The 121,896-nt window shown below is 24.7% G+C and overlaps 8 protein-coding genes across 17 annotated transcripts; 5 read left to right on the forward strand and 3 right to left on the reverse strand.

Moving 5' to 3' along the window:
• Positions 1 to 41,847: 41,847 nt before the first annotated feature.
• LOC129610116 (elongation factor-like GTPase 1) lies at positions 41,848 to 84,448 on the reverse strand. 2 transcript variants are annotated; one of them, XM_055522491.1, is made up of 9 exons: positions 84,251 to 84,448; positions 83,953 to 84,176; positions 83,669 to 83,899; positions 82,989 to 83,615; positions 81,918 to 82,377; positions 81,342 to 81,859; positions 80,857 to 81,277; positions 80,650 to 80,763; positions 41,848 to 41,921 (listed from the first exon to the last, which is right to left on the reverse strand). In XM_055522491.1, exons 1-9 carry the CDS (start codon positions 84,378 to 84,380, stop codon positions 41,869 to 41,871), a joined length of 2,778 nt encoding a protein of 925 aa, XP_055378466.1. In that variant the 5' UTR covers positions 84,381 to 84,448; the 3' UTR covers positions 41,848 to 41,868. The 2 variants fall into 2 exon arrangements, with proteins under 2 accessions (XP_055378466.1, XP_055378467.1); XM_055522492.1 differs by lacking the exon at positions 41,848 to 41,921 and adding an exon at positions 80,026 to 80,110.
• Positions 66,347 to 78,724, forward strand: LOC129610117 (tetratricopeptide repeat protein 39B-like). 6 transcript variants are annotated; one of them, XM_055522497.1, is made up of 5 exons: positions 66,347 to 66,561; positions 68,267 to 69,204; positions 70,517 to 71,667; positions 75,285 to 76,477; positions 76,546 to 78,724. In XM_055522497.1, exons 4-5 carry the CDS (start codon positions 75,298 to 75,300, stop codon positions 77,232 to 77,234), a joined length of 1,869 nt encoding a protein of 622 aa, XP_055378472.1. In that variant the 5' UTR covers positions 66,347 to 66,561; positions 68,267 to 69,204; positions 70,517 to 71,667; positions 75,285 to 75,297; the 3' UTR covers positions 77,235 to 78,724. The 6 variants fall into 6 exon arrangements, with proteins under 6 accessions (XP_055378472.1, XP_055378469.1, XP_055378468.1 ...); XM_055522494.1 differs by having other exon boundaries at positions 68,302 to 69,204; XM_055522493.1 differs by having other exon boundaries at positions 66,347 to 66,543.
• Positions 84,449 to 84,880: 432 nt separating the features above from the next.
• LOC129610235 (tyrosine--tRNA ligase, cytoplasmic) lies at positions 84,881 to 87,179 on the forward strand. The gene is made up of 7 exons (XM_055522720.1): positions 84,881 to 85,219; positions 85,279 to 85,421; positions 85,476 to 85,771; positions 85,836 to 86,202; positions 86,263 to 86,592; positions 86,660 to 86,777; positions 86,869 to 87,179. Exons 1-7 carry the CDS (start codon positions 85,019 to 85,021, stop codon positions 86,995 to 86,997), a joined length of 1,584 nt encoding a protein of 527 aa, XP_055378695.1. The 5' UTR covers positions 84,881 to 85,018; the 3' UTR covers positions 86,998 to 87,179.
• Positions 87,180 to 88,237: 1,058 nt separating this feature from the next.
• Positions 88,238 to 92,668, reverse strand: LOC129610331 (uncharacterized). The gene is made up of 5 exons (XM_055522873.1): positions 92,425 to 92,668; positions 89,075 to 89,179; positions 88,773 to 88,998; positions 88,589 to 88,698; positions 88,238 to 88,512 (listed from the first exon to the last, which is right to left on the reverse strand). The coding sequence occupies exons 1-5, from the start codon at positions 92,545 to 92,547 to the stop codon at positions 88,360 to 88,362; spliced, it is 717 nt and encodes a 238-aa protein (XP_055378848.1). The 5' UTR covers positions 92,548 to 92,668; the 3' UTR covers positions 88,238 to 88,359.
• A 5,058-nt stretch (positions 92,669 to 97,726) lies between these two features.
• On the forward strand, positions 97,727 to 99,154 carry LOC129610241 (THAP domain-containing protein 5). 3 transcript variants are annotated; one of them, XM_055522740.1, is made up of 2 exons: positions 97,727 to 97,881; positions 97,997 to 99,154. In XM_055522740.1, exons 1-2 carry the CDS (start codon positions 97,796 to 97,798, stop codon positions 99,084 to 99,086), a joined length of 1,176 nt encoding a protein of 391 aa, XP_055378715.1. In that variant the 5' UTR covers positions 97,727 to 97,795; the 3' UTR covers positions 99,087 to 99,154. The 3 variants fall into 3 exon arrangements, with proteins under 3 accessions (XP_055378715.1, XP_055378716.1, XP_055378717.1); XM_055522741.1 differs by having other exon boundaries at positions 97,743 to 97,885; XM_055522742.1 differs by having other exon boundaries at positions 97,747 to 97,885; positions 97,967 to 99,154.
• LOC129610240 (staphylococcal nuclease domain-containing protein 1) lies at positions 99,148 to 103,059 on the reverse strand. The gene is made up of 5 exons (XM_055522738.1): positions 102,768 to 103,059; positions 102,050 to 102,168; positions 101,257 to 101,963; positions 99,769 to 101,180; positions 99,148 to 99,702 (listed from the first exon to the last, which is right to left on the reverse strand). The coding sequence occupies exons 1-5, from the start codon at positions 102,834 to 102,836 to the stop codon at positions 99,301 to 99,303; spliced, it is 2,709 nt and encodes a 902-aa protein (XP_055378713.1). The 5' UTR covers positions 102,837 to 103,059; the 3' UTR covers positions 99,148 to 99,300.
• Positions 103,060 to 106,269: 3,210 nt separating this feature from the next.
• LOC129610249 (titin homolog) lies at positions 106,270 to 115,867 on the forward strand. Of its 2 annotated transcripts, none has more exons than XM_055522758.1 (4): positions 106,270 to 106,389; positions 106,787 to 106,973; positions 109,489 to 111,690; positions 111,748 to 115,867. In XM_055522758.1, exons 2-4 carry the CDS (start codon positions 106,898 to 106,900, stop codon positions 114,243 to 114,245), a joined length of 4,776 nt encoding a protein of 1,591 aa, XP_055378733.1. In that variant the 5' UTR covers positions 106,270 to 106,389; positions 106,787 to 106,897; the 3' UTR covers positions 114,246 to 115,867. The 2 variants fall into 2 exon arrangements, with proteins under 2 accessions (XP_055378733.1, XP_055378732.1); XM_055522757.1 differs by lacking the exon at positions 106,270 to 106,389 and adding an exon at positions 106,499 to 106,631.
• A 1,491-nt stretch (positions 115,868 to 117,358) lies between these two features.
• LOC129610371 (uncharacterized) lies at positions 117,359 to 121,212 on the forward strand. Its single transcript, XM_055522937.1, has 3 exons — positions 117,359 to 117,380; positions 120,364 to 121,059; positions 121,131 to 121,212. The coding sequence occupies exons 1-3, from the start codon at positions 117,359 to 117,361 to the stop codon at positions 121,163 to 121,165; spliced, it is 753 nt and encodes a 250-aa protein (XP_055378912.1). The 3' UTR covers positions 121,166 to 121,212.
• The last annotated feature ends 684 nt before the right edge of the window (positions 121,213 to 121,896 follow it).

Consider the following 121,896-nt stretch of genomic DNA (forward strand, 5'->3'; position numbering starts at 1 on the left):
CAATTTTAAAAATCATTTAATTTTTGAGGCTATACGAAGAAACAATTTATATGAAATACAAACTGATACATTGGAATATGCAAATTTTAGTCAGACAACAAATAATTTAAAACTATGGCATTATCGTTTTGGCCATTTAAATTACAAGAGCTTACAACAAATGATAAGAAATAAAGAAATAATTGGAATTAATGAAAATTCAATTTCACTGAATAATGAAAATCTGCCAAAATGCGAAATTTGCCTGCAAGGAAAACAATGTCGTCAACCGTTTAAAACATTAAATAAAGAAAATTCGAAAAAAGAACTACTTCAACTTGTTCATAGTGATGTATGCGGTCCAATCAATGTAACATCGTTAGGTGGAGCACGTTACTTCGTTACATTTACTGATGATTTCTCAAGATGGACTGAAGTATACTTTATGAAAAATAAATCAGAAGTATTTACAAATTTTAAAAATTATAAAGCGAAAGTTGAATGTTTTACTGGTAAAAGAATTAAAATTTTGCGAACGGACAACGGAACCGAATATATCAACCACACCTTCTCAAATTTTATGAAACAAAATGGTATAAAACATGAAACAACTGATACATACTCACCACAGCAAAATGGCATATCAGAGCGAAAAAACAGAACATTATTAGAAATGACACGATGTTTATTATTTCAATCCAACTTACCAAAATACCTGTGGGCAGAAGCTTTATCAACTGCAAATTACATTCGTAATCGTTGTATTTCAGAAAGTTTAAATAATTTAATACCGTACAAGCTGTGGTATAATAAGGATCCAAATGTTTATTATTTTAAATCCTTTGGTTCACTAGTATATGTGCTGAATAAATCGCCTAACAAAGGAAAATTAGATACCAGATCTTCACCATATTATTTAGTCGGTTACGACGAAAATTCAAAAACATATAGATTGTGGAATAAAACTAATAGAAAAATAATCAAAAGCAGAGAAGTAGCAATGGTAAATGAATGTGGTACAGAACGAGAAAGTGTAAAAGTAATCCCAAATAATATTTATGATGATTATGATTATATCAAAGAAGAAATTGTGAATATTGACAATGACACCAATAATAAAAATACCGAAAAAGAAATTGAAATTATACCGACAAAGAAAATCGAAAATGAAAATGTTAGTGAAAATTTAAATAAAGATGTTTGTCAACAAAATAATGAAAATGTTGAAAAAGTTATAAGTAAAGGAAGGCCAAAACTCTTGAGAACAGGCAAAAAGGGAAGACCAAAGAAATTATATCGCCTAAAATCACAAAAAGACAAAAGTCCAGAATCTGAGAAATTTCCAAATGATGATATTGATATTAATTATGAGACTGCTGAAGAGGATGTTTTTAGTGTTTATGAAGAAATTTCTAGCCCAATGGATATTGAAAATAGTATATACAAAAGTGAATGGGAAACGGCTATTAGAAAAGAATTAGAATCACACATAAAACACAAAACTTGGGAGATTGTTGATAGGCCAAAAAATGTTAAACCAGTTGGATGCAGATGGGTATTTACCCAAAAGAATGATTCAGAACAGAATACTATTAGAAAAGCGAGGTTAGTAGCAAAAGGTTTTTCCCAAATTCAAGGTGTAAATTTCACAGAAACTTATGCGCCAGTTGCAAAAATGAAGTCTTTAAGGATCCTAGCAGCTATTGCAGTGAAATTTGATATGAAATTTTATCAATTCGACGTTGTGACTGCATATTTAAACGCCACTTTAAAAGAAGATATATATATGGAAATACCAAAATATTTTGAACAAATAAATAAAGTAAAATTGAAAAAGAATAATGTATTAAAACTAAATCGCGCACTGTATGGTTTGAAGCAGAGTGGTAAAGAATGGAATTCTGAGTTAAATAGTAAATTAGTAAATTATGGGTTTATTCAGTTAAAATATGAACCTTGTTTATATATAAAAAAGTATAAAAATAAAACACTTTTCGTTTTAGTTTATGTGGACGATTTAATAGTAGCAAGTCAAGACGAAGATACTGTAAAATGGTTCAAATCAATATTAGAACAAAATTTTGAAATAAAATATCTGGGATTGGCAAAACATTTTTTAGGTATCGAAATCAATCAAGATCAAGGTAATATTACAATAACACAAAGAAAATTTGTCGAAAAAATGCTAAAGAAGTTTGGAATGGAAGCTTGCAATCCAGTAAAAACCCCTTTGGATTATAATGTTAAATTATCAAAGTCTATGTGCCCAAAAAATCAAAAGGAAAAAGATGAAATGGAAAACACTCCTTATCAGGAATTGATCGGCTCATTGTTATATCTTGCAACAACATCTAGGCCAGATATTGCATACGTGGTTAATTTTTTAAGTCAATTTAATTCCAATTATGGGCGAGCTCATTGGCAAGCCGCCAAAAGAGTCCTAAGATATCTTAAAGGCACTGCTTCTTACGGCTTAAAATATATTTTTAATGATAGCAAATTAATGGGCTTTACAGATGCTGACTGGGGCTCAAACTTGGATGATCGTCGCTCTTATACGGGATACATTTTCGTATGGTCTGGTAGCCCTATTTCTTGGGAAAGTAAAAAGCAAAAAACTGTGGCACTATCCAGTACCGAGGCTGAATATTTGTCTTTAACCGAAGCTGCTAAAGAATCGATCTATTTAAGAGAGTTACTAAAGGAAATGAACTACAAAATCGCTGAACCTACAATTATTTTAAACGATAACAAAAGCGCCCAAATGATTGCTGCGAATAATATAATTAACAACAGAAATAAGCATATTGACATACGTCACCATTTTATAAGAAATACGATTTTAAATGGACATGTAATTATAAAATATCAACCAACAACTGACATGCCAGCAGATATTTTAACAAAAGGTGTTACATCTTCTAAATTAAAAAAATCTTTAAATGCTGTTGGAATTTATACAACTATGGTACATGAAGTTGAAGGGGGTGATTGATACCTACTTATCGTCAACATCATGTAAACGAAGAATATCATTTGTATTATATTAAAGCAGTATATATATATAATATTAATTATTATGAATATAACAATTGTCTCTTTCTATATAAAAATGAATATTACTGTATTAATATATGAATAATGCTTTCTCTATTTTATGTATATATTATGATTACATGTTAAATTATCTTTCCATTCAAATAAAGTTCTTATTGAAGTTAACAATATCTCACTCCATTCTCATTTTTGAATATTAATTGAACATATATGCATTTCTGCTTTTAATCATTATACTTGCATTCTCATAATATAAAACACAGAAAAAAAAATTTGGAAAATCTAAATGTATTTAATTTTTAATTTTTTCTTTTAATGGCCCATCATCATTATTATCGCATCATGTAGTTCACATATGTACGTATAAATTAAAATTTTAATAGGAATATTCAAAATAATTGATATTTTTTTTGTTTACAAAAAGGGTTGTAAAATAAATTACATAAATTCTATTCAAAAATAACAAAAAATTTATTATATACTAACAATATTAAATTTTTTTAATTTCTTTATTTCACATTACAGTCAAACCTCTGTATAATGAATTATTTTAAGGAGAAATTCGGCTTGAAGAGAATTGTTAAGTTAAGTTTTGCATCGTAAAATAATACTATCTTATTTATGCCCCCTACAAGATGTATGGGGCATAAATACCAGACAAGATGAGGCATACGACTCTCTAACTATCACGAATTTATTTTGTTAGAAAACGTTGAGTTATAAGGTGCTTCACTGTATATTCAGGTACATGTACTTGTATGTACATATGTATAAAAAAATAAATTAAAAAATTATTTTCAAGGTTAATGTACAAAATGTTCTATATATAAATTTTTAATACAAAATAATATTTAATTATGTTAGTATATACATACATACGTGTGTATAAATTTATAGAATTAATATTAAAAATTTCTTAAAACTATTTTTATGCGCGACGTCATCATCATTAAAATTTTCATCTTTACAGTACGTGTACGTCTTCTATATTTAAAATGTACAGCAATTACAATTAATATGAAAACGGAAAGGTTAAGTTTTTTTTTTGCAAAATATGGTTCACATAATTTACACACAAACATTCATACATGACTATATGAACTGCGAAAATTGTGATAATTTTCTTTACATTTTCGCTTTTTTTTTCACTCTTTATTACTAAAAATTTTTCTGCTAGTTTCCTTTTTTTTTTTAATTTTTTCTTATCTATATTCATCAGCATTTAATGAGCTTTACAGGTGTATACAATTATTTTAGATGAATATGATTTTATTTTATACACACATAATATTATACAAATATCCATTAAGAGTTGGAGTTTTATTGTTTGCTTTTATGTTCTTCAGTATAGAGTGAGTTGGTTTAGATTTATAATATTGACAAAATGGAACGAAATTTCTTTAATTTTTAATATAAAATTTTATAGATTGCAAAATCACAGAGAAAAAATTTTAATGCCAAAGACAAAAATGTCTATCATGGAAGGAATTAAAAAAAAGACATATTGCAGCTCCGTTCTTTCTCAACTTTTTAATAAAAAAAATACTCACACGATAGTAAAATTCAAAATACAAAATATGTTAAATTACTTTTGTAATTGTAATAATAGTTGCATGGAAATAAAAAGTAATTTTCTTTTTTTATTATTTTTTTTACATAGTCATTTTAATATTCTTAAGAATTCTGAAAATATTGTAATTTTAATAATGTACTCGTAACTTGTATACAAAGCAAATTTATTATATGAAATTAAAAAATCAAAAATGAATAATTTTCTTCATAAAATATGAATGTATGGAATTCGCATATTTTTAAAGAATTATTTGAAATAAGAAATCATTAATTAATCATAGAGAAGTCCTAATTCATAATTATGTTCGTTTGAGAGACTAATATTCGAAATAATTAATGTATAAGAGTATACATATGTGTAGTTGTCTTGAATGTAAATATGCCAGTAGTAATTTTTAAAAATCGATTATACAAGAACTTCAATACTTAATACGCTTTTCTTTCCCCGAAGTTTAAAAAGTTATCGTTAACTCATCTGTCTTACACAAAATTGAAAAATGTAAGCCACGTTCTATATGAAATAACTGAAAATATACTCATATATAGTACATCACATAATTGTGGTATGTTATAATAATGTTAATTTATTGATCTGCACATTTTCCTTTACTAACCTACATTTAGTAACTATATACTTAACGGTTATTTTATTATTATTTTTTTAAGTTTGTTAGAAATTTAATTTTTTAATATTTCTTAATTATTATGTAGGCCACTAATTATTTTATTAAACATTAGCTAAATTTTTAACTAAAGAAATTAAAATGGATGGCTTAATTAGATAATTTTAATTATTATTGGGAAAAATATATAGAGATGTATGTATAAATGTTTATATTTTCTTAATAAGAATGCTCTTAATTGTAATTATGATTGATAAAGATGTTCCGTAATAAAATTTTATTTATTTTATTATTAAATTTTACAACACCAGTTCTGCTTTTTAAATATTGTTTAGGCATAATTCGATCTTAAGTATTATTGTTCGTAAAAAAAGATTGACATATTAGAAGTTTATAGTTGCAATTTAACTCAAGAATTAAAATACTTGGGATTTAAAATACTTTAGAACCATATAAGCAGCAGTCCGATTATATTAATGCCAAATTTTCTTATTAATGTCAAAAGATATGCAAAATACTGAATTGTTTCGCAAAATTTTATAGTAGAGTGATTTTAGTGCCTATAATATAATGAATGTAACTCATGAAAATCGGATCCTAACCCTATATAAGTATTCAATAATATTCATATGTATATATTATTCTCGTAAGAATTAATAATTTAATTTTTACAAATATCTATAAAATACAAATTAAAATTAAAAATTCACATTTAGTAGATTATAAATTGTGTATTGAATACGATATTTAGCGGCGCAATCATTTAATATATTCTTGAAGCCAATAATATTCGTATAAATCATAAGTGTTATACATCGTTTAAATATAAGGAATACAGACAAAAATAAAATAATTCTCATTACAATAAAACCTAATTTATTTTCATACAAGTAAAATTAATTTTATTAAAGCTTGCAACCAACCAAAAAAGGCAACAATATCAAACAAAAAATTAAAATGAGAAAAATTTCTTTGAACTCTTCTCATTAAAATATTGAGAAATTCATAATACTCGTAAATAGTACATTCGTTATTACTTGGAGTCTACAGAACACAACAATTGAGCTCATAATTCAAATTAACATAATAAATCAAAAATCAACTTTTACTTTTTCTTATTGTGTAAATGACTCTCTTATAAAGAAACTCAAATTTTTCTTAAATATATTATGTATGGAACGAGAATTAAAAAATTAATTACGTTCATCAAGAATAACACGAGTATCATAAGATAGAAATAAACTAGTTTATGATCTCATGCTTTTTCAAATTTCTAGTGAATAACATGCAACATGATTGAGTATCTTGCGATTGAGAATGAGATTGAGTAAATTAATCATATAATCAATAAATAATTTTATTTTAACGATTGATTACAATGGAAACTAATAAGGAAAAGAATTAATTCTCGATTCAATTCCAACTTTTCTAATTTATAATTTTACAATCATAATTCTGTTTGCAATTTAACAAATTTAGTAATTTTAATTATTAATAATAATATATTTTCATTTAGATCTTTGAATTCAAAATCCAGAACTTGTAGTACATATTAATTGAAAACGCATAATAAGAGAATACTTTCGCTTTCTTGAACTGGAAAATACAATTAGTAATTAATATTCATTAAATTAATTAATTTAATATCAAAATATTAATTACAAATTACGAATCTTGAAATTCGGAAGTACCTGCTTAACGAATCACGAAAATAATTTTGTATAAGCTGCAAAATTTTGCTTATATAAAAAAATTTTGCTTAAATACAGCCCGACTATTCCTAGTCCCATCATAACCTAGGATAATTTAATCTAGTGTAATCGCAATATTATAATGATGCAAATACGATTAACACCATCATAACCATAAAATGGTAATTATAGCTTATGGCGCCAATGCAATAAAATGCAAATAAATAAAACGCGTTTTCATATTATATTTATATTTTTAGAATTATCAAAATATCACCATAAAAATTTTTTTACTCCATAATTTTCATTGCCTTATACTTTTTATTACTTTTTACTATTACGTGACTTACTGAACTTTGTAGAAAAATAGGTATGTAGTTTAATTTGTTATGAAAGAAAATGAAACTACAAATAATTTCCGATATTAAGTAGAATTAAGGGAAAGTAATTGGTTAGTAATCATTGAGTTTATATTATTCACTTATACTAGTACAAACGCAACTGAGGAACGCATTTATATCTACTTACATTATATTAGTTATTGTAGCAGATTACATATAGAAAATTGTATTGATCCTAAGCTTTTATAAAAACAAAACTGTTTCTCAAACTTACACTAACAACATTTACACTTTAAATTAAAGATCTTCTTTGCTCAAGAACGGTGCAAAGTCGTAACAGAACAAACAAACCTTTATATTTTCAATGAAAAATCATATTCCTTAAAAATTTAGCTAACCAATATTTCAACTTAAATTTATCAAAATTTGAATTGATTTCCACATGTATTTCTTTATTGAAGACTTATACATGCTACTCCCAAAATCACAACGGCCAATCTTTTCTATTGCAATTACCTCCACTTTTCAGAGACAAAAACTATGGGCTGGCCCATTTTCATCTACGCCTGTTTGTGGTTAACAGAACACGGGTAGTCAAAAACATATTTTATTTTTTCCGATTTCTTATCAATTCAAGTAACATTTCATTGGCAATTTTCACTTACACTTTCATAGTTTTAAAATTAACATTTAGGAACCTCTGGTATACACAAAAAAATCAATCATCGGAACATACTACATTATTATTATTTATCTAGACTACTTGAATTCACTTTTTCAATGAGTCATCCCGTCATCAGTCTCCACTCCCACCTACCATTTATGCACGTTAAATTCAGTTTTTCACTTGCAATAATCTTCATCAGATTTTCAAAATCAATTTCGCAAAATGTAAAAGTTATACAGGTAAAAATTTTACTATCAAAATACAATGCGAAAAATTTTCAATTAGTTTTTAGTTTTTTTTTTTTTCTTTTTCAATTTTATCAAACCGCATAATTTTTTAACCATTGTATCGTAAAGTAATTTTCTCAATTTTGCGGCTTTAACTTTATAATATTAAAAGAGCACAAAATTGAATTTGATAATGATGATGGCGATGCGGCGGTTTTTATTTCCTTTGTATACTTACCGAAATACCTGCTTACATATATGCATACATACATATATATATGTAAACTTAATAGATCACTAAAGTAAAATATTTCTCCAATATAAAAAAAAAATCAACGTTTTTTAAGTACCTATTTTTTACCGACCGTATTGTGTAAACAATAGGTAGGTTATGTGATGGCAACAAATTTTGCATATCGAGTTTTCGGTGGGAACGTACTTCTCCATAGTAGGGAAGTGTAAATAAACTATTTTTGGCAACCTGTCGGTCTGTCGGTCTGTCGGTCTGTCGGTCTGTCGGTCTGTCGGTCTGTCGGTCTGTGTGTGCAAGCGTGTATCTCAAGTTCGGCTGAACCGATTTTGATGAAATTTTATATGTAAGTTTGTTTCCACCATGGCACGGATCGATCAACTTTTGGTATATATCAGGCCTCGGGAACTGCACTTTTTAGCGGGCCTGTTTTACATTTTTGAACATTTTGAAGAAAGTATTCAACCGATTTACTTGAAATTTTATATATAAGCTCAGCTCGACCGTCCGCAAAAACTCGTATGTTTTGGAAGAAATCAGGCATCGGCAACTAGATGTTTACTACGGGCCAAATATACATTTTTGTGTATATAAAGAGAAATAATCAACCGATTTCATTGAAATTTAATATATGAACTCCTCGTATTAAAACAATGAACATATAAATTTTTTGGAAAGATCAGGGCTCGAGAACTGATTTGCGGGCCGATTTTACATTTTTCACCATTTTGAAGAAAGTATTCAACCGATTTACTTGAAATTTCATATATAAGCTTTGCTCGATCATACGCAAAAATTCCTAAGTTTTGGAAGAAATCAGGCATCAGCAACTGGGCGTTTACTACGGGCCAAATATACATTTTTGTGTATATAAAGAGAAATAATCAACCGATTTCATTGAAATTTAATATATGAATTCCCCGTATTAAAACAATGAACATGTTAATTTTTTGGAAAGATCAGGCATCGGCAACTAGACGTTTACTACGGGCCAAACATACACTTTTGTGTATATAAAGGGAAATAATCAACCGATTTCATTGAAATTTAATATATGAACTCCTCGTATTAAAGCAATGAACATATAACTTTTTTGGAAAGATCAGGGCTCGAGAACTGATTTGCGGGCCGATTTTACATTTTTCACCATATCCACAGAACAAATTGATGGAATTTCTTGAAATTTGATATTTGAGTTCTGGTTGTTACCGACACTAACTGGCGACCATTTCAGGGAATTCGGGTAGCACAAAGCGAAACTCTACTTAGAGCCAAATTTACATTTTTCTAAGTATGTTAACTATAAGCTTACCAATGTCCTAAAAATTGGAAAGAAGTATTTAACAGACATTTTTATAATATTCTGTAACACTTTCATTAAACTAGACAATACACAATGCGGTCGGTTATGTGCTGACCACATCAGATTTTATTTTTTATATTCTTCGTCATTTTCTTCACGGTTAATTTAAAGGTAACAAGTATAATAAATTGGCAAAAATAAAAATAGTAAATATAATTTTAAAGCATTAAAATTTTCTAATAAAATTTGAAAACAAAAAAAAAAACAAATCAAGATTTGTGAGATATGAGATCTAACAAAAATCAACTATAACTAGGAAAGCAATTCCTTCTTTATATAGCTGCAATAGTTGATGTTGAGCTGTGTATACACACTTACACATCGTTATAAAAAAATATTTTGAAAAGGTCACAAACTTACTTCAAAGCAACGGTAAAATTTCAAATAATTGAAAAATTTAAATTAGACACGCAATTAATTTGTTCGCGCCAAAATGGTAAATAAAAAAAAATATTCTCGACTATGTTTTAATAGCGTTTGAAATTTTATTATCGCTTTGCGCATTTTCCAAATGTTTTACAGTTAAAATACAAATTTTACAATTATACATTATGTTTTGTGAATTGTACGATGAAAATGTTGAAAATTTTGTACATATATTGTACATTATGTAAACTATTTTGCTGTTATACAATGCATTTAAATGAATTAAAAATATGAACATTGCGCTAGAATCAAGAAGTACTATGACAAGAATTTTGTTTATATTTCAAAGTTCCCAATTTGATGTTTTTGTAGGAGATCAGTTACTGCAATAAAATCAAAACCAGAATCCATCTACCCAATTGAATTAGTATAACAGTTAAAATTAATTCTCTCTTGTTCTCTCTCTTTTATTCGTCATTATAATTCTTGCAATCACAAACTTGCAAACATAATTTTGTGATTTTACGTGTAAAACTGTTATACAAGACCACTTGAGCATATTTTACATTTTACCAAACTGTCATATTGTACAATATGTAATTCTATGTAATGTCGAATATTAATTTTCTTATAATTGACTGTCTGCATTTTTTTTTCTAAATAAACTGTTATACATTTAAAATGTGTATTTTTTTATTTATAAACAGCAAACTGTTATACAAGGGCACTTGAGTATCCCTTACATTTTACCAAACTGTCATATTGTACAATATGTAATTCTATGTAATGTCGAATATTAATTTTCTTATAATTGACTGTCTGCATTTTTTTTTCTAAATAAACTGTTATACATTTAAAATGTGCATTTTTTTATAACAGCAAACTGTTATACAAGAATATAAATCTGAGTACTCTTTACTTTTGCAAACCCAGTGACACAACGCCGTCAGACTATATATGTAATTTTGTTTAGCGTCAAATACCGACCTTCTTCTAATTTAAAATAAATATGCATTTTTCCTGAACATTTTCTTAATAATTATTTTTGTCCTATTTATGAAGTTCATTCTTAATTAAGAAATGTCAAAATAAAATATTATTGATTTATGATGGCTGCTTATATACGCCTTATTCCATAATAACAGAATTTATTAATTTTATAAGATTTATGCACTTCTTTTCATTCAGTCTAATTGGAAAATTATAAATTCACAGAAAATTAATGAAGAAAAGTAAAACAAAATTTTTGAAAATAAAATTTATTTTCTGTTCTACAACTATTTTCAATTTAGAATATAAAATGTTCATATTGTTAACTAACTTTAATATTCGTATTGCTTCCGAATTCAAGATTTATTACAATTTTCTGTAATTGATAATATGCAAAAGCAAAAATTATCGGACATGTTTTACAAATACTCTATATACGTTATTGATTTGAAATCATTAAAAACAACAACATAAAAGTTAATAGACTGTAATTTCAACAGTTTCATCGAAACGCATTCAAGTTTTAAGAATTTTAAAGCTTTAAAGGCTTTCTCATTAAAAAATAATTATCTTAATAATCACTTTAGAATGTATGAAATACAAGTGTTTCATTATAAAATTTGCAATTGCAATAATCAATAAAATCCGCAATAAATTTCTCTCTTGTTATTTAAAATTAAAAATCATACATTATAATCAACATTCAAGTCTATTTTAATAACACACTATTTATCTATATAAAGTGCATCCATATATACAATACATTAGATCTATATATACCACATGATATGTAGAGGAGTAATACTCACAAGATTTAATTCAAGAAGTCATTTGAGATTAATTTATATTTTCATTTTTAAATGTGAACAATCTTCTAGTTCATTTTCTGATTTATTTTCTGCATATAAAAAATATATTTTATGTGAAAAATTGATGATAAATTGACTAAAAATGCTATTAGTAACAGGCATAATAATTTAAAAGTATATATATGATAATCTTATAATTACGAAAAAAAATAACAGAAAATAAAAAAATAGTTTTTCCAATAATTTTATCATGAGAAATCAAGAATATATGAAAATAATTTTAATCAGTGTAAAAAGAAACATGAAATAAATTTATTGTACATAATTTTTATAGAAGAAATAAATCTCTTCATTTTATATTAGAAATATTTTGCTGCTGCTGCTCGTATATTAGTCAAAGATTTTTATTTACTTAACAATATTTATATAATAAAATCTATATGAAATCTCTATTTTGTAGGATGAAGGAAATGATGAAAAATCAATTTACAATTTTCACGAAAAACACGATTTTTCATTTTTCAAAACACTTGTGCTTTATACAATTAAATTGAATTGTATGTTGTTCCATTGTTAATTTATAACAAGATTATGGAAAAAAATAACAAGTATTTTTTAATATTTTTTTTATTCTTTTGAAATAATATTGGAAATTTTCTATTGAGCATTGAAATAAATTTATAAAATTAAATACATTCAGTACACAGACATAAGAAATTTATCATTTTTGAATGAATTCATTATATTCGATTTTCGAATTAATTTTGATTCTTTTATATCTTATCATTTATTATGAATTATTAGAAGTTAATTTAGAAATTTTCATTTGAAATATTTGATTTAAATTCGTGAAAAAGAATGAAATTTGAGAAAATTGAATTTTAAATAAATTTTTGTTAACAATTAAAAATTTGTGTTTAAATACGATAACATGATTTGTGTTATTCCAAATATGTGCATTTATTAGGAATATAAACTCTGTTATGCTAATATAAGCTTACTCTCCCATAAATCCAACTTATATAGCTTTTAAGAATTTCAACAAATACTGTCGATTTTTAACAAAGCAAAAGAAGTCATGCTACATAATATAAACTGGTTTTTTTGAAAGTGGTATAAGTCCATTTCTTTGTATAGTCAGATATTTATGGGCTTGCGTTTGAATCAATTCAAAAATTCTGGCCACAATAACATAATTTGTTAGTTTTATGTCTACATAGAACTCTGTTGAAATTTTGATTGTAAATAGTGGAGAGAAATTGTCTATAACTCACTAAAATTACCATTAACTTAGCCTTTTTAAAAATTGGACTTATACCACTTTCAAAAAAACCAGTTCATATATTAAATTACCCACATCAAAAGAAACAATATTATTCGAATTATTCGAAAATCAAATTTATAACAATATTAACACTTGAAAAAAATTGCCTACTTCTTGGCAAAACGCCCAATTAAAAATGAAAAAACTACTTATTTTTTGGCATATGTATTTAAAATTAAAAAATTACTCAAGATTACATTTCTTCTTTAAGTTAAACAACAATCTGAAAAATTTCTGAACAGATTTGATTTAAACATTTATATACACATATTCACTTCTAAAGCAATTAAATCAAAATAAGATCAAATTTTAGAAATTATTAAAATTTTATGAAATATTCAAGTATAGTTATTAAAAATTGGTAGTTATTTTAAATTTAAAGACAAACTCTGGAATTCATATAAGTATTTGTTTCTATCAAATTCCAATAATTGTCAAATACTTCAAATTTAAAATTTATGAGTAACAGTGCCTGCCATTCTTGTATAGTAAAATTAAATTTTAATTTAAAAATTGAGTAAGAGAATGTAGATGCACTAATTCACTACTTCTGATATCACACATTTCTGTACCTAATATTTAACTGTTGCACACACTTAATCATTTATTAATTAACAGGAAACACTGTATAATAAAAAAAAGGTTTTACATGCTTTAAACAAGCGATTTTTTTTTTTTTTTGCAAATTTCCATGACGCAAATTTCCATTTTGTTGAAAAATTTTTATTTGCTATTTGTTTGTTTTTTCTACCTATTACTTTTTTGACATTTTTGAAGATGCCATCATATTATTTATAGCGTACTGTAATGATGATGATGATGATGAAAACTTATTGATAAATATCTATAGGAAATTGGGTCAGGTGCAATTTAAGTACAAAGTGGAGATAAAAAATAAAATTTATTCAAAGGTAATATTAAAAATAATAATAATAATTGTAGAAAAATTAAAATTATAATTTAATAAAAAAAGTTTGAAATTATCAAAATCTATGCAAAAAGAAATCTTAAAATAAAATTTAAAATTATAATGGGGCCATACAATGATGCAATTATTTCATATGTTTTTCTTTTATTAATGAAAATCTCATATAGGAGTGCATATACAGATAAATAATTTCCATAATAAAATGTTTTCAAAGAAAATTTTGAAAAAAGGACAGATTTTTATTATCGTAATCTCAAAGTGATGGTCTAAAAATATTTTCGTTTTCCTCAATAAAAAAAACGAACTTTCTAATTTTGATTTCTTTTATGTTTGGAATATAAAATAAATTTTCATTCATTGTTTATTTTATGAAAAAATTAAAGTAATTTTTTGTAATATTAAAGAAATAACAGAAATCTTTATAATGGCATAAAATTGCAAGTGTTAAAAAAGATTTTATGACAATAATTAAATTTCAGAATAACAAAATTTTGTTATTAAATGAAACTTGGCTCAATTAACTCGAAAACTCTTGTTGAAACTCCTATTGAAATTTTCATACATTTCGTATCACCATTTTGTACGTGATTGTCTTAGACGTTTAAAGAAATATGTGCAATACACTCAACTACATGGTTATTCAAATTATATAATATGTACAAGTACAGCAATCATTTATCCTCAAATCAACATTTTCACTTCCCAACAGTTTTTCAATTACCTTCTACTTGTGGTACGCATTTTTAATTCTTCGTTAAATGTACAAAATTCTTCGTTAAATTCTTATATCTACAACATTCTTATATATACATGCAAGTAACAAAACTAACTGCCAGATTTTATTCAATTAGGCAAAATACAATCATTTATTATATAACATTCAATTGCCACTGTTGCAGAAAGCAATAAAATTTACACTAATTTTGTAATTTAATTAAATGCTAACAAAAAATTTATTTCATTTCCTGAATTGTTTTCGAGTGTATTTTGAAATTTATTACAAAATCTATTCATACAAATATTCACTATTTTCATTGAAAATCTACGATTTTCATAAATTTCAAAAACAAATGAAAACATCCCAAATCTGAAATCAAAATTTTCCCTCATTTTTCTTAAATTCTCCTCAACATTTTTACTATATATACAATAGTTCCGTGTCACGTCAAATCCGGAAAATTATAAAAACATTAAAAGAAAATCATAACAGTAATTCAAACAATTACAAGAAAGCTTAGAATTTTAAAACCTCATTGTTGTGTACTTGAATACAAAAATAACAATAAACTAACAAGCTTTCTACATATGTATGCAGTTAGTTCATGTTAATTATTGTGAGTATAGCGCATTTTCACTGAAAAATCTCAAAATTGTAAAATAAATCTGAAATTGAGACTCCCAACACAATAACTAAAAACAAACATAAAATTTAAATAAAAGACAAACAAAAAAAATTAACAACTAAACAAGATTAAACTCAAGTTTGGCACAAGCTAAGCTAAGCATAACGTCAACGTAAACAAAAGCATCAACAAAACCAAAAAAAAAAACCAAAAACAATGACGAGCTCAAAGTTTTTTCTTTAATTCATCAGATAAAAATTCTTTTTCATGCAATTCATTCAAACAAGAAGAAGAAGAAGAAGAAGAAGAAGAAGAAGAAGAAGTGCCCAACTCCCTCTTGATGGGAAATGTAAAAAAAAATTTTTATTTTGAATTGAACAAAACTTTTACTGAAATTTTTTCTTTGTTTTTATAATTTTTCAATGATTTTTTTTTATAATGTTAAAGTTGAAAATTAATATAGGAAAATTATAAAAAAGACAAGTTTTATTACACACCAAAATATGCTAAATAATCATGGTATAATTGAATATTAGAAATTCTTACACAATGTCTGAATCTGAACATGAAAACTCTGAAAATTGTGTAGAAAATATTTCCGTAAACAAATAAATTACTTGTGTTATGCAAAAAATGACTTTCAAATATTTAAAATTTTTATTGAAAATCTATTCATTTATACAATTTTTCTGAGTGTACATACCATGGTAGATATGAAAATGAATACAGACATTGAGCTTTAAAATTAAATTATGTTTTTTTTTTGCCTGATCTACCTCAAGAATATTACAAATTGCAAGGGTTTAAAAAATGATAATACAAACAAGAGGAAGTCAACTCCTATATACATATATAAGAGACCTTTTAAAACAGAAAATGAAATTCAAGAAAAAATTGTAGAAACGCTGAAAAGTGTTTGTCAGTTTGTTCGTGATTTTTATGAGCTTTATATGGCAAAATATTTTTTGTATTGTTAACAACGCCGTTCTCTTATAAATATGATTAAAATAATGACTATATTCAAGTAATATTATCGGAAATTTTTGGTTCAATTTCATTTCTATTTTAAAATTTAAGCAATTTGAGAAGCATGAGCTCGCAAATATGACAAAATGCTATCATGATTTAAAATATGACTAAAATTATATAATAAGATGCCGTACAAAGCAATCTGAAACTATTTTTGCGATCTCAAATTAAATATTTTTGTTCAGCAGTTCTTCAATTACCTTCTACCTAAGATCTAAGATTTACGAAAACAGATATTATACTTTCTATAAATAAATTGTAAATAGTTTTTTAAATAAGATTTATTTGTAAATTATTTATGTGTCAATATAATGTATACATGTATGTATAAGCTTTTGATTATTCCATTACATTCTTATTTGTAATATTTCATGCCTATTACTGCTTTATTTTCCTATGTGGTCGTGAGAAATATCATATTATTATAAATACGAGAACACAGGTGACAAAATAAATTTTTTTTTAACAAAATGTTATGCACGGCTAAAATAATTATTAACACTTTTATTTATCGCGATTTTAATTTTAATTTTACACTTATAATTACTATTTTTAACTCAATTCAACTCTTTTCATTTGCTTAGCTTTGCTTTTAGCACATAAAAAAATTTAAAAACTTAAAAATGTTCACAACATTTAAAATTTTGGTTTTCTTATATTAATGTTGTCTTTATTAAATGCAAAATATTATAAAATTAAAATTTTTGATTTTAATTGCTTTACGATAAAACAAAAAACAAAACTTAGCAATTTTTAAATATATGCGAAAAATAACAAATTTTTTTAAATAAAAAGGTGAAATTTATAAAAGATTTTACGAGTATTTGACAAAACTACATTGGATATGGTGTGGATTTCTCAAAAAAAAAAATTCATTACATATTCAAAACTATAGGAAAACTTACTTAATACACATGCAATAACAACAAAACTATCATTTACCCATATATTATGTATTTTAGTACTTCACATAGCCATTCATTTGTAAAAAGACAGTGACATGGACGCCTATATACAATGTACAATATACAAGAGTGCTCTAAAAAGTCACTTGCAGTATGGAAAGAAGTATTGCCCTCGATAGTGCTCCCGAATCAGGATTATACGATATAATGAGTCTATACAAACAAAAAAGAATAAATGACATTTGCGGTATTTGATCTTCATTCACGAAATATAAGGTCCGAAAGTTGCAATTTTTAAAAACCGCCCAATTTTTGCATTTTTTTTGTTATTGCTCGGAAAATTTGACAAATGAGACTAATTTAGTACATTCATTACCTCATATTAAAATTCTCGTTTTAGCCGAGTATCATTATAGGTGCCAAAAACTTTTATAGTTTCAGAGATATTTAAGTGCAATGTTAGTAACTTTTTAAATTTTTTCCAATAAATTATTCTTTAATCGTCATTTACTTATCTCGAACACTCTGTACATTAATTATATGCATTTAAGAAGTTAATGTGAATTTTAATAATAGGCACGTACTTTATTTATCTAACAAATAGGTATATACTAAAAACTACTATTGCAATGTAAAAAATAATTACGACATCCCCCTGTGAAATTTAGAGCTTCTGTCAATTAATTCGCAAAATTAAAATTACAATTCCGTTATATCACAAAACAGTTTTTGATATCAAAACAATTAAAATGTAAATATTAAAAAAAAAATTTAATAATTTTCTTTATATGCCAGTTCATATGCATATAAGTTTCATAAAATCAACATTTTAAGTAAAGTAGGTATTTATAAAAGAAAGTTTTTCCCTCAAAATACAATAAACTACATGTGTACATATATTTATACATTTAATGAACAATTTATTAACAATAAAAAATAAAAAAAATTTGAAAATTATTTTAATAATTTTTTTTTTTCGCTTAAAGAAAAACTTTCATAGAAAACTGATTATTCTGACATTGAGGCTCGCTTTTTTATTCTTCCCTAATCAGATGCTATATAAATTCCTGCACATCTTATGCATACTATACAAGCATATTTAAGTACACATGTATTTCCATTTTATTTCTATCAACTTTATTAATAGCCACTTTTTTTTCTATTCATCATTTTCAATGAATCTTTTTATTCATGCACATACATACATATTTACATTAAATGAAATTAAATCTTTCGAATTCTATGAATATTACGAGTATATGTACCTTTAAGCACCAAGGAAAAAAAAATTTAATAATTTTATGTTGAATGGAAAAAATCTTAAAAAAAAAAAATTAATATAAATTTTTCTTAAACAACAAAGATGTAAAAGAAAAACGCTCAATTCAAAAAAAAAAAACGCGAAGTACGCGAAAAATATTACTGCGGTGTGGTATAAATTTTATACCATTAATTGTTCATATATATATATATAGATAATGAGAAAATCTATCTATTTATTAAAAAGTAGTAAAAGAATTGTATAAAGAAATACGTTAACAAATTAGGTCAATAATTAGACTTGTAATTTAGGATTCGCTTTAGTTTTCTTCTTATAACAAAAATTCTATACAATACAATACAATATATATATATATATACAGTAAAAGCTATACAAGTTACGATTTGATCTTTAAAGGTTTACTTTTTATTCATAATATCAAACCAGTGTTTCTCAACGGAAACATGAAAAACAAGTGTATGTTATGCCAATTTAAATAAAAAAAAAATATTAATATTTTCATAACAATTAATATTTGTAAATGGTGATAGAATATGTTGGACCAACAATCACACACGAAACAAAATTATAGCTATAATGCAAAAGAACAAGTATTTGCTAGAGAACAAGCATGTGCACGTGCTAGAAAACAACTACGCGCACGTTTGCGCTGATCTTTCCACGCAAGTATTTATTTTGTACATTTATTTTTGTGAAAAATACTTCTGTAAATAGTAAAGTTAAAGCCATCTGCGTGAACTTGTTTAAAAAATTAAAGACTTCTTCTGGGATGATGTTTTATAACATTTTACCAAGTAATTTTTCAGAAATTTGTAATGAATATGCATTAGTTTTTGGGTTACATAAATCTTAGATAAAATTATTAAACAATTAAAAGCATTCTAAGCGTTTTGTTTATCAATATCTCTTCTTAAAGTTAACTCTGTTAAAGTTATAAATCTTAAATAGTTAACTCTGAATTTTTTTATGTTTGAGCAGGATCAAATGTTATTTTGATTAAAAATCTTTGAAGCAAATAAGCACTGCAAACTTCCTTATAGTGTAACTATAGCTAATTCGTTATAACAAAATGCGATTGGTGCTAAAGAGAATCCAGGCAGGGAATTTCCATCTAATGAAACAGAATCTAAACTGGCAAAAATTCTAGTTGTTATTATGGAGCCCGATATAATAAAATTGGCTTATGTACATCAGAAAAAATCTCACTAAATAAAACTTCTCAACGAAATTCATAAATGCTGGACTATTTTTTTTGCAAAATTTTCATAATTACACTGAAAAAAATGATCACTATTTTCGTAGCCAAAAAACATAACTACAACTTTATATCTGAAGTTGCTAAAAAAAATAACAAAATTAACAATATTTCTGCCTCCATATGGAATACATATTTATTCTGTAGTGATATACATAGCTGATTTAAGACATGTAAAATGTAGCTAGATTTTATGACTACATTTTTAACTGCCCCTATGAGATTCTACATATGTATGTACATGACAAATAAAACATTTCTAAAATTACTGCGTTGTATTGAAAATTAAGCTAAATATTATGACTGTTTTTGCAATAGAACATATTCACTCACAACTCTCACTGTTTGTTTGTACAGTAATACAAAATTGCTGTAATAGCTAAAATATATGCTGAGGATTTGGCCAATTATACAGCTGTCTTTTTCTATACGTATATATAAAATCTACAACGAGAATGCTATATTAAATTTGCAGTATTATGCGTAAGAAGTAGTTCAAATATTTCGATTGGACTATACGCAAGTTAAGTGTGAAAGTTAAGGTAAAAAAAAAATTTAAAATAAAAAATTAAATGCAGTAAAAATGGATAATTTTGTAAAAAATATTTTGGAAGAATAGGGACTTACATAGCTCATTAAAACCTATTTTTGAAGGTAAGTAAGTAAAATTTACAAATTTTAATTAAAAAAAAACATATCATTAATCTTAAGGTGAATATGAGTATGGAGTTATTATAATTGAACATATATATGTATATGTAAGATATATGTATATATTATTATCATATCAGTATTTTATTTTGGCTGTTATGTCCATGTTTTTCTGCATCCTTACAAAAAAACATAGCTCCTTTAGCTATAAGAAATTGTGCTAAAATTAGTTTATTAATATTGCAACATTACATGTGTAACTAACAATATTACAGCTTTAATTATACGAGCTCATAGCTGTGACAGTTATATTTTTTGTGATGCTGTAAAAAACATCACTGTAAAGGCTAAAATAAAATGCTGGTAATACATTCGTTCATTACCTTTTGTTCTTTTATCAAATTCTCGAAATAAAACGTAACATTCCATTGCAGTGATAAACGTGACAGCAATTGTTTAAATTGTTGCAAATACAAGTAAATGTTAATAATCCCGTTCTTTTTTTATCCAAAAATATATAAAGGTTAGATCAGATTTTTAGTTTTTATAGAATCAGAAACATAAGCGGACACGTTTATAGTGCGCAATAATATTGTGCAATTAAAAAATGTTAAAAATTTTTAAAATATAAGTATTATTTCTTTTTATATAACTTAATTGATGTTTTATAATAATATAGTGAATTACGTAATATGATATATTTATAATATTATTTCTTTTTCATAAACCAAGAAGCTTTTGAGAGCTTGGAATATCAAGGAGTCTTAAATTTAATTAAAAACAAGGAATAAGAGCAATATTTTGGGATAAGTTCGTTAAAAAATATAAAAATATGCAGGTGAAAACAAATATTTTGTTAATTGAATTAAATTTCTTCATCAGTAATTAATTTAAAATGTATATTATATTTCAGTATTCAACGCCATCAGCAGGAAGTATTTCGGAAAATACTTACACAACTGAAATCGTGGAAAGCGACAGTGTTACAATATCACATTTTGCATTGGAAAATAGTGGTAAAATACTTGTGTTATTGCAAGACAAATCAACGTCATCTTTGCCAATTTTGGATTTATCAAGCTCAGCGATTTGCGAAAAGTTTTTAAAACACAAACGTTACTAAGCAAAACTCTCACTTAAATAGGTAATTCATATTTATAAGGATTATTGTTTAAGAAAAAAATGTAAAACTTAGTGTATGAAAAATATTAAACAACCAAAAAATTTGATTATGTGAAATGTTTATTTTGTATATCAATAAAAATTTAATAATGAACCAAAGGCTATTGTTAGTTTCACTTCTTTTAGTTATAACACATTTCAGAATAGTCCATTTTATTTAAGTAATGGAGTTATATTACATTGTTTCCATAGTGATAAATAATTGTAAAAGTAGTAAAAATTAAATTCTGTATTTGCAAAAATCCCCAATTGAAACAGACCTAATAGGTTGCTAAAAGAGCCACCTTAGATTGGTATTATGATTTAAATATTTCTTAATACAATTAAATTTTAATGCTGCATTTGCAATAATCTCTAACAGCAGTATACATAATATATAGACACAGAGCCAAATTACATCGCTATCAATAAAATAAATAACTATAAGAACTGTAAAATTTTAATTATATATTTGCAAAATCACTGACTGTAACACTAATAATACATATCTGACAGAGTCAAGTTGCATAGTCTTGAGTGAAATAAATAAGTGCGAAAACAATAAAATTTTATGCTGTATCGACAATAATATATGGCTCTCAGTAACGAAAACGGCTTGTATTTTTTAGCAGCATCAGATAAAAAAATATCAACTAATGTTAATAATTCAGTGCAATAAAACATGACAGAAAATGCTATTTTTTCGCACTATCCCGATTTCTACCAGTTTTTATAACTAGGAGCATGCAAAACTTTAGCAAATGTAGTAATATTTTTTTTTGAGTGTATATGAAAATTTGTGATAAAAGCATTCTGTTTAAAGTGAAGTGCCTTGCAACCAGATACTTTATTTTTGGGGGGGGGCTACGAAAAAAAAAAAAACGATTGAGAATCACTGACATAGACAATATGAACCAGTTCGGCTCGAATCTGAATCAAAACAAAAACCAATTGTCTATTATAGAAATTGAATTAATATTAAAGAAAGAGCAATCATCAACATTATTTAAACTTAATAAACCTTTATCTATATTTTAGAAATTCTTTGTCTGTGGTTTAATTCAGGATAAATTATTGATTTATATGAATAGAAAGTGAATTGCATTTTTGAACAATGAAAGTTAATATCCAAAAGCAAAAAAAAAAAAAAAAAAACATAATGATGTTCTTTTAATTGTATAAGCTTTAATTATATCAACAGAATTTATAAATATTTTAACAAAAATCTAGATATTTGAAAAAAGCAACCATAGAGGAAAACCCTTTGGGGAATAGGTCAATTAAAATTGATTATCGCATTCTTTAGATTGATCTATTTTTAATTAGCGAAAGTGTTTTTTTTTATATATTCGATTCGAAATGCGAATAAATCTGGAATATTTTATTGTAATATTTAATCTATGTAATATATATATATATATATATATATATATAAATTAATGTCTTTTGAAATAGAGAGATTTTCAACAAAATTTCATTTTGATTTATTATACGTAATAAAAAATTAATACTTTTAACATGTTTTTGAACAATAGACGCACTATAATCGAAGAATATTTTTTAATTTTCTAGAAATTCAATATGGTTTTTTGTTTTCTTAATATATTTTGTATTAAAAATTCGAATATTTAATCTGTTAAACAATAGAGAAATTAATAATTTTAATATAATGGGAGATTGACCTATATATTTTATTATATGTGGTCGATTTAAGACATAATATATTGTAATGATAAAAAAATTTCAATTTTTATTGTATCACATTCTAATATTGAACTTTAATTTTGTAAATCTATAATAATATTAATATATACATAACTACAAAATAATAAAGATTATAAAAGTTATTTTCCAAAAAATAAATTCGAAAAATTTTACAATAAAAAATAAAGAGCCGGACAATAATAATGTGGTTTTTAATAACGTTAGATTTCGACACCGTATACTAATATTCTTCCAAATCAATAATTTGGTTATAAATATCTCAAAATCTCTATTCAATCTATATATAGTATTCGAATTATTCGAACACATAAATGAATTCAATAACAGAGCTATGCATTTATTACAAATATTACGCACTTAAAGCGATCTACTACATTTTTAACTTGTTTTAATCAAAGACAAAATTATAATTTTCAAATAATTTACATGAATTTAATTTCAACTATATATACTCGAATGTATTGAAAAATATCAGAATTTTCATTATGATTTATAGATTTGTACAACCGAAGTACAAATCTTTATATACGTGCACCGCGACCACGTATAAAAATCTGTTGCGTCCACCCCCCGCCCCACTCCTGAGGGTGTGTGCCCAAAAACACACACTCTTGACCCATTCCCCTCCTTCATTATCACAAAATTATTTAAGAAATGTGTAGGAGGTTTTTGCATAATAAACACATTAATAACAATAAAATAAATTCAAAGCCTTAGATTTTTTAAAGTAGCTCATAATTCATATAGGTTTCGGTATTTTTAAAAATTAAAATATTAAAAATAAAAATTAATGTTACATAATTACATAAAATTGTTAACTAGTGTTCATGCCATTTACTGTTTAAAATAAAATTTATTAAAATAAAATAGAGTCGTCGATTATTTGATGAGAATTTTTCTTAAAACACACAATAAAAAAACACAAAAACAAATACCTGTGTTAACTCAAATTCTAGAAATATAAAAGTTTTAATTTTTAGAGTTTTTTTTTATTATTGTTATGTATTATTATAACATTATTATTATAAATAACTGTTAGAGAGAGAAAAAATTTAATTTTAAATGCATATACAAAATTTTTAATAATATACAAGTGTATATAGTTATCAAAATTATATTCCATTTCCAAGTGAACAGTCCGGAATCACATATTCATATGTGATGAATATATAAAATCATATAATTTACTATTATGACACTATAAGCTTAACATATGCATGCATACATTTACAACATTTTAAATCTAACCTCTATAACAATAGAATTTTATGCAAATTCTCTTATTCATGGCAATTCTTGCTCATTTCATTTAAAATTTTCTTCTTTTATTTCTCATTATAATTCTTTTTTGTTGTTGTTGTTTTCTTGTAAATTATGTCATTGAGGTTTTGGAAAATATTAAAAAATTCTACCTATTGAAATATCAAATTTTTTTGCTTTTTTTTCTAGAACACAAAATAAAAATTAAATGTATAAAAGAACGAAAAAAAAATAATTGTTATGCACTCATAAAAATCATAAAAAATCTTTTAAGAAAAGAAAGGTACAATTTTGAACTTTCCGTTACCAAGAAGAAAACAAAAAAAAAACAAAAGAAACCTAAAATTAAAACTCATTTCTCACCTGTAATTTTATTACTTACCGAAAAATAACAGTAAACATTATATCTGTCATATACAAACGTTAAATATAGAAAAAAAAAATTTTTTTTTTATTGTATAATTTTCACTAATTTATAGTAAAAAAAATATCACTAAAAAGAACAAAAATCATAACCATGATGAGCAATTCTTAGTAAAAACAGAAAGTTCTCTTACAATATTTTATGTATGTAGATGTAGTATGTATGTATATGGCCGTTTCTATGAAGGTACATTTGAAATTCTTCTATTCTAAAGTTTACATAATTTCTTTATAAATTTTCACATTATTTTTAAAACAAATTTTAATTTATATAATTGGGGACGTTGCTTAATTTGATATTTCGTTTAGAATACAAAAATTATTTAGCGTGTATAGAGACATCTATCGTCAAATGATATAATAAATATAGGCTACAAAGTCTTGTATTATAATTCAATTTTTAATATGAAATTACAGAATATTGTAATGTTATGTTAAATGTTATACTTTGAAGATAAGTAAAGAAAATTAGACCGACATGGAAAAATATAAAAAAATGTAAAAATAATTGCATTCAAAAAATATAATTTTCTATACATATATACATAGTTCAGTATAACAGTTTATTTTTTCCATCTAACTTGTGGAAGATACACCAGTTTACATGCAAAATTTTTATTAGATTTCTTCTGTTAAATGTAGTTATGACAGTATAATTTAAATGACCTATCAACCATTGAGCTTTAACGCCTGATCTTTTAAAAATCATATAGTATAAAAATTGAAAAACAAGAAAAAATGTTCCTTAGATTTTTTTAATGAAAATAACGGAATTTATACGGAATATACGGAATAATTTTTTAATTGTATTCTAATAAATTCTAGGAGTAATTTGAATGAAATTAGCTTTAACGTGAATGATACAGTTCGGTTAAAAAAGAGCTCTTATGGAACAATAAAATATAAGAATGAGCCTATTTATCAAATTTTACAAATAATTTTAGTCTTAAAAGAACTCAACTCAACGTATAAGTATACTTGCAAAAGTATTTTCTGTTACTGTAGCGTGGAACATATATGTGGGTATTAACAACTTGAGAATTGAACCCGAAAGTAGGCAAGGCATATTTGTTCAGATTTTTTGATTTTTTCTCTTTTACATTTTTTTAAATTTTAATTGCTAATAATTTTTTATGTTTTGTTCTGTAATTTACAATACATATACATGTATAAAATGTATGTACATATACCTACTTTTAGGAGCCATCATACACTCAAAAACATAATCTTCTACATATACATATAAATTAATTTCTATTCTATTATTTTTATACCTAGTTATAAAAGTTTTATTTTCCTATGTTAAAATTTCCATACATTCATACTTATATTGTAAATATGTAATTCTTTTATATTATTTTAAATTTTTATAATTTTTCTTTCAAAAATGCAACCATAGTGTTAATTTTAATCATTCGTTTTTGTTTTCTTATAATTTCTTCTAATTCAAACTCTTTTTCACAAAAATTTACAATATTGTCATGAATTTAGTATAAATCACAATTTACATATAAAATTATATAGCTACATATTTAATTTTCAATGAAAAGAGTTAAAATAGGAAAAAAATCGGTTAAATTATTATTTGTATAATAGAATGTAAAACAATTATATTCATATTCATGCACATACATATGTATGTATATATTTGAAGACAATTTTACAAACATCCTCTTTACATGTACATCTATCTTTGTATATACTTATATTGTATACAATTTAAGTCACTGAACTTTATGGGAACTTGTAAATTCAAAAGAGAACATGACAACAAAAAAAAAGGAGCAACAAAATAAAGTTTACCCGAGACCACAAAATGTTATAGAACATTTTCTCCCCTTACATCTTTCATATCCCTCTGTAGGAAAATTTAACATTAATAACAGAATTTTTTTTTGTTCTGATGCTATTTTTTTTTACCACATAATATTAGCGGTGTCATATCATGTTGTGGCATATAGATGTCGCTTCATATGTACAATTTTATAATATTTGTTTATTTCATGTACACTAACTAGCTACCTTTTTTTTTTTGTTTTTACAAGTATAAATAGCTCTACCCTACCTACCTACCTAGTTATTTTAGAATATTTTAATTTTTTTATTTGTTTTTTTTTATATTTATTATTTGAAAAAATTTATACACCTGCGTGCCTAAGTGAGCATAAAGACATTATCATCATGACATCAGAATACGGAAGTTTTTATTTTTGTTATTTTTTTATTATCTTTTTCTGTTATATTATTGTTGTCTATAAAGAAAATTTCTCAACAGGTATGAAAATACCAAAAAAAAAAAAAGACTATGAGCAAAAACAACGGTTAAAGGTAAAAAAAAAATTCTGCAAAAAAGCAATAAAAAAAGAAATCAGAAATGAAGAACAAAAATTTTGTACCATGGCCAACATAATTTTTCCAAAATAAAACAAAAAGCACCGAAAAAAAGAAGAGGGACAAAATGTTTACATACTTTTTGGTATTTAAACAGAAATTTGAAAGAAAAAAAAAATTTTGATCAAAGTTTTATTCTGAGACAAGAGGGCCGAAAAAGTAAAAAAAAGAACAATTTTTAAGTAAAGCTAAGAAAAAAAATATTGAAATTTTTGATGTGTACAAAATTGACACTTTAAAAAAATTATTAATTTTAAATGGAAAAACAAAAAAATTGTTGAATTCACGGTTTATTTATTATAGAGAACAGATCATTTAATTAATAGAGTGTATAAAAATAAAAAAAAATATTCAATATTAAAATTTTCTCTTTGCTATTTTGCTAATCACCCGGCTACTTTTTAGCACTTTTCCAAAAGTTTTTTTGAAAAAAGTGCTTATTAGTTTCACTCTGTCCTTCCGTCCGTCCGTCCGTCCGTGAACACTTTTTTTGTTTACAAAACTTCTACACCCTTGATGATAGAAAGCTGAAATTTCATACGTACATAGATCTTCACTAGAAACTTATTTCCGTAGAACAAAATTTTTACTTATCTCCCCCCCGCTAGAAGTTATACCCCCCCAAAACCCTAAAAATGGCCTTTTTTAAATATTTGTTGCAATGATATCATAAGCATTTTTGAAATTTTGCAAACGCATAAAGACAGTGGCTTGCTTCCCCTAGCGCGGTATACTATAGTTAAATTTTAGAAAAACAAAATGGCCGTTCAAATTTACCGTTATCTAAAGTCCCTTTTTTTCCAAATTTTTGATGTCGTTTTTCTTCTAGACCCCATAATCTAGAACTTTGAAATTTTAGGGGCTTTTAGATATTAACAAATAGTTCATTTTGTTAGAAGAAAATTTTTTTCCATCTCCACCCCCTCTCAAGTTATCACCTCTTGAAATTCGTAAAATTTGAATTTTTGACACCTTATATTTCCGAAACCGCAAGCTTTTCCAAATTTTTATAAACTCAAAAGGCTAACGGGTAAATTCCATGAAATTAAAAAATATAATTATTTTTCTTAACTCACACAATTGACCCTTAAAATCGAGCATTGTGTTAACCCCTTTTTATATTAATTTTTGCTTTATTTCAAAGACTGCATATATGCGTCATCCTAAATATATGCAATCCTAGAAATAGTTTTGTGTATGAATGAAAATAAGTGTGACAGGTATACATAAAGTGTTTTTAAAAGCAGAATTTTCACTTGTTGAAGGGGAAAGTGCTACAATACAAACCATTGGTTTGACCCAACTTTATTTATTTTGGTAAAAATTAAAGAAAAAAATATGCCAATTTAATATTCCAATAAAATGAAATTATTGGAAAATTTAAAGCTAACACTGAATAAAAACTAAAATTTTAGGTATCAGGCACATAATAACATGCACTATTTTTTATATAACAGTTTCGATTCATGGCAATCTCTTCTTTATTAACGTCACACAAAATGGAAATTTGTCGAACAAATTTAAATGGGAAAAAATTAATCATAAAATTGTCGTCAATATGTAAGAATATTTGTATTTTTTAAATTGGATTCCTCAAATGTTGAAATTTGTGCAGAAAGACAAAATGAAATGTTATATTGTTTTTCGTAATAATAGTAATTTCTTTTGTACATATATGACGTTAAATAGCAGGAAGTTTTATTGCTCGTTGCATTTTTATACAATTTTTGTTGTAATTTTTACCAAAACAATAAAATTTTAGAATTCAAGATGTTAAATATTTCCGTAGAAATATACATTGAGAAACTACACATAGTAAAACTACCACGCATTGCATGCTTCTGTCAATCACCTTTAACATTTTTAGATGCTATATAAATGTTGACCAAAAAATTTATGATAGAGAAATGTATACTATACATATGCACATATATAACATGTTATACCCGTATGAACGTATGTTCTAAGAATATTATAATTTTAACACTTCAATTGTTGTAGAAAAAAAAAAATTGCAAGATTTTGAATGGTGTCGAATTCTCTTAAGTTTTACCAAATTTTTACAAATGATTCATTGTAATGTCAAAATCCTATTTGAATTCGGATAGTGGAAATTATTTTTAGAACCTTTGATATTAAGATTTCGCACAAGAAAATATAATATTAGAACTATTATATTTGATACAACTCATTGAAATTACTTGTGGTGGCTGTCATACTACTTCAGAAGTTAATACTTAGGTCATAGATTATAAAAATTACTAAAACCACAAGTGTTGCCATTTCGCACAAACAAATTAGGTAATATTGCTCAGTATTTTTGGTAAAAGGCTTTGAGATTTTATTGGGTTTAGATGGTAACTAATGTCATATATGTATGATATAAAACTATATAAAAAACAAAAGGTCATATGAAATGAAATGGCAATGATCTCATAACTCTTAAATTCATTCTTCTACGCATTCCCCTCGTTTTTTGTTAAAATACACTGTACTAATTTTGTCTATACAAAAAGTGACTCAAAAACTGCTTAGTCATCCTTATTTAATCAAAACTGATGCATCTTAAAAGATTAAGAAATAATCATTTAATAATATAAAATAAAAAAATTACACCAAATTTAATGACTATTTAATGGATTAATCCCCTTATATTGAATAAAATATAAAAGGTCTTTTAAAAGAATTTGGCTAGTGCTACTGTGTTACGTGTTTTTTTTTTTAATGTTTAAGTAAAGAAAGGTCAATATAGTATTTTGCGTTGATTCTAATAATTTAAGAAAAATTAAATATTGAACTAGAAATAATAAAAAAGCACAAGAACTTCATTATATTAAAAGTTCAATTACACTATATACATATACATTCACATACAGATTATATAACAAAAACGCATTGACCCTAAAAGTTTTTAGTTTCTAACAGTATACTTTTCAATGAATAATGTCCAACAAAAAATATTAACATTAGAGCACTTAATTTTGGTTAATGATAAAAAATGATTTACTTTAATAACCATTTACTGTATGATATAGAATTTAAGGTACACAATTTTTTTCTTTATTTAATTTTGCTACGACTTTGCGTATCTTGTAACAGACACGAATTAATTATGGGTATATAATGTATTGAATAATAATTGTGCTACATCATGAAATTTAATGAAAATAAAGGTTACAAATAAGAGTTAATGTTCAAAATTAGGATTATCACATATAAAATTTGAACAAAGTTCTTTAACATTTTAAAAGTAATCGCTCGCAATTAAAAAAAAAAATTGTAATCGATCAAACCCATAGTTTGTTGAATAGCTCGGTTTGTTGAAATAAAAGGAAATGTGCTCTTTATAATTTTGCATAAATTTAGGAGAAATTTCAAAGTAATAATTTTAAAAAATTTGCGCTTTTGTTGAACACATAACGGTATCCTTTTTGTTTAAGAGAACAGTAACGGTTACATTGTTATTTTTGTAGAAATTCGATACACAGCTTATCAAAGAAATGGGCGACCGAAAATTCAAATTTTACAAGCTTTGAGTAGTTATAACTGAAGAGAGAGAGAGAAGAGTTGCAGTTGATTTGAAATAACGATTAATTTTACGGATCAGTTCGAGAGCCTGATATTTTTTTTGATGAGAGCAATTTTTCATAAAAGAAAAAATAGTTTTCTGGGCTCACTCTGCCTTCACTAAATTTATGAATTGTTTGTGTTATGAACATATCATTTGGTTAGAAAATTATAGGAAATTTTTAGGACATGGAGAAATAAGAAAAAAGTTTATTTTAAAGCAATTATGCTTTTAAATATTGCGTCTTTCTATTTTGAATGGCATAGGTGTTTTAAATACACGATTAGACGGACGGGCAATGATAAAGAAACAAATAGGCACATTTTTTCCTTAATTCTTTGTCAAAGTTCAAAAACTTAATTTTAATAAGATGAAATTAAATTTTTGCCAACATTTTTAACTTCGTGCATTGTAAAATAAAATTAAGTAGCACACGGATTAAACTTGGAATATGATTCTTTAAAAAAAATAGATATTTTTTATAAGCAAAGGAGCTTAAAGGTAAAAACTATTAAAATTAAAAAAAAAAAAAAAAACAAATTTTTAAAGTCATTATAAAAAAAAACAAAATTAAACAAAATAGAAACATGAATTTATTTTATATTAAGGATTCCATTTTAAAGGCAAGACTTTTAATCTTACTATATGCACATATTTTAGCGCACAACATTAAAACATATATTTAAAATGTCACTGCTTTGTACATGAATTTTTGTATAATGAAAATTATTTATAATGAAATGTTGTGATTGTTGTAACAAAATAAATGACCCTATATATACAAACATTTGTACTCTATAGTAAAATTCCATTCAAATAAAACAAAGATCATCCCAAAATGAAAACAAATTATTTTAAAATTACACTGCACCGTTTGCACCCAGGCACATGTGTAATTCATGTAAACATTTAAACCTCACCTTTCTTATGCATACATACATGTATTTTTATGTATGTCGTTTTTTGTTTGTTTTGGTAGAAACATTTTTAGAAACTCTTGATACTAGCTATGTATGCATATACACAAATATTTTCATTTTAAAAATTCAACCACTTGTGTGTTTTTGTAACTTTCTTTGTATGATATAAAATTGTACACATTGCATTCAACACCTATATGAAACTATGAATATATGGAAATAAATATATGTACAAATATAATTAGTCTGTGGTTTTTCGCACAACAAATTTAATATTATGATAAATATTGCTACGGGCTTTTAAAATTTGTGTATTTGTATATATGAAGAGTTTCAAAATATATTTTTGATAACAGTAAAGTGTTTGTTGCTTAAATAGTTTATTAATTAAATTAATGGAATAATAATTTATAGTACTTGTGCTCATCATATTTGCATTAAAATTTAAGGCGTTTAATGTGATTATATGAGATCATTAAATAATATAATGGTAATGCAAAAGGCAATAATATATTTACCCTAAAAGTATGCAATTTTTTTTTACAATAAATTCATTTTACCCCAAATGTTGAAGTTTTTTCCAATGTACTCGTAACTTTATACTGTTGCACTTCAGTTCACACCCTCTCTTCAATATGACACCAATTAGATAGGAAAAAATTTATTGAAGAGGGAGTCTGAAATGCGAAATGTAAGAAGCGTGCAATATCTCGAAATATATTAAAATTCACAATAATTAATATATTCAATGATGATTATACAAACAAAATACTGAAATTAGCCTATATAAGCAGTTCAAAATTAACATGACGATGCTCAGCTGGAAAACCGATTAAAATTTCTCATCTGTTTTTATTTTTATTTCTTTCTGCTTTTTGTTTTTCTCAATTTTATCATTCAATTGTAGAAAACAAAAACTTTTTTCTTTATTCATTGTTTTTTTTTTCTTTTTTTGTTTTCTACTTTATGTTTTTAACTATCATCATCAATGGCATGAAAAAATTTGTTTCTCACGAATAGACAATAATGGCAACAGCACAAAAATAATATATAAAAATATGATAATGAAAATATAATAATAAAACAGTAACAATATCATATATAGAAAAATATTATAAGAGTAACCAACAACAGCAGCAGCATTCACAAAGTGCAGTATAACAGTAACAGAAAATATTAACAAAATATAAAAACAGAAAATAATGAAAGAAGAAATTATTATTTCAGGATTGCTATGACTTCTCATTTAGAGAACAAAATTCTCATTGAGTCTCTTCTTCTATACTCTATATATACGAAATGAATGAATAACAGCGATGCAATAGTAAATATTATAAATAATTTCTTCTAAATTTTTGTACAATGTTATTATTTTGCTGTTGTAATATATAATTCTATTTTTCTCATATCACTTGCATTTTACTCTGTTGGAAAATGACCTTAAGGATAGAAACAGTAAAAATAATAGGTGTTATTATAGAATTTTCTAAAAAAAAAAAAAAACTTTATTGTTGACGTTTTAAAGTAAGATGAACAGGAATATTACTAAACTATATAATGTAAAGTTAGAATCTATGTAGAATTTTGAAGTAAAAGAAAGCAGCAAACTAAAGAACTTATATTCTTGTCATGATATAAAAAATTTCCAGTCAAATAATAAGAAAATACAAAATTTATGCAATATATTTGATAAATTTTATGAAAAATCAGTAATTTTTGCCGAAATTAATAATTGTATCATTAGGAAAAGGCAAATTTTCGATTTTAAGAGACAACATTAATTGCTTAAGCTAAATTTACTATGTTTCATTGCTTATTAAGTTTGTTCTGAGTTAAATTGATTTCTTTCATACAATTTATTTCTTTTTCAAGAAACTACCTAAACTAAAGGACATTCGAATAGAAATTAAGAAGCATTTTACTCAAATTTTAAAAGTTAATCATTTTCATTAACTTCTTGTACAAAAACTGTAGCTATAAAATAAAAATTTACTTAAACATACACACGTAGAGTTCATATATAAAAGCCATTCCCTAAATAATAAAAATTATTTCCTTTCTTATGTAACGTCTTTAAAAAAAAATGTCGTGATCAGCTGTTTTTTTTGTGGTTCTGTTTTTTTTTTAAACAATTTTAAATTTTTAATATTATTTCACACTTTAAATAAATTCAATGAAGAAAAAAAAATTTACTGCTCTGCTTATACGTATGTATACAAATTCAAAGGAAGCGTATGTTTGTATGTATGTATATAGAACAAATGTGAAATTTTAACGAGTTCTTTAAACTTTTTACATTATGAGATTTCAAAATAATTTTTATTTTTTTGTGACTTTAACATCATGATTCCTTAAATTTTTTTAGTTGATTTTGTTTTCGTGTTATGCAATTTCGAGCGAAAATTTTTCGAAAAAAAAAATCCCGTTCGACCTTTCTTTTTTTTTTCCATAAATTCACTTGAATTTTAAAGTTTAAAATTGAAAATTCTAAGAAAATTTATTTTAAAAGTTATTGTAAAATTTATTAATTTTTTTTTGCACATAAGTTCATATGAGGACAAAATACAACAATGAAATTGAATTTGGGCGAACATTATTTGCAAGAAAAAAGAAACAAAAGTGTTAATGAACTCTTGAAATATTTGTCAACTTCGCCATATAATGTACAAATATTCTTGTCAGAAAGCTATAACAAAAACAGAATTAAATTACTAAAAAAGTAATTTGAAAATTAACGATTTGCAAAATTAAGACAATAAGTAAGTTAGTCTTTTGTTTTAACTCTTCTTCTAAGTTAAAGTTCAAATGAAATTATCATCAAGTAAAATGTTGACAATTAACAATTAAACTCCTTTTTTTTTTGGTTTAATTTATAGTATGATAAAGGTTATCTAACACCACTTTATTTATATTTACTTGCACAGTTGCAGTATACAAGAAAAATCAAGTGAAAGAAAACAAATGAATGCAACATTGTAATTTCAAGAAAATAAAAAAAAACAGCATTTGTTCATGAAGAATAATAGAATGTTTTTGTTCTTATATGAAATTCGTGTTAAGGTTTTCATGTTCTTTACTAGAAATTTACATATTATCATTTAAATAACCTGCCACCCAGGTAAAAGAACAACATCAATTTGCCATAGAAATGTTATAAAACACAATATTACAAAATTTTAAATAAATGAACAGATTTTTAAAATGATTTTGTTTATGTTTTTCCATGATAATTTCACGTTTTTTGGATAATCAAATCTTAGAGAAAATTTTTTCCTCACCTTTTTTCTTTTGAATAATCTATTATTAGACAATATGTGACCAGGATATTTGGCATTAAATGTATATAAGTTTCACGACACAATCATTGTATTTAAAGTACGTAGCATTTATATTTTCTCCAAAAATTATTTCTCACAGTAAATCAAAAATTTTGGATTATTCTCGTCTCAGCTCGGTAAATCTCTTTTTAACTCACCAAAACAATTGTCACTTAGATACTATTCACTGCAGTTGCGAAGCTGTGAAACCGAGAGTTGTACACGTTATCGCACAATTATCGTTGCCCCAATTCCACTACATTTGAATCAGCAACATAAAACTATATATCAAATTTACATGAGTGTACTCGTATTTAATAATTTTATGACACTTCGTGTAACTGACGGAATAATATGGTAAACATCTCATTATTCCATTTAAAAAAGAATCTTCAATTACAAACTTCATTGCTTACTAACATCATTCGACTATGAAAATAAAAATTATCGGCTTCCGATCAATATCACCTGTTAATATCCACTATCTTCCTGTATTAAAAAAAAATTATAAAATCTAAAATTTAATGAAAATCACTGTACGCAAAGTGTATACTACAAATTAACTGCTCTAACAGAGGCGTCTATAATTTATTTAAAAAAATCACAAAAACAAAAATAAATACAGAGTTAAAAACCAATAGAAAGCAGCTATCTTTTAATCTACTGTGGTGATTATAATCCTGATATTGAGTATATTGAGCTCTTTAAAATATGAATTTACTTTGTATAATAGACTTAAAGAATTTTCAATCTTTAATTATTATATACGTACATTCTGTATATGAAGCATTTAATTTATTAAACATATTATAGAAAAATTGTAAAACGTTCATAATTTTCCACTTACAACAAATTAATAATTAAATGTTTTCTTTTCATGTAGATATACTATTAACAACATTGTTGCTAAGACATAGATATACACACAATGTACACAAATATATTCATATAACATTAATTTAACAGTTTAATTTCATAATGTTATAACGCTTATGTAGAAGAAATTATGGTATACACGATACCCTGATTTATTTAAGATTTTTGTTTTTGTAATTTTATTTTATTCGAAAACTGTAATAATTACACCCAAGTTACTTAATTTTCAGATTATGTAAGTACTTTTAAATAATAATAACGTTTTCTCTTTAATATAACCGTTTTAAAGTACATAAAAATGAATTTTATGTCTTCATTATTTTTTTTTAATATTTTCTTATTTTTAATAATTATTACATAAAGCTGTTATTTTTTTTTTGTTTTACATAAAAACTGTACGAAAATTATAAAAGTACAATTTGTGTTGTACTCATACAAATCGTATGAGAGACCATTAAATGTGAAAGCACTAGAATTCATACAAAATATTTAACTGAATTAAATAATTATATTGTACGTATAATTAGGGTATAAGAAACAGAAAATAGTCCGCCCCAAGTGTTTACCAACTTTTTTATCAAATTGTTTATGTATGCAATTAAATATTTCTGATTCACATTAGTATCCGTACAAAATTCGTTACATTCTCTATTTACTCTCTATTTCCTCTACTTAATATGTATCTTCAGAATATTTTATTGTTCTCAATTGTAATTACACAGAATAATACAATACTCGTAACAATGCAAGTCTGTCTCTGTACATAAGTAAATATTCACTTTTTTTTCTTATTTCATACGATAAGAAATAAAATTCAAAACGAAGTTATAAATTAAAATCAATTTCAAAAGTGATAAAAGTTATTTTAGGATAAACACAATTCTATCATGTATCTATAGTCTTTGTAGTAGCCAAATAAGGACATTTATAGTTTTTTTAATAAAGAATTATGCGTCAAAAATGTTAAGAGATTTAAATAATCTCGAAACTAATTTCAATTATTATATTTATGTATATACCAATATATAATATTGGTATGAACATGAACTTTTATTGAAATTGGAGAAAAATATTTATAAGAATAAAATAAAAGGTTGTTCAATATGTATTAGATGATTTGCTAATACAGAACAGTTATTATTATATCGTGTTGTATTGGGTCAAATTTCTCTCTAAATAAAGTCGATGTATGTGTAAACCTGTACTCGTATGTATTTTTTGGAAAAAGGAAGAACTGTATACTTATCAAAAGCAAAAGCCCATATCAAATTGACTTTTGTAGATTGTAGATTTCTGCAACCAGGTTAACCGCGCCCACGCATTTAGATCTATTGTATCCTTCCTCCTTCCCAAGTGCGGGACATGCCCCTGTAGCAACCGCTCGAGGTTCACCACCCTGATGAATTCAAGCAACTTATACGAGGCCCGGAAGACCACAACTCCGCTAGCGTAAGAGTAAAGTTCCCCGGTTATTCCCTTCCGCTGCAATAATATTAAAATCGACTTATAAGATGTTCTTGAGAAAATTAAACAGTTTTCGTATTGTTGAGAAGTTTTTTGAATGTTCTCTATATTTATTTTAGTGAGATATTTCAAAATCAATTGAAATTTATTTACAATTTTAACTTCAGTGACTTAAATAATTTCTATTTAGAGATTTCTCTGTATACTCCTTCGTTCTAATACTCCTGTCATTTAAAATCCAATACTTTTATTGCATTCATATTACAATAATAGAGAAGTTTTTATGACTTTTATTGAAAAACTCTATACAGTTAACCACATTTTATAAATAAAAGAATCAAGATTAAAACTATATGACATAATAAATATGTAGACTAAAAATTAGAATGCAACTTTTTATATACATAATTTCTAGATTTTTTTGTTTTTGTTTACTTTGCAGACAATTGCATTCAATATCATATACATAACTGTTCTTTATTGCGTTATGTGATTATTTATTTTTTTTTGTTTTCGTTTAGGTTGGTTTAGGAGCAACCTACTTGATTACACAACATTTCTTTCCTTTATTAACCTTAAATCATTTTTATTTTCATTTTTATTTCTTTGTTAAAGAAAAACCAAGGTTCATTGTAAATGAATTCATCACAATTTTAAAAACTAGTATTATGTAACATCATCGTGACCAACAATACCATATCATTTAATCAGATGAATTCATAGGATATCATGCAATTCATACATACACACATTTTGCTATACTTATTGCATTTCTTTTATATCGTATACCTATATATACCTTATAAATCTTATATATTATCTGCATATATAACAAATATGAACTGGAACAGTTCTTAAAACAAAAAAAAAGCAAAATCAATTTCTAATGCCCACAATACTAGTTTTTCAATATTAAGGTTTATTTGTACACACAACAAAAACAAATAATTGAAAATGTAAAGGAAATAAGAAATTCTCAAGAATTTTTTTTTTTAATTTTTATTTTTTTTTTTAGTTTTTCTTAATCCATTGATTTCCTATAAACAATTGTACCTAATAATAGGGTTTTATTTATACATTTTTATGTCGATAAATTTATACAAATATTTGGTATTCTATGCAGCATTATTATCCTGAATTTACAGTTGCATTTCATTTCAATTCAACACACATACCTTACAATATGATATCGATACATTGTTGAACATATTTCTTTCTTTTAGGTTTATTTAGGCCCGGTTTATAAAATAGCACAATTTCCTATTCTAGATTTTAATTTATGAGTATAAAAGAGTTTATAGGGTTTGGATTTAAGTATGTATATGTAATGAAATAATTCCATATGTAATGCAATGAATAATCCTCTAATTTGTTTGAATTTATTTTGCATAACGTTAGGAGAAACTTATTTACTTTATATTACACAGTACATAAATGTTAATACTGTTAATTTATGATCCTTAGCCTTTAGACCTGTGTTTAAGAGAAGAACTACTTTAAAAATTATGTAAAAACCGATTTGGGACAACCGTTAATTTGAAAACTCAATTCGACAACCAAATCTTTGCTTTTAATTTTATATGGCAGAGAAGTACTAATTGATCACCTTTTTCTATTGGCAGAATTTAAAAATTTCCTTTAGTTTGAACTACGTAATTTACCAAAAATTTTGCATTCTCGAACCAAATCAAAACAACGGAGACCTAAAACTTAATGACGGGGCGGAGCGAAGGCATACATTTCGTTATAAAACAAAATTTTGTTGGCAACATATTGAAATTTTTTCACTAAGATCTATTTCAACTACAAAACCGGACGGACAAACAGAGAAACAAGATAAATATGATATAAACAGAATTTTTGTAAATGTGCTTAAAACGAGAACCATGTCAAAACGGTATTCAAGTTTACGTTAAAATTAAAAAAAATTTGTTACCTACATACATACATAAATATTTAGTATTTAAATCAGATTAGAAATGAAGATAAAATTTTGTATTATATGAATTATGGTTTCTATTAGGAATATAATCATAATTTGAAATTTTTCTGTTAGATATGCATAAGTGTGGGAACAAATATAGAACAAGTTTCATGAATATCGTACAATTTACATATTTACGTCCCGATACTTGCTCCAAATGAATTTGAAAGAGCAGAAAACATAACATATTCTCTAACAAAAATCTAAGATATAATTTTTACTTTACTGACATTTCATATTCATATTACGGATTTATCAACTTTTGCAGTATGTCAGTCCTCGAATATCAGACGTGCACTAAAGGCCAATTTGACACTTTTGATTATTTTTAAGAAAATATACAACAGATTAATTTGAAATTTTATACATTGGTTTAAGGATCAGAAATAAATAAAGCTTTTGTTCCGGAATAGGCGCTAAATATCAAGAGTTTCTGACATTTTGGGAGTATCGGGATTAGAAAACCAAACTGTTGACTAATTTTTCTTTTCATACCATATCTAAGAATTTAATGGACAGAATTTCTTAAAATTTAATATGAAAAAGAGTTCTGTTTGTTACTGTAAGTAACTTATCAAACTTTTCAAAGAATCTAGATGGACATAAAGTGAATACAAAGGGCAAAATTATCATTTTCATAATCCTGTGGAGCACCTTCGTTAAACAATTTTGTTATGTTCACCTTGCGGTCAGTTATGTGATCACATCAGATTTTTTCAAATACTTTAAACTCTAAAGTTTTTAAGAGAACCCACATATTATTACGTTTTTTGTTTTACTGGAACTTAAAACATTATTGGACGCCATTAAATGGAAGCTTAATTTGAAAAAATTATATTGTAATTATTTTGAAATTTCTGACATAGTCAACAAAATTACAAATACTTATATGCTCTCTAAGTATAAGGTAATAAATAAAGGCTCCAAGATAATAAAATGTTAACGACAATTAAGAAGTAAGCTTATGTTTATATACATATGCATGTAATAAACTTGTCCCTATGTAATTAATCATAACGAATTAGAACTACCTTTATATATGACCAATTAATATACATAGGTACATAAAAATGTTCTAAGAGAGGCAAAAAAAAAAATAATTAAATTAAAAATTTTAATTAAATTACATTTTATTCTAATTGATATTCTCTCGTTAAAAATCGCCATATATAAAAAAAAAATAAATATAAAATAAATAATAAAAATCACGATTAAATTATATAAATTAAATAAAAGGAACATTGATTGCTTAACCACGCATGTAATTAATTTTAATTTTAATTTTTTTCCTGTACATACTTTTAATATATTTATATACGTTATGTATAACAGTATATAGTCAGAGGTATAATATAAAACTGGACTATAAATCCTTAGGGAACTAAAATCTATTTTTTTTTAATTAAATTTTTAAATTTCCGCTTTAATGGCCCCTGTTTTGCTTCATTACATAAATTTTTTTTTTTTTTTAGAAATTAATGAATTTAATTAAAACAATTTATTATATATGATGATAAAAGTTAAATAAAAAATTATCTACAATTAATGATTAATGTTATACAGCACTCCCTTTTTATAGTTTTATGTCTCATATTACTTAAGTATTAAATAACTATTTTGGCTTATATTAAAACTGCATTATATACGAGCTAAAAGAATATAGTTAAGGTCTAATATAAGACAGGTATTCTTTTTTCTGTAAATACTTTATTAAACGAGAGAGACGGGGCAAATTCTTTCTATTAGATTTTTTTTATCAGATTGGAAGCACGGAAATTCATTGTAATAAAAAGAAATTTATGACACGTACCACAAATTATTGAAAATATTTTTCTTTTGAAAAATTTTAGTCATGTTTTTAGTTGAGATATTTAAGGGTTTCTATTACATATTTTCCAGTTTGAATATATTTTTCCTTTTCTATATACGTGTTAAATATTACATGAACACTTGAATGGAAGTACACTTTTATAAGCACAGATCTAAAGATCTATATAATCAGGTGTGGAACTTTGTTAATCTTTGTTAATCTTCAACAACAATTCTTAATAATTGAACATTTTGAAAAATCAAATTTGTACATTAATAATTAAAAATGCGTTTGCACTTACATTAAACCAAATGTGCTTATCCAATAATGAATGTTTCTGATTTTTGATCAATGATTGAAAAAAACTTACCTGAAAGTACAAAAAAAAATTAAATGTTAAAATTTTTATTAGTTAAGATTAATTTTATAATTTTAGAACTGTTTATTTAATTAAATACATATTTTTATATACAATGTTATAACACAATGGATCCTGTAATTAAAGCATATAATTACTGATTTTATACGAAATTACCATAAATAATTATAAGTGACAATTTTCAAAAGAAAAACTTTATTATAACTATTAGCCTTATTGGTCACCAAAAATATGACTACCATGACTATATATGTAATTTGAAGAACTCAAATATAATTACAAAATAAATTTTAATTTAAGCAGAATATTTTAAAAACACTATGAAAAATGTTATATAAGAAAAAATATTCCGTAATTCATTTAACAGTAACTGTAAACTTTATAATATTAACCCTTATGCAGTATTAGACATAAGTACGTTTAACCATTAGATTTTAAAGTAATTAAAATTTAAACTGAAGACAAATTTCAAGTATAAGAGCGTGCACTTTACATACTTATATTTTATACAATTTCTCTGATCTTCTGCTCTGAGCTTCTGCTCTGATCTTCAAAAAGTACAACATTTAAATATGTTTGGATCTTATATTTGTTTTTGAAAAAAATATATAGAAAAATTTAAATTTAATATAAAAAATTTTTTCTACAGTAGTAATCAAAAGTCAACGTTTAACATTCCAATACAAAATTTATTAATATTATAATTTCCTTTACAATCATTTAGAAATGAGACAATCATATACAGTTTTCTCATTGTACAGAAAAAAATCACTCTAGCCTGATTATTAATTTCTATCAGGAATTTTTATCATTCACAAAAGTATTTTAATAATTTTAATAAAATATTCTAAGAAGCACTGCTTGCATTTTCAACAATTTGTCATTCAATTTAAATGTAAAAATTAGTGAAAATTCTAAAAGCAAAACAGAAGGTGCTTTTTTATTTTAACGGTTAATTGTCTAGCAACAACGACAAAAGTCATTGTAGCTACAATAGTATTTGCACAACTTTTCAGAATTTCAAACAGCTAGACTAAAATTTTAATAAGCCCTTAATTCAAATAAAATTTTTAAGTACAATTAGTTACACTTTTTTTACCACAATTAAAATTTCTTATACCTACTGTCAATGTCACTTATAAAACAACTAATAAAAGTATAATTAAGCAGCACACTGTGTTTGTTATATAATTTAAGAAAAAATTCTCATTTCCAATCAATGTCAATTAATTTAATATTCAAGATAACGTTTCAATTTTTCAAATTGTTATCTTTTTGCTCTTAAACCTTAAATCAAACAAAAAAAAAAAGTTTAAAACAAGTTTGACTCGATTATTGTACAAGAATTAATCAGTTTCATTATTGGAAAAAACAAAAGTATTTCTTAAGTTAATCATCATCAGTTAAAAGCTGCACTTACCAACATTATGGATGAAGTTATATAAAAAGTGAGTTGAATTGTATGAATCTCGATTTATAAAAATATTTTATATCGATTCACGGCAATTAAAAATCCTTTATAAAAAACAGAAGAGATTTTCTATTTTATTTCTAATATTTTTTAATGAAAGTCAATTTATTGAAAGACAGGTACTTTTGATCTTGTAATATTCAAAATTTACGAGCACTTATAACACATTATTAAAATTGTAACCAAATGCATCTTTAAAATTTAACAAAATTTACTCTTATCACTGAATGGACTTCAGTTTTACGAAAATTTTATTTTAATTTTTCACATTGGCTTGTTGCTCATCAACCACGTGGGCATCTGTTCTTCAATTGTACAAATAAATTTATACCCAACCTCTATTTATACACAAATAGCCTTTAAACTTTACAAGAACCGATCCAGTTTCCCAATCAAATAAAAATTCTTAAGCATTTAGTTGTTATAAATTCCATTTTAGGACTACAAATTCATGAATTCAATTGTAAAAAAATTGTAGAGAATAACCTCATTTAAAATTTTAAATTTCTCTGTAATTATCGTCCCTTAGCGCAATTAAAGAATATAAACTGAATAAAAATTAAATAATTTTTATTAATCTCGTCGGAAGGGCTATAATATAAAACTAAAAGATAATTTTAGTAGAAAAACCTATACGCTTATATAGACAGTTTTTTCTTACAACCGTAAATTTACAAGATATACTATAAAATTTGATAAATATTTGTGTTCAAAAATATAAAAATTTATAGTTAATAATTACATACTAATAAAGTTTGCCATTTCATTTTGCAATAATTGCTCTCATACACCTGTTATCATTATAGCATTTTTTTTGCAATAAACTATATACAAATCGTGTCAAGTTTTGAAATCTTACATTTTGGTAAATAAATTCTATCTTTCAATGGGGAAATTTAAAAATAAGACTAACCCGTTTCCTAAAAATTGAATAAGAATTGCTAAATAACAAAAGCACCCGGTTCATAAGGAAAGATTATGCAATTTCGCTTATACTAGCTGGAATGTCTATTTACTACAGAATGCATCCAATCTCTTTATATACATATAATGTATGTATAGAAAGATATGTGTATTATAAAATGACTTAGAAAATATGTGAAATTTATAAAATTTTAATTAAAAGAAAATGCAGAAATAAAAGTGACAATCATTTTTAATTATTATTTTCTTATTTTACGAAATTATTTGCTTTTTTAACTTGTTTTACGCATTAAATAAAAAGTGTGCTACAATAATTTTATTTTGTATATATAGAGAATTGCATATACTTATTTAGGAATGTTTTTATATACTATGTACATACAAACATATATACATCTAACCATACTTGCAAATGAAAATAATATAAAAATAATTTTGTATTAATTTTTTTCTTTTTTTTTTTTGCTTTTATATTATATAGAAACCATCGGGAACAGCAAAACCAACAAAATACCATTATTATCCACATAATCAACACATTTATCTTTTACCAGAATGTGCAATACAACAGGTGTGTAATGCTGTTTATGTACGATTAAATTATACACAACCGTTATGTGCATGCCCATCAAGGTAAGTAAAAAATTTTCATTATCTATGTGGCTAATTTTTTCTCAACTTTATGAAAATAAATTATTTTCATATATATGTATGTATATATATATATATATATATATATAAGTACTAGCTTACATAATATAAAATGTAGCAGTATTTATAATAAAAAAGAGAAAAAATTATTTATTTGGAGTGAAACAAAAGATTCATATCTATGGTGTTAAATGTACTTTTTTTTCTTCATTTTTATTTCTATTTAGATATCGTGATCCCTGCTCAGCTAGTCTTAATGAAGATGATAATCATACAACAAAATTAGTTGGAGATAGTAAGAAAAAGGTAGGTTGCTTGTTTTTTTATTTAAAATCATATTGCATTTATATTTTAAAATAATAATTAACAACGCTTTAATTATTATTATTATTTTTAATATTATAAGTATAAATTTTTATTTAAAATGAAATTATAGAATTCAATTTATAATTTACACGCAATCATTATGTAATATATTAAATATAATATATGCGTGTGTATAATAAATAAAGAGAATAGAAAATCTCAAATTACATAAAATCAAATTTTATGTGCTTATAGAAGTAAAATGTTAATTAAATAATATTAATGCCTTAATAAATTTCGGTTTTATGTGAGATTAAAATAACGAGAAATATTATTGGAGACATTTGAAATCATAGACTCCAGTGGACAGTAATTACAGTAATTTTTGATTTACATTTCAATTAGGATTGCCACTCATGGGAAAAATTAATCAGCCACATTGAACAAATTTAAACAAAACGAACAAAGATTGATAATATGCTTAATTTCAAAATTAAAACACTTATTTGTAGCCTAGTTTCAATTTTAATTCCAATTTCAATATTGTGATTTAAAATTTTACATCATATAGATTATGTTTTTAGTTACAAAATCCTGAAATTTATTTTTTCTCTTATCAACTCCATTGTTTTTACCACAAAACGAATTTGACAGAAAAAGAAAATCAAAAAAACCATTGCAACATTTTCAACAAAAATTTGATCATTCCCTTCGGTTAGAGGGCTGCATCACAGGTCAGACATGGTTATGGCACCGATCCTCTAACCAATTGGCCTCGGGTTCAAATCTGGTCACGTTACTATAATAATTATTCTTAATTATACTTATAAAGCTTAACATACAATATAATGAAATAAACATACTAACAAAAATAAACAATAAAAATATCAATAACCTCCAATATTTAGTATAAAGAATAAAGTTGGGTCAAACCAATGGTTTGTATTGTAGTACTTTTCCCATCAACAAGTTAAAATACTGCTTTGAAAAACAATGGATGTATACCTACTACATTATCATAATTATTTTCATTCATATACGAAACTATTTCTAAGGATTGCATATATTTAGGACGAACAATTTATGCAGTCTTTGAAATAAAGCAAAAATTTATATAAAGAGGGGTTAACATAATGCTCGATTTGAAGGGTTAATTGCGTGAGTTAAGAAAAATAATTACATATATTTTTTAATGTCATGGAATTTACCGTTAGCTTTTTACGTTTATAGAAATTTGAAAAAGCTTGCGATTTCGGAAATATAAAGCGTCAAAAATAACAAATTTACATACGTATATGTATATATATTTATGTAATAAATGTTATAAGACTACCATAAAAATAATACTAAATTTATAAATACTGTAATAAATATTTATAATTTAAAAAAAATTGTGATTTGTGCAACTAGAGATTTTAGTAGTTTAAACCTTTTTGTCCGTTGTAAATCTTAACACACAGTATTCGTGTACAAAAACCATAATATCCATTTTCCTTACCTAAAATTTTGAATTTATAATATTGGATCACATATACTGAACTAAATCAAATAATTTTTATTTTATTATTCAAATTACAAAATTTATTACTTTTATTTCTTAAATCTCAAGTTTTCTTCAACTGTATAACAATATGTGTGCACTATATATGCACTTTACACTAATATCTTAAGAATATTAAAATCTCAAACATTCTTCTCTTAAATTTGAGATCATTTTATTTTATGACTTGAAAGTTAAATTTTGAAAAAATGCGCACATTTGAATTCGAAATTTTCCACAAAATAAAAATTTATAAAAAAAAAATGATTTTACGCTTGCATTTACTGTTAATCAAATTATAAAACAAAAATTTAGATCATGCAGCCTTTAATATTAATTGCCAATTGCGTGATAAAAAAAATAGTTATCTTTTTTCTTGTTAAATCAAATTAATTATTCGCAAAGTGCCACACATTTAAATGCAAGCATTCAAATTCTACCGATATGTTTTTATTATCTGTTATATAAAAATATGTATACAAGTTCATAATATGTACATAAAATATATTCACTTATATTCTATACGCAATTTTGTATAATAAATTTAAAATTAGTATTAAATTACTTCCTTAAAAATGAAAATATTTTATATACGTTCTATCATTTTCACTGTATCATTTGTATATGCGTATATACACGCCGATTAAATAACTCTAAAAATTTTCCCAATTTAATTAATCGATTTTAATAGAATGCAAGTAGGGTAAGTAAAAAAAAAAACAAAAAATGTAATTGACCGCATGAATAATTAATTTTATGCACATATTCTCATAAAAAAGTATATTTAGAAAATCTAATGTATACCTATAATATACGATGTGTGTATGCCACAGTCGAGTTCTTATAAATCGAACTGCAGTCATATAGGATTTGAAATTTGTACAATTCGATACTCATTTTGTATAGTCAATTTTCGGCATTAACAGATCAGGCTGTGTATCTTGCTTTTTTACTCACTTTTTATTCACTTTCAAATCAGAATTCTCAGTATTTTTTCACTTTTCCAATAAGATAACTAAGTTTTTTAATTGAATTTTTGCATTTTTCCTCAAATTATCGACTGAACGTCGCACTTTCAAAAACTAAGTGAATAAATTTTGTATACATATTATTAATTCATACATAATATTGTATACATATTAAATTAATTCTTCTCGGTCGAAAATTACATAATACAAATATATGATAGTTACTCACTTTCTTTTCACTTTCCGAGTAAAATAGCGAGATAGACGATCAGATCCTAAATCATGTGAGTTTTCTAAATTAAATTTTATCTTTCTATAGAGAATTCATTTCCCAATTTTTCAATTAGATTTTTTATAATATTCTCACTGAACTTTGGGAGAAACGAGACAGAATTCAAAATGTAATTTTTACTTCTTAAAAATTACATTGTGTAACATGATAATCGGTTAGTCAAACACTTAGAGAATGATAATAAAGCACTTAAGTTAAACGAAAACTTTAAACCCGTTTTCTCTTTAAAAAAAATACGAAAATTCTCATACAAGTTCAATTTAAGAAACAATTTCACTGTTATTTTAACATAAAATGCAATTTTTTGTTTCAATTCCACTCTGTACAATGATAAAAATAAAGTTTTTCTCATTCCTCATGAAAATTTTACTCCTTTTTTTTCTCTTTTTTTTATATTTCTTGTTTTTCTATTTTATTTTGTTTGTTTAAATTAAATGAAATTCAACTTGAACTTGTCTATATGAATTTGTATGTGCTTATTGCGTATTTTAATACCCTGTTTTAATTTATAAATCATAAATTAAAATTCCATCAGAATTCTTATTTTGATTACGCAAAAAAAAAAACAACAAAAAAACATAATCCTTTTAAATGTCATATTGAAATAAATATCATGTTTTTTTTTAAGTTTTTACTTTGTGCAATTTGTCAAACTTGTAACGCAACATCTCTATATACGCAAGTAGGAGATTTGTTTTTTTTTTCTATGAAAGATTAAAGTATTATACTAGAATATATAAATAATATACGCATAACCTTCATCCAGTCCACAGTATAATTATAAACTATAAAAATATAAGCCATAGTCCAGAATAATTAAACTAAATAAGTAAAATAAAATTGTTATAATCTATATAGCTATAAACTTAAATTGAGCTATAAATGTAAGATACTCGCATAGTACAACACAATATACTTATATATATGCAGGTTAATTTATATATAGTAAGAAAACAAGATTTCTTCCTGCCTAACACCGCTATGTTAGGCATAACTTTTTTTTATTATGCGTTACACATTAATATTACTTATGCGTGTTATATATAAAATTTATTAAACAAAAAAAAAGTGGTTTTATACAACTTCGCACTGAAAAATACTTATTCCACCTACATTGTTTATACATACGTATATATACATAAATATGTGGCCAAGTTTTTATTTTCTATAATATAGAGAATCAAAGAATTATACTTTAGTATAAACTAAAATAATTCTTATATAGGATATAAAACTAAATTAATCTACTTTGTTCATTTTGTTCATCCGACCATTCAGGTTTGATTATATAAGATTATAAAAAAAAATTAATGAAATTAGGTTTATATTTTTCAATTAAAGATCATAAAAAACCACTATATACATAATTATAGGTTATAATTTGCGGAAATATATAAATAATTTTTATGACCAGACGAACATATTAATTTTACTAATAAAAATCATACACTTGTTATGGAAGTTAAGAGCAACTTTTCATTTATTTTTTCATATATTCAGTTTCCCACCCAATAATCAATTGATATGATTGAAGCAAAAATTCTACAATCTATAGGCACAGAATCTTATATAATTCCAATAAAATATAATTATTAACCTATATATTTTTTCTTATAATCTGGAAATTAATTCCAATTCTAATAATTATAATTAAAAATTTATGTGATATAGATATTTTTAAATTTCCGCCACTGGATTAAATCACCATAAGTGATTTCATAAAATGCTGTAAATGCTACTCAGTTCTTCTTAAACATGTATTTGAAAAAGATATGCTCTAATTGAAAATTATGTGAAATAATAATAAAGGGTAAATTTCCCAATTCTCTTTAACTGATTAAATCAGTCTCTTTAATTAATGATATAAAATTTTAGATACTTAATATATAAAATTTCTTTTCTCATAATTTTAATATATTATATAATACGTAAACTTGTTGGAATCTAGAAATTCTCACAAATATTATTAATACCGCAGTAATGTGAGAATCTTTAACTAGAACTCTAATACTTTTTAAGAATAATTTATTGAAGATCTTACCATCTTTTTGCGTTATAATTTAAAATTCTAAAAATTATTTATGAAGTTATTAATGATAACGTAAAATTTAAATACGATTTTCAATTTTAAACGTCATATTTTTGTATATGGAGAAAGGGAACCAGCTTTTTTTATATCAAACGGGATATGAGATAGTATTTCACCTCAGCTGGCTTTTTTTTTCTTAACTACCTATACATTAATGAAGAGACTGCATATAGATAGTCTTGCATTCCAAACACACAATTATTTGAGTCATTTCAATATTATTGCATATTTATGGGGGGAAATATTATTGCATATTTACAGGGGAAATTATTTTAATTAACCAAAACAATATATAAATTTATTTTATACATTTTACAAAAGAAAATTCAATAATTTTAGTCAATTCGCATTTAGCTCAATACATTTACTCTTTCAAGCTCAAAAAAAGATTTTATTTTTTTTTTTGCGTGGAAATAAATCGATTTATTATATGACCGACTTTTCGAACTCATTTAAATTCCAATATTGTAAAAAAAAAAGAAAAATTCTTTTATTAGAAAATTTTATTCAACATGATCAATAATATGAGATAAGAAGACCAAAAGAAAGATTAAATAAAACGGAGTAAAGAGTAAAATTATTTTCACTAAAAGTGATAAAAAATTTTTTTGATGCAAAATTTATTTTATCAATATACGAATGCATCCCGTTATAAATATTATTTAAAGTTTTTTCGGTTTATTTTTTTAATTTTTCAAAAACAATTTTCTAAATCATTTTCAATTTGCGTATGGTAAAAATTTTCTACCACTATTTCAATATTTGCATAGATGCTTTCATCTAATAAAACTAATAAACGGAATTGGCACATAAAACCAATAAACGAAGTTGGAGCTATAATTTGACAGTACATGAACTTATTCTAAATCGAATTTCGAAAATAGAATTGAAATTATTTTGATAACATTCCCGTAATAATTAAAATATTCACCATACATATGGAATTTAATATTTTATTTTCACCACACTATTATTATATGTATATTATTATATACTCATCTTATATACAGAGTTTGTACAAAGAGTGGGTGTGTTTTTATTGCAGTTTCTGTATAGGTAATTCAAATTGCTTTTAAACTCAATCTTAACATTTGCTGGACCATACTCGATTATTTAAACACCATAACATTTAACAAATTTATTTAAAATTTTTTTCATTGTTTACACATAAAATTAATGTTGACACATTTTTTACATAAAAAATTTAAAATAATTTTTCTTGGTTTTCCAGTTATAAAAAATTTTATTTGAAAAATTCATTCAACTCCCCACATAAAAAAATTCATTAATAATGACAACAATTTTTTTTATTCGACTATTTAAAATTTTTAAAATTAAAAAAAATGTCAGGGTCGATTTTGTTATACACTTGAAATATTATTAAATTTCTCTGTATTTTTTTAAAGGCCAGCGAACTCTTAATTCGAATCACTTATCCAAAATCATAATCAAAAAATAATTTGAAAGCAAATCTAAAAGAAAAGTAATTTGAAATTTCAAAAGATTCTCAAGCAAACAGTCTGAATACCAATGTGCCGATTAGCACAAAAATGCCGTTTTGCTGTCCCTCCTCACGAAAACCAGGCCATTATTGAGCGTACGATTTAGTGTGCTTCCATCCAGAGCCAAGCACTTTCCGGCAGATGCAACACGTCCTATTGAAGGGCGATCTCAACCTATTCGCATGCTCCTCCAATGACCAATGTCTCATTTAGACTACCGTCAGGCAGGCAATATCCCGCGAAATATCGCTGGGAGTCCATCCGATTTCCTAAGGATGTAATTTGAACACATTTTTATTGCCGCTCGCGTGTCGACAGGCCCTTCCACCTACGGTCGACCAAGATAAATAATATCTTTACATATATATTCATTTGCACTGTGTTAATGGGAACAGAAAACCGTTCCGTTATAGTATTGGCAACAATACTATCCAAATAAATTCTTAAACTAATTATTCAATATTATCTATGGATTTAATTTGAAATACAAGTAAAATTGAAAAATAAAAATTGAAATTATTTTTGAAAATTTCAACTTTTTTCCAAGATGAATTTTTCATCATGCTTATTATCTTCATTCAACCATCGCAATGCATTTGGTAATTAAAAGTAAAACACTTGTGTAAAACGTTTACATGGTCTAATATTATGAGTACGTAATTTTAAGCTAGAAATTGACTTTAACTTCCCTTACCACAAAAAAAAACGAATTCTAATTAGTTACTTGCAGTTTTGCATTAATAAGAATCACCATACCAGAAAAAGACAAATTAAAAAAAAAAATTAAATTTTTTTTTGTTTACAGTATAAAGTGAAATGAGCACAAATATAGAAGCATACTCACTTCACCATACCGTAATTTTAAATTTGAAAAAGAGGAATTCTTGCAATAGTTTCAAATCTCAATTTTTTGTTTTTCTTGTGTGCGTGTTTTATGAAAATTCAAAATAATGCTATATAAAACTTAAATTGCTTAAAGCCCTCTTCTCCTAGCAACTCTGTTTTTTCATCACTTTTCCATTACAAGAGATTCAAGTTATTATATATGATGAAAATATTTCTATATAATGATGATTATGATGATTTTCACTGATGATGATGCACTTGAAAGCAAAAAAAAAACAAATCATGTTTCAATTCTACGTGCATATCTCAATGAATAAAGAAATCTCACTCGTGTCATGTTTCAAATGAAAATAGAAAAACAAAGAAAAACTTCATCATTATTTTCTTATTACCAAAGTTTTGATTGTTTACCAAAGTTGATGCTTATTGCTATTGCATTCTTGTACAAACTTTTGAATTATGATCGTGATCGGCTTTTTTTACTCTCTCTTCTTGACATGAATTAAAACAAAAGAAAAAAAAATTCAATTTCCTAAAAAACAAAAAATTAAAAAAAAAATTTTATGTGCATTATGCCTTTAAATCTCAAAGCCCTAAATCAACAATAAATCACAACACCAAGAAAGTAAGAAAAAAAATTTGTGTACATACCATCAAACATGACGAATTGGCATAAATTCATTTCTAAATATTTTTGTTCAGAACCAGAAGCTCATTAATACCACAAATTAAGAAAAAAATCTAAACACAATATGGAAAAAAGAAAACAAAAAATAAAAAAGTCACAGATCACATCACAAACAAAATATATAATTAAGCATTAGATTTTATTAGAATTATTACATGTCTAGCCGACTAATTACAATCATTGCTAATTGGGAATAATTACAATCATTGCACCGCAGCCCGAGAATGGATTCTATACAACTCTTCCATTAGTCTATACTCATTCAAAAAATTTAAATATTTTGCAGAGTTTAAACAAGTACAACTACATTTCTTCACAATATTTCATGGCCTATATTCATTTTGTGAGTCTTTGGTGTGCTTTCATTATACACTGTAAAGCAACTTCTTATTACACTGTTACAGACTCGTTTGTTCTGCAATTCAAAAGCATAACAATTAAAAATTATTTTCCAAGTTCCTTATGGCTGCCAATAACAAATGCACGTATTTTGTTATACAGTCCTTAACAGAACTTAAGGGAACAGTTCATAGAATGCTCTTGCAAGTATAATTTCCAATCAAAAATTTATAGAGAAAGTTTTCATATTTTTATGACAAAAATTTTCATTGATATTCAAAAAATTTGCATTTGTTATGGTAACAATTAACGATTGATTGAAACCACTACTAAAAATTAGTAACATTTTACTTATACAAGTATTTAAACGGCGCACATTTAAATATATTCGGTTTTAATCTCTCAAATGTTACCACAATGTCTTATTGAAAATTTTTAAAAATTTTTGTAATTTAAGATTTTCTTAATCAAATAGCATAAGCAGATCCGCAAAATGCTATAAAGAAAACTTTTATACTTTGAATTAAAGCGAAAATTTTAATAATCTTTTTAATCTGTATAAAAGAAAAATTAAAATCTAGTAATTATAGAGTGCATCACTAAAAAACGAAAGAAAAAAAAATATTTTTTTTCAACATAAATTCAAATTTACTTTTACTCTACACGTTCTATGCTGGTGCATCACATGATGCATCACATTACACGTATACGAGCGCAACAACTTAAACCTAAATAACTTAAAGACAAAACCTACACTACTATGAAAGAAAGAAAAACATCTTCAATTTGCGGTTCGTTATGGTGACGATTAGGCATAAAGTAGATGGACTTGGTTGAAAAATAAATAAAAACAAAAAAAAAACTTGACATTTTCAAAAATAAAAATATGAATGAAAATTACTTTTTGTATATTTTCCTCCTGTCTTTCAAACTTCTCTTTTATAATGTAAATTAAGATGCACTCAAAATTTTGTTAATATTTTCATTTTTATCATTTTTCTCTATATATACATATATTATTAATAAGACAACTAAGATATCTGACATAAAAAAAAAAAATTATTAAAAACCAGTAATAAAAAACAAAAACACAAAAAGTAAAGCAAAAACACAAGGTAAGCAAAAATTTTATAGACAACCAACAAACCTATAATTTAACATTCAAATAGTTAAAACAAGAGTTAAATTTAACTTTGGGTCATGAGGTTATGGAATCTATGCTATGCTAGTAAAAAAAACGCCATAACACAAAAAAGAAATATAACAAAAAAATTATGAGGGTGTCCCTATTTTATGAATAAAAATCGTCATCTCATTTGGAGAACAAAAACAGCATACAAAAAAATATCCCATTCTCATAATAATTGTTAACCTTTAAAGTTAACAACAAACAAAAAGAGAAAAAGAGAAAAACAAAAATATGTTGAGAAATTTTTGGTGAAATTTTAATGAATTTTTTTTTATTTTTAATGTACCACAATCAACATATGAATTTTTTACCTTAATAAGGGAAATTATTAAGAAGAAAAAAAATCATTTATTTAAATGATTAAAATTATGAACAAAGAGAAAAATGAGAGAAAAAATAACAAAAATTATTATTAAGTGAGAAATCATATTGAAATATAATGAGAAATAAATAATATTTTTTTGCCTTGTTATTGTTTTCTCAATTATTTTAAATGCAAATAAAAATTTAATTATAAATTTTTACGAAAAACAAAAAAAAATTAAGTAGGAAATTTTAAATTTGACAAAAAAAATTTAACTCTAATTATAAGCAGTAATTTCAAATTAGTATTGACTGACATTTTAAGAATTCAAATTTACTATAATAATATAGTTTCAATTTTAAATTAATCATGCTAGAGTCTTGCGTTCCTAGCCGGAAAAAATTTTTGTCCCGCATTTAGAAATGGTTTGAAAAAAAATTCTAAACTATCATCAAATTAAAAAAAAAATGCTTCATGGTAGATTTTTCTATTAATTTTGAAAATATTTTAAAATTTTCTCTTATATTGAATTGAAAATTTTCCATATCCGCCCTCATTATATTCAGTTTTATGTTTCATACAAAGTGAAACGCGAATTATAACCGTGTAATGAAACTCAGTCCGTTATCTACTGTTGCAATTCTGAATTGTTTTTGTGATCACAATTCTAAAATTTCTAGAATTCAGCAACATGTGCGATAATACAAAGTGTGCGAGAGTTATATTTTCGGAAATATTCAAAAATATAAAATTCAAATTACTTATTTCGAATTTTCATCACAAATTCAACTAATTGCCAAATTTAAAACGTATTGGTAAATTGTCGAATAAAACATCTTATCCAAATCAATTTCATGAATTATTTCAAACACAAAAATTAAATTATTCATCATATGGTGGAATAAAGATCCAAATTGAGTTCAGACCATATTATTTAAGAAATAATGTAAGTTCGATGATGCAATCAACGTATAAATCATATGCCGGAAAATTTAATTCTGCATGATTATTTAATTTTGAGAAACAACATTCAAAATTTGTATCGAATTTAATTACAGAATGAAGTTGGTAAAATGTTATTTTTAATCGTTAATTTACTTTATAATTTTCACAAACTCTGAAATACCATCTGTAATAGCTTGATGCTTAATTACATTCCCGTTTATGCATATTATCTATGACAACTCAAGGTTTTAATTCTAAAATCAACTTAACAAGCAAACTTTAATTTATACATTCTTGCTTTTACTTTGCATTTATACTTTTGATTAAATCAAACTTTGAAAATAAAAGGGAAATTACGCTTTTACTAAATGTTAAATATAAAATTATGATAACGTTACAAATATAAAATGCAAATAAATCTAAACATACTTTGAATACAAAAAAAAAATAGAAAATCTACTTTAATAGTCTTTAATAACACACAATAAAATTTCATATTTTACACTTTTATTCTTTTTGATTTCAAAATGAATATTAATTTAAATAGAGGAAATATTTGTAATATTCGTATATAATTGAAAATTATAAGTCTAGTCACGACCAACCGCAAATTTTTTTTTTCTTAACTTTGAATTTGTAAAACAAAAGAGAAAACTAACAAAGCCGTCCAAATCTAATTTTTTATTCTGCAGCAGATTGTAATTTCATCTAAAATCAAATATTTTATAAATAAAACAAAAAGAGAAGAAAATAAAGAAAATTCCCATTTCAGTTTTTCATTTTCTTCTAAGAAAATAAAAATTATGATCGGTTTTTCCAATTTATTTTAGTAAATAAAAAATTCTTGTATGCAAATAAGATCACGGAAATGAGTGCAACAATTTAGAAAACAGTAAAAAAATTAACTATTTCTAACTTTCAATGACTAGCAATTTTAAAATATCAAAAACGAGCTCAAATTGACTTTTTTGTTTTTATTGAATTCAATTTTTTAAATATTTAATTAAAAATTGCATAGTTATAGGTGTTTTGCTTTAAATTATGAGCCGAATTTTGCACATATTGTTTCTCTTAAGAGAATGATACTCAGACTTTTATCCTACATATCTAATTACTTGAACATTGCAAAAACTTGTTTGCAAAATAAAATTAATTCATACAATCACAATTTGGTAAAGTTGCTTATAATTGTGTCCAAAGCCTATAATATTCATTGAGAAGCTTTTATTTATTACAGTCTTACAATTGTAATTTTAACCTACATCACTCTGTAGTCTGTATATATTTCTTCCCCTGAATGGGGGAGGAATAAAATCAAGTACTTCTAATAAGAAAAAGGCATTGTATGACGTATAAAGAAAATATTAAAAGAAGGCCATTAAAAAACGAAATGAAAAGAAAATGAAACCAAAATAAAATTGAAATAAAAATATTTTGAATAGAAAATTTTTTCTTTCTTATTTTCATTTCAGAAACCTAAGGAATATGATTTAGGTAATTATGTAAAAAAAACACAAAAAATAGCGTAAAAAACGAAAATATTTTTTATTTCCCTTTTTAATTTTACATATTAAAAGGAAAGCCATGAAAATTATATGCAATGAAAGTACAATAAAAATGCATTTTTGTTTACATTTTTAAGTGTATTTTGGAAAGACACCAATTTTACCCACAATTTTTGCATTATTCGTGTTTTCCCTTTTATGAAATTTTCAATTTTTCAATCTTAACAAGTGATAATTATTTATACATGTGCTTCTGTTATACTATATTATAATATATATATAATGAAAATATAATATACTAATTAGATCATTAGATCATATGAAAATCATAGTGATGAAAAACAATGAAAGGAAAGTTGTCTTGTTTTACCTTCAAAAATTATAATGAAAGAGAAAAATAAAAAACTAAAATTATTTCCCTTTTCCTATAAAAAAAAATTTGATGTGGCCAACACATAACCGATCGCAATGTGTATTATCTAGTTAAGTGAAAGTGCTACGGAATATTATAAAAATGCCTGTTAAATACTTCTTTACAATTTTTCGGACATTAGTAAGCTTATAGTTAACATACCTAAAAAAATTTGGCTCTAAGTAGAGTTTCGCTTTGTGCCACACGAATTCCCAGAAATGTTAATTTCGGTAACAACCAGAACTAAAATTTTAAATGTTAAGAAATTCCATCAATTTGTTCCGTAGATATGATAAGAAATGTAAAATCGGCCGCAGGTTCGGTTTCCGAGCCCTGGTCTTTCCATAAAAAATACAGATTCATTATTTTAACACGCCAAATTTAAATAGACCTGATATATCCCAAAAATTGATCAAATTGCATATAGTTATATGTAAATGAAAAAAAGTTTATCTATGCTTCCCTATACCATGAAGAAGGGCGTTCCTACCGAAAACGCGACATCCAAATTTGATGCCATCACATAGCTCCCTTATTTTATATAAATTACACATAAGACATCAGATACTTAAGTTAGTACAGAATAGAAAATACTTTAATAATTAAAAATCCAATTTTTATAAATTATAACCAAGAATAATATAGACTTTCATGACAGTATACTAAAGTAATGGTACGGTAAAATCTTTCTGAAAAAAATGGAATTAAACTAAGAATTATAAAAGGAATGAGAATTAAAAATTTATAATTATGAGAAATTGTTTTATAATTACCTATAAAAAGTCTTTAATATTTTATTATTGTAGGTTGGAATAGAAAGTAACAACAAAATGTTCTCTTTAATCTAATCTGATATTAACATTTCATAAATGCACAAATAATTTCTCAAAGATATGCAAATTTATACTAATAGTGTAAATTTAATTTATTATTACTGTATCACTAGCATAATAACATTCACAAATATTGAAAGAGTGGAAAGTGAATGAAAACCACTAGTATTAAAATTTTGTAAACTTAAAATTTGTAAAATTAAAATTTTCATGTAATTATAATGAGACGAGATATTTCAATTAATTTCATACAAATTCTACCACTTATTAAAAATGTAATTAATAAAAAATCATTCTGGAGTATTTACTATCATAACACTTTAGATGCTGATTTTAATAGAAGTGAAAATACTACGACACTACGCTGCGTAGCATACAATATTATTGCAATAATTATTAGTATTGCTACTCCTACTATACTAATAGTGTTTAGTTTCTATATAATTCAAGCGCTATTACTGTATAATTTAATTATACTAATATATACTAATTTACGAATTATTTATCGTTCCATGATTGTTATCATATGTTATAAGCAATTTATGGTTCCAATCATGACAACAATTAACTCTAGTTGACACTGTTATTGCTAGTAATTTATATTATTCATTAAGTGTTACGCTCTCGGCAATTTATTGTGCATGTGTTTCAGTAATTTCTGATAATTTCATTTTTACATTTTCTATATTATTAAACTGTTGCTTTTTCTTCAAAGTATAATCATCTTCGATTTTCTTATTTTGGAAATTTTTCCCTCTTCACAATATTTTAATTAAAAAAGTTGTTCTTGTTATTATTAATTTCAATTTAACTAGTATAACTGGCGCACAATAAAAAATTTAAAACTTGCATTGCAATTATCTAAAATTAATAAAGACTTTTTCTATTGCTTATATATTTATGCCATATTTCAAAAAAATTCTAAAAATCTATTAATCTAAATCGAATCTATAAAAATTATAATAAAAAAATAAAGCAGAAAATGTGAAATTTTAGATCCTGGTCTACATTTCTACATTAATGCTAAATTTAAAATAAATTGATTTAAATTAGAAATAAATTAGAATATTATTATGATATTTATAAATGGAAAATTGCAAAATAAAAATAATTTATGCAAATTTTCAAAACTAGTTGTAAAATATTAAAAACATTTTATGCGTATACAACATTAATGGAATAAATAATATTCTCGAATTAATGAGTTATGAATTTGTAATTGAACACTCATTCATATTATCTATAATTGTTTATATGTTTAACTCCTCTTCTTTTAAAATTCTTCTTCTTCTTTCAAAATACAAATTGTAATCTGAAAGCATTCAAAAAATTTTAGATAAATCATTCATATTAAATGATATCAGAGAAAATATTAAATCCAGTTAAATTTCTTACAAAAAGAACATGTTTTTTTTTCCAGATTCAATATGAAATAATTTTATATACAAATTCGATAGAATCTTATGTATTCAATTATTAAATAATTTCAGAAATCAAAAAATTACATTTCATATTGTAATTAAATTTTGTAGTACAAACTTCATTTTAAATTTCCTCATTTGTTAATTTTATTTCAGGCAATTACATTGGCGAAAACTTGTGAAGCAACAACAGAAATGCGAGAATGTAGATCACCAAAAGATTGGTCATTACTTGCATTACAAAATACAAGAACCGGAAAATCTCATTATTTAGTAATATGCCGTTGTCCAGACTTATTCAAATTAGGTAAGTGAAAATTTAAATATAAAATTGAAATTAAAATTTGGATAATTTAAAATTAATTGCATAATATAAAGTAAAAATAAAAGATAAAAAATGTGTGAGAAGTCAGCAAAAGTGTCTTGACTTCTGACGCAATATTCTTCACTCTTGTTAAAAATATGTATTTAATATTGATAATTTTAAATACAAATTATCAATTACTAAAATATTTTTAGAAAAAACCGATAAATAGCACAAATTTTTAGTAATATTTGCTCTGAAATGAATTTACTCTGAAAAATTTCTTTGAGCCTTCAAATGCGATTCACTCCACTAAACAACATATTCTTTATATCGTATTATTTATATTGAAATGAAAAATTCATAATTCCAAATCATTTTTATATGCCGCGTAGCTAATTCAAATTAAGTCCTTAACTTAAATTCATCACGCGAATAGCTAAGCAAACTATATATACATATATATTCAATATGTTTGAGATCACGTTTTATTCGATACCCGTTTTTGATTTAATAAGGGTAGCAAATTTGAGGGCTAATTTTTGCCGATATAAAAGGAGTCTGTATTCATCTGGGATACAACTGTAGTAGACAATTTACGAGATCAATATAATTACACTTAATTTTCCTATAATTAATTTAACATTGTAAATTCCAAAAAGGAACACATCTCATATATACATTCATAACACACCTCAATAATTGGTAACAAATAATGTTATACAATGTAAAATTAATTAATTATACGAAACAAATAAAAATGTTACAATTTAATGTATTTAATCGAATTTAAAAAATTCAAATAAAAAAAAATTAATTTAAACAACCTTAATCTACAAATAAATACAATTAAAAATAATTATTTCGAAAATTTTCTTTTAAGTCAATTGAAAAATTACTTAAGAGCCATTCAAAACCACAACAAAAAATTTATCATACAAAATTTCAATGCCTTTACTTAATTATTATTTATTTTTGTTTGAAATAAACCATAGTTCCTCTATTTACATATACTAAACAGAATCTAATAATAAAATTTAAAGTAACTTTGACCGGAAACATAAAAATAATTACAAAATATTTTGTAAATTTAAAACAAATACACACCTATATTGAATTTATTTACATGAAATTCGCTCACCTCACACGGTAAAATTAAAATTAAATTAGAAAAAAATTATAAGTACTAAAAGTAAACAAAAAAACGTTTTGACTGAGTAAAATTGCATAAATAAACCGAAATTTTTATTTATTTTTCAAACAACAGAAATTTCAAAATTTTAATTTAAAAAACTGTTCTACAAATTGAAAGACAATTAATTTTTAACATACTTTTACTGCAGCGCCATCACGTTACATAAATGAGAACTTTAAAATGTTCTATTGTAACTGTTATATTAAGACTGGTGGTAAATTATCAAAACATTTTCTTTGTTATACTAACAAAATTTTATACAAGAAAAATAAGAGAAGTTATTAAAGAGAAAATTGGATATAGTGTTATACAAATTACGATAAGAATTTAAAACACGATATTATTGAAATGTTTATTTTCGATATCGCTCTCGCCTCTCTTTATTAAATAATGTATATGTGTGTAGTATTACAAAAACATTTTAACATAATTAAATGAAGGTGATTAATAAATTGAGAGAATCAATAAATGCTTAAGAAAGAAAAAACGTTTTGCTTATATTTATGTCAACTGTTTTAAAAAAGTGTGGTCAACTATATAAAATGAAAAAAAAAAATTAAATGCAGCTAATTAATTAACATAATTTGGCGACAAATTTAATAATAATAATTATTTAAGCATAAAAACAAACATTAAAAATTATTTAATAAATTTAAAATATGCATAGATCTTTTCTCCTAAGTTTGTCATTGTAAATTTATTAACAGAATGCAAATTTTTATCATTTGTCTGCCTTGACTAAACAAAAGTTTCAATTACTCTACTAAATTTAACGACAATTATCGAATAAAAGTAAGAATATCTGAGAAAAATCATAATTTTAACAAATTTTAATATTTGTTTTGAAATGAACGCAGTGGGACGGTATATTTTAAATACACTCCAGTCCAAAATGACGTATGAAATTGTTTATATCGAAAATGAGTATTCCCTCATATTAAAACTTTAATGACAACAGGTATTGAATTTTTTAAAAAAGCAATACCTGAAATCTATTCTAACCCTAAAAAATTCAAGTTGCTAATAAAGGTCGAGAACTAAAAATCGAATTTTTCATTTAATTCTGAATCATTCAACAAAATCACAATTAGATCCAACAGTTTGCATAATATTGTATAATCCTTTAATATATATCTGATATATTTTATGATATTAAAGTATAAGAATTATTGAAAAAGTATTTAACTTTTAATAAAAAAAAAACACAACATTAAGTGTGAAGAATCCAATTTAAATTTTATTGAAATATTCAACTTTCGACATTTAAACATAAAGTACAAAAATGCTAAAAATGTGTAAAAGCTTCACAAAAATATATAAAATTTATATAAATAAAATTTATATTAAATCTTTATTAATCCTATACAGGTTTATTTGAATGAACTTTAACCATTGCTACAAAGTATTTTTTAAATATTAAAAAAAAAATGTTTTTATGACTAATAAAGATTTTAATAGTCGGCTTAAGTATAGATGTAAGAAAAAAGTATTAGAGTAAAAAAAAAAACTGATTTTACGATATTAGATCGATTTGAAACTTTCTTAATAACACGAAATTTTACGAAGTGTAAACACAGCACGCGATGTTCACCCCTTTTCCTTTCTATTATATTTCATTTCCCGATATTATCAAATAATATCAAACGGAAATACAAAATAAAACGTAGAATTCAACAATAAAAATGAGGAACAGTGAAAACCAATTCTGTCAAATGCAAAAATTGGACAGAAAATAAATACAAAGAATTCTGATAAAATATTAATGGTGCATGATGAATATTAGGCGGTATATTAAAACTGAAACAAATTGTGGAACAAATTATGGAACACTAAACTATCTGTTTAAATCACAATGATGGGGATTTTCCGACAGTTACTTACAAAATCAGGAGTTTAATTTTAATATACAGTCAAACATTCTTTTTATAATGTTGCAGAGTGGAAATTATAAAATTTTCAAAATATTCAATCACGTATAATTATTATTACATTTGTATATTTTAAATATGTAAAATATACATACGTTGTATCTACATAACTAATTATAAACCAGTAGTACGTATAACAAATTATAAATCACATATTAAAAGCTTTCTCTACAGTAGATTAACTACAACTTTATTGACTTTATCATCGTCATATGAACCAATAATAATAAAATACTTAATATATTAATTGATCATATTCACTTTATTTTCTTAAAAAAAAAATAATCACGTTTAATAACCGGTTGTTAGATGAACTTGAATTTTCGATTAATACAAAAAATAACGTAAAAATTGAATTAAAGTAAATGAAGTATACAAAAAAAAAATTAATATTAATAATATCCGACTGCAAAACCTGGAAATTCAAAAATTTTGAAAGAAAAGAACGTAAATAAAATCAACAACCTTCATAAATCTAAACTTTGTTTTCAGATTCAAAACAAGTGAGTGATTTTTATAATTACATTTTAAAATTGAATATTTGTTTATAACAGTTTTTAGAAAATAAACTTTTTAGTAAAATTCTCATTTAGAAAAAAAATTATTCATGCAAATGTATTGTTGTATGACACAAACAAGTGTGTTTTATAAAACTTCCATATTGGTTTATGAGAAAAACTACCATTTATTTCCATTAAAAACTACCAGAAACTCGTATTTTAAAAAGAAATTCGTATTTTTAACTGTATTCGTAACATCAAAAAGAAATCTTACCTGCCCGAGTTTCTTGTTTGAGCCTAGTTTCCCGAATATTCTTAATTGTTATTACTAATTATTTGACATTTCTTAAACATGCTTCATTTCTCTATACATAAAAAATAATGTATATTCAAAATTTAGTTCACCTTATTCCCGCCGATGGACATATGCATGTATATCCGTGACAGAAATGAATTCCACTTAAAATTATATATCCAACCTTTATATCGTCGGTTAAAAATCAGAAAGCACTAAGTGCATTTTTTGAGAATTCGGATTTCATAGATGAATTAAATCAGAATAATATAATCTTTGTTGTTGCAAAAAATCATGCAAATCCAGAATGTAGTTTATAAATCCAGAAATTAAAGAGACCAATCCCATTGCACTAATTAATTAGTTTTACAATTTTACGATTTTTTTCAAATTCAATTTACTCAAAACACAGTTTCCTGACTTAATGCTTTCTGCTTTTTAACCGACGATATTTGGATAAAACGAAGCAATAATTTCAACTTTAGAATAATATTAATTGTTTCTGAACCTTTCAAGTTCTTCAATGGAAAAATGTGATTAATAATAGTATTATCCAAAATTCCATTTTTGCTACCTACTACTACATAAAAAATATCCTACAACGTGGCAATATGGAGTTAAATATTTTCTTATTTTTTTAGGAAATATTCTTTACACCATAGACAAATTAAAACTACGTACTTCATACTTCTTTCTTATTGATAGTAAAGGTAATTTTTTTGATCAATTTAAAGGTCTGCAAAACAAAAAACAAAAAAATACATTTGCTATTAAACTTGTACTATAATTTTTTTCCCTTGTTTTTTTTTATTATTTGAAGGACAACTTCTTTATTTAACGATACAAAAAAAAAATCAAAAACAATTAACTATCTATTTGTCTACATTCTATACTTATGTACTATAGCTCTTAAAACACAATCTATACAATTAAATTTAAAAAAAAAAAAGTTGAAATTGTGACGTAATAACAATTTTTTAAATCATTTATTATTTATATAATATTAATATTTTAGGTCTTAACTCATTCACCCTTTAAGTTAAAACAAAAAAAAAAACAGCTGTTTACTACTACTATTAAATCTAGTATAAGAAAAAATTGTAACACTTGAAAATTTTTGTTACAAATTACAATAAAGTAAAAAAAAAAAATGAGAGCAAACAACTGAGATTTGGTTGTTTACTCAAAATGAATGCTCACTGCTCAAAACATTTTAAAGAGACAACCGGAAATTATTAAACAAATGATACTTTCAAAATAAAAATACACACATACGTATTTACTTTGAGAAATTACATATTTCCGCTAAGACTACAATGTATTATATTTTGCTCCGAAATTAATTTTTTGCCATGGTTTATTTTAAATTCTATAGCAACAGTTTATTTTATAACTTTCATTAAAACGTAACTTCATTAAAATATTGAGCCAGAATGATAATGGCAATTCTTACGCCGAAGGAGTGTAAATGTTGAGCACAATACGTAAATGTAAGATTTTTATAAAAATTTAAAAACAATCTCTCGTAATTGTTTATGAAAAGTTTAATTAATATGGAAAATTAATATACAACTAATTTTACTCCACTTTACCACTAAACGAAGTCTGATAATGTTGCCGCTATTTCGTAACGTAATCTATATATTGTTGTCTTTTGCATTCTTTTTATAAATAAAGAGAGAACATATATACTACCAAGCCTAACTGCCATACTTCAATAATATTAAGAGAAAAATTTACTTTTGAGAAAAATTTGACTTTCTCAAAATAAATAAAAATACGTAAACTTTAAGTATTTTATATTTTTATCAATTTAATTCAATTGTAGTAGTAGTATAGTAGTATTTAAAGAAATCCTCTCATTTTATATCACATTATATTTTCTTTTCTGGAAAAATATACACGCGTATATCGAGAAAAAAAATATAACAATATAATTAATGATTAAAAGTAAAATAAAATTAAATGAAAAACAAAAAATCTTTTAAAATTTAATTTTAGTCTTAAATTTTACTTGTAACAGTATTGTCGATGATAAAAAATATTTTAAGAGACTGCCACAAAAAAAAAATTTAATTTTAATAATCTTTTAAAATTTATCTTTCTTCGGCTGAACTAGTGGCGATTCGGTAACAAAATAAGTGCAGTGAAAATAAAATTTTCAATGTAAATATATCAATGAGTGTAAGCACATAAATACACGTTCTTAAAATAAATACAAAAGAAATTCTACCTACATTTCCTTATTTTGTAATTTTTGTTTTACGTTATAAAATTTTGACATTTCATTAAAATTTTTTTTTACCTTTACTTTTTATAGAAATTTTTTGTTTATGTTTTTTTTTTTCTTGAAATTATAAATATTGTTATTGTTGTACTCCCCTATAAACTTGTCAAGAGTGAAAATAAAAAAATAAGAGTAGAAAAAAAAATAAACATTTTAATACTACACGCTGCTTCTGCTTATGACAATAGTAGATGGAAATTATTGCAGAGCAGCTGGAGAATTTTATCGATTTTCAAAATACATATTATACGTATGTGTATAATGTAGCTAACATATAAAGTAAAGTAAAGTAAAAAATAAATTAAAATCAAATTCTCAGGTTCGTTGATTTTCACATATCGTTGCAGACGGTCAGAATAAAAATTATTCAACAAAGTGAAAAAAAATAAAAATATATGAAAAAACACTCAACTGTAAAAAAAAAAGTGTTAGTTACAAAAATAAATAAATAATAAAAAGCGATATACTAAATTGTACATATACATACATACGAGTATATAATAAAATAAGAACTTAATAATTAAAAAATAAAATATACAAAAACAAAAACAAGAGAAAATGAAAAAGTTATTTTTGTAAATGACAGTAATATTGCTTTACAATTAAACGTCATTATCGCAGTGAAATCAAAAAAAATTTATTATTTATGTGCTTGCTTGCTTACTCAATTAAATTGAACTTAAAAAAGAAAATTATTAAAAAAAATCAAATTGATATTTTTCTAAAAAAAATAATTAACAAAATTTTATAACACAAAAAATTATTCTAATTTTGTAATCTAGTACCTTATCTAAAGTTTGTACTCATGTATGACAGTTAATTAGAATCGTTTTCTGCTTTTTTTTATGTATTTTTAATATCAAAGTTAATTTTTTTCAAAATTTTTCCTTTTCTTTTTTTTTTAAACTTTCTCGATTAGATAGGAGAACAGATATAGAAATACATTATGTAGGGGTACATGTATAACAATTAGTGATATTTATTGTATATTATTATTTATTTGAAATATAATTAATTATATAGTACATATGTACATACTTTATAGTACACTCATTGTACTATATAATATTCATTGATAATGTTATACAAATAGAAGTACACTAATATGGGTACCAAAATATATATATATATATATATATATATATATATATATATATATAATTGCTATAAATCTATATCTACTACTTATTTTCTATTAAAATATAATCTGTTATTGCTATTATTATTATGATGTTTACAACCGGAAAATTTTTAATTACAAAATAATATTTATTAATAATCTATACGGTACGCTTTACCTACATATATGTATATATAATTATACTCGCATAATAATATTAATTTCCTATTTTTTTTTTTTCTTTAATAATATCAAAAGTGTTATAAAGTTCAAATCATATATAAAATGTTTCGATTATTTTTACACATGTAAAATACTCATAATTATCATTTGAATTTGAATGGTTGTGTAGACCTCTTCACATTTTATTGAGTATTATTAATTAAAAAAACTAATTAATAAAAGTAATTATAAATATTATTTTATGAAAATATTATTTATTGATTATTTAAATTTTATGTCTATAATATTTTATATTGTAGAAAATAAAGTATATATTTTATTTTCATATTACTAGTAAGAACAATCTTCAAGAATCTGAACATAATTAATAGTGTTTAAACAAAACAATCAAAGTAATTTACTCGTACTAAAAAGAACAACCAATTGAAAGTGATAAAAGTGTTAAATTTTAAAACAATTAAAATATTAAATTATAAATGAATAATTTAATGCCAAAGTACTCTTGATAGAATAGAATACAAAAAATAAATAAAAAAACATTTACTCAAAATATAAAGTACTTAAATTTGTTTAAGAATTGTGTAATCACAATAAGAACAATATTTCATAAAGTATTTACTAATAATATAATAACAATAATAAAAAGTAATAACAAAAGTATAAAATTAATATTCTTAAACACAACAGTATAACAATAATTTCGACAACGAAAATTTATTTAAATTATTATTGAATTACATAAGTATTATACTTAAATTGAAAGAATATTTTTTATTTTTCTATAAGTATAACAAAAAAATATTCAAAATAGAGATCCAAAATCTATATAAACAAAATTGTTTACCAAAAAAAAAGAGAACAGGCGAATGTACTCATAATTTTTATCTAAAAAATATAAGGATCTTTTTTTCTTATGTATAACACAAAAATGTGAATTTTATATTTACTTGACAAGGAACGAAAGGAGAACAAGAAAAAAACATCATTAACAAATAATATTCTCACATAATAACAATTATTATTTTGGAATATTTACATAAAAAACCAAAAATATACAATTGTACTTAAAGTATTGATATACACACTTGGGTACATACATACATTCTTTTAAGAATATTTTTAATATTTAGTGGAAAATTATTAAGCAAAAAAACAGAAAAAGAAAGAACGCACCGTTGTATGTAAACATTTAAAACATATTTATACAAAAAAAAAGGAATATTAAAAAAAAAAATAGGTAAGTATAAGTGTTATAAATGTATACGCATATATAATATAAATAATAATTATAAAAAATATTTTATGTACAGGGTTTCATAGAAAAATAAAAAAATAATATTGCATTGTAATCAATATTGAAAGTGATGACACTGTAAGTGTATAAAGCACATGTATAAAATTTCACAATAAATAAAACAGATGATTTTATTTTTAATGATTTTTCAAAATTACAACAATGTAAATTCTCTTGTAAACTATTTATAAATAAGTATATGAATACTGTTATACTGTTAATGCATATAAACTCCTATGTACATACTTCTTCATCTTATATATTTAAAATTACACAGCTTAAATATTTTATAAGATTTTAATAATATAAACAACTTCATATATTTTCAAGGGAAATTGTAATATTTTATTTGAAAAAACATTAAATTAGTATATGAAATTTAATTGTGGTATATTGAAAAGAAAATTAAATATTTTCAAATTTTCAAATAAAATGTCATTTCAAAAACATATAATACATTTTCGACATACATATATTTAAAATGCATGTGTATGTAAATATGTGTCTATATTTCCGCTAAAACTCTTATAATTTTTGATTAATAGGCAAAATAATTCTTACTTAATTTTGCTTAGTACGCAACAGGATTTCTACCAATACTAACTGAATTGATGCTCTCAATATAGTATGTATAAACAAGCAAAGAGATTTTCTTCTTCGCAACTAAGATTTTTTCAAAACAAAAATAAGATTAAATTGCATATATTCAGACTTTTTAAAAAATTACATTCTTTTTCATATATTCAATTAAACGTATATGCATGTTTTATATCAAATATTTTTCCAAGAACTTTTCTATAATATTATTTTTTATTTTCCTTATAGGTATTTTAAAGTTTATTCTAAATTTTGCTATAAGTATATATATATAGGTATATGTATATTATTTGTATAACAACAGCGTATGCGTATTTTTATAAATATGCATCATAAACCCACATACATATTATAATTTCACTCTTTTAATCAAATTCAAAATAATAATAATGCCGTCATCACACTATACACAACACAATAGTTTGTATTATTAGTTTTCGCAGTGAACACCCTACGTCTTTAATAAGAATTATAACTCATATACCTTAAGTATAACCATAATAACAATATTTTTAATTATATATTTTACGTATATGTATATATCGAAGAATATACAAACAATATACATATAATTTATTTTTCAACAAAAAAAAAACCGCCTTTCCTATATTTATAATAATTACTATATATACAATTTATTATTGTTTTATATTTTTAGTTCAAGTGGACATGTTGATATTACATACTTAAAATCACAGCATATTATATATTTTCTATATAAGTATATAAATATATTCATTTACGTATATAAATAAAACTAAATATTATAAATACGGAAATACGAACTTATTATATATAAAATATATTGTGAGTTTATGGAAAACAAAAAAAAAAATTAAGAAGAAATATTATAAAGCAAAGAAATAAAAGAGAAAGGAACGGAAAAAAAAATCCAAAATGAAATAAAATCTTGTGAATGACTCAACTCAACTGAAAAGAAACTGAAAATTTTATTGACAAAAATATTATGTACACATGTAGGTACATATTTGTAATTCATTTTGAATATACCTTAAAACACCTTATATTTATATAAACATTGAAATATTCACCTACATACATACGTACGAGTTTAACAACAATATATTAAAAATACAGTGAAAGTATAAAATATATGATTTATAAATAATAAGTTGGATTTCAAGAATTTTTTGGTGTTTTTACATACATACATATACATTAATGGAAATTCCTTAAAGAATATAAAATATAAAAATTATATGTACACAATAAGCAATATAATATAACAGTTCAATAAATAATACAAAAGTAAATATCAAAAACAAAATAAAGAATAATTATCAACATTTCTGGAGATTTTTACCATTAATTTAAATATAAAAGAATAAAAATATATATATATATATATATATACATACATATGTACTATATATATGTCATAATAAATTATAAATCAACAACAGAAAGTAGAACAAAATATTAAAATTAAATTGGATTTTTCGTTTTAGTCATTCAACTCAACAGTATACAAATAATATTGTAACTAAAAAAAAACGAATACATGCCTATATGCTACCGATATACTAATATTATTTAAAAAAAAAAAAATACATAAATTATATCTTGGATTTTTTTTTTTTTTTTTTTTTATAAAAAATAACAATTTTATTTTTCAATATAAAAAAAAAAAATTTAGAGAAAATTAAAAATAGAAGACCGATACAAAACGAAAAGGGAAGAACATAAAGTATTTTGTTTATTTTTTATATTTTAATTCTTGCATAGAAGCACAACATAAGAAAAACAAAATTATTATTTAAAAACTCGATTTGGATCAATAAAATAAAGGTAGGTTGAAAATAAAGATTTTTTTTTATAAATATTTTTTTTAATATATAAAACATAAAAATTATTACATAATGTATATAAATGTATGTACGTATTTAGATGACACATTTGAATCACAGACGAATTTGACCAAGTCAAAAAAAAAAAAAAAAATAGGTTGGTTAATATTAGTATAAAGTCTACTAATTAATTTTGATAACTAATAATAATATTAGCTCAATATATACAGTGGAACTTCTTTGTCTCGAACTCTCTCAATCTCGGAAAATAGTTCAAAACAGAGAAAAATTTAAGTGAGAAAAACTAAAATATGTGCATATAAAATTTACATATAGAATTTTGTTTACTTAGCAATTTGAATAGATATTTCAAATTGCTAAGTAAACAAAAATAAATAACTCAAGTTAAATTAAAGTTCGTCATATGGAGAGCACGAGATAGAAAAATTTTACTGTGAATTTAAATAAATTAAAATATTAAAAATATAAGATGTAAAAGTACTTATATTTTAAATTATATAGTTGGAATTTTATTGTTTGTCAGAATATTAACCAAATCGTTTTAACATAATATATGAGATTGTTGACCAAATCCACAATCCATTTAAATAACATTTATTACAAACAATATAGCTGACTAATAAAGTAGATTTTAATTGAAATGAAATACATTTTATTTGAAATTTCGGCTATATATTTATAAAAATAGCTGAAGACAGACTATTGAGCTTAACAGACTGAAAATAAGCTTTCATAACACAGGAAAGAAATTCAATTGATCTCTCCATTTTAATTCACCAATATCGATTTTTGTTACAGGGTCTTCAAATTTTTTCAATTTAAATTACGCTATAAAATATAGCAAATTGTATTGAGACTGCTTTTTTTCTAAATAAAAAAACTAATTTTTTGAGTGAAAACACTGTTTGTTGAATCAAAAACAAAAAAACTTCAAGATTTGAATTTTACTCAAATATAAAAATATATAAACCTTATCCTATTAAATTTTATTTTCATAAAATTACTGTCTATAAATTAATTAAAATTGTTTCTCTATTTTACAAACTCTTCCTTTCAAATATTATTTTAATCTAAATTAAATTAATATAATTTACAAAAAAAAAAATTGGTAAGAATTTTAAAAATGTAGTCTATACACAAAACTTAATATTTACTCAATTAAAAACACTTGCGACAATATAACCCAACTAATATTATTTATCTTTAAATCATTGACTAGAAACATTTATGTAATTTAATATATCTATACATAGGTATATATGAACAATATTAGAATAAAATACAATATATATTTTTAATCGTATATTAACTACATTAAAAAAAATGTATACAGACTTAAAATTTTTAGCTCTAATGCTAATATTATGCCTATATATTAAAAAAAAAAAATCTAAGAAGTAACCAAAAAATTAAAATTATTTAGAAAATTAGTATATGTAGTTGAATTTAAATCTAATTATGGCTAAGAATTTCTTATTTAAATTGAGGTAAGAATAAATTAACTAGATTTTATTTACAATATTATACGAAATTACTATATAAAGGAAAATTCTATTTAATGACATGAAATAAAATTAAAAAACAGATAGTAAAATCAAATATATATTAATATATATATATATATATAACAATATAATTCCAAAAAAAAAATAACACTATATAGTTGTATAATAAATTATAAATTTATATTTGTTTTTTTTTAACATAATTTATTTTAAATAGACTGTATTTGGGAGACCACAATATGTATACACATTAAAAAATTTATGATTAAAATGAAAAAATAATAGAAAATAATTTCAATATTTTATTCGATTTTTTGATATTAAATTATAATTCTTTATGCTATCTGAAATCTTTAAAATAAATATTTATTTGTAATTATTTTTATACAGTAGAATCAAAATATATGTGATCCTAACAATGGAAATTACACAAGAAATTAAAATTATTATAAAATAATAATTACCAAAAAAAAAGTTTAATATGAACAATTAAACTGATAAAAGAAATATTTAAATTACTTAAAATTAATCAAAGATATTAAAATATTACGTAAGATAAATGCTTTCAAAAATAATATTTCTACGGTAATTTGTTTTAAAAATTAGAGTAGATTGAATTTTAATGAGAATATCACAATTAAAATTTTCACAATATTTTACTTTAAGCTAAACATATATACATATATACATATAAGTTATAATATTTTATGATTATAGTATACATATAATTATATAATTAATTAATAATAATTGCTCAAAATTCAAATTATTAAAAAATTTCTCAGTTTGTCTATAATATTACGAATAACAGTTTCTACTAACTACTCGTATATATAAGAATATATTAATAATACATAATTTAAAGTTATAAGTATATTGTGCGGCAAATCCGTATTTGTTATACTATTTTGAAGTGTAGGTGTAAGACAAAACTAAATTTTCAAAATAATTGCGTTAATAATTTGTGATCTTTGCGAAAAAAAAAAGAAAGAAAACTAACACAAAAGTATGTTCACGCTTAATTAATGCATTTTTCTATATTTTAATAATAAAAAAAAAATAAACAATACAATCAACGCCTCCATTAATTTCATCTTACCATCTAGACGTTTTGATAACAAAAACTATATTCAAACTTTTGATTACACAGAAAATTTAAATAACAATTCTTAATTGTGCTAAATTTAAATTAGAAGTTGCTACATGATGTGAATTTCTACCAAAAAATTTCTTCAACATTTTTGTTTATTAAATATACATAAGTATTTATTAATTATTAAATATATGTACTCGTATATGGAGTAAGTTTCGCTGTAAAATTTTTGAACGTTTTATAACTCAAAATTTCTTATAATTTTTGTATTCTGAATTTATTGATTTATAGCAATCTAATTAATATTACTTAGCTGATAGACATTTTGGCATTGATTTCAAATATATCTTCACTTTTTCTTTATAAATTTTTCGCTAGCTTTTAATGTTATTGACTTCGAATTTTTTCTTTTTTTCATTTTTGACCGTGATAATCAACAAAACATGATATGATTTAATAATAAATTAAAAAAAGTACCTATACATAATCGTTTTTTATAATTTCATGTCAAATTTAAATTCATCCCGTATAATATTTAGTTAGGTTATAACGTAAATGAAAACTTTTCATAAAAAAACAAAAAAAATAACTTGACTTAAAATATTAAAACACTTATAAATCTTAACTATTTTAATTTCTAAATTTATTTACAACAAAAAGCTTTTAAAAAGCACAAAATTTTAATTTCTTTTAAAACAAATTCAATCGACGTTAGAAAGTAAAGCAGTCAAGATCAAAATTCCGATATAAAACCATAAAATGAAGTTGAATTTTTTAAGAACGTAAGATGATGATCATTGTGTTTATTTATAAATTTATATATAAATTATTTAAAATGCTGATATTTTTATATAAATGTTGAAATTTGTTACTAACAGACTTGGTTAATAGCAATTAATTTATTCAAAACAAAACACGTACATACATACATACATAGTTAAATTTTGTTGTTAAATATTTTGTAATTTAGAATTTTTATCAAAAAAAAATTTCTTTTAGGAAAAAATCAAACATGAAGTCAGCAAAACATGTACATAAAAATGACAATACCACAGATGGTCAACAAGCACCATCATCAATACGTCGATTATCAATTGAACGTCACGGTAGCCCTGGTACATCAACATCAAATTATAGTAATACACAAATACTTGATGATGATGATGATTTTCAAGATGCTGTTGATATTGATGCACCACAATTTGAAATGGATTTAGATACGGCATTAGAAGAAGCAAAATTAGCTATTAATTATTTTTTTAATAATAAATTTGATGATGCAAGAAATTTAATGCAACCATGGGCAAATACATCAATGTATCATTCAATTGGTGCATGTGTATTTGCATTTCTTGAAGCAATATTAACATTTGAACAACAGCATATACAAGAAGCATCTGAATCATTAAAACGTTGTTTAAGTGTATGTAATCGTTATAGAAGAAAAAATACAATAACAGAATCATTAGGTAAAACATTCCGTAGACCAAATTATGATCAATATACAGAAACCGAAGTACATGCTGAATTATGTTCAGCTGAAGCATTATTATTAAAAGCTATGTTAACATTTATTGAAGATGAAACTTTAAGTAGTTTAATTAAAGGTGGTATGAAAATAAGAAATTGTTTTAATAGTTATAAAGAATGTGCTGTTATATTAAATCAAAGAAAATGGTCATCAGATAGTTCAAAAGCACATTTTGAAAGTGGTGTACGTATGGGAATTGGTTCATTTAATTTAATGATATCATTATTACCAGGTCGTGTTATTAAATTATTAGAATTTATTGGTTTTTCTGGTAATAAACAAGTTGGTTTACAAGATTTAATTGCTGGTTATAATTTACCTGGTATACGACAAGTATTATGTGTCATGCAATTATTAGGTTATCATTTAATTGTTTGTTTCGTATTAAGTCATCAAGAAGGCGATTTAGATTTCTGTGATGAAATATTAACAAAACAATTAAGAACTTATCCAGAAGGTGCATGGTTCTTATTTTTTAAAGGAAGATTAGAATTTATGAAAGGAAATTTAGATGAATCAATTAAATGGTATAAAAAATCATGGCGATCACAAAATGTTTGGCCACAATTTCATCATTTATGTTTTTGGGAATTATTATGGGTTAATTGTTTAAAATTAGATTGGAGAGAATCAAGTTTATATGCTGGTTTTTTAGTTGAAGGTTAATAATTTATATTTATATATTTATTTAAATTTTAATAAATTACAAATATTTAATTATATTTTTAGGTAGCAGATGGTCACGTACAATATATTCATACCAAAAAGCAGCAGTTTTATTAATGTTACAACCCAACGAATTAAGTGATTTAGATCGTAAGACTATAGATTTATTAATGAAAGATGCACCAGGTTATAAACAAAGAATTGCTGGTAAATCATTACCAATGGAAAAATTTATATGTAAAAAATGTGATCGATTTTTTGCCCAAAAAAGAAATTTAGTATTACCTGCTATTGAATTAATGTATTTATGGAATATATTTAAAGTTGCCGGAAAACATTTTCATATTGCTGATGGTATTTTAAGAATAATTGATAAAAAATTGAATGAATTACTTGAAAAAAATAAGAAAGAACCTTATGACGTTGACAATAAAGCATTAACATTATTATTAAAAGGTGCATGCTTACGTTATATGAAAAGTCCATTACAAGCAATTAAATGTTTAGAACAAGTAATAGCATTTAAATCAGAAATTAAAGAAGATACATATTTAATACCATATGCAATTGTTGAAATTGGTTTAATATATGCTGAACAAGGTCAAAAAGATAATGCTATAGCTTGTATGGAAGATGTTAAAAAAAATTATACAGGATATTCATTAGAATCAAGATTACATTTTCGAATACATGCAGCTTTAACAGATCTTAAAGGCAAAACTAATGAATATATAAATCCATTACAAGATTAAAATCTTCTTTCATTTATTTTATGTACAAAATATACATTAATAAATATTTAATACGGCTTTATTGTAAATTAAATATATATATATATATATATTTTATATTTAAATATATATATTACTATATCTATATAAAATTAATATTATTAATGTTATCGCCTTTTTGAAATATGTATGGAAAATAATAATTAAAGCAAAACGTTTTGGAATAAAAAATCATAAATAAATATGATTGTAATTTATATTTTAATAAGAAAAAAATGTAAATAAGTAATCGTAAATTGTAATTGTTAAAAATGTAAAATTTTCACTACAAAAACTGAAATATTTTGTTACTTAATTATGTATTTTTAAAATTTCAATTTTTATTTTATTTTATTCTCATGTTTTATGAGAAATTTTTTGTTTTATTTTTTTTAGGATTGTTTTGGGTTATTTTTTGTTTTTCGTTCAACTATCTAAAGGTTAATAAAAAAAAATAAAATATATTCAAAATCAAAAACAAAATTTAAAAAAAAAAATAAAGAAAAAAATTAATCACTTTTGAATTTTAGTAATTTACTCTCTTTTATTTATAAGTCCAGACGGAAATTGCAATGAAGTTTAAAATTGTTGCAAATTTAGAGCACCCAGAAATTTACTAAACGTTGCAATGATATTTTGATATACAATAAGGGAAGCAATGACATAATGTTTCAAGGGATCAAATTTAACAGTAGATTTTCTATCTACTCTTTAATTTGGGAGTGAAAATTCAACACAAACAAGTCTTTAAAAACAAAATTTAGTAAAAATTAAAATAACAAAACTTTCAACAAAGTTGTTTATAAAAATATATGCGTTACGACAATTTATGCTGCAATCTTGAAAATAAATTAATAGATTTTGCAAATGATTTGCAATAGAAACACTGTAGAAAAGTGCCATTTGTTCTGAACTTGATGTTTAAATGAGACAATTTAATTTTATAAACATCATATGCTCACCTCTTGCTCACTGACAATTCCTATCTATTTACCCAGTAATGAATTTTTAAAATCAAATCTTCAATTAATTCTATACCTAACCATATTTGCATATACATACATGATTAATTTTAAAAGTATTAGTTGTATTATAACAGTGATATATGAGATGAACAGTTCATGAGAATTGTAACCTTATGTCCTTATCATAAGGGCGCATATATTGAAAAGAATCAGAGATCATCTAAATAAATCCATGTTATTAAATTTTTTTAGTATATTTTTGTACAAACATTTTATTTTCTTGTATGGCTCATTCTTCGTAAGAACAAAATGATCGCCATATAAACATGGCACACAATTAACAGGTACTGTCAATATCCTTAAATATTTTGACAAAAAGGAATTCAAAATCTTTGAATTTCTATTTAATGAAATTTATTTAAGTCTATGTTTGAATAAAGCATGGCTTATTTTGTTTTATTTTTTTGTTTTCGAATCGAAATACATATATTGTTTTTATTAATCATAACATTAACTTTGGAACTTTTTTCTAATTTTTGCAGAAGGTCCAATGGCACATGATCAACCCACATATGCTAGTGTACCAGGCATACGAGTTTTTGGAATGATGTGTGTTAAACCTGGTTATTCAGTTCGTAAACCATCTGTACAACCACCAAAACGTTATCAACTTCAAAAACCATATTATATTCCCAATACACAAAATAAATATGGTATAATTAAAGATAATAGACCATCACCATCAGCATCATCATCAGGTGGCTATCAGCAACAATCACCAATTCATGATAGCTATCAACTTCAACATCAAGCAAATTATCAATATTTAAATAGACCAGAAAGTTCACCAATTATTGGATCCGGTTCCAATACACATAAAGATTATTCAGATATACAAATAAATCATTTTAGTCCTGGCAGTGGTTCTGGATCCGTATACGGACGTAATAATGAACGAAAAACTAATTCAATTGTTGCTGAAGATTCAAGTGATATAACAGAAAGTGATCAAGATACTATTGAAAATAGTACTGGAAGTGGTACAGAAAATCAAGAAGAAAAAATATTATCATTAAGGGAAAAACGTTCAATACCTATTAATGATATAGATAATTTAATGGAAAGTGATGAATTAATACCAGAATTCCCATGGGATAAAGTCATGGAATTTCAATCATCACTAGTATGGGAGGAATAAAAGAATATAATACTTCTAATATAAATATTTAAATAAATAAATAAAAATTAATTTGATAAAAGAAAAAAATCTATTAAAAAACACATAAATAAGTAAACAAATAAATAAATAATATTATATTTTAATTTAAATTTTAAGTTTAAAATTAAATGCATTTCTGTTTTATATTGGGACTGATAATTTATTATAAAAATGATGTGGATTTCAAGGAAAAAGCTATCAACTATTTAAAATCTTTTATTTCGGGATATAAAAATATATTTATACTTCTTTTACTTTATTAGTTTTTTTTTTAGAATTTTAAATTTTTAAACATAATTATTTATAAATATATTACATTTAATAAACATAAGAATACCATAAACAAGAAATGGAAATTTGCAAAAATAAACTGACAAAAAATTGTCTGTCGCATTAATTAACGTTATGAACTAAAACAATATTTACAGTCAAATTTTTGACTCATTTGTAATTTGTAATTAAATAATAAGATTTAATACTATTTAATTTATTATTAAAAAAATAAAAAGTAAAATTTAATACATATTTAAATTATTTTAGATAGAATTTAGAATATAAAAAATTTTGCGCGCGCGAATTTTTTATTTATTTTTATTTTAATTTTATTAAAAAATGAATTTATAATTATTATATATTTTTTTATTTAGTTATAACTTTAAGTCCAGTTTATTTCCCTAAAAAATTTCATACAAAAAGAAAAAAAGAAAACTTATATATTTTAAACTACACTCATTTATTTATTTTACTTGATATTTTAAGATGCATTTATTAGAAATAATATTAATATAAATTATTTTAAATAAAGAAATAAATAAAACAATCACAATAATTTTTAATTTTAATTACAATTGGAAATTTTTGAAATAAGTCATTTACTTTGTAAATGAGCCATCAATATCAAATAAGATTCGAAAAAAAGCCGTTCCGTTCTCATTTGTACTTAAAATAGAGATGAACCTTAGCATAAGATCAGAAATAACCATACGATCTACGACATTTGAATCAAAACGTTCATTTTTAAAAATTTGCAATAAAATTTTTAAACAAAAAACTGGAGATTTGTATAAAAATTTAGTATAGTGTAGAAATGCACTTACTCAAATTCAATAAAAATTAATATAAATATGAAATGTTATTTAAAATTCACTTAATAAAATTACTTATTTACGTCATTCGAAATTTATTTAAGATACTAGTTTAACATTTCACTTACCTTGAACATCAGCATTCACAACTATATTGCAACTATACATAGGTGTTACTAAACGTTGAGGTTGAAACTGGAATGCTTTTTTACAGCCCTCCTTAACAGCAGACATTATTTGTCCTAAAATATTATTTATCAGTGTTGTATTATGCTATTATGCACATATACATATGATAAAAAACATACATGATGCAAGCAATTAAATAAACATACCCGAAAATGGTCCAAAAGTTTTAGAATTAAAATCGGTTTCTGGATCAATTTTCCAATCTAAAATCAAAAAACAAACTCCTGTCATTGGTTCTTCACATAAAGGACCTGCTGCTGTAGCCAATTGAAACCCATTTATAAATGAATAATCGAAATCCTTACGGACATCCTCTTGATTGGATTTACTAATAGAAATGCTTGGGTTCCAAAAATTTGAATGTATGTAATCGCTCAAGTTTAATAAAATATTTGTTCCAATCTTTTTAGGACCAACTGACCAGATTTTATTCACTAAATTACTTTTATCATGTGGTAAATTGATTTTAAAGTCGATTAATGCTGTTTGCAAGGAGTTTTTAACCTGATTTATTATCAGAATTTGTTTATCTGATAAAGTATTAAATTTTGTAACAGCTAGTAGAATCTATAATAACGAAATTTACAAATTTTTAAAATTAAAATGATAAAAAGAAATTATCTTTTTTTACTTTAAAAATATCAACGTTTGCTTCCAATATTTCGGTAACTTTTTGAGGCATTGGTAAAGCTAACATAGCAATTGAACACGATTTATTTGCAGTTTGAATGTTGATAATTTTTTTTGAAATATCTTCCTTTTCTGTTTTTAAAATCATTTCATTAACCATATCAACCGTAGCTTCGGGTACAATAGTTTCTCTAAATGAAACAATTGGCTTGGAAACATTCAGTTTTATTTTAGCGTAACTCTCTTCCAAATCTCTGACACATTTTTCTAAATGAACTTCACCCAAAGTTGCTATAACGTGTTCTCCTGTTTCTTGTAGGGATACTTGTACACATGCATCGGATTGATTAAGCAATTTTAAGCCCTTCAACAATTTCGGCATTTCCAAAGGATTAACAGGCTCAATCGCAACACGAAGAATGGGTTTTGCCATCTGATTCATTTCACTAAAAGAGGGACAATAAATACTGCTACTTAGAGTTGCAGATTTTACAACTGCATTTTCTAGACCACCGATTCCTGCGCCAAATATTGAAGGAATTAATTCAACGGAAATTTGAAAACTATGAAATATTACCTATTATATTTCCTGCTGGAACTTCTTCAAGGCTCTCAAGATCACCACCCATAAATAGATATAAATCACCCACAACAATCTGTTCAACATATGGGAAATCAATTTGCTCGGCATTTTCTTCTAAAATTTTTGGATTGTGTTTTGGCGATAAAGCAAAAAGTTTCATTCCTTTTTTAATAGTTCCACTAAATACTCGCGCAAATGCAATAAATACATGATCGTTTTTATCGTCTAGTGTTTCTTTTTGTGATTCGACTTCTGTGTTATTTTTTGAATCATCAGTCGCCAACGTTTCAATTCCTTTTTCAATACTTTGCAAATCAGCATTTTCTTGCGTTGCTTGCTGTTGCTTCCTTTCTAATATTTTTTGCCTAGCAATTTCTCTTCTCTTGTCTAATTCTTCTTGGGTTAGCCTTTTAGGTTTATTCTCCGGCAATTTTGATTTTTCCACTGCTACCATCTAAAAAATTTTCCACAAAATGAATTACGTACAAATATTTAAAAAAAAAAGTTAAAATTTAATAATCCAAGCCTACTTTAGCACTATATTTAATTTTAAATAAATTAATTTTAAATTAAAGTGGCGTGGCTTCTAATTCTAACTGAACACAATTGAAAACGGGAATTTTTAAAAATGTAGCTAGGCTATGAATATCCCGTTTTTTTTTTTATTTTAATAAAAAGAAAAGGATTCGCGAATGACGTCATTTATGAACATATATCTATCTTTTTCAGGCCACCAATCGAAGTATGAATTTTCGTGCTAAAATAGAAATAGCGAGTCCGATGTTAAAAACACAATCACGTAAACTACTTTTATTTCCCTAAATTTTCATAAGATTCAATATCTTTTTCAACTTACGCGCCCTTTTATAGCACACAGGACATTTTATTTGAATTCGTAGTATAAAAAATTTCGATTTCTTTTCCAAAAATTCTCATTTCGATTTCTTTTCCAAAAAATTTTACTGATGTTATACTAAAGTTTTCGAAAATAAATTTTTAAGATCAAATAAATATCCAAAACTCAATTTAAAGATACTTTTCAGAAATAGAATTTAATTTACATACCTTGGAAATAAAAGCAATAACTGTTTCACTTTTTGGATTACAGTTGACAAAATGTTTTTTTAATTCTTGTGTTTGAATAGGGAAACTTTTAAAATCGTAACTACTCGAACAAAGAAGTTGTTCCGAACGTTCTTCATCAATGCATTTTGGTGATGGAATGTTATCAACAACTATTTTTAAAACTGAAGTATCAATTGGTAACCATTGCTGAAATAAAATTTTTAATTGAGCTCTTGGTTCCGTTAAGCGTAAATCTCTAGCTTGCAATTTAACCCCAAGTTTTTCTGCTACACCAGGTAGTTTTTCTTTATCTTTTCTTATTATTATAATATCATAAAGATTCCAAAGGTTTTCAAAAATAAATTGAACAAACATTGGTTTTTTTGCTTTTTCTTGGGCTCCCAAAACAGAACATTTCTTCTTTGCATTATAAAAATAATCTCCCCATAATGCTTTTTCCAACTCTTTCGGTTCAATATTTAAACGTTGCGAGTACATTTTAGCAAAATCATCGATTGTAAAGGCCCAACCATCTAAAGCTGAACAGAACACAACATTTTTGTTCTCTGGCGAAAAATACAATTTCGAATCATCAACTTCATCTAAGGCTGAAACATAATTCTTATCCTAAAATTATTTTTATAATTTTCAACACTTTTTCTAGATTGATAAATTATTACCAAAGTAGTTTGTTCTTTTGATAAAATATCAGAAGCAAATATATTTCCAAATGCTGCATTAACCTGTTCTAATACTTGAGTAATATGAACATACGCGTCTAAAGGTGACATTTGCTTTTCCAATATAAGCCTATCAATTTTATTTAACAATAATACTGGTTTTAGTTTCTCAGTATAAACCTGTTGTAAGCAAGCTCTAGTTTGTGGACAAACTCCTTCAAGAACATCAACCTAAAATTAATTTATCTTAACAGATAAATAACATATAAAACCACTGTCATTACAATTATTATAGCTCCATCGCATAATCTAACTGCTGTTGATACTTCATTACAAAAATCTATGTGCCCAGGAGAGTCAATTAAGTTTATTAGGTATTCGTCACTATTAGGAAAGTTTTGATAATAAAGAGAAATACTACTGCTTTTCATTGTTATCCCACGTTCTTGCTCATCTGGACGGTTATCCAGATATCGAAGTTTTCCAGCCATTCTTTGAGAAATAATTCCTTGTAGATGAAAATAAATGTTAAAAAATTTCTTCAAATTGTGAAATCGTATTAATGAATTTAGTTTAATTTACCATTACTAGCTACTAAAGAATCAGCCAAAGTGGTTTTGCCATGATCGACATGGGCTAATATACAAATATTACGAACTTTTGATATTTCATTTTGTAATTCAATCAACTTTTTCAATTCAACAAAAGGCATTTTTCTATTAAAATTATTTTCCAATAATTATTCTTAAAAAAACTTTACATGTACTATAAGCGCTATGAATCAACACGTGTTGACAGCGTTAAATCATAACATAAAATGTTTTATTTACAAAACAATCATCAGCTGGTTAGTTCCCATAAAACCTTTCTCTTCTTTATTTTAACCCAATAAACATAATATCTTTCAAGGAAGTAAATTCTAATTCGGTTTTAATTTATATGAGCAAAGAGATTTATAAAAACTGGTAAAGCTTATATGAAACTAATATTAAAAATTTTATTATATTATGTTAACATTCTTATTAAGTTGAATGAAAGCATACTCCTATATTTTATTTATTGAATGATTAAGATACATAGTGTTAAATAATGCAAAAATATTTGTTTAAAAATCCACTCAAATTCCCTAAACGTTGGCAATTTATAAAACAGAATCATAACAAGAAAACTAGATGACTTTGTTGACGTAAATTCCTTCAAAATTGCAAAGTGGTGAAAGGTAAACGTGTTTTGCAATTTTTGTAGCATTTGTGAAATTTTTTTAATTGGTTTCACAAGGATTTTTTAGTAGTTATATTACTAGGAAAATAAACTTTTGCTTAGAGGAAATTTTGAAAATTATCTAAAAATATGGCACAAATTTCACCTGAAGTTAAAAAATCAATTATCACTAGGAACTTGCAAGAAGTTCTAGGAGATGATAAAATGACATCAATACTAAAAGAAAGAGATTTAAGAATATATTGGGGAACAGCCACAACCGGCAAACCTCATGTAGCATACTTTGTTCCTATGTCGAAAATAGCGGATTTTTTGAAAGCTGGTTGTGAGGTAAGAAATCGATAAAATTTTATTAAAGTAATATTTACCTAACCTTGTACATGTATTAGGTTACAATATTATTCGCTGATCTACATGCATACTTAGATAATATGAAAGCACCATGGTCTCTACTAGAACTTAGAACAAAATATTATGAAGCAGTAATTAAAGCAATGTTAACATCTATTGGTGTTCCGTTAGATAAATTAAAGTAAGCCAAGAAAACTGTTTTTAAGAAATGATAAAATACACCTAAATATTTTAGATTTGTACAGGGAACTCAATATCAACTCTCTAAAGAATATACTTTAGATGTCTATAAACTTAGTTCGGTGGTCACCCAGCATGATGCCAAAAAAGCTGGAGCTGAAGTTGTTAAACAAGTGGAGTATCCATTATTATCAGGTTTACTATATCCCGGACTCCAAGCGCTTGATGAGGAATATCTTAAATGCGATGCACAGTTCGGTGGTGTCGATCAAAGAAAAATTTTCACTTTTGCTGAAAAATATTTGCCAGCACTTGGCTATGAAAAAAGAATTCATTTGATGAACCCAATGGGTAAGTAAATAGAAAACTAGAATTTTTGTTTTGAATAAGAAATCAATATCAATATTCTCGATAGTTCCTGGATTAGCTGGAGGAAAAATGTCTTCTTCGGAAGAAGACTCAAAAATTGATTTGTTAGATACCCCAGCAGCTGTTAAAAAGAAATTAAAAAGAGCTTTCTGTGAACCAGGAAATATTCAAGACAATGGACTACTATCTTTCGTAAAACACGTTTTATTTTCATTATTTAAAGAGGGTGAAGGTTTCCAAATTTCTCGAAAGCCAGAAAATGGCGGAGATTTATGTTTTAACACTTATGATGATCTGGAAAAAGCATTTGCAGAACAAAGTTTACATCCTGGGGATTTGAAAAGTGCTGTTGAATTCTATATAAACAAATTATTGGAACCAATCAGAAAAGAGTTCGAAAACCCAGAATTAAAGTAATTATTAAAAATTTTTAAAATTGTAGTTAATTGAGAAATGCTTCTTTTCTTCTTAAGAAAACTAAGCGAAGCAGCTTATCCATCTGGAAAAACAAATGGTTTAGCAAAACAAAAATCTAATACGCCTGCGGATGTTGAAGATGGACCCCATAGATTAGATATCCGCGTAGGAAAAGTTGTTGAAGCGAAAAAACATCCGGATGCAGATACGCTCTATGCCCTACAAATTGATGTAGGTGAACCAGTTCCAAGAAGTGTTGTCAGTGGTTTAGCAAATTTTGTTCCCTTAGAAAGCATGCAAGATCGTTTAGTAGCCGTTTTATGCAATCTAAAGCCGTCCAAAATGCGGGGTATTGAATCCAAAGGAATGGTTTTATGTACATCAAAGTATGTAACTTTCGTAAAAGAAAAACGTTGAAATTAAGAATTAGGTAAATGTGAAAATTTTTTACAGTACTGAGCATACAGAAGTGGAGCCAATTTTAGTTCCAGAAGATTGTTCGGCTGGGGAAAAAATTACTGTCGAAGGATATTCAGGGAATCCAGATGAACAATTAAACCCAAAGAAAAAAGTAAGTATATACCTTCAGAATTGGAATTCTAAAAATAAAAAAAAAACAAAAATATGGTGTTTATTGCTGAAACTTTTTTTTTACATAATAGATCTGGGAAAAATTACAAGCAGACCTAAAAACGAATTCAGATGGTGAAGCTGTTTGGAAAGACAACTTTTTATTAACACCGAATGGGCAAAAAATCTTAAGTAGATTAGCGAACTGTTCAATAAAATAAGTGCTTTGAATTATACTATTTTTTTTTTTTTTGTATTTATTAAAATTTAAAATATTGTTTTGTGATTTATCTGTTTTAAAATTTAAAAGCAAATTGCACATTATACATATATAAATGTTACTTTGTAAATTTTTATAACATTCGTGAAACAGCTTCGATAAATAAATTAAAACGCCCGATAAGATTTTTTTCCTTTAAAATTTATTACATTCTCTAAATCACACCATATGCTGAAATCACACCATGGCTGAACTATAAGGAGAGCAAACTTTTTGTTTCTATTGACTGATAAGGAATAACCATCGAACCAGAGATAACAGAGAGAATTTTTCAACAAATATTTTGTTAAAATATAAAAAAAAATTAAACATTAAAACAAGTATAAAAGAATAAGAAAATTTAAGCACTTCCAAAAAATCAAAAAAAATTTCTTGTGGAACATTAAACTTTTCCTCAAAAACAATTCTTCGGTTTATGAAGTGTAAAACATATTTTGTTGCATTTATAAATGCATATCTTATATTTTATATATTGTTACATCTTTAATTAGTTTTCATAAAATTATTGTAATTAATAGACCCTAATCTACAACTGCATGCGTAGTTTCTTAATTGCGTTTGCTGCAACTAAAATTTTAAAAATATTCTTTTGTCATTTTTGTTTTCTTAAAAACTCTAACGTTATATGTAAATATAAGCGTATTTAAACTTTCTCGATGGTAATTTAAAATTAAAATTTTAATTGGTGCCAATTAACCGAAAACAAAATTTTGTAAAACTGATTTAAAAATGAAAAATTTTAATTTTCTTATTTATTCAATTAAAAAAGTAATAAACAAAAGAGAATTATTCAATTTATTATAGTTAATTTCTTCACATAAAATTGAATTATCAAGCGTAAAAGAATAAATTATTTTAATTGTATAATAACAAAAAAATATTGTAATTGCTTTTTAATTCCATTGTTTTCATTATGAAATCATAAAACATATATAGCTCTGTACATAATTATTTATGGTTATTAAGGCATTTTAAAGTTGTAATTTTTTTATTTTACATTTTCATAGGATGAAATTTAAATTGAATTACCTACGCAACGTTATTCATACAAAAAATACTTTTTCAATTCAATATTTTATGAATTAATATTAAAAATAAAAATAATCTACCGCAAGCTACTGGTAGCACATAATTTATACAAATATTAACATTTTTTATAGGAAAACAGTACAAACAAACGATTCCTTTAAGTAAATAAAATTATATTTAATAAATCATTTTATTAATATTTTTAATATAATCAATTCAACTGAATTACTTGTTTTCAATTACATTACATAATATTAATAATAATATTAATTTTCTAATTTATAATAAATATAAGAAAAATTAAAACTATTAGTATAATTAGAGAACTTTTTGTTGTATTTGAATTATTTCTTGGTTGGCAAACTCTTCTAACATGATCAGTTGTTAAACCACGTCTTCTTAATAATTTATATGTACTATCCAAATCCTATACCATAATTAAGGAAAAGTAAAAAAAAATTAATCAGAAAATTATTATTTTATCTTCATTTTAATTCTCTTACATCAAATGGTAATGGTTGTAAATTCCTTGTTAAAATTATTGAAAAAAAGCTTTCTCCCAATTTTAATCCACAAAATGTTAAAACTAACTGATCTTTAACTGCCTTTACAACTATAATAAAAAATACCTATTGTTAAATAATTGTGGTATGTATTTTAATTTTCCAAATTGAAATCATTACAAACCTTGTATTGTTCCATTAAATTGATTATATTTTAAAGCTGGTGAAAATCCTTTTTGTTTATCAACTGTTACCCAAAATCCTGGTGTTGCCCGATTAAATTGTAATGCATATTCAATAATTGTTGTTTCGGAATCATAATAACCTCTTTCCTCCCATGTTAATTCCAATAATAAAATTTCATCATTTATACTTGAAATTTTTTTATTTGCAAAATTTGCAAATCGAACCTTAATAGAAAAATTATAAATATAAGTAAATAATTAAAAGTTTTTATTCATATTAATAAAATTATGGAATATTTACATTATAAATTGTGATTTCAGCGCACGTATCATAATAGTAAACACCAGGATCTGTTGAAAACCCAGCATGCTCTATAATATCATTTCCATACCATTTTCCTAATATCTTAAAATAAAAAAAGATGAATTAGAATTACAATAACTGAAATTATATCGAAATTAACGATTTAAGATTCTATTAACTTATGATTAACTTTTACAGTTAATTATAATTTGATTTCTTTAACATAATTACAAATTGCAATGTTGATTTTTAGTTGCGATCAAGCAGTTATAAATTGACATTCCGAAATGCAATATTCTTCTTGAAACTGAGTATTTCGCATTCAGGTGGTTTCAAGCAGAGCATTCAAGATGTAAATTTCAAACTAATTTACTATTACAATTAAATTTGAAATATTTTGGAATTTTATTTTTAAATTTTATTAATTTTAATAAGAAATATTTGCAAATTTTTTCTTTAAAATAGCTATATTTCTGTGATATATACACCTGAATCACTAATACAATCTAATAATAGTGGAAATTTTATTAAAAACAATTTAAATTACTCCATATACACATACATTTTTTATATATCAAATTTATACAGAACTATGCAAAATACCCATGACATATAGATTTATTTCCAATGTAAATGCAAACAATGAAAACTAAATTTAATTATAACACAAGTATACAATCTTATAAGGTTTAAATTAAAATAATTTTGAAAAGCTCATAAGAAAAAAAAATACATAATAAGTTTTTTCATTTATCAATTAAAAAAGATCTCATCTTTTATACACCAATAATAGAATAAATAATAGATTCACTTTACAACAAGATTTTTAATAATTGCAAAAATTGTAGCAAGTAAAAAAAAAAGAAAATTTTGTAATTCAATTAAATCACTTATTACAAAAGTAACTACACAACAAATTTTATTCTACTGCCTACATTAATTTGAAAAGAAGAATAGAAATTCGATAGAAATTAAAAACAAATTGTATTTTATTTATCGGAACCAATAATTTTAAATTTTCGTTCATAATACAAACCATTACTGCAACTTTGCATGTTTATTTTATTTACCGCATTACTACAATTTTGAAACCAGGGAAACTAGAATTCATTGAATAAAGTTAAGGTGATACAATAATACTGAAAATCTGATATCACGATTCAAATTTAAAGAAAAGACCTTTTTGCAAGAAATTTATTAAATTAGATCGGAAACGATTGGTCGATCTCAGCATTTTGAAATATATTAAAATTCCTTAAAATCCGACACAAGTATGAGTACACACAATACTGTAGCAGACATAATATTGTAGTATAAATACCTCTCAAAATTGCATCAATTTGATATCTTATATACAATGCAACAATCAAATGTGTTAGTAACTCTAAACAATAAAATGTTTTTGATCAGGGTTTACAATATTAAATTTGACTTATGAAAGTTTAATGAGTGTGCGTTTAACAGCATCAATCCATTTTATGCTTAAGTACTATGTTATGTTACATGAAATTTGTAAATGGGATAACACTAAAAATTCAATTCTAAGCAACATTATACGAAATATAACGTAATAGTTAATTAATTAATTATCCAATATCCCGCCTCTGTCAAGAATTTTTTTTTTCTTTTCTTTATAAATAGAAAATTTATTGGAAGAATGTTTTTTTGAAGTTATGCTTAATTAATTTTTGATGTCATTTCGAGTATTTTCACAACTTATTATGTACTTATATACATACATACATGTATTTGGACGTATCTTATATGTAATAATTTATATACATGATCTGCTATGTAATATTATGTGAGTGTTATTAAAGAATTAAGCATACATAAATATTCTTCAATAATAAACAAGTTATAAAAATATTGCAATGTTAAATAATTAACGTATTACTTAATAATTATATTGAGAATACTTTGAATTATTATAATAAAAAAAATAAATATTATGCATTAAAAAACCTACTCGCGTATAATTTCCTATTACTATTGCTCGCATAAAATCTTTAAATTAATTATTATAATTCCAAGGTTTTTTTTCTTGTTAAAAGAAATGATATTATAAATATATTATTTTTTTTTTATATATCTATAGTAAATGATTAAAATTTTTTTAAATTTACGTAAATTATTCAAAAGATTATTTCAAAATTGGATAATTAAAAATTGTCCCTTTCAATTATTTCAAATGCTACATATGACTACATATGACTACATAACTTAAGTAAGTAAAAAAACATATATATACAGGGTCGTTCAATAAAGCGTATACAATATCTATATATCTATCATCTATATAGGATTAATATAATCATTTATAGGATTGTACAGTAGATGTAGCGAAAAAAACCCATTTGTATTTCACTATTGTAAAGAAAAATATATAGCTTTAATATTTTTGATTTTTATTGATTTTAAGGTCTATAATTATCTTAAGAAACTGGGCAACATTCTGTAAAATAAGTAAACGAAATAAGTGAGAGTTAGAGAAAACTAAATGACTAAAAAAAAATTCCAAAAACTTGATTTTTTCTAAAATTTGAATAGTTTTTATTCTGAAATTTCATAAAATATAAAATCAAACAATATATTGAATACAAGCCCTTTACAGGCCCTTTGAAAAAGAAGTTGTTAAAAACTTCTATTTATTCGAGAGGGAATGTGTAAGTATATAAACTTAGGCAAGTTCCAGACAAAAATTTTACATATAATATTGTACATTTTAATGAATCAGTCTGATCTACAGCCCATTAAAATTAAGAAAACCAATTAATATAAACAATTTCGCTTTTTCAAAATTTATGAAATAAACTTGAATATCAGCATCTACCTATACAACAATTTATAAATTTTTATTGCGAATACATTTAAAATCTACTTATGTATTCAGAAAAAATATGTTAAAATTTTATTTTTCTAGTTTTCAGCTTTTCAAATTCTAACATACTAGACTATAATATTAGTATATATGTACAACCATTTGCATATATGCATATACATATGTATGTACAAGTGTAATATATTTTAGAATACTTATTTAAAAATTCAAAATTATAAAAATATTTTCAATATGTGCAATGCGCATAATATTCAATATAAAATTTTAATAAACAAATTTAATTACGCAATTATTAGCTAATTTAAAAATTATTTTTAAATAATGAAGATAATTTTATTTTTAGAAAAAAAAAACTCCCTAATTTATGCAATAATTAATATTTTATATACATAGTCACTCATTAATCCATAATATTTATGTTACTTACAAAAACAAATTCTTAATTAAAATAAAAATAATTAAAAATATTTTTAATTTTTTATAATATATGTAGGTAGGTACTAACTTTATCTATATCTAATCCTTTTTGTGGATTAACATTCATACAAAATTGTGATGGACGGCTTTCATATGCTGTTGATATTTTTAAAAAAATTAATATTACAAAATATATTAATAATTTCAACATATTTAATAAATAATTTTTTTTTTATTAATTAATTAAATAATATCAATAATAATAGTAATGAAATATTCTAAAAAAAAAATTTTAATTTAAATCTTATACGATAATTAATTTTTTTTCATTCCGTAATGTAGTATATTTTAAATATATTATTTTTCCAAATTATAAATTTAATTATTTTTTTTTTTCGAAAATTACAATATTATATTTAATTTAAAAAAAATTCTTATATTGTAGTTGAATTATTTGCTTTTTAATTTTATTCTAAATTTTTTTTTAATTAATTTAGTTTATTATTTTGTTATAATTATAATTTTCCACATGTAATTTAAATATTTTCTAATAATATTATTTTAATTATTATATAATATAGTATTTTTTAATTTTTCCGTATAATAATTTTAATCGTTTCGTTATCCGACGCAATATTTGTCCGATTTTTAAATTATGCGATCAAAATCTTTTATGTTATATTGTATTTGTTTAGAATTTTACAACCGTTCAGGATCACCAATTTTCACAAAATAACTGTAAATTATATTAGAAGAGTAAAATAAGAAAAAAAGATAGGTATATATGTACATGTTATTGTTATATTTAGTTCTAGTATTGGCTACAACATTAATCGAGTCAATTATAAAAAAGAAAATTCCAAAATAATAATAATAAAGAGAAAAAATATAATATACATTTATAGCCTATATGTATATTTGCTATCGTATATATAACTATAATAAGTATTTATACATAATTATATATAAAAATGTATACGCTTAGTCGTATATAGTAGTGAAAATTTACTGTAGTACAAATTATATGCCCGATTATATTGTTCAACAAAAAAAAAAAATTAATTAGGGTAGAACTTGGTGGAATTTTAAAATACAAGAGATTTCCTCGAACACTTTTTTTGTAAATTAAATTAAATATTATACAGTACATTCATAATATGTATACATAATATACTGTACATAAATAACATTACTTTTTAAAAGATCAGAAGGCACAATTACTGCGTATATGTAAAAAAATTTATTGTAACAATTTTTATTTTTTTTTTAAAAGGTTATTTTATTTTCATTGAACAACTTGTGAATTGGTTATGATAATAATAAAATATACTTATAAATATAGATATACAAACTGTTATACTCGTAATAATTATATACGTGTATTATAAGGCAAATTCATATACCCCATATTTTGACTACAAGTCTGGAATTTTATTCATCAACAACAAAATACAAAAAAAAAGGAAAATAAAATTTACTTGTGAATCATTCATGCTGTAAAATATTAATATTGTTGACGCGAAAATTTGTTATACACACAATTTCATTTTAAGTATTTAAATTTTATTTGTTTCATTGGTTAATGGGGTTCACAACAAATTGATCATAATATGCATTATTAGATTGAAAAAAAGGGGGGGTCTATATGAAGATCACTTATTATAACATTTATTTTTTAATAGATCATAGCATGTAAATATGTATGTATGTAAACTTATTAGTAAATGAATAAGTATGATGTGAACATACTCGTAATAAGAATAGTTGTATGTAATGTCAACTATATAAGTGTATGACTAAAATCAAAATAAGGAATTCAAAAATTTTAATAAAAAATATCAAAATTTATTTGTTGCTCTTTTTTTTTTTGGATAAGTATAACACAAAAAAAAAAAATTAAAATTTACTTCTTTAAGTAATTATAAGTATCTACTGTTATACAGCATATTTATGTATATAGTTAGCAGCATATTTAACATATAAACAACATATTATTAAATTAATTAAAATGATTTATGAACAAATTGGCCTTTTCTTAGAACACACTAAAAATTAGTGTCGATTCTAAAAAAAAAAGAGAAGGTATTCATAATACGCATGTATGCATGTATGTATATCCATCCACCTTAAGATATTCACCTTATAGATGCTAAACAAACTATTGTGTTCAGATATTGAGGGTTTTCGTCTATGCACGCTGCGTTGAAAGTTCTATATTAGAACTAAAATTTCTAAGTTACAGCATTAAACAGTATGCAAAAACTTTAGCTAAGTTTATTTTTGTTTACGCAGTCGACGAATTCGGACACTACTAAATAATGGGTCGTTCGAAAATAATAGAAATGACAATGTTCATGAAATTGTATCCCAATACTTTTCGCCTTCCAATTCATTGCAAAATAAGGAAATTTTAACAAGGTTTGAAAACTTAAAGAAAACTTACTTTAATAACCCTTCAATAGCTGAATCGGTCATTTTTGATTTTAAATTTTTTTTTCGAATTTTAAATTTACATTTCTAAATTTCTAACATTTTTTTATTGCGCATTGAATTTCAGTTCGCACTTTATTACAGGCAGTAATTTCTATATTTTCATTGTATGTAGCGTGAATTTTCGAACATACTACAAGCTAGAATTTAAAACATAATATTCTAGAACTGAATATACGAAAACCCTCATTAAAATTTGTATTTTAATAAAACAAATCGAAATTCATTCTGCATTTGGACAGTAATTCAAAAATTAATATAACTTATTTATGATATACAAAAGAAATATAAAATATTCGATAATGCATCTTTGTAGATGGTAGAGATGCGTCAACTTTAAAAAACCCCTGTATATCGTTATGCACTTGTTTAAAATAATTTTAAGAATTAAATAAATTGTATATATTTGTAAGTTGAATAAACAGGTAAAAAAATCAGTATTAGTTCAAATTGTTGAGTAAAGTAGGTACATTATAGATTAGTTTTCATTTAGGACCTATGTCAGGAGTTTGCCCTTTCATTCAAAATAAGTTCTTCGCAAATCTTCACTTTTGAACAATAAAATTACAATTATAAATTTATTGTGCAATAGTTATAAAATTTATTTTTTAGAATTTTTCTAAGTAAACACATTTTTTTTGTGGTAGCATAACACGTCTCTGGTCATACTGAATGCATTATTGTACATTATTCTTTTATTTACTTGCATATTAGTATTATTTTTTGTTTTGTCAAGAAAAGTTTATGACCCTTCACAGTTTTCTTCTCTTCAATTTTTATTGTTTTAATTTTATGACCTCCCTTATAAAACTTAAATATATACATACATACACAAATATAATACTTAATTACATATATTATTAATGTCGATGATACTCAATTTAAATCGTATCAGTAAATTAGTATACCCCATTTGAATACAGATAAAATACATGAGCACAGTATTGTAATAATTTTTAAAAATTAAAATTCTCATCCATTTCAAAAAAAAAATTTTTCAAGTTTAAGGCTTAAATTCTAATTAGATTAATAATTTTTAAATAATATACTGTATAATAACATGTGTATATACATATGTATACTGTTATCATTACTTAAAATTTTAAAATATATTAGGTATTTACATATGTTTATGCTATGTATACGATGAATACCACTATATTCAACATTTTTTTTTAAATTAATTTATTAAGATCAATGTAAAAGATCTTATGTATAAGATGTTATGTTTATAATTTTCTTAAGTAACCCAATGCTATTCTGAATTTGGTCATTATTTCAAATTTAATTTTTGTGGGTGGTTAATTACTGGGAACATTTTACAATATTTTCTATATTCAACTCAACATGTAGGTACCTACATTAACAAAAATAAATTAATTTATATTTTTAATTTAATTTATAATTAAGTTTTATTATTATTTTTGGCCATTACGTACCTACATATCTACAAATTTTGGTTGTCCTGCGGCAATAAGATAAAAATGCTTTCTTAGGCTTTGAGATATTATCCATATTCTGTTAGTTGCATCACTAACATGATAAAAGGCACTATCACGTCACCTACAATATGAGTTTTTGGTAATCGTATCTATAGAGAAGATACGGTAAAAATATTATTTAAAAAATTTTAGCTTATGCGTGAAATGATATTATTTCTGAGGTTTTAAACGCTTTGGAATCTCCAATGAACCTTCGGGTAAATCCAATGGATTTGATTTTTTATAGATATTTGTATTTTCTAACATTTGTATTTTCTTCGTCTTCATTAATATTATTGCGTGCTCTCATCACAATACAATAAGTCGGCACTCGATGAAAAAATATTTTCATTTATTTCATAAATTAAAAATGTTAAGATATCAATTAAGCATAAAATATTTAAAAAATTTTTTTAATTTTATAACTTATACTGTTCACTTTTTTTACTTTTTTAATAACTTCAAACGTGTTTTTTTTTTAAATCTCGATAGCAAAGATTTTTTGCTACCGAATAAAAATATTTGTGAACCTAATGACATTTCGACGAATACTTGAGTAAACTATTCGCTTCGAGTACACACAACTTCGCAAGCCATAATAATCCTATAAAATTTTGTTCTTATGCAAAACTCTGTTTTCGCACATATATATTATGTATGTAAGTTAAAATTTTTTAAATAATATTTTTACCAGTAATTAAAAGCAATTGAATCTTCTTTATTTTTGGTACTACGATCAATTTGATCTGTGCCATAGTTTTGCAGATATAGCTCATTAAAGTCAGAATTTTTCGTTTTTTATTTTTAAAAACTCGAAATTTCTCGAAAATTTATGTTATTTTTTTTCTTTTTTGGTTTTTTTTTTCGATGCGCCGCAAAGATCTAAAAGTTAACCCACATAACATTTTCTTCTATCTCTCCTAGTCAGTAAAACGTACAAATTTCATTTGACATTTCATACAAATATAACATTCACAAATACTTTTTTAGTTCAATTTGTATAATGAGGAATTTGTTATAAATTTTCCATAATCAAAATGTATTCACCTATATAAATACGTACAAATGTATATTTGTCATTTTTATTTTTCTTTGAAATCTAATTAACAAAAAAATGTTAAAAACGTAGCTAGAGAATAAATTAAACATAAGGTAAAATAAAATTTTGTTTTTTTTCTTTAATAAAGACGAATAGCTTATGAAATTGTTCTTCTTTACATATTGCATAAAATTGAATTTTCAGGCTAATCACCGACTCGATTTTGAAAATTTTATACGTAAAACGTAAGTTAAACTTTACGCGTATTACGACATCGCAAAATATTTTGATACTCTTTTGCTAAATAGTTGTGTAGTAGTTTACTGCAATAACATAAATTCAGCATGTCAAAAAGTTTTTTTTGTTAGTTGTCAAAAATATCCACAAGCGCCTAGCAGCAATTTAAATTTGTTTTTCAATTTCTCAAATTAAAACTAAACAATTAAAACATGGGGGGATGCAGATGCGTGTTTCGAGATTGTAAAAATACATCAGCGAATAATCCGCAAAGGCATTTCTTTCATTTTCCAGTAAAGTAGGTAAAGATGCTATGGAAAAGCAAATTTAAGTTATCAGCGTTATAAAATTTACAAAAAATTTTTATTTTCTCGATTTTAAAGTTGCGTTAATTTTTATTTGTTTGAATTTAGAGATCCAGAGAAGCTAAAGAAATGGATCAAATATGCAGACGCGGAAAATATTTTAAAACTCGACCAAAATAAAGTGGCAAACAAAGTTGTATGTAATGAACATTTTCGAGATGAATGTTTTATGAACTACAAAAAAAATAGAATAACCAAAATGGCAGTTCCGACACTAACAATTCTTTACGAAGATGATGAAGGTAAAGTAGCTTTGGACTACGAAACATCAGATTTTCCAGAGCCAAAAAGAATTCCTTTACCAACAGCTGCACATTTAATACCGCCAGTGGTTGGAAGAAGAGTTTCAAACAGTTTGAAACATAAACTAACTGAGGATGAACCTAAGATTATCAATTCAAAAATACAACTTCTGCAAAAGAATGTGGTGTGCTTCAATTTAAATAAAAATAAGGAAATTTCTGGTATTGAAATTGTAAAAACAGATACAGTAGAAAGCCAGAGCAAAGAAAACGTAGGTTGGGATAACTTTGATGTAGAAATCGAAAATTGCCTGTCTAAATTAACTAATGAAACATCAGATAATGAAAAAAAAATATCGGGTATGACCGAAGGAGTATTTTTAGCTGAAACCGTTGAAATTGAAAATAATGAGCATTATAGTATCAATAAAAGCGTAGAAGACAAGGACGATAGTATCAAAAGAATTGAAGTGCTAAAGAAAGAACTTGAATCTAATAAACTACTAATAAATGAACTCAAAGATTTTGTTGAAAAAATTCAAGCTGATTCCGAAACGGAAAATGAAGTCTTAAGAAAACAACTAGAACTAAAGGAGAGTGAAATAGTAAAGCTTAAAGGTCAAATATCAGCTCAAAATAAACCCAATAAAACATTAATTCCATTAACGAAAGAAAAACTCTTTCAATCGATCAAAAAATATGTATGCCCTTCGATGTCATCGTTAATACGTATGGAAATGTTCGGTAGCTCAGAACGAGAATGGGAAATAGATGAGAAAGAAAGGGCTAAGGAGCTTTTACAATTAGGTGAATCGGTTTTTTTTTACTTTAGAGATGAATGGCGATTTCGGTTGCCTCCACAAAAAGATGTTGAGAAGTGGCTGCTTGAAAATTGATTATCGAACTGTAATCTCGAAATTTTTTTCTGTTTGATTAATAATTTTAAATAAACAAAGCTTATTTTAAACAAAAATTACTATACGCCTTTTATTTATATTTAATTTTTTTTAATATTTTTTTTTTTTACAATTTGAAAAAAAAAAAAGAAAAACAAAACAGAAAATAAAAGTAAAACGTATGAGTCAAGTTACTTTATTTATTGTTTTGTTCTTAAAGATCAACAGGATCGTCTTGAGTAATGTCTCCGTATTCCCAAATTCCTTTATGAGCCTTTTTTGCTACTGTTTCAGCTTCTTTGTATTCGCTGAGTAAATCTTGAATTTTTCTTTCCCGACGTTTATCGACCATCAAATAACCGTCTTTTATTAGCTCTTTGCCAATGTCAACTTTTTGGGCGTTTTCCAAAGTAGCGTATGAAACGCCGGACGAAATAAATTCAACGTTGAGCATTAGTTTTTGATTAAGCACATCTTGGGCGAATACACGATACGCTTCTTCTTTATCTTCGGCTTCTGGTGGGAGTGCTACTAATGCAAGTGCATATTCAGTTGCATAGGGTTTATCGTTATTTAACGTAGAGGGTAGTGATGCAAGGCGAGCCAAAGGCACATTCTATACATTAAAAGAAAAAATTAACAATTGAAAAAATATTACAAAAAAAAAAGGTACAAAAATTACTTCTTTATTGCCATAATCAATGTAACGGATTAAGGCTTGACCACTTTGGAGTTTTTCAATTTTAGCGCGATACCACTCGTTGTCGTCACTAAATTTGGCTGCGCAAATATCATTTCGCTTTGGCGTAAAAGTACCGGACATTGGAGGATTTGTTTGAAATTCTTGTCTTAATTTGCTCATTAGATTTTCAAGTTTGGAGCCGTCCCGTGTATTTTGAGCATAGAAATGAATTTCGGGTGTAACTTCTGTTATAATTACAGATTCGCGATCAATTTTTCTCTCCACAACCGTATCTTCAGGCTCTTCCTTGTTCTTTTCTTCCGTCACTTCAACATAATCAGCCCAAATATTTTTTTTGGCTGCTTTTGCACGATCTTCTGCTTGTTTTAATGCACGATAATGCTCAGACTTTTCAGCACTAAAATGTACTTCTGCTAAGCCTTCTTCAACTAAAGCCACCGATAAATTGAGTTGATCAATCCAAAGCCAGCCAATAACACAAGTGCTAGCTTTATCAGTCGTATCAATATGAACGCTAACATCCCGTTGTAATATTTTATCTTTTGTAAACTCTAAAGCTTTATCCCCGTAAGGTTCCCCTTCTTGTGCTGGTACACCGTTCATTGCAGGACGTGATGATCGACGGCAAGATATACCCGCTAAGCAAAAAGTCACTAAACAACTGTCTTTAGGTATGTATAAACGGATACGTGAACCACTTGCAATAAATTCTACACTTGCTTCAGTACGAAGAGCACGTTGCCATGATGGAAGATATTGATGTTTAATACGTGAATGATCGGCAGTTAAATCGTTTATCCGATGAATTGGAATGTCTTTTTTAGCATGCAATCCGCATTGCGCTTTTTGTGCTTTATCTTCAGCCGCTTTCAGATCATCATATTTGGAAGAACGTTGATCGTCATCTGCTCGATATTTAACCACTGTTGCCAAACCCTTACTAACCATAGTTTCAGCAATGTTTTGGCCCCCTAATGTAACAGTGTAACAGTACTTTTCAGGGAAATTATCTCTTGCTGGTGAGATATAATCTAAAGTGCAGTTGACTTTTTTGCCGATTAATTTTTTTCGAAGGAACTCTCGAGCTTCAAACATCCAAGGAATATCATAGAGGGGACGGAAATTTTTGTTTCTTTGAGTTTTTTTTACTTCCCCATCCTCAACAGGTTTCCCTTGTTCCCTAGGTGGTCTTATACTTGAAAGATAAACTTTTTTAACTTGACCAGCTGCACTCTTTACAGAAATTGCATCGCCGTAAAAAACTTCAATAACAGTTCCTTGAAAATCTTTATCTTTCTCATGCTGTATTTGGTTGTTCGATTGATAGTTTGTCCATAATCGTAAACGTTTATCTTTTGCCTGTTTTTCAGCAGATCTTAATTTATCGGCACCTGTAATAATTTTGAATTCAATTTTATTATTTAATGATATTTTTATATAAAGTTTAAATATTTCTTTAATTTATACCAGAATTCGAAAATTGCATACTCCTATCAAAGCATTTTGCCAAACCTTCCCTTAACAAAGCTTCAGCAATGTTTCCTTTTGGGAACAAAATAGATCCAACAAAATTAGTGTTTGTGTTTGATTCTAATATAATCTCTACATCGCGATGTAATAATCTTGATTCAACAAAATAACGTGCTTCCTCAAAGTATTCAACTGCTTCTGGTTTACCACTTGCATCATATTTTGGTCCGGGTGAGCGAATGCCTGATATCATCAAAGTTATAAAATAATAAGTAGAATCAGGTAGTATTAAAAAGGCACGAATGGTTGAGCCATCTTTAACATGTTCTATTATAGCTTTTATAGGTTTTTTGTTGAAACTTTCAACAATTTGGCTATGGTTTTCTTGTGTCCATTTGATATTACGAACATGGTCAGAAGCTGGACTGTTACTATACATCCCACGATTAGCAGCTTTAGCTTCTTCTTCTAATTCTTGCAAACGCAAATATTCCGGTGCAGTTTTTGGAACATCGCGTCGAACGCTAACAAGACCAGCTTTGACGATTGATTCAGTGATATTTTCTTCACCCAAGAACACATTACCGTACTCACGCGCGCTATTTGCAATTTTTTCGCATGTAAATGTAACATCTTTTCCAATTAATTTTTCACGTAAAAACTCTCTCGCTTCCCATGCCCAAGGTTCGTCCTTTGTTTCTTCTCTGAAAAAAATAAATAAGTGTAATTAAGACTAGTATAAAATTGACGCTTGACCAAAATTTTAGTATTCCACAATATATTTACTTACCCGCCAGCACGGTTTTTTGCAAGTTTCGGGGCAGTTACAAATGATAAAGTAACTTGTTTTTCTGGTGGTGGTCCAGATTTTGGTTGCCCTCTTATAATGATAGTGTCCCCCGAAACAATCTAAAAGACAATATAAAATATATCAAATGTATTTCAAAATATTAATTTTATTAATATAAAAAAAATACTTAAACACATACATATAAAAATAAGCAAATATATAAACCAACTGCATTTACAGAAGGTATGTAGGTACCTATCTGCAAATCCGAAAAGTAAACTATAAAACAGATAAATTCGTCATTAAACAAATAAAGGTAGAATATGTATTATTCTATCATTCCAAATATTTGCTTAAAACAATATTATGTCTATGTGAATTTTAATTAGAACCAAACAATTTTCAATTTCTTAAAAATTATCGTATATGAAAAAAAGATAAAAAATATAATAACTATTTATTTCAATAATGTGTCAATAATAAAAAAAAAGTTCAAATTTCTAAAACACATTTATTGTTCGTCTTTTTCTAAAATGACAGAAATGTGAAAGTGCAAATGCCAACAGTGCCAACATGGCAATAGTAAAATTACATGTGGATTTGGTACCCACTTATCTTAAAATTTTTTTACACGATTTTATAAAAAACAAAACATAAAATTTTAAAATATAATTTTGCCTAGACGAATAGTAATGCAATTTTAAATCATTCAACTTACAAATTTAACGACACCTTTTCTTAGGACTGGAGCAGCAGTAGCATTAGTAGTTGCAGTTTGAGTAGCCATTATTTTAGCAGGTTTCAGGTATTATGTTTAAAAAAAAATCTATTTTTTTTTATAAATCCTTTAATTGTAAAGCAAAGTTCAGTTTTAACAGTAACTGAAACTCTACTTTTATAATAATTTGTTTTAAAAATAAAACATGAAAGACTGTAAAAAAAATACCTTTCTTCTCAAACCCAATATAGGGCTTTTAGTCAACACACGTCTTTAATTAAATCAAAAGTAAGCATCATTTCGTATAATTTCGGAGCAATAAATTTATGTTGCTTAAATATAAAATTATGTTGCTGTTCGTATGACAAATTGACTAATGACTATTCTGACATCAAATATTTACAGCGCCATTTGTGGTAATTTTTAAAACGATGAATTAAAATTCTCAAGTTACAAAAATATATTTTTTTTTTGTAGATATTTTTTTCTCAAGTTACATTGTTTAAAAATTGATTAAGAACTCGCGCGTTTTTCTCCGTCACGTATTATTTTGTCGGCTATAATTTATATTCTAGATTTGAACCAAACAAAAAACGAATAAAAGTATATTTTAAGAGACAATATTTAAGCAAATTTTTAAAAATTTTTATAAGTCATTAGATTCTTGACTTTATAGTTTATTACAACGATATTTGGACAAAAGTATGTATCTTTTCTCTTTAAATTCCTTATTTTAAATTTGTAAAATAAAAATAAACATATTAGAAATCAATTTCACATTAGCATTGCTTTAGTACGAAAACATCATCAAACAAAAGCGACACGACAGCGCTGTTGGAAATTGCGTGAATAATTTTGGGCGTTTTAGATTTTAACATCAGATCTGATTAAGATCTGTCAAAAAATATACTAGCGTTAGTTTTAAAATTAAAGCAAAGTCATACAAAATTAATTATACATATTTGCTTACCTAGCATTTACACGTACAAGTTACTTGCAAGAAAGTTGCAATACATACAAAAATTTTACTAACACATTGAAATATTTCTACTTGCTTGTTTACTTGCAGTTCAACTTGCAAGAAAATTTTGCTGCCAGTAATTTGAGCAAGTAATTTGACATATTGAGAAATTCACAAAAAAAAAATTTGTTGTTTTGATTTTTTTTTTTTTTTAATTTAAAATTTTTGAATTTTGTTTTGAAAAAATTAAACTTAGCAAACTTATGGTTTCTAAAATTTATAAACAATTATATATATTGCTAGTTGTTTTCTTCTCAAAGACATTTTCAAAAATTAACTTGCTAAACGCCTACGTCATAATAGCAAGTAATTTGACATTTCGAACAACTAATTGACAATTAATATTATACAAACTTGCATGCAAGTAACTTGTATGTGTAAATGCTGGGTTAGAGTGATTGAATCTGATCAGATTCAATGTTTGCGTTAAAAAATGAAAATGGTATCAATGCGTCACATCGTCATTTTTGACAAGTGTTTCTTTTTAGTTTAAAAATCATAATTTATTAATAAAAATTAAGAATACAGAAGAATAGTGATACTTCCTTTATTTTCAGTGCAGTTTTTTAGCGCGAAGATTCAACTTTATTTTTTAAAACGTGATTTTTAATATTGGTTACAAAAATATAATCAACTACTACAATTATATGTTATTGATCTTTCTGTTAAGAAACTGTCAAATGAAGTGTAAAATAGTCCACTCAGCTTTAAAGCTACGAACCAATATGAAAAAATTATTTGAGTTACAAAGCAAATAATTGCAAGAAAGTTTCAATACACACAAAAATTTCGATTTGCCAGTTTTTTGACTGTTTAACTGACAAATTACATGGTCCAACTGGAATTTTCCTTCACAGTAAAATAAAATAAAACAACGGGTGCCAAATAAGTTTTTAGTTTTAAAATACATAAGTTGATTTAAATATAACTGAGTCATATTTTTTGACAGTTTCAAAGTATATTTTGAAATTGATAATTGTCACATGTTTCGCAGACAAAGCTTGTTATTTTTTATAAGATAATGAAGTTAAACTTCGATTTATATCCAAGACGAGTTTATAAAACGGAGGCTTTAAAAGGACAAAACTTAAAACGAATAAAATGTTTTTGCAAATCTGTGTGAATAAAATTTTTAAAGTAAATAAATGCGAACTTCTAGTTTGTTATTTTGAACAATGTAATTTTATAAATTAATAATATCAATGTGTATTGTAAAAAAAACGAACAATTTTCAAAAAAAGTCACAAGGGATCATGTAAACTGATAGAAAATGTAAAAGTCAAATTTTGAGTGCACATTGACGTTAGTAAAGATAAATCAGTTAGGTTTTAATCAAGTTATTTTAAAATTATCTTCGAAGATTTTTAATTTTAATAAACGTGTTGCCTTACCCAGCATTTACACGTACAAGTTACTTGCAAGAAAGTTGCAATACATACAAAAATTTTACTAACACATTGAAATATTTCTACTTGCTTGTTTACTTGCAGTTCAACTTGCAAGAAAATTTTGCTGCCAGTAATTTGAGCAAGTAATTTGACATATTGAGAAATTCACAAAAAAAAATTTGTTGTTTTGATTTTTTTTTTTTTTAATTTAAAATTTTTGAATTTTGTTTTGAAAAAATTAAACTTAGCAAACTTATGGTTTCTAAAATTTATAAACAATTATATATATTGCTAGTTGTTTTCTTCTCAAAGACATTTTCAAAAATTAACTTGCTAAACGCCTACGTCATAATAGCAAGTAATTTGACATTTCGAACAACTAATTGACAATTAATATTATACAAACTTGCATGCAAGTAACTTGTATGTGTAAATGCTGGGTTAGCATCCACTGGCTTAGTATTTTCAAAGCATATTTACAATTGACATTTGTAGTTTTGACATAAACACATTAATTTAATTATTCATTAAAGGAGCAAAACAATTTCAAAATAATCGATGTATCGAAAAGAAAATAATCAACTTTAAAAATACAATTTTAAGCTGCAGTTAACACCAAAAAATTTAATAAAGCTTAAAAAATAATTTGGTAAAGTAAATTTATTTTTAATTTTAAGTATTAAGTTCAAAAATTTAATTTTACAACTAAAATGTAAATTATTTTGTTTGCAAAAATGACATAGATTTTTTATGAGATATTATGTAGACATCCAAAAGATGATATTTGACCAAAATACTCATTTAAAGCAACTGAACATAAAAAAAAAACAAAATTTAGTTTCAAAAATTTATTTTGGGAATTAAGTAAACTACACCAAAAGTATTTTATCATGTTAATCCGAATGCATATCGATCGACAAAATTTTCATTTCTGAAAAAATGTCGACTGAACGAATTCAGGTAAATTGTAATTTTATAGAAATCAACAGTAATGTGTACATTGTAATAAAATTACAGCGTTTTATAGGAATCTAAAGATTTCAAATTTATTAATGTACTTAATTTATATGTAACTGCTTACATATGGTTCATATGTGGGTTCTCAAGAATTAAAAATTTTTTTAAAAATGATATAATTATGTAGTACCTTGTTTTCGAATAACGAAATCCTGTCATCCCAAAATTGATGTTAGAACAAACGAAGATGTGAACGGTAAGTATGAAAATTTAATCAGAAATTTTTTATTCTACATATTTATTTTTAGTTTTAGTTTGCTTAATGCAGTCAAAAGTTGTCTCGAAATTTTTTTTTTCCATTTTCCTCTATTCGAAATTTTTATAAACGAAAATGCTAATTTGAAATTTTTTTTTTAAAAAATTAAAATTTTATTTATCTAATTTTTTTTTAGTGCTTTTGATATTATTTTTATAAATTTAAACTAATTTTTATGAGATGTAAAGTAGAAATCAAAAGATATTTTATTAAAAAAGAAAAAAAATTTTATTTAAAAAATATGTGGAATATATTTTTGAAATTTTTTTTACATATATAGAAGAAAAAAAAGAAAAAAATTTAGTACAGTAAGAAATGTCATATTTTTATTTTACAGGGGTCTATTTAGTGCCGTTTTAGATTTTAGTAGCTATTAAGATCTTAAAAAGTTGTTCATTTCGCAAAAAAATAAAAAAAATAATATTAGTTTCAATTTTATCTAAAAATTATGGGAAATCAACCAACTAGGCAAATATCTAATCAAACTGGAAAACAAAAAAAATATGTTCATTGGAAATCTGCAGGTAAATTAATTAAAAAAAAAATAAATAAATGTAAATATATAATTTTTTTTTCATTAATTCAATTATGATTTTTCGAGTTAAATAGTACCCTATTCGATATAAAAAAATCTGGATCTATTATTTCGTAAAGTAGAGAAAATTAGAAGCAAAAAAAAATTAAAATAAAATGTCTATTGCTATTTTTAGAACTTGAGACAAAATTCTTTTCAATAATAAATACGAGAAAAACCTCATATTTGAATAACACACCAATATATGTATATATATATATATATATATATATATATTTATAATGAACAATATATGCATCTATACCCACATAATAATACTGTTAATAAATAATATATTTAAAATTTTAAAAAATCAAAATTATAAATATAAAAATATTCTTCATATAAAAACTGTTATACATATTTGTTTCTTTTATTTTGTTATCAAAAATTTATTTTTGAAGGTTTTCAAAATATTTTTGTAAAATAAAAATTATTTTAAAAAATGCATTTAATAAGAAATATTTAATAAATTTACTAAATTTAGAGGAAAAAATAATTTTATAAATACATTCAATTTACTTATTTCATTTAAATTTTTAAATGAAATTAAACATAAAATTTTGAATGCATATTTAACGTATAGGTCAATTTTTGATTCTATTGTAATAAGACCCCCATATAAAACAGCGGGGCGGGTCTTGTTGTATGAGTAGCTATAAAAAGTTCGATATTATTATTGTAAATACAAACCAAATCATATGCAAATAATTAGTGACTATAATAAATTTTTTGAAACTTTTAACAGCTGTCTTTTAACGATTTGATGCTCCACAATGTGACCTAGCATATCATTTACAATTTGTTAATTAATAAATGAATTATAGATCAAAATATTTTATTAATTATTGAGAATGGATATTATAATCTCTGTACGAATAAGATATTAAATCATATTAAATAAGTTCTATTTTAAATTTAATTGCCATTCATTATTAACTAATTCTAAATTTCTATTAAATGTGTATGCGCATTTAGATCCCCTAATGCGTGCACATTTTTAAACATATTATTCATATCCCCTAATTTTAATATTCATCCTTAATTATAGTTAAGATTTAGTCATCTATAAATTCAAAATTATAATACAAAATAGTATGTATAACATTTTTATGTTTTTTCTGTATTATATGTAAAAATCTTTTTCAATCTTTGTAATATAAGTAAATGTAATATAAATCTTTCAAAATTTTAAAGTTTCATACATAGCTATTTGAATAATAGCCTATGTATGAAACTTCAAATAAAATTTTCATGTTTGTTAATTATTCTTCCAAATTTTGATATTTTTATATTTAAATAGAAAAACAAGTGTCTAAGATTATTAAATATAATATTGAAACGTAAATACATTACGTATATTTATTTATGTAAATACAGAATCATAGACGACATACAAATAAATATGAGTTTATTTATATACACTTGTTATATTATTTATTTTACATACATATGTATGTTGAAAAATTAAAAAAAAAATACAAAACAAAAATACTAAAAAACATCAAGAATTCATTGAGGAATTAAAAAAAGTTTTGTTGTAATAAGGTTGTTTATTAATTTAAATTTATAACAATTAAAATTTTTTTTTTAATTAGTTTATTGTAAATTGTTAAATTTGAAGAATTACAAAATTTTGTTTATTAAAAATAAATATAAAAAATAAGACTACTTTATAGTCGTTTTTAATTTTATTTTTCTTAATTTTGGTTTTTTTTGTATTAGTTTCTTCGAAATTAAGTCGAAAAATTATGTAAGAGTTGTTACTAATGTCAAATGCCAAATGAAATACTGTACATACAAGAACCAAAAATTTGAATAATTCTTTTAAAAAATACAAAAATTATGATGTTTTTAACAAATTGTTTGTTTTTGTGGGTGAGAATAAATTTAATATTTATAATTGTGTAAGTACTCGTATATTTAAAAAAATTATACTCTCTGAGATTATAATTTATATTTGACGTTAAAATATTATAAATATTAAACTGAAAGGCAATTAAAAAGTAAAGAAGAGAGGCACATATACACATACTCATTAACACATTTTCGAGAGTATAAGGTCATTTCAATGCAAAGTATAAGTCATTCATGTTTATAAAATTTAGAAAAATTAGGTTATTAAGAATATTAACAAAAGTTTTTCATATAATGAAATATAAAATAGTACACATGCAATAATATAACTAATATAACAATATTAATTTTTTAAATAAAGGTTAAATAAATTAATTGAATGTAGATTAATTAGACAAAATCAATTTTTTAAAATTGTGAATATATGTAGACCATAATACGGTTTTTAAAGTCTACATAAATATTTAATTATAGTTTCTTCAAAATTGGAGAAACTTATCAAGTTTTTAAAATTAGAAATAAAAGAAACATTTCTCTATACACAATTTTGACAACATACATATCAAAATTATTTATAAATATGTATAAAATTTTAATTTTATTTTTAGAGGTTCCTTCAGCGCCGGGTAGGCCAATATTGATTCCAGTTTCAGAACAACAACCAGATGCCATAACTTTACAATGGGATAAATCTCAGTCAGATGGAGGATCTCCTATTCTGGGATATGTAGTAGAACATCGTCGTGTTGGGGCAACAAATTGGACACGTTCCATTCCAATACTTATTGTAAAAACAGAAGCTGCAATAGTTGGTTTAGAACCAGGTTGGAAATATCAATTTCGTATAATTGCCGAAAATGTAGTTGGACGTTCACAGCCAAGTATTTTATCAGATCCTTTTCCAATATCATTGCAAATACGTAATACAAATACTCTACCAAAGTTCATAAACGAATTAAAGGATACAAATTCTATAGAAAATGAACGACTTGAAATGAAAGTTCGGGTTTTTGGAAATCCACAACCAGAAATAAGTTGGTTTAAAGATGGCTTCGAAATTTTTAGTAGCCGGAGAATAAAAATTTTAAATGAAAATGATTTCAGTTCGCTAATTATTCATCAGGTAGCTTTGACTGATGAAGGAGAAATAAAATGTACCGCAACAAATAGAGCTGGACATGTCGCAACAAAAGCAAAATTAATTGTAGAAGCTCCCCCTAAAATTCGTTTACCAAGAAACTATGAAGATGGTTTAATAATAGAAGAAGATGATACATTAAAGTTGAAAGCTGGCATAGCTGGGCAACCTTTCCCTGCCGTAATATGGTCCAGGGAAGGAAAAGTAATTTCGAATGGAAACAAATTCGAAATATCAATTACTGATAAACATACTCTTCTTAAAATTGGTAAAGTGAAAAGAATTGATCGGGGGGAATATAGTATACGTGCTATAAATAAGTTAGGGGAAGATATAGCTTCATTTTTAGTAACTGTAACTGCTAAACCTAGATCTCCTGGAAAAGTTAAAATAATGCAGTCAAATGATACTTCAGTCACCTTAGCGTGGACTGAACCAGAAGATGACGGTGGTTGCAAAATAGGTTCTTATATTGTTGAATATTTTCGTATTGGGTGGGATGTGTGGTTGAAAGCCACAACAACACGTCGTTTACAAACAACTCTAAATGATTTAATCGAAGGATCGGAATATAAGTTTCGTGTCAAAGCAGAAAATCCTTATGGCGTTAGTGAGCCAAGTCCTGAATCAGATATCTTATACATCAAGAATCTATCAACACAACAAGGGACAAAAGAAACTCCAAACACCAATTCAGAAAATATGAAATTAATTCCACCGCCAAAAGCAAGTAGAAAAGCAACTGAACAATCTAAAAGCCCAGTGAGAACAACTTCTCCTTCAATAAAACACAAAAGGCCTGAGATATTTGAAAGTGAACAGCTTAATATGGAAATGTCTTATGGTGCTCCTGCTAATGCGATTGAAAACTCTAGCTTAACGACATCCAAAGTTACGAAATCTAAAGAAGATCGAGCAACATCCCCAAAACCGATGTCTATTCTAAAACAGCGTAGCCCTATTCCAACTCCAAGAAAGAATAATAATAATTTAACTTTGGAAATGGACAAAAATCTTAGTTCTGAGAAGTTACAGCGTAGTCCAAGTCCTAAAATTGAAATTACAGTTCCTGATGAAAAACAAGATGCATCAGAGCAAAATTTACTTCAAACGGCAAAATCACAAGAGAAACAAATCTCACTTGACACTGTTCAAAAAGAAAATTTAATATCTTTAAATATTAGGCGCAGCATTAGTCCTAAAAAACCTTCTGAAAGCCAGCATGGAAAGGTTAGTCCATCATTTTTATCAGAAACGGATCAAAAAATTGCAGAGCGTCTTATGATTGAGCGTGAAAAGGAACTCGAAAAGGAACGTGAAAAAGAGATGAAATCTTATAAATACAAGAAGTTGTCTCCTGATATAGCTTTGAAACAAAACGGTAATGTTCTTCAAAAAACTGAGTCAGAAGTTGTTATGAAAAAATCTTTCGATTATTTATTTAATAAAATGAATAATATAGAAGAAAACAATCAAAGTGTGGAAAAAAATGAAACAGAAAGGTATGAAAAGACGGAACAATTGACGCAAATATTACACGAACCTATTAAAACTGACTTGCATGATCAACAACTATCTTCTGATGCAGAAGGAAAGCACAAGGACGAAGTGCATACTAGCAATGAGTACATGCTTGTATTTTATCCAGATGGCAGAAACAAGGAAATAGAAGGTAATATTTTATATATTAATATTATCCTTGTGAAATTATTTCATGATATATTTTAAGAGCCAGAATCAAGAAACTATTATGCTGCGGATAACCAAGGACCACCAGTTTTATCATATTCATTTCCAAATTTATCTACTTTAGATGAATTTTCTTTTCAAGCGAATATTCGGCGCTCTGCAAGTTCAACGGAATTATTATATGAAAAAGCAATGGCAAGATTCTATGAAGCCGTAGAAATGGAAGAAGAAAGGAAAGAGAAAAAGAAAGCAACTCACTTAGGTGAACATTTAACAGCACAGAAAAATACTCTTCAAAACTTAGATTCAATAGCTGAATCACAAGAAATTTCAAACTATAATCAAGAGCGCAAGCAAGAAATTGTGGATGATTCTAAAGTTTTACAAGAAAATAATAATTATTTAGCTCAAGATATATTTGAACAATATAAAAATTCGATTAATGTATCGGAAAATCGAAATACTGTGGAATCTACTCAACCTCAAAAAGAAATAGAACATATTCCACCTCCTATGGTTAGTCCAGTTAATAGACGTGACTTAACTGAAATGGTTGAAAATCAACATGTTATGAGTCCTGTTAATAATAGACAATTAAGACAGTATGAAGATTCTATGGATCTTGTTGATGAAGATAATTTGGAAGCTTATGATAACTCATATAAACACTTTTCAGATGCAGAAGTTAGAGAAAATACTCTTAAAAACTCTCTTTTTGACGATGAAAAAGATCTGGGTTTAGAATATGGGTCAGATTACACTGACAGCACAGCTTCGGAATCGGAAAGTTCTATGGAATATTTTAAACGAGAAGTAATTACGCGATCAAGTTCAGGTGGAATTGGTAGAAAAAAGGTTACACTTTCACCAGTGCGGTATGAATCATCCGAAGATGATACATTTAGTCATAAATCCAATTTAACATCTGTTCCAGCACCAAAATCTATCTTGAAAAAACCTCAAAGTAATGAAAACGTTGTTAATCCTGTACTGAAAACTAATGTTAGGCCTCTCTCTGACTTTAATACGAATGAAGAGCCTCAAATTGTTACAGAGCCAAAACAAAATATGGTTTTGAATTTAAATTTTGTAAATGTTGACTCAACCGCTCATATAATAACCAACACTGACCAAATTCCGAAGCAAGCTATCATTTCAAATTCCACTTCAAATCCAAACATTAATCTTGATTCCCCTAAATTAAGTCAAAATATTGATCAAAACCAAAAATTAATTGATAATGAAAGTTCTTATCCAAATCCAAATTCAAATCCAAAAGAAACTTCAAATAATTATCAAAATCCTAAAATTAGTTCTAAGAACAATCCTAATCCTAATTACAGTGGAAATCTTAATCTCAGTCCGAATCCAAAATTAAAATCTAGTTCAAATCCAAATGAAAGCAAGTATCTAAACCCAGATGATGGTCGTAGAAAAAGTGAGGATTTAAGAGAAAATCCGAAGTTAAGTCCTCTTAGTAAAGCAAAATCAATCTCCGATAGAAAACTCAAGGGTTTAAAATCGTTCTTAACAGGTGGTAGAAGTAAGTCATCAAAAGAGAAAAATCAATCTCTAGAGAAAATTGAACCTTCAAAGTCCGATATTCCACAAGTTAAAACAACTCCTCCAAAGCCTACAGAACCAATCAAGGATGAAAAGAAAGAGGTTAAAGTCGAACCCGACGAGGGCGCAAGAGTTATAGTAGACTATTATAGCAATATAGTCCAAGAGCTTGGTCATTCTAAATATAAAACTCCATTGTATTTGAATACAGATGAACTGAAAAAACAATCTGAAAGAGCTGATATAGAAGAGTCTGTATTTAGACGTAATAGCGAAATCGATGCAGAAGAAGATTTACTTTTGCTACAACATAAAACTAAACCACGTATGTCGATTGTTGAAAGAATGCAAGCAAAACATGTTCGTCCAGAGAAAAGTTCACACTGTATTGAAAATACAATTGCTATTTCAGCACCGCCTGTTCCTGATACACCTGAAGTAGAGGCTCCCAGTAAACCAAACGATATGGATTTACCAACACCTACAAGTTCAACTGGAAAGAAAATTATTAAAACTAAAAAGATTATAAAAAGAACTGCACGTTCAAAATCACGTGATCCTTCAAAAACCAGAGGAACTGGTACTATAATATCGAATGCTCCTCCTTCAATATTAATAAATGAAACTGAATTAGAAAGACTTCACTCATTACATAAAAATGCAAGTGGTATTGAAAATGAAGAAGAGGAAAATTCTTTATTAAAGCATTATATGAAATCTGATGAAAAAGAAAATGAGAATAAAAAAGAAATTGTTCAATATGATGTAGATGATGTAAATGCTGAAGCACAAGATAATGTTCATTCAGCTATTAGTTATGTAACTGATTTAGGTTTATTTGTTTTCGCTTGTTGGGTATATTTATTCAAAGATGCCTATATGGTTTTACCAATATTAGCATTGATGGTATATAGAAGAATCGGAGAAGCTATTAGTAGAAATTTACCAAGTTTTTTAAAAAAGAAACCATGCTGATAATGTATTAAAACATTTGTTTTTCTTGTTTTTGTTTTTTTTTCTTAGTAAATAATAAATTAATGAGCGTCTCTACCTAAATGAATATTTTACATTGACTTGGTTAATTTAGGACTACAATTTTAATTGTTGAATATATTAAATTGACATTTGATTAACATTTAGGTGTTTACGCTATGATTTTGTTTTTAATTCTAAATAATAAGAGAAAGATTTAGAGAAGGAATGATGCATTAATTATTGAAATAAGACTCTATTATCAAATTATAAACAAAATTGTAAAGTACATACATTAGTATGATGAACGGTATGTACCCATTAATTTCAAATATCGACTCTAATGTGAAAACTTTTATTTTTATTTGTACAAAAAATTTTAAATTTGACTAAATAAATACATAATTACTTTTTCTTACTTCTAAAAGAGTTAAAAAATCTTTACAGTCTACTTAATAAATTGAAAAAAAAAAAGTTGTAATTCGTAATTTTATATTTAGAATTGTCTATTTAATAAAAACCAATAGTATTAATTTTCGAGATTCTCTATAATTAAATTAAAATAATAATAATAAGGCTATGGCGAAAATCAACATTATCAGTTATATTTTGTTATAAAGAAAAAAAGATATTAAAAATTTTATTTTACCAATTTGAAATTTATATAAATTTAAATGTTATATAAAACATTCAACAATAAAAAGAAAATTATAAAAATTACTGCATTGAATCAAAATAAAACATAAAAAATTATTAAATACGAAACTGTAATTCATTTGGCTTAATCCCATTTCAATGAAATAAGAAATGAGTTTGAATATTGCACAAAAAAAAACAATTCATTTTTATTTCATAAAGTATGGATTACAGGATTTGCAGGGGTTTTATTATGTAATTCGATTTTTGTAAAATGAATTTGGTATTTACAGAAATGGAATAAGTAGTACTATATAATGGTGGTACCATACCATTTTTTCGAGCACGAAAATCGTTTGACGAAAATCGAATTACATAATAAAACCCCTGCAAATCCTGCAAAGGTCCCTGTTGAAAAAAAAGTAAAGAAAAATAAATAATGAAAATTAAATATTAAAATCCCAATTTATTTATTTTTTATTTAGACTTATTTCGAATGTTATTTATTGAATATCAAATAATTTCTTAATTGAAATATGTAGTTTTATTTTCATATTATATAATTTTAACCATTATAGAATGCAATATGGTTGCAAACAAAATATTCTATAATCATTCGAGACTTTAAAATCGTATTAATCATATATTGCTACATAATTCTGCAGTTGAAGTCTTTAATCTAAACTATATTTAAATCTATTATGATTTTCCAATTTTGAAGTTTTTCTGATTCAACTACCTAGTGCATGACATCAAAATTGCAGTGTTGCTAATGTGTTGCTAATGTGTAATTTATTAAATTGAATTGTTTACTCATACGTCAATTTAGAAGTCAAGGTACATACTTCAAAAAAAAATTTAAATTATATTTGATCTTCGATATTGTAACATTCGATATAAATCTATTATTAATTTAATTTGAATTAAACGACTTGTATATTTTAAAATAATATTTATATTGTAAAGTAATTACATAATCTATAAGGAATACCTAGTTCTATTATAATTTAAAATTAAAAAAAAAAATTATGTATTTATTTTTTTTTGAATATGTTTTGATTTTTTTTTTAATATTATGTCTCTTGTAGACTACAATATAAAAATCTTTAATAAAATTTATTTGATAAAATCTATACTATAATTTATTTCATAAAATATCTTTTAATAATTTTGTGTTAACTATTTAATTACTTATTATTATATTAAATGGAATGTTTAAATTTTTAAAAATTGTACAAGTAGCCTTTGTATTTAATTTAAAATTTTTGTATGTATTTTATTATTAATTAGCGCAGTAGAATTAAAAACAGATTTTTTTCTTTATTTACTACAATTGCATATTTTTAAATTTATGATAATAGGCTGCATTGGTTTTAAAATTTGTATGCCTGCAATATAGAACTCAGGAGTAGAAAAATATTCTAAAGAAATAGAACAAATATGTTGGTGGATTTAACATATGTGTGTATGTATATATGTACATACATATGTACATATGTAAAAAAATTTTGACAATCGTATATTTAGTTTCATAAACCGATTTTAAGAATGGCCAAATGTACTTGAATTTTAAAGTAAAATTGTTACTTATATACAATATATATACATACATATTTTAAGTTAAATCCGAAACGAATTTTGCTTAAAAAAAAATTATTAAAAAAACAATGGCTACTTAATATTATAGTAAATATTTCAGAAGTATAATTAAATTAGTAAATTATAATTATTAAAGTAAAAAAAAAATAATTATTTATAGTGAAGTATGGCCGTCTACTAAAATACAGATATAACGTTAAATTGACATATACAACAATTATAACAGTATTGTGGATTAAGTGAATTTGACGTTAGATCTTCATTTCGGTAGACGCCCTATGAAGAGAACTACCAAAAATACAGAACTAATGTCAATTTAATTTATAAAGCAGAAAAAAAAATTTTTAATTGCTGAATAAGTTAAATTGACATCAAAGGGAAATTTTGATATTAATTTGACATTTCCCCCTGTAATAGGTATTCAAAAATACAATCAAAATATAATTATATTTAATATTAAAAAAAATTATTGAATATAAATTAAATTAAACGAGAAATTGGTTTTTAAAAGAATTTTTAATAAATAATAATTTTAAAGAAAATTTTAGTAATTAAGATTTATAAAATATTTTAAAAGAAAAATATAAATAATAGAAATTATTAAAATATACGTAAAAAATTTTTAAAACAATTCAAAAATCAATGAAAAAATTTCGGCATTTTGATGTAATTTTGTTTTAAAATTGATTAAATTTTTGGTTTTCTTAGTTTTTTTTTTTTTTTAATTTAATTGATATGATAATTTTCAAAATAAAATAAAAAAATTAATTTATTGTTGATAGTTTTTTTTTTCTCTTTTTTTTTCTATACTGAAATAAAATGATAAAAAAAGTATCAAATTTTGTGTTTTCTTATTGCTAATTCCTTAATTTGTAATTAAAATGCCGGAAATTTATTCGTTATGTAAAAAAAAAAATTCTATACAAAATGAAAATTATAGAAACTATAAAATAGATTCCCCAAAATTCAAGAACAAATTGACATTACGAATGAGTCTATGTATTGAAATTTTACAGTTATTGGGAATATTAACATCAAAGTTTATCACTCAGTTCAGTAAACATAAAATTTATTTAATTTCATTTTAATTAAGATTAACATTTTAAATATTGTTTATCTGTTTTGTGACTTGTCGGCTCCTCATTTAATTATTTATAATAGTTTCATTTTATGCAAAATAATGTTCAATTTACAAAGGGTCCCAACCCGCAGGTAAAGGGAAATATTGCGAAACTACATGCTCACTCCGGCAGAGCGGCGGTCTATGGAGCCTTTAAAGTTACTCGAATTCATCAGGAAGGTAGGTCTCGAAGTGGTGTTGGGGCACCTATTTGGGGGGTACAATATATTTTTCTAAGCTGATCGCATTGCACTGTTACCCCTACTTTGCAATCTACAATCAACAAAGTTACTCTAAACTGAAAAACAAGGGAAATCAAAATATGCGTTTGGTTTTGCCGTCAGAATTTTTTATTTTAATAATAGGCTCTTTATTAAAAAAGTTTACTTATTTAAGACAAACAACAACAAATATACAGAAATTGTCAATGTTCAATTACAAAATTCCTACCGAGGGAGCCGCCATGTAGAAAATTAACCTCAAGGTTTCCCATTTTCGAGCTTCATGTTTCTCAATATTTTTTTTTGTTTGTTTGTTTCGAAATTTACTTGGAGAGAAGCTGCTTTTAAAAATATTTGCAAGCGTTTATAATTTATAAAAATATTAATAATAAAGCGCACTAAAAAAAAACACTAATTTTCCTCATAGCCATACATTAATGTGCAAAACCATTTTTTTCAAATGAACTTTCTCTAAGTTTAGAGTCAAAAATGAAACGTTTTTCGGAACAAGTTTAATCTCAAAGTTTTTGTGTTTAAAAGCACCTTTATAGATATTTTTATATAGTTAATTTTTATCGTATTACACGAATATGATTTGCAACACTTACAACTAATATAACAAAAAAAAAATAACAAATGAAAATATTATGCACTCACCCCTATACTGACGAAGATTTATATAGCATCACATTGTATCACCACTAGGCTGACATATAACGTAATTATGTTTGGAGACAAAATATGATACGAAACTATTAAATTGGTTAGTATTCATTGTTTAACATTAAAACCAACATATACTGTCAGTATCGACATTTCTTTCTCATAATTATGATGCGACTATCATAGGGACGACTGTTTTTCAAAACTAGTAGACAATGTTAAATTTTAATTACTTCTCTCTACTAGATCTATAGATTCTTTCTACTATTTTGTATTACATTGTTCTTAAGAGAGCCAATTAAAAGTTTTTAATTTTTTAAAAATAGTTTAATTTTTGCTTCTACTTTTACAATATTATTTTGCACCTCCAACTTTAAAATTCATTTCAATTTCTTTGTTACATTTCAGATGTCTAAAAACTAGTTAAATAAAATTGATAGTCTAAATCTTATCAACTTAAAAATTTTTATTCCTTTTTCAATTAAAAAAAAATAAATGGAAAACAAAACTAGTTTTTGATAAAAAACAAAAAATAAAAAAAAAACGAGTTAGTGTTGTAATTTAAATTTGTTTTGATTTTATTTTAAACTATTCTTATTACCTTTTTTGGACCTCATCTTTTGCTGCATCGCGAATTTTTTCTTTTTATAACAAGGCAGTGAAGACAAAAATATCCTTGTTCTAGAAAATTTTTTAGTTTTTTACATTTTGGTTTCTCCTTGTTAATGCATAAAAAAGTGAATCTTCTTTTATTTATTGTTGAATTAAAAAACTAGACTTGAAAACTCTATATTAATTGAAACCTGTTCTGGTGGGTACCAATAAATGAACTGAAGGAAAAAATAAAATAAAATTTGCAAATTTGTTTTCATGATTTTGGGTAATCATGTAAAGAAATGTTTTGTCTTTAAAATATTTTTTTTGATACAAAAATTTCAATTTTTTTTTAATGAGACTGTAGATGCTTTGGATCCTTGAATGTAGCTTTTTTGTTTGTATTAGTCTTTGAATGAGAAACTTAGCAAATCAAGCCTTTAAAAATTTCTTTAAAGGTGTGAAAAGAAAACTTCCTTTTATTCGGAATAAAATACTTTTATTTTTCGCTAATATATTTCGTGCGCTACATACGCACTTTATCAAAGCTGATTTTCTTCTTTAAAGGCTTTATTCATAATTAATCGAAAATTTACAAATTATTTGTGCTTTAATACTTTTATTAACTCACTAATTTCGATAAACTTACAACTTTTGCAATTTTCGGAATACTTTCGGAATAACCAGAAAAATAAATTTCAACAAGTATCTACATTAACAATTTATTTATAAGATTGCCCCATTTTTTTTATTACAATTTTTATTATATAAAAAAATTTTGTTTTGTAATTTTGTTACATTTTCTAGTCATACTCGTATAATGCACGCATTTGATGCACCTTTCATTAAATTAAGTTCATTTTCTATGTGGCAGCGGTCAAGGTTAAAATATAATATTAATTCTTATTACCAATTGGATGTTGCATCTTTATAGATGCACAAAGACAGAAACAAAAAATTATCCTTTTATAAAGCAACTGACAACATCATATTAAATTCATTCTTGAAGTGGTGCTTGAAAAGTAAAGTTCTCTGATCTAGAAAAAAAAAAACAAAATAAGAAAAAGAAACTTACAAAACAAAACTATTGATTCAAAAGTGCAATATTTTAAATTTACAAAAAAAAAAAAAAAAATTGTGATACTTCAAGTATAATTTCGAATTGTAAAAGGTTAAAATTTTTATTTCTCAAATATTTTTTCACAAATTTTATTAAAATTTTCAATTTTCCATTTTTATTCTTTTATTTAATATATGTAGATGTTTCCGAAATTCATTATAATATTAGGCTATTTTATAAGTTCAGCATTTACAGCACCAGCTACAGTATTACAACAGCCACTTTTACTTCAATCACCACAATTATTAAGAATCGCTCCGGATTTAGCAATTGTTGATAGACCCTTACCATATTCATTTTATCAAACGTATCCATATGGAAATGTTTATTTATTACGACAACAAGGTATAGGTGATGGCGGACAATTTGCTGATCAGGTTCAAGATTATTTTGGAATGTTTGGCGGTCAATTAATGGAATTCCAAAATCAAACATCTGGAATTTTTCAAGATGTCCAAAGTAATATACAAAGTTCATTTGGTCAAGGTTTTGAATTAGTATCACAAGGTTTTGAACAAGGATTTGATCAAGTAAGTCAAGGTTGGGGTGATTTACAACAACAATGGGGTGGTGGGCTCATCAAAACTAATAATCAATTAATGTCATCGAATAGTGTTAATGATGGATTAAGATCAGATAAAAATGAAAATGATAAAGCACAACCCATGAAACAAGCACAACCTAATTTACTTTATAAACCAATAGCATTAAAATATTCTTCAACCAGATTTATACCACTCAATTTAGTTCGTTATAATTTAATTCCATTGAATTATTTGCAACAACCATTAAAACAACAAGAAAAAGAACAATTACAGCAACCACCATTACAAGGTCGTGCAAGTGATGAAAAATCAGAAAAAGGTATTTAATTAAAGAAATTGCTTAAAAACAAAGTAAACATATTGAAAAAAAATTTAATTCTTATTTAACAGAAGAACCAGCAAAAGCAGGTGAATCATCTCAATAAAATCATTAATATTTTTGATGGACATCTGGCAAACAAACGTGTAGGAAAACTCGCAATTGGATTAGATCGCTAAAATGAAATTTATAAAATTTCAGTGTTGTAATTTTAGGATTATAATAAAAATTCAAAATGAAAACAAATAAATAAGTATTTTATTCCTCCATTAGCATTAAGAAATTGCAAAAAAACTGAGATTATGGCAACCCATATGTTAAAGAATCTCCTTAATTACCTAACATCTCGTAATGTTGGAAACAACGTGAAATTTCTTTAAAATAATATCAAATATCACAGAATTTTTTTGATTTTAAATTTGTTGTATCTTTAAAGGTTTTCGGAAAATCTTTTTCCCAATAGAATTTCCAATAGGAAGTTAAAAATGTTCATATGAATTTCATTTAGCAAATGGACCGCAAATAAATAATTTTTGCATTTTCTTGTGGTACAACTTAACCACATCCTATCTACAGTCAATCATATAGTAAGAGTTTTAATTATTTTTCTAAAATATTAAAATATAAAATATTATAAAACAGATTTTTTTTTGTTTAACAAAATTCAACTATATACTTTTTTTTTATATATACATACATACATTAAGTCTATATTTATTTACACAAAACATCAGATCGACATGAATTTAAACAACAATATGTAATTTGTGTAATAATTTGAGCTCTTTTATCACGATATAAATTTTTTGATACTGATTTTGGTATTTTTGATGAATA

This window comes from Condylostylus longicornis, unplaced genomic scaffold, assembly GCF_029603195.1.
Source record: "Condylostylus longicornis isolate FDR11 unplaced genomic scaffold, ASM2960319v2 ptg000044l, whole genome shotgun sequence".
In the NCBI taxonomy this organism is placed as follows: Eukaryota; Metazoa; Arthropoda; class Insecta; order Diptera; family Dolichopodidae; genus Condylostylus; species Condylostylus longicornis.

Coding starts and splice junctions, on each gene's coding strand:
- LOC129610241 (XM_055522740.1), top strand. CDS start 97,796: ATGGGGGGATGCAGATGCGTGTTTCGAGATTGTAAAAATACATCAGCG. Junction 97,882..97,996: donor TTCTTTCATTTTCCAGTAAA/GTAGGTAAAGAT, acceptor GTTTGAATTTAG/AGATCCAGAGAAGCTAAAGA.
- LOC129610371 (XM_055522937.1), top strand. CDS start 117,359: ATGCCGGAAATTTATTCGTTAT. Junction 117,381..120,363: donor GCCGGAAATTTATTCGTTAT/GTAAAAAAAAAA, acceptor TTATAATATTAG/GCTATTTTATAAGTTCAGCA. Junction 121,060..121,130: donor TGATGAAAAATCAGAAAAAG/GTATTTAATTAA, acceptor CTTATTTAACAG/AAGAACCAGCAAAAGCAGGT.
- LOC129610117 (XM_055522497.1), top strand. CDS start 75,298: ATGAAGTCAGCAAAACATGTACATAAAAATGACAATACCACAGATGGT. Junction 76,478..76,545: donor TGCTGGTTTTTTAGTTGAAG/GTTAATAATTTA, acceptor TTATATTTTTAG/GTAGCAGATGGTCACGTACA.
- LOC129610116 (XM_055522491.1), bottom strand. CDS start 84,380: ATGCCTTTTGTTGAATTGAAAAAGTTGATTGAATTACAAAATGAAATA. Junction 84,177..84,250: donor TTCTTTAGTAGCTAGTAATG/GTAAATTAAACT, acceptor TTCATCTACAAG/GAATTATTTCTCAAAGAATG. Junction 82,378..82,988: donor TTATTGCTTTTATTTCCAAG/GTATGTAAATTA, acceptor AAAATTTTTTAG/ATGGTAGCAGTGGAAAAATC.
- LOC129610249 (XM_055522758.1), top strand. CDS start 106,898: ATGGGAAATCAACCAACTAGGCAAATATCTAATCAAACTGGAAAACAA. Junction 106,974..109,488: donor TGTTCATTGGAAATCTGCAG/GTAAATTAATTA, acceptor TTTTATTTTTAG/AGGTTCCTTCAGCGCCGGGT. Junction 111,691..111,747: donor CAGAAACAAGGAAATAGAAG/GTAATATTTTAT, acceptor ATATATTTTAAG/AGCCAGAATCAAGAAACTAT.
- LOC129610240 (XM_055522738.1), bottom strand. CDS start 102,836: ATGGCTACTCAAACTGCAACTACTAATGCTACTGCTGCTCCAGTCCTA. Junction 102,169..102,767: donor GAAAAGGTGTCGTTAAATTT/GTAAGTTGAATG, acceptor ATTGTCTTTTAG/ATTGTTTCGGGGGACACTAT. Junction 101,964..102,049: donor GCAAAAAACCGTGCTGGCGG/GTAAGTAAATAT, acceptor TATTTTTTTCAG/AGAAGAAACAAAGGACGAAC.
- LOC129610331 (XM_055522873.1), bottom strand. CDS start 92,547: ATGTTGAAATTATTAATATATTTTGTAATATTAATTTTTTTAAAAATA. Junction 89,180..92,424: donor AAGGATTAGATATAGATAAA/GTTAGTACCTAC, acceptor TTTTATTTTAAG/ATATTAGGAAAATGGTATGG. Junction 88,699..88,772: donor ATTTAATGGAACAATACAAG/GTTTGTAATGAT, acceptor TTTTTATTATAG/TTGTAAAGGCAGTTAAAGAT.
- LOC129610235 (XM_055522720.1), top strand. CDS start 85,019: ATGGCACAAATTTCACCTGAAGTTAAAAAATCAATTATCACTAGGAAC. Junction 86,593..86,659: donor ATGGTTTTATGTACATCAAA/GTATGTAACTTT, acceptor AATTTTTTACAG/TACTGAGCATACAGAAGTGG. Junction 86,778..86,868: donor AATTAAACCCAAAGAAAAAA/GTAAGTATATAC, acceptor TTTACATAATAG/ATCTGGGAAAAATTACAAGC.